General features: G+C 37.8%; 7 protein-coding genes and 1 non-coding gene across 11 annotated transcripts; 3 read left to right on the top strand and 5 right to left on the bottom strand.

Annotated features, from left to right (window-relative positions):
* Window positions 1-26104: 26104 nt before the first annotated feature.
* LOC133795012 (pollen receptor-like kinase 3) lies at window positions 26105-28331 on the top strand. The gene is made up of 2 exons (XM_062232468.1): window positions 26105-27455; window positions 27562-28331. The coding sequence occupies exons 1-2, from the start codon at window positions 26105-26107 to the stop codon at window positions 28329-28331; spliced, it is 2121 nt and encodes a 706-aa protein (XP_062088452.1).
* A 10999-nt stretch (window positions 28332-39330) lies between these two features.
* Window positions 39331-43299, top strand: LOC133794566 (exocyst complex component EXO70A1-like). Of its 3 annotated transcripts, none has more exons than XM_062231859.1 (3): window positions 39331-41708; window positions 42597-42664; window positions 43035-43299. In XM_062231859.1, the coding sequence occupies exon 1, from the start codon at window positions 39611-39613 to the stop codon at window positions 41471-41473; it is 1863 nt and encodes a 620-aa protein (XP_062087843.1). In that variant the 5' UTR covers window positions 39331-39610; the 3' UTR covers window positions 41474-41708; window positions 42597-42664; window positions 43035-43299. The 3 variants fall into 3 exon arrangements, with proteins under 3 accessions (XP_062087843.1, XP_062087842.1, XP_062087841.1); XM_062231858.1 differs by having other exon boundaries at window positions 42597-42687; XM_062231857.1 differs by lacking the exon at window positions 42597-42664.
* On the bottom strand, window positions 43250-46308 carry LOC133794567 (uncharacterized). The gene is made up of 5 exons (XM_062231860.1): window positions 45885-46308; window positions 44648-45566; window positions 44346-44441; window positions 44044-44180; window positions 43250-43756 (listed from the first exon to the last, which is right to left on the bottom strand). The coding sequence occupies exons 1-5, from the start codon at window positions 46088-46090 to the stop codon at window positions 43603-43605; spliced, it is 1512 nt and encodes a 503-aa protein (XP_062087844.1). The 5' UTR covers window positions 46091-46308; the 3' UTR covers window positions 43250-43602.
* Window positions 46309-47217: 909 nt separating this feature from the next.
* Window positions 47218-50275, bottom strand: LOC133794565 (sm-like protein LSM1B). Its single transcript, XM_062231856.1, has 5 exons — window positions 49670-50275; window positions 48716-48784; window positions 48508-48623; window positions 48359-48421; window positions 47218-47544 (listed from the first exon to the last, which is right to left on the bottom strand). Exons 1-5 carry the CDS (start codon window positions 49728-49730, stop codon window positions 47467-47469), a joined length of 387 nt encoding a protein of 128 aa, XP_062087840.1. The 5' UTR covers window positions 49731-50275; the 3' UTR covers window positions 47218-47466.
* A 7278-nt stretch (window positions 50276-57553) lies between these two features.
* LOC133793491 (protein DEEPER ROOTING 1-like) lies at window positions 57554-61089 on the bottom strand. Its single transcript, XM_062230830.1, has 6 exons — window positions 60715-61089; window positions 60498-60570; window positions 59155-59714; window positions 58467-58650; window positions 58290-58352; window positions 57554-58123 (listed from the first exon to the last, which is right to left on the bottom strand). Exons 1-5 carry the CDS (start codon window positions 60718-60720, stop codon window positions 58333-58335), a joined length of 843 nt encoding a protein of 280 aa, XP_062086814.1. The 5' UTR covers window positions 60721-61089; the 3' UTR covers window positions 57554-58123; window positions 58290-58332.
* Window positions 61090-67663: 6574 nt separating this feature from the next.
* LOC133794563 (probable nucleoside diphosphate kinase 5) lies at window positions 67664-70239 on the bottom strand. The gene is made up of 6 exons (XM_062231855.1): window positions 70108-70239; window positions 69824-69900; window positions 69129-69356; window positions 68808-68915; window positions 68531-68640; window positions 67664-68183 (listed from the first exon to the last, which is right to left on the bottom strand). Exons 2-6 carry the CDS (start codon window positions 69898-69900, stop codon window positions 68152-68154), a joined length of 555 nt encoding a protein of 184 aa, XP_062087839.1. The 5' UTR covers window positions 70108-70239; the 3' UTR covers window positions 67664-68151.
* A 49944-nt stretch (window positions 70240-120183) lies between these two features.
* Window positions 120184-120290, top strand: LOC133798883 (small nucleolar RNA R71). Its single transcript, XR_009876099.1, has one exon. It is a non-coding gene; the product is annotated as a small nucleolar RNA R71 (small nucleolar RNA).
* A 4640-nt stretch (window positions 120291-124930) lies between these two features.
* On the bottom strand, window positions 124931-129481 carry LOC133794562 (uncharacterized). 2 transcript variants are annotated; one of them, XM_062231852.1, is made up of 13 exons: window positions 128874-129481; window positions 128439-128591; window positions 128136-128348; window positions 127958-128047; window positions 127746-127862; window positions 127363-127632; window positions 126789-126942; window positions 126532-126609; window positions 126240-126340; window positions 125982-126152; window positions 125791-125865; window positions 125564-125671; window positions 124931-125456 (listed from the first exon to the last, which is right to left on the bottom strand). In XM_062231852.1, the coding sequence occupies exons 1-13, from the start codon at window positions 129285-129287 to the stop codon at window positions 125127-125129; spliced, it is 2274 nt and encodes a 757-aa protein (XP_062087836.1). In that variant the 5' UTR covers window positions 129288-129481; the 3' UTR covers window positions 124931-125126. The 2 variants fall into 2 exon arrangements, with proteins under 2 accessions (XP_062087836.1, XP_062087837.1); XM_062231853.1 differs by having other exon boundaries at window positions 128439-128578; window positions 128874-129041.
* Window positions 129482-144179: the final 14698 nt, after the last annotated feature.

Raw genomic sequence — 144179 nt, 5'->3', positions numbered from 1 at the left:
GTAGTAGAGTGTGTTATGTTTTAGCAATGCATTACCAATTTGACACTTGATTGAAGATACTATTAGGTAACGTTTGATATAATTAAGAAATGTAATTAAGTATTGTATTGACAAAAACATCTCTTTTTTATTTTCTTTTCTAGATCTAACTAAAATTAAAAAGAGATTTATGATTTGGTGAATAAATACAAAAAGAAATTGTTTAATTTTAGATATTTTGAATTTTTTTTTATGATTATAAATGGCTGTTTAAATTATATTATATTAAAATTAAGTTTCCATTTAAATTTTGTAAATATATTAACAAAATGACGAGTCTTTGTTTTTTTTTTGAAATATCAAAATGATGAGTCTTAATTAAATAAAAACAATCTTAAATGCTTGTATTATAAATAATAATAAGGGTAAATAGGAAAAATTTCCACTGAACTATTAAATTATTGTCTTTATAGAGTTTTGCTCTTGAATTTGTTTTATGGCAAAAATTTCTTATGAACTATAGCTATTATTGCAAATGTACTTTTTATATTGCATTTTGTTTATTTTTTAAAAATAATTTGCTATGTCGCACTGATGTTGTTCTAATGTGGCAGGATCCAACAATCCCAACAAACAAATACATATATACATATTTGATATAATGATTTTTTTTTTAAATATGTATCTGCATTTTTAGAACTAATTTTTATATATTTAACGTCAATAAACTCGATTTCGACTAATTTCAATTAATTAAATAGACATTCGTATTATAACTATACATGTGACATGTGGCTACATAACAAAATGCTTAAAGTATTGAACAAAATGTAACTTTAAGAGCATGTTTGCAATGATTTTCATAGTTCAAGGGACATTTTTGCCACAAAAAAATAGTAAGCAAAACTTTATAAAGGCGGGAAAAGTTATTATTTGTCCTAATAATAATAATAGCATATGAAATAAAAAGGATAAAATAGTTATTTTAATTTCATTTTTAAAAGTTGTTTAGAAATAGAAATCTGTTTCCGGAGAAGTGGAATAAAATTGTTAATTCCCACGAAAAGGTATTATATGAAAGAGAATTCTCTTCGCCCGTACCAAACACGCTGTATTTGTCACATACATATTGGGCCTTAAAGTAAGAAAGCTCACGTGATTTATGTGAAAATTACACCTAGTACCCAATTTAAGTTAACCTCTTTAATTTTTACTCACTTTTCAAAACTTTTATATTAATACCCAAATTATTAATGACTCTTCCCATTATTCAGTGGTCTAGTGGAATTGACAATAGAATATTATTTAAAGAGGGAAGTAAATGACACGACAGAGGCAAAGATTGATATTTTTACATTAGACTTCTAATAGTGTTTTAAGGGTAATATGAGAAATGTGCTTAAAAAAGTGGGTAATATTCAAGTAAATATTATTAGTAGCTATTTTTAATTAACTAATCCTAAAATTGAGTATTTTTCAACTTATACATGTGATGCTCGACTTAGGACATAGAGTTGGGGTGGGGGCAATGGATTCGATCGTTTTATAGGCCCAGAAGGCAACCCCATGTGAATTGTGACCAGTGTGATTACCATTATACAATTTTAACGTCATTTTATTCAAAATTATTTAATTTATAAGTAATTAATTTATGGACCATAGCTTTGTATGTTTATATTACATTTATTTTAAATAAACCTTGCATAATTTTTTTTATAAATAATTATAAAATGTATATTTTATCATTGTGGAATTGGGATCCATCCTATGTAGCTTTACCATTATGCCACAAGCAGAGGTGGTCACCATTAAAAACCGTAAACAGAATATCGTATCCCAAAGGCTATAATTAATAATGGTTTTTTCAATAGTAATCATCATAGTGAATTTCAATAAGATAAACAACGAGTAATTTAAAAAAACAATAGTGAAATATGAATAATGTTTTTTTATTTAAATAATATATTTTAGTCATGGAATTGATTAAACATCAACCTCATACTAAAATATGCTGAAAATATACATCTAAAAACTAAACATATACATATATAAAAAAAAAAAAACTAAAAATCACTAAAATTCAATAAAAAAAATTGCCAAGTAAAAAAAAAACAGACAATTAATATATACTTTAAAATACTAAATTTATACTCAAAGTAAATTAAATACCACATATAAACTACAAATATATCAAAAAGTATACAAAAATTAAATTTAAAAAAAACCAAAAATATAAGTGATTTTTTTTTTTTGGGCAATAAAAACTTTATTGAAAAAAAATAGGGATTATACAATTTTAGATTCTGTGTTTTGTTTCATTACATGTTTTGACTCTGTATTTTGATAAATTATTTTTTGGACTCTATGCTCTGTAAAATGGTTCAAATAGACCCCTGAAAATAATTTTTATTAAAATTTTTTGAACTAAAATCACAAATGATTCACCCAACTAACAACTCAAAACAAAAGCACAATCATTCTGTTTGACAACCGTGTTGTTATATTCAATTTTTTGTTCATCAATATTGGGTTTATGAGTTTATTTGAACCATTTTACAAAATATAGGGTCGAAAAATAATTTGTTAAAACACATGGTCCAAACATGTAATGAAACAAAACTCAGAGTACAAAATGATAAAATCCCCAAAAAATATAATGGCATACAACGTAAAATCACTAAAAATACCGAAGAAAGTTAGGGATAACATCTATCTTAATAAGTCGTTTATCATCCTAAGAGCATGCACAACTAATTCATGAGTAGCCACTTTGGCCGAACAACGAACATAGATTACGGAAACTCTTAAAAATCTGGATAACATATTTGCTATATCCTCTAATAAGGACACAATATCATTGTAAAATGTATGTCTTTTAGTGTAAGCAGACACAAGTGTTAAACAATTTATCTCAACAACATGCACTAAAAGTCCCAACTATACAGAAATCAATTCAACGCCACACATTCTACTTAGATTACTAAGAAACAACCAAATAAAAATATTAAGAAAACAAATCAACATTAATAACCTTAAATATATATTAGAAATTAACATAGAGAATAGAAGAACGAAGTAATACCTAGGAAATATAAATATAAATATAATATATCTATTGTTAACCGAGATTTTCGGCAACTATCTTAAAGAAGGATATTTACTGATAATAATAATGAGAATGGAAGATCGACACAAGATTTTTACGTGGTTGGGCCGTTAACTAGCCTTAGTCCACGAGTCTGTATATAAGTCTGTATTAGAGCTAGGATAAGCTTTTACAATGGAGTTATTTAACTGTATTTGAGCAGAGTTTCTGCCTTCTCTCCCCTTCTACGTTGCATTACAACTTATATTTATAGGACGAGGGGGACATCAGGTTTGGGCCGGGCCTGGCCCGGACCCATTTGGGGAATGTGCACAAGGGGCCTTCCTAGTGGAGGCCCGAGCTAAAAAGATATACAGAACACCAAACCCGAACCAGCTCAGGCCCAATTAGTTGCCCTGAGATGCAAGCATTCTCCCGACAAAACGGCACTTTGGCTCTGACCACTTCGAATCACGAGGCCGATTCAGGGGACAAGACCGATCAGAGTACTTGGCTGCGCAGTCCTGACACGCCAGCAGATAATCCCAAGGAGACCCTTTCTGTAGGTGAAAAGTGGGGGGACAAGACCCACGCGAAATGAGGCGGCTTCAGTGTCCTGGACGCCTAACCCATAGCCTGGGGATGAAGCGGTCCAGGTTCGTTTACCTTTGGCCCGCTGCGTTACTTCGGGCCCGGACCATTCTGGGCCCGGGACCGGGACGCGATGGCCGCGGCGGTCCGGGGCACTCCGGACAGTGCCGGGACCGTTCAAGCTGAACATGAACCCGGAGGGACGTCCCGGACCCTTCTACACAGGCCCAGTCCGTAGTCCGCAGACTAGGCCCAAATACCGAACCGGTCCCTCTGACCGTGGGCCGGGGCGAGGGCCCAAAACCCTGACAGGAAATGGGGATAACATTTACCCCCCAAGCCTTCACCCCGGTTAGCCGGGGGGAGGGTTGCACCACCCTCGCGGTTCTTGCCAAGTTGCCTCCCCAATTTCTGCCAGGGCCAGGAGGCTCGCGGGAAGGCAGTGGCTGGGGCAGGTTACCCAGCCCGGACCATTTGATGTACCCCGGGGACGTTTACCCTTGGCCTGCTTCAAGAATAGCGACACGTGTCGCCATGTGACTGTTGCAAGGGCCTCGAAGAGTCGCCTAGGCCTCCCAAAGTCTGCTAGGCCTGGGCTAGGGTGTCAGCGCACGTCACGAGGCGTCCCATCCGCACGGGGAGAGTCATCATTGATTTCCTTGGAAAGGGGTGGACCGTAGGATGGGGCGTCCTTTGACATCCACCACTCCTGGACCATCGGATTGGAGGTGCTGAGGATCCAGACAAAAAAAGAGCTCATAAATGTCCTCTGCGCGATCCTCGGCCGTTGGATGAAGAGGCATCTGACCGTTGGATCGGGGGCCAGTATTTGGGGGCTGATATAAAGACTCAGACTACAGACATTTGGCACTTTTCCACTTCCGACCCAACTTAAGAAAAAGAAAAACCAGAACGCTCGCCAGAGCTTTGCATGTCCAACCTCGCCGACGAAATACTTCGCCGTTTACTAGTTCTGCGCCACCGCCTGTTTCCCAGGGCCTCAACTTTCGTTCTGCAACCTGACGGCGCTTCTCGGACTTGCCCCGCCGACGAACTGCTGAACCGGCTGTGCCACTTCAAGAACGAGGTCCTGCCGTCCTTACGATCGGACAACCGCCAGCTTCAGCCGTCGACACCACACAGTAAGTATCTTCTGATTCTATTGTCAACTTTGTGAACCTAGGCTTTCTAGACGCATGCACCTAGGCTCCGTGCTTTAGAATTTTCTAGGAAGGCTGCCCGGTTTGGGTGGCACCGTTTCGGACGATCCCTGGACAAGGGATGGACCGTAGTAGCCTTTCCTCCCGATCAGGGTCCCGGGGCTTTTCGGGGTCCCGGGCCTGATCCGTCGGGACTCCGAGCAGTCCTTAGGAGACTCCATGTACCTCGACCGACTCTATTGGGTTCAGGTACTGACTGCTTGGCCTTTCTTTCTTTGTTCCCAGATCGTCAATCATGGCCACGGGCGTCACACTTCACTCCGAAGAGGAGGTTAATAGGGCCCTTGTAGTCACTCCCGGCTCCAAGGCGCCCAAAGGCAACAGGTGGGAGATGGACGTAACGCCCAACCTGTTCCGGAACTACCGGATGATGCAGCTCCTGGAGACGGGGTTGGGCATCGAATCGACTCCGGGCCTATTTCACAATCGTATGGCCAGGTTAGAGGAGCGGGCGCATACGTCCGTGGATGGATTCGGGGCCTGGAGTGCCGGCCACATCAGCGCGGGAGCTACGCTCCCGCTTCATGACTACTTCGTGCGGTTCCTGACGTATGTGGGGATCGCACCATTCCAACTGCTTCCACAAGCATACCGCCTGCTTGCTGGGTGGAAGGTGTTCTGTGTCGCGAAAGAGATCGCGGATCCTACCCCGGCGGAAGTCCTGTACTTCTACAAGCTGGTGCCGCAGGTCAGCGCTAAAGACAAGAGCCTGGACGGCTTTTACAGGCTGCAGCCGCGGAGTGGCTATCCGGCTCCTACCAGCACCTGGAAGCACCCCCCGGATGTCAGGCATTACTGGTTTATGACATCCGGGTTCCTTATTGACAAGAATCCCACGCTGCTGCTAGACTTCCAGCGAGTGGGTAAGTATTTCCCCGGACCCTCTATTTCACTCCTCTTTCGCTTTCCATCTCTCATCGTATCTTCCGGGTCGCAGGTCCCTTCATACAAACCCCCCTCACCGCCTTTCTCCTGGAAAGGAGGAGGTTCTACGCCAAGCTGACTGCGGAGGAGCTGGACGTAGGGGGCTATGTCAACGAAAAAAACCTCCGGCTAGTAGGGTTACTCGCGGCCACCCAGACCATTGTTGCCCCTAGCCTTCGGGGCATCCCGTTTGAGAAGAACGTCGAGGCCCGGGAGCAGCTAGCCCTTGACCACATCGCCGAGATGGTGAGAGCGGCGCGGGCCACCGCAGCCCAGCGTAAGAAGAATCAGCTCCCGGTGGAAGAGGCCACCTCGTAAGAGCTGGAAGAGCTTTTCGAAGATGCCCTACCAAACGTTGGGACTCCCGGGGCTAGCGTATCGGGGTGAGGTAACTCCCCTTTAGTCTTAATTTATGCCCCTCAAGTTGGGGACTTAGCTAGGGATAGGCTAGAGCCGCCGGGCCCCGCGTTTGGGGCTGATGGGGAGATGAGGCCTTCATCTCCCATCCCTGTAGGATCAGAAACCCTAATGTTCCTGTCCGGGTTCCTCCAGTACGGGGGGTTTCTAATCCCGGACGACGTAGGAGACCGGATACACTCGTTTGCTTTAAGGGAATTGAGTCTCGCCCGGGGCCTAGATGAGGGTTTGTCCCGGGCTATACTTTCTTCTTACTGTTGTGCTTTCCCGTTCGGCTTATCATACTAACTTCATTTTCCTGTATTTTTGCAGAGGATTCCAACATGTCTGACCCGGCCAGCGAGATGAGGAGGCTCATCAAGGAAAGATCAGCCTTGAAGGCGGCCAGGAGGTCAAATGTCGTGGCCGGCGCGGAGCTCCCCCCAACCAGTGAAAGATCCGGGACAACGCCCGGCCCAGGTGAGGCATTGGCCGTGGTACCATTCCGGGCCGTGGAGACGGCCGCAGACGGCTCCCGGACCAGCCCCCGGTAATTGATTTGGAAACGGGCGAAGCCGCAAGCTGGAGCTCTGGGAAGAGAGGCCCCGGAGATGATGCCCGGGTGGGCAAACTCGGGAAGATGCCTCGGACGACGTTGTCAGAGACAGCCGAGGAGTCACACGGGGAGAGTAGGCTAACCGCGAAGGAGATCCCTGCTCCGCTTGTCCTTCCTCTCCGCCCAACCCTTCTCGAGGAGGGGGAGTCCGCTCTGCGGGACGAGCAGTCCCGGCTGGTCAACCGGACCTGGGAGAGCGGCCGATGCTGGAGAGACGACGCCTACAAGGCCCTGATGATCCGTCGCCAGGTCGAGTTTTCGGATCGTCCTCAGCCGATCGTGGATCGGCTAGCTGCTGAGACGGGCTTCCGCCCCAAGCTGGGCCAGGACATTGCCCCCATGGCCGCTAATCTGCTCGATCAGGTCGGGAGCACTATGTCTAACCTCCAGCTGAAGAGGTACGCCACGATAGCCAATCCGGACGGGCTGTTCATCTCTCAGGCTCTCCGCCACCAGGCTAGCGCGGTAATTTTCAACTCATGTCCTTTAGTCATTCGTTGGTGGTGACTTCTTTTTCTAACTTTCGTTTGCTCCAGGTTGCCTTGTTATCTCAAAGGAGTGCCGATTTGATGGCCGAGCTTGCCCTCAAGATGGAGACGGCCAAGCTGGAAATAGAGGCGGCCGTGAACCAGAGGGAGACCGTCAAGGAAAGTCTCAGCAAGGAGACAGCTCGCCTCCAAGAAGAGCTGGCCCGCGCGAAGGCGGAGCTCGAGGAAATTAGCCGTGCCAAGACCGGGGTGGAAGAGGAGTTGTCCCGGACGACGAAGGTTGCTGATGAAAGGGCGACTCTCTTGGAGACGGCTGCGGCACAGTCCGTCCTGGACAAGGAGGAGATCCGGATCCTGAAAGCCCGTGTTCTTGAGCTAGGTGACTCCCTTCTTCAGGAGAAGGCGGCACACGACACCACCCGCCGGGAGAAGGAGGAGGCCGACAACTTAGTGGATGTCACCTTTAACGAGGCCATTTATATGGCCTGGTGCAAGGACAAGAACATGAACCTCCTTATCTTCCCCGATCCTGACTCGAAGCGTGCCGAGTACGAGGCCAAGGAGAGGGAGGATGCGGACCTCCGGGCGGACGCGCTGTAGGCCCTTGTCTCGGCCTCGTTCTTTTTGTTAATTAGTTTAGCTTGTAATTTAGTTTCAAACACTGCTTCTTCCTTTGGTTTTTAAAAGATTTCTCCTTTCACCATTCAGTAAGAAGTTGATATCGCGACTAACTGATTGCAGGGGGTTTTGTCCCGGTTCCAACGGCCGGGACTGGACCCAACGACTAGTCTTTGCTCTGTTCGGGGCCCTTGGGACTTTGTTTAACCCGGAGTGTGCTTTCCCTGGAATTTTAGGTCCTGGGTTTGTTCCGGGGTTGACCTGATGCTTGTGCTCCGAGGATCAACACGTCCGGGTCGGACAGACTTTTTACCCCCGGACGGTGCTCGTCCGGGTGGGACCGGCCTTGGGCTCCTTTTACTTCTATACCCCCGGGCGTAGTTCGTCCGGGGTGGGACCGAATTTTGGCTCGGTCCTCTTATTTTTATACTCCCGGACACCGTTCGTCCGGGGTGGGACCGGCCTTGGGCTCGGATCCCTTTTATTTATACCCCCGGACGTCGTTCGTCCGGGGTGGGGCCGGCCTTGGGCTCGGTTTCCTTTTATTTATACCCCCGGACGTTGTTCGTCCGGGGTGGGACCGGCCTTGGGCTCGGTCCTCTTATTTTTATACTCCCGGACATTGTTCGTCCGGGGTGGGACCGACCTTGGGCTCGGTTCCCTTTTATTTATACCCCCGGACGTCGTTCGTCCGGGGTGGGACCGGCCTTGGGCTCGGTTCCCTTTTATTTATACCCCCGGACGTCGTTCGTCCGGGGTGGGGCCGACCTTGGGCTCGGTTTCCTTTTATTTATACCCCCGGACGTCGTTCGTCCGGGGTGGGACCGCCCTTGGGCTCGGTCCTCTTATTTTTATGCTCCCGGGCATCGTTCGTCCGGGGTGGGACCGGCCTTGGGCTCGGTTCCCTTTTATTTATACCCCCGGACGTCGTTCGTCCGGGGTGGGATCGGCCTTGGGCTCGGTTCCCTTTTATTTATACCCCCGGACGTCGTTCGTCCGGGGTGGGGCCGGCCTTGGGCTCGGTTTCCTTTTATTTATACCCCCGGACGTCGTTCGTCTGGGGTGGGAACGACCTTGGGCTCGGTCCTCTTATTTTTATGCTCCCGGGCATCGTTTGTCCGGGGTGGGACCGGCCTTGGGCTCGGTTCCCTTTTATTTATACCCCCGGACGTCGTTCGTCCGGGGTGGGACCGGCCTTGGGCTCGGTTCCCTTTTATTTATACCTCCGGACGTCGTTCGTCCGGGGTGGGGCCGGCCTTGGGCTCGGTTCCCTTTTATTTATACCCCCGGACGTCGTTCGTCCGGGGTGGGGCCGGCCTTGGGCCCGGCCCTCTTATTTTTACTCCCGGGCATCGTTCGTCCGGGGTGGGACCGGCCTTGGGCTCGGTTCCCTTTTATTTATACCCCCGGACGTCGTTCGTCCGGGGTGGGGCCGGCCTTTGGCTCGGTTCCCTTTTATTTATACCCCCGGACGTCGTTCGTCCGGGGTGGGGCCGGCCTTGGGCTCGGTTCCCTTTTATTTATAGCCCCGGACGTCGTTCGTCCGGGGTGGGGCCGGCCTTGGGCTCGGTTCCATTTTATTTATACCCCCGGACGTCGTTCGTCCGGGGTGGGGCCGGCCTTGGGCTCGATTCCCTTTTATTTATACCCCCGGACGTCGTTCGTCCGGGGTGGGGCCGGCCTTGGGCTCGGTCCTCTTATTTTTATACTCCCGGACATCGTTCGACCGGGGTGGGATCGGCCTTGGGCTCGGTTCCCTTTTATTTATACCCCCGGACGTCGTTCGTCCGGGGTGGGACCGGCCTTGGGCTCGGTTCCCTTATTTTTATGCTCCCGGGCATCGTTCGTCCGGGGTGGGACCGGCCTTGGGCTTGGTTCCCTTTTATTTATACCCCCAGACGTCGTTCGTCCGGGGTGGGACCGGCCTTGGGCTAGGTCCCCTTTTTTATTTTTGCGCCTGGGATGGCACCCCCCGTAAGTGAGCAGAGACTGGTCTGGGGTCACTTGAGATAATAGCCCTGAGGCACACATTTACATGGAAATAATAGCCCTTTATGACGTTTTGCACACGTCATTTTCATTGTTCTAAAAAAGGGAATTAGCCCTGAGGCGTACATGTTACAGCGTAAACATTAAACTGGGACGAGCCCTTGGGCTACTGGTAGTATTTACGGAGGTGTTCTGCGTTCCAGGCTCGCGGAACCTCGGAACCATCGAGCCGCTTCAAGCGGTATGTTCCGGGGCAGATCTCTTGCTGGATCTCATACGGCCCTTCCCAATTGGGGCCCAGAACCCCTACCCCCGGATCCTGAGTGGCAGGGAAGACCCTCCGCAGGACCAGATCGCCGGTTTCGAACTTACGGCTCTTGACTCTGGAGTTGAAGTGCCGAGCGATCTTGCCCTGGTACATCTTTAACTGCACTTGCGACTCTTCCCGGATTTCCTCGATAAGGTCCAGAGATTCTTGGAGTAAGGCATGGTTCTGGGTGGGATCATACGTGTCGCGACGATGGGACGGGATGGTCGTTTCAATTGGGATGACGGCTTCGCATTCGTACGTCATTGAGTATGGGGTGTGCCCGGTTGATGTCCGTTCGGTTGTCTGGTAGGCCCACAACACGCGGGGGAGCTCTTCGGGCCACTTGCTCTTACAGGCCTGAAGCTTTTTCTTCAGTGTCCCAATTAGGATTTTGTTCACGGCTTCGGCCTATCCGTTCGCCTGGGGCCTGGCCACGGCGGAGAAACTCTTCACTATACCGTGCCTCTCGCAGAAATCCGTGAAGTGGAGACTGTCAAATTGTTTCCCGTTGTCAGACACGATTTTGTAGGGGAGGCCATACCGACACACTATGTTGTTAACGACGAAATCTAAGGCCTTCTTGGACGTGATCGTGTTCATAGGCTCCGCCTCAACCCATTTCGTGAAATAGTCTACCGCCACAATGGCATACTTCACCCCTCCTCTCCCGGTTGGGAGGGATCCCACAAGATCGATCCCCCACACTGCAAAGGGCCAGGGACTGTTCATCAAGGTTATCTCTGTTGGGGGGGGCCCGAGGGATCTTCGTGTACCTCTAGCATTGTTCGCACCTGCGGACGTAGTCTATGCAGTCCCTTTTCATGGTGGGCCAGAAGTATCCTTGGCGCAGAATCTTCTTGGACAAACTGGGTACGGCTGTGTGATCTCCGCAAAAGCCTTCGTGGACCTCATGCATGATGGCGCCCAGCTCAGTCCCGGACACGCACCTGAGGTAAGGCATAGACAGTCCCCGGCGATAAAGTTTCCCGTCCATCATGACGTATCGGTGGGCCTGGTACAGGAGCTTCCTGGCCGCGGCTCGCTCGTTCGGAACCTCCCCGGTGGACAGATAGCGGATCAGCGGCCCCATCCATGAATTGGAGTGATCGACGGCATGGACGGTCGGAGTCCCTATGCTTGGGACGGGTAGATGGTTGACGGGGACCAGCCCGGCCAACTCGGCCTCTGCGTCGATTGCTAGCTTCGCTAATGTGTCCGCAAAGACGTTCTTCTCCCGGGGTATCTGGCGGATGGAATGCGCCGCGAACGCTTGGAGCATCTCCCTCGCTTGGGTTACGTATGCCGCCATTCGCTCTCCCTTGGTCTGATACTCCCCCGAAATCTGTCTGATTACCAGCTGAGAATCGCTGTATATTTCGAGGTTCGCCGCCCCTACTTCTCGAGCCAGACGCAAGCCGGCTATGACGGCCTCATGCTCCGCCTCGTTGTTCGACGCTTTGAACTGGAAACGGAGGGCGTTTTGTAGCTGATGCCCCTGCGGGGATACCAGGATGATCCTGGCGCCGGCCCCGTTCTCGTTCGATGCTCCGTCCACGAAGACTTTCCAAACGGGAGAAGTGCGGGCCGCGGGGGCACTCTCTTCTGGGGTGACCCCGGAACATTCGACGATGAAGTCGGCCAGGGCCTGTCCCTTAATGGCCACCCGGGGCACGTAAGATATATCAAATTGGCTCAGCTCCATGGCCCATTTCAGGAGTCTCCCCGACGCCTCAGGTTTCTGCAACACCTGCCGCAGGGGGTGGTTGGTTAAGACCTTTATCGTGTGGGCTTGGAAGTAAGGTCGAAGCTTCCGGGATGCCGTCAGCAGACAGAAAGTCAGTTTTTCGATTAGTGGGTATCTAGATTCGGCGTCTAGTAATCACTTGCTCACGTAGTACACCAGGAGTTGAGTCCTCTCCTCTTCGCGCACCAACGCGGCGCTGATGGCGTGCTCGGTTACGGCCAGGTATAAATACAAAGGCTCTCCTTCGACTGGCTTCGCCAGGATGGGGGCCTTGGCCAAGTGCTCTTTCAGCTTCTGGAAGGCTTCTTCGCACTCGGGTGACCATTCGAACCGCTGGCTTCCCCGGAGGACGTTGAAAAAAGGGACGCACTTGTCCGTGGCCTTGGAGACAAAACGGCTTAGGGCGGCCATTCGCCCCGTCAGGCTTTGAACGTCCTTGTGCTTCCGGGGAGAGGCCATGTTGATTAGGGCTTTGATCTTCTCGGGGTTGGCTTCAATTCCTCGGGAACTCACGATAAAGCCCAGGAACTTCCCGAATGCGACGCCGAAGGTGCACTTCTTAGGGTTCAGCTTCATCCCGTACTTCCGGATAACCGCGAAAGCCTCCGCCAAATCGCTCGAATGTTCCCGCGACGTCTTGGATTTGACCAGCATATCGTCGATGTATACTTCCATGTTTCGCCCCAGCTGGGCCCTAAACATTCAATTGACGAGCCTCTGGTAGGTTGCTCCGGCATTCTTGAGTCCGAAAGGCATGACGACATAGCAGTAGATGCCCTTGTCAGTTTGGAAACTGGTGTGCTCCTGATCTGCCACGTGCATGGAGATCTGGTTGTAGCCTGAGTAGGCGTCCATGAAACTCAAGATCTCGTAACCGGACGTAGCATCCACCATTTGGTCTATCCGGGGGAGCGGGAAACAGTCCTTCGGACATGCTTTGTTGAGGTCCGTGAAGTCGATGCAGGTCCTCCACGTCCCGTTAGGCTTCGGCACCAAGACCGGGTTGGCCAGCCATACGGGGTACACGGCTTCGCGGATGAAGTTAATGGAAGACAGTTTCTCTACATGCAGCTTGAGGGCCTCGGCCCTTTCCGTCCCCAAAGGTCTGCGCTTCTGGCGGACCGAGGTCGCGTTTGGGTCAATACTCAACGCGTGGCATATGATATTGCGGTCGATCCCGGTCATATTGGAGTGGGACCATGCCAGAAGATCCTGGTTTTCCTTGACTTGGGCGATAATGGCGGCCCGAATGTCTTCCGGCAGGCTCTTTCCCACTTGGATGACCCTGGCAGGGTCGGACTCGCTGATGCATACCTCTTCTATTTCTTCCATTGGCTCAAGGGTGCGTTCCTCTCCCAACCGTGGGTCCAGATCGTCTTCGTCCTGGATAGCTTGCTCGGGCGGGCGGAGTGCCGGCCCGACGGGCTCATCCCGGACCATACAAACGGGACGGGCAGAGATATGGTAACACTTCCGCGCGCTTTTCTGGTCTCCGCGGACCGTCCCAATCCCTCCGTTGCTGCACGGGAACTTCATGCATAGATGGCGGATGAAGGTGATGGCCCCGAACTCGACCAGGGCGGGCCGGCCAAAGATGGCGTTGTAAGCGGTCGGGCAATCCACCACCACAAAGGTGCAGAACTTGAACGATTGCTGCAATGCGTCCCCCAGAGTAACAGGCAGCTGGACCTTTCCCATGGGGAGGAGTGCGTCTCCGTTGAAGCCGTAGATTTGGGTCGGGCACGACGCCAGATCAGCCTCCGTCAGGCCAATGGCGGCAATGGCGGATTTGAACAACAAGTTGACGGAGCTTCCGTCATCCACCAACACTCGGGACACCATCTTGTTGGCAATTTGAGCATCTATGACCAGTGGGTCGTGGTGCGGGAAATGGACGTTACGGGCGTCGTCTTCCGTGAACGTGATGGGGAGGTTCATCAGTTTGGGGCGCTGAGCAGGGGCCTGGACGAGGGAGCAAACTTCTTGGTCATGGTCCAGCTCGCTCAGATAGCGCTTTTGATCATTCTTCGAAGGGCCTCATAGGTGGGGTCCGCCTGATATGGTCGACACGTGCCCGTCCACTCGAGGGGGCGCTGCCCCGGAAGGATAGGGCATCCCAGGACCGGGGGCCTGCGTGGCGACGGCCCCCTGAGGGGTCTGTGCCGGGAGCCCTTGCGCATACCCTCCCTGGGGCGGGTATGCACGAGTCGTTGCCGGCGCCGCAGACTGCCCGGGATTTGCTGTCATGCCCGGGACGCCTATGGGCATCCTTACCCACTGATGGAGGTGTCCCAGCTTGATGAGGTTTTCAATTTCATCTTTGAGCTGCCGACATTCTTCGGTGGTGTGGCCCACATCTTTGTGATAGGCGCACCGTTTGCTGGTGTCTCTGGGGTTCCTCCCCCCCTAAACATGGGGCTAGGTTTCCGGTAATGGACCGCTCTTTCTGTAGCCAGGTAGATGTTTTCCCGGGTATCCACCAAGTTAGTGTATTCCGAGTATTGGGGCTCATAGCCCCTCTTCCCTTTTTTGGCCGACTCCGGCCGGTTCTGGCCTTTGCCGGCCCGCTTACTCCGGGAGGGATTCACGCTTGCCTCGGTTACCCCGGTCTGCGATTGCTGGGCCACGACGGGGGCCATGCTGTGCCCCGCTGGCGCGACACCATACCCGGAGAAGGGCGTTGATTGGGCCGGGGCGTATCCCGAAGCGGCAGGACTGTACACCGTAGGCGTGTAACTAATGCCGGGCGCGACAACCGCCCCCGGGACGATGGGGGGCGATGCATATGACTGCGCTGGGAAATGTCCCGCACCTCCTGGAATCGTCTGAGGGACTGGATGAGGAGCCGAGGGCCATCCGAAGGCCTGGATCTGGGCCTCCTCCCAGTTGATGAATCCTTGGGCCCTCCTAATAAATTCTTCTAGGGTGGCGGCTTTATTGCGCTGCATGTCGTCCCAGAGCGGGGACCCGGCCCGGATTCCAGACTGTAGTGCCACCAGGCGCTGTCCGTCGTCGACCTTTGTCTTGGAGGCTTCTTCAGTGAAGCGCTGGATGTAGGCCCTCAATGTTTCTGCGGGCATTTGCTTAATATTGGCGATGGCACTGATTTGCATGTCCATCCTCATGGCGGCCACGAATTGCTTCCGAAAAGCCGGCTGTAGCCCGGACCATGTTTGGATGGACCCCGGTTTAAGCCTTTTCCACCACTCTTCGGCGGGACCGCCCAACGTGATGGAGAAGCAGAGGCATTTTCCGTTGTCGCTGAAGTGAGCCACGGTCATGAGTCGGTTGTACCGGGACAGATGATCCATAGGGTCCGTGCTTCCAGTGTAGGCGGTGAGACTTGGCATCTTGAACCCCTTGGGCAACACGGCGTCTAGGATATGTCTCGCGCACGGCTCCTTGTCCTCTTCGTCAGAGTCAATGTCCGCGCCCTGTTGCTTGCGGACCAAGCGGTCGGTGACCTTTTTTAATGCTGCCATTTGCTCCATCAGCTGCCTGGCCGCGCCGTCCTCTAGGGGGATTCTCTCGTTCCGCGTGTCGTTTATGTCGTTCCTGAGGTCGCCGTTTCGAGGAAGGATTTTTTGCTCGCGGGCCCGCTCTTTCCGGGCATTTAGTCCGTCACGTAAATCTACCCGGGAAGTGTCGTCCCCGGAGCTGAGAGCGTCATGATCCTCGCGGCGGGATCGTTCCCGATGGTTCTTGTTGACCGAGGCACTCGGGTGCAAAGGCTTTTCCCTCCCGTTCGCCCTTGGGGCGGGCCGAGGCTGACCGTCCTGCGGCCGTACCCCCTGCGGATCGATTGGGTGGCCTCGTCCTGGGACAGGGCACACTTTCTCTTTCCTAGGTAACGGCCGTGAACGTGCCCCGGCTTTACTGACGGGGTAGTCTTTTTCCGAGTCATCCGTCGCTCCTTGTCCGGGACTTTCGGAGCCGTGTCGGGGGGAGGCTCTGGGAAACGGATCGGGCTGGCCCCCCTGGGGCCCCCGGTTTGCGCTTGGGGAGCGGGTTGTTGCGTTTATGGTTGCAGGCCAATTGCGGGGTTGGCCGCCGGGCCCTGTGCGGCCATCAGTGCTTGCAGGGCATGGAGAGACTCTTGCACCCGGCGGTGTGCCTCCGCCTGCTCAGCCATCCTGGCTTCCTGATCCAGGATCTGCTGCTTCAGTCTAGTCACCTCCGGGTCTTGCTGATCGTCGCGAGGGACCTCGGGATTCGTGGCTTCATCATGATACTCCCCCTCGTTCTCCTCCTCATAGTACTCTTCTTCGTTTCCTACTTCGTACTCTGTCTCACCCTCGTAGTCTTGCGACTCGTCTTGGTGAGACGTCTGAGGAGGCACGTCTTCAGGCAGGTTTTGAGGGATGCGCTGAGAAGGCAGTGGGTCTCCGTTGCCCTGCTCCGGGTTGGCAGGGTCGAAGGTGGTGTTACGAGTGTTCACCATCGTAGTAAATGCCTGACGTTGGCGCTAGCTTCCTTCAGCTCTCAATGAAAGCACCAAACTGTTAACCGAGATTTTCGGCAACTATTTTAAAGAAGGATATTTACTGATAATAATAATGAGAATGGAAGATCGACACAAGATTTTTACGTGGTTGGGCCGTTAACTAGCCTTAGTCCACGAGTCTGTATATAAGTCTGTATTAGAGCTAGGATAAGCTTTTACAATGGAGTTGTTTAACTGTATTTGAGCAGAGTTTCTGCCTTCTCTCCCCTTCTACGTTGCATTACAACTTATATTTATAGGACGAGGGGGACATCAGGTTTGGGCCGGGCCTGGCCCGGACCCATTTGGGGAATGTGCACAAGGGGCCTTCCTAGTGGAGGCCCGAGCTAAAAAGATATACAGAACATCAAACCCGAACCAGCTCAGGCCCAATTAGTTGCCCTGAGATGCAAGCATTCTCCCGACAAAACGGCACTTTGGCTCTGACCACTTCGAATCACGAGGCCGATTCAGGGGACAAGACCGGTCAGAGTACTTGGCTGTGCAGTCCTGATACGCCAGCAGATAATCCCAAGGAGACCCTTTCTGCAGGTGAAAAGTGGGGGGACAAGACCCACGCGAAATGAGGCGGCTTCAGTGTCCTGGACGCCTGACCCATAGCCTGGGGATGAAGCGGTCAAGGTTCGTTTACCTTTGGCCCATTGCGTTACTTCGGGCCCGGACCATTCTGGGCCCGGGACCGGGACGCGATGGCCGCGGCGGTCCGGGGCACTCCAGACAGTGCCGGGACCGTTCAAGCTGAACATGAACCCGGAGGGACGTCCCGGACCCTTCTACACAGGCCCAGTCCGTAGTCCGCGGACTAGGCCCAAATACCGAACCGGTCCCTCTGACCGTGGGCCGGGGCGAGGGCCCAAAACCCTGACAGGAAATGGGGATAACATCTATATATGAATTACAATGAAGACAATAATTAAATTATAATATAAGAACCGAAGGCTAATCCTTCGGTTCATTAATGCCCCGTTGAGGACCTTAGGCCGCGCGTGAGGTGTCCATTTTCGGGGGTTTCGGGGGACGGCGCGTACGATGGTCTAGCATGTGGCAGTGGCCAGTGACGAGACGACGGTCGTTCGGCCCTGGCAGAGACGACGCAAGAAGAGAGAGAGAAGGAACTTCGAGAGAGAGAGGGGGAACCGAGGAGAGAGAGAGAGAGAAAAAAAAAGGCTGAGTGATTTTTTTTTGTTTTTTTTAATAAATAATAATAAAACTTTTGTTAAAAAAAATCAAACTTTTAGGACATACATAGTTTTTAGGACTCGCGGATTCTTTGTGAGTCCTAAAAAGTCGAGGAGTTGTTTGTTAGAAAAAAAATCAAACTTTTAGGATACACATAGTTTTTAGGACTTACGGAGAAATTCTGTTGCGAGTCCTAAAAAATCAATAAGCTATTTTTAGAATTCGCATCTAGGTGAGTGAACTAAAAAAGTGTCATAAAAAAATATTTTTGTAGTAGTGATAGCCAACAAAATCAAGGATGAACATATACACTAGTCAAAATATAACACTAAAAGAAAACCATTAATACACCAATGGAGAAGAAAAAGGTAAACACGAAATAAAGTATAAATAAATCATAAAACTAGACTAAGAAGAAATAAACTACAATAAAAAAAATAGAAAACTTATCTTATGTAAATGGTGCATACTGCAGCGTTAAGTTTCTTCATAGTCACTAAAATTTTAATAACTCAATAAAACAAGAGTAATGATATGTGCACCTAAAATATACACAAAAATATTACACACAATGACGTGCCAGTTTAGAATAAGCCAATTATATTTATTAAAATTGTGATTTATTATTTTAAAAAGTAGAAACACGTCATTGTGTCTAATATTTGTATGCATATTTTGAGTGTACATATCATTACTAGTAAAACAATGGCCAGAAGAACTTAACAAAACAATGTACATAAACCAATATAAGATTAGTTCCCATAAACTTTACTCAAATTAATTAAGTAAATATATTAATGGAGGAATATTAACTCTTCTCTGACATTAGAGGATCTTATTAATCTAACAACATTGATAATCGAAAAACCAATATCAAGCCTTCTCGTCAATTCGACATATATATAAAAGTTCACTATTTTTGAAGTGAAAACAGATTTCGGTGCATCTATTTTTTAAAAAATTTGAGAAAAAAGGCAATTAAACCCAATATAAAAGAGAGAAAAATAAGAACACACCTTGTAGGAAGACAAAAATTATTTATGATATAAAATAATATCTTTTTTATATAAAAAGTGTGTTAACAGTTTATACTTTGTTTTGTTAGTTTTAATAAAATATTCTAAATATTTATCGGAATATATTTTTAAAATTAACTAAAAATATATATTTATTAATTATATTAATATAAATTTAAATATTATAAAATATCATTGTTATAGTAGTATTTAATATAAGACTACTTATATAATAATTATATTAATGTAAATTCAAATTCAAATGTTATAAAATATCATTATTATTATAATATATAAAATAAGACTAGATATTTAATAATTATATTAATATAAATTTAAATGTTATAAAATATTATTATGATAATAATATAGAATCATAATTTTTAATTAATATGAATTCAAATATTATAAATTATTATTATAATAATATTTAATACAAAACTAGATATTTAATACTTATATTAATATAAATTTAAATATTATAAAATTTCATTATAATAATATATAATACATAATCTTAATTATGTTTATAAAAGTTATCATACTATATATGTATTTTTAAAATATCATAAAATAAGTTTAATTTTTCATTTAATATGTTTATGTCATTCTTTTATATATAATATTATTTATTTATTTGAAATTTATATGATAATGATATACTTAAAAAACATAATAAAAAATAATAAAATTTTCAAATAAAACTAAGTAAACCATTAATAATATTTTAGTAATACTAAAAACAAGCAATGCACGTTTGTGTAATTTTATTTATATAGTTTATCAATTATTATTAAATTTTTATCATTGTCATATAAATTTTAAATAAATAAACAATATTATATATAAAAGAATGATATAAATATATTAAATGAAAAATTATACCAAAATATTGTTTATGATTTTTAATATCTTCTTCTATATAATAAATGTGTAGATACCGGAAATTATTGGTTTTAACAGTTTTTTTATTTTTTTTAATGTTAACTTTAACAGAATATTCTTATATTTAACGGTAGTTTGTAAATACTTAAACTTAAATAAAATAAAATAAATAATTAAAAAAATTAAAAAAAGATATTTTTGAGATATTTTATAATGATAATTATTTAAAAATAATAAAATCATATGTTTTAGGGTTTATACATTTTTGGACCCTGTGTTTTTTCCCATTACCTGTTTGGACCCTGTGTTTTGACAAATTATTTTTTGGACCCTATGTTTTGTAAAATTGTTATAATAGAACCCTAAACCCGATTTTGGTCAATGTTTTTCAACTAAAATCACAAATAATTTACCAAACTAACAATTCAGAACAAAAATAAAATCATTCTACTTAAAAACTTTGTTGTTATATTCAATTTTTTCTTCATCAAAATTGAGTTTAGAGTTCTATTTTAACTATTTTACAAAACATAGGGTCCAAACAGGTAATGAGAAAAAACACAGAGTCCAAAAAAATATAAACCCTAACGTTTTATAACTTAAATAAAATTTAATTAAACTTAAACTCACTTATTAGAATAATATCATATTAAACATATAATATAATCTACTGTCAATTAGCAACAAATTATTTTAAAAAAAAAACTTGCAAGAAACTTAAATTTAAAATCCACTTATAATATTTAATATTACATTAAACATATAATATATAATTTCTTGTTGTTACTCTTAAATTCAAAAACTAGAACAAACATAAACTTAAACAAAAATAAATAAATTATTTAATAAAATAGGATATTTATTTGAAATTTGTATGACATTAATATAAATTTTATAAAAATAATTAATAAATTATATAAATAAAACTAAGCAAACATATTGCACGTTGCTTGTATATAGTATATATATAATATGATAACATTTTAAAATATAACTAAGATTATGTATTATATATTATTATTATAATGAAATTTTATAATATTTAAATTTATATTAATATAAGTATTAAATATTTAGTCTTGTATTAAATATTATTATTATAATAATAATTTATAATATTTTAATTAATATTAATTAAAAATTAGGATTATATATTATTATTATAATAATATTTTATAATATTTAAATTTATATTAATATAATTATTAAATATTTAGTCTTATTTTATATATTATTATAATAATGATAATTTATAATATTTGAATTTGAATTTATATTAATATAATTATTATATATGTAGTCTTATATTTTTGGGTAGAAATCCGAGTTTTGTTTGGTGGAGTATTTTTGAGGCTCAAGAGTTGGTGAGTAAGGGGGCTAGGAAAGGGATTGGGTCGGGTTCCCAAGCGAATATCATGAATGATCCTTGGCTTCCACATGATCATATTCCCATTGTTTCATCTACTCATCCTGCTTTTGAAGGTAAACAAGTCTCTAGTTTATTGATGTCTGGTGAGAAGGCTTGGGATGTGCACGTTCTTACTGACTTGTTTAATGACAGGGATAGAGAGCTGATTACTAATATCCCTTTAAGTGTGAACTTTGAGCAGGATACTTGGCATTGGTCCAAAGATGCTTCGGGGACTTTTACAGTCAAGAGTGCTTATAATTTTTTGCAATGTTTGCATGGTCAGTGGTTTACAGCAAATAACTCTGGGTTCTGCGCAAGTTATGGCAGATAAAGATTCCACCTAAGGTTCAGAGTTTCATTTAGAGAGCTGCTGCAAGGTGCCTCCCAACGCGTGTCGAATTACGCTTGAAACATGTTGCTGTGGAAATTGATTGTCCTGTGTGTAAGTTGGCCCCTGAAATTATTTTTCATTCTTTAATTGATTGTTGTTTTGCCAAAGATTGCTGGAAAAGTTTGCATTTGGATACTCTCCGTCAATAGTACCAGTTTTACTAGCTGGTTGTGTACGGCTCTTACTCACAAATATTGTTCAGATATGGCTACTAGTATTATGACTTGTTGCGGGCTATCTAGAAAGCCAGGAATGACTTGATTTGGAAGCATACAAAGCCTTCGTGTAATGCCCCGGATTCCCTATTATGGTTAATGGCTGGATTAGTAGGCCGGGAGGGCCATAACTGTTTAATTATGCCATTAAATATGTTTATGCATGTTTATGAGAATTATATTATAATATGATGTTAAATGCATGCATGTGAGTCCACATTTGCTTACAGGGGTATTATGGTAATTTGGCCCGTTGAGGATATAATTGTATATTTGTATGTGCGATAATGATTTATTGTGAGACCACATTATAATGTGGATTGGTTCGAGTATTTCGACATGGGACGATCTTTAAACATGATTTATCGGTTTGGTCATAACAGGTTTGAGCTCGGGGCTCGGGGTGAGTCTCGGGGTGATATTGAAGGTTATAGCGTTACCGGGGATTTTAGGGTAACGGGTTATGAAATATTGATGTTTGAGGATATTGAGATTAGCGGGAATTGGGAAGCGTTAATTATAATTAACGGGTTAAGCAGGAAATACCAATTTTGCCCTTGGGGTGGCTTTAGAGGCTTAAGATGACACAAGGGGTATTTTGGTCTTTTTGGAAGGATATATATGACTTAAGTGACTTAGAAAGCTGCAGAATAAACAGAGCAAAGCAGGGGTTTGCTTCCTCCATACCCGTACATCACCTTCTTCACTTCTCCTTTGAGAGTTTTAAGTTCTTGGTGGGAGTTCAAGCTAGGGAACCTTAAGGGCTGGATTGGAGACTTGATTTGGCTTGTGAGGGAGGCTCAAAACTGGTTTCAAGGTGAGTTTTAGCCTTTGGTTTCAGCTAGTACTCTGTTTTCGTTTTAGTTTGTAATTCATGGAGTTTGAAGTGGGAAGTGAGAATCAAAGGGGGTTTTGGTGTTGGTTTGATTGGGGTTTGATGTGAGTGAGCTAAGGGAGTTATGTGGGGGTTTAATTACATGTTTGAGAGAGGTTCTATGAGGGTTTAAAGGTCTGGTTTGAGAGGAAATTTCACAGGGAGAAAAAACTGGTTCGTGTGGCCGACTTAGCCATTCTGGGCTGAGCGCCGCGGCACAGCAGGGGAGCGCCGCGGCACAGCAGGGGAGCGCCGCGGCCCTTGGCGTTTGGCAGGCAGGGAGCCTCTCTGTCTGAAGGCGCGCCGCGGCGCATCAGAGGGGCGGGGGGGGGGGGGCGCGGCCCTTAAGGCCAATTTTGCTAAAATAAGGTTTTTGGCTTGGGGATTCAAACCATAGGCCTTGGGGTTGAACCTAGTACCCGGTTGGGTAGTATTTGATGTCTCGGGGGCTGGGATTTGGTTTGGGAACCCTCGGTTATCATTTTTATTGATAAATTCTATAATTTGGTTATGACCAGGTGACCGTCAAGGATTTTAAAGATTGATCGTTCTCAGGGGTCGTTCATATAATATTCTCACTTGAACCAGAGGTAAGAAAACGGTGTTTGAGTACAGTTGCACCCTGTATAGGTATATGACATGCGTGGTTTGATACTTGAGGCATGTTGGTTGATATATGTGAACATGGATTGCATATTCAATGCTGTTGAACACTGATTACCTGCTTGAGACACTGACTAGTCAGGGACCGACTCTAAAGTCGAGAATCATGCATTGAATGGCTCTATAGCATTAATGCCAGGCCGACCCTAGGGTCGAGAAACTTACAAGCGCTTGCCTGGTCTACGACCAGATGACTATAGCCAAGGTGTATGACCCCGGTGACTGTTTGTCACAAGGCTAAGGGACGTTGTCCATAGTTTCGACTCCAGAGTCGTGAGGAAGGTTATGTTGGTGACTAATCACCATACACCTGTCCTAAACAACTTATGAAAGATTCATTTCTCAGTTAAGCCCTGGTGACCCTATCGTCACATGGCTAGAGGGAGCGATGCTCATTATTGTGACTTTTGGCTATTGTCACCTATTTGTTGGACTGATGGTCCTGAATGGTTATTATGATCGTCGTTGATATTATATCATGTTTTCTTGCTGGGCCTTGGCTCATGGGTGCTATGTGGTGCAGGTAAAGGAAAGGAAAAGCTTGGCCAGCCTTAAGTGGAGAGCTTGGGCGGTGTGATGTACATACAGGGCCGCTTGACCGCCACGGTCAAGGAGTTCTCAGAGGGACTAGAGGTTTACCCTATTTTTGCCGCTTAGGCCGGCGGGGATTGTATATTTGGAACTGTAGCAACTCTTTTGTAACATGAACTACTTGTAAACATTTTAAAAAGACTCATGAGCAGTTTATTTACTTAATGAAATGTACCCTTTCCTTTTTATTGTTTTTTCATCTTAACCTGTTAATGGTACCTAGATCACGTTTTTAACCAAAGGACTCGGGTAGCGAGTCAAATTTCCGGTTCACCGTAACTGTTCTGGGGTAACCAGGGCGTTACACTTCGGTTGACCAAGTCTTATCTATGAGCAAATCTTGTCTTCACTAGTGGTTGGAAGCTCAAAAGTATATGACACCTTCTCAGATTGCTTGGTGGGGAGGTGAGTGCAAGGAGCGATGGACTAAACCTAACGCTGGAATGATGAAGATCAATGTTGATGTTTCTGTTCATGAAGCTGAGAATAGGTTCCGTTTCATTTGTGTGGCAAGGGATAGTAATTGTCATTTCATTGAAGCTCTGTGTGGTTTGAGGAGAGGTAAAGTTGCTGTAGTTTTGGGTGAAGCTCTGAGTATAAAGGAGGCTCTAAGTTGGCTCAAACGTAAAAACTAGGCAAATGTCATAGTTAAGTGTGCCTGCCTTGTTGTTGTTCATGCTATTCAGCATAATGTTCAGATGCTTTCTCCCTTAGGCCTTGTTATTTCTGAACTGTTGTAGTTTACTTTCTGCACTAGAGAATGCCTCTATCTACTTTGTTAAACGATCTGCAAAACATGTGGCATATTTTTTAGCTGCTGCGCCTGATTTCACTGCTGATTGTATTCTTTTCTAGGAGCAAATTCTTGATTTTTGTAACTCTATGTTATTAGCGGATTTGGCTTAGTAATAAAGTCTTGTTTTCTTCCCCCCCAAAAAAAGTAAACTTGCTTTCCCTAATATATTTATCATATATGAAATATGAAAATTGGTTATGATATAAATTAATATATATATACATGAAATACCTATCGAAGACCAATCCAAATCATGAGAGTTTTAGAAACAACAAACCATTATGTCATGTCTGATAGAAAGTAGTTACATCGATTTAAGTCTATATATAACATATTTATATATGATGATTGATACATTTAAAAAACTTGAGAAAATAACCATAGAGGTACAAAGAGAAAAAAAGAGAAGTATTAATCTTATTAATGGTCGTGCATGTTAGGATGCTTCAATTATTTTGAAATCATTACTCTATAAATTTATATTAATAAGTTGATATACATGCAAGATGTTAGAGTGTATGATGTAATATATTTATATATATGCAACAGATTCATCCGGGTGGGGAAGAAGATGATATGGTGGAAGAACATATGAACAGGCCAAAACAAACGGTGAAATCTGATGTAACTTCGACTAGTTTGGAAGAACACTAGAGGCTAGAGCAAGCTCGAGCACCGTCATTTTTCCTGGCTAAGTCTTCTGCCCAAACAGCTTCTCTAGTGGTCAGCCCAATTGTGTCTCCGCCAAGTACGTCTCCTGATGCAGCGACTCCTCTTATGAATTTCTCTCCGATTAGTTCGCCCGGTTTGCGCGGCTCCGGTGGCGGAGCAACACCCGAAACATCGGCATTGATTCCTTCGAGTTCGGCGACTACATCTATGTTTTCGGCAAGTTCGTTGGATGCTTTCCAAAAGAATGAGATATTTTGTTTCTTTTTTTGTCTGTCAAGTGCTGTACCTCCAACAAAGAAGAAGACAGTAAAAATAAAATAAAAAGTTGAAAACCGTATTAATGAAATAAATAAAGAGAGGTCTTATAAATGATATTATTAGTTAATTAAAAAAGCGTACTACGTGTAAATTACTCTTTTTTTTTTTTCATAATGTATAAAATAAAGTTGTACACAATTACATCTGTAAAATGCCGCATAGCATCACACACTTGGGATTTGATTGATCTTAACAGGTTGTGATATTAACTTTTATTAGAAAATATATTATATTCTACAAAGTCAAGACAAACTATCTATGGCTAAGTTAGGGTTGTAAAATGTGGTGTAATGTAATGTTCCCCTTCTCTTCTTTTTATTGAAACTCCACCAAGTCACCAACACACAAAAACAGGTTAATAAAGACCAACTGTCTTAACGGTTTTTTTAAATCTGACTTGTTCAAAGCTCTACAACGGATCTTTCTCTTGTCTCTATGGCCAAGAAACTTTAAGCCGTATCTCATTCTGAGGCCGTCTCCTCTCTGAATCAAAAAAAGAAAAAGAAAAACATCAATGCTCACCATGCAAAGACCAAACCCAATCAAGCAGAAACGAAAAAATCAGCAAAAAGCACAAAGTTAGCAGACACAATTTACGGCACCAAAAATCGTAAATTCCTGGTTAAGTAATGGCCGTGGATCGGCTTCTTCTCCGGCCGTACTTATTGTTTTCAATAACCTTCATTGGGTTGTCTTCTATGACAAATTCCATGAACGAGTATGATGCTCTACTTAAATTCAAAAGTTCATTCACGAATACCAACGCTCTTAATTCCTGGATTCCAGGCTCCTCACCTTGCACCGCCGGACCAGCACAATGGAATGGTGTGTTATGTTACGACGGCATTGTTACAGGTCTTCGCCTCGAAGGGTTTGGTTTATCCGGGGCAATAGATGTCTCTGCTCTCGGAGCAATCAAGGGTCTTCGTACCATAAGCTTTTACAACAATTCGTTTTCCGGTCCCATTCCCGATTTGAGTCATTTGGGTCCTTTAAGAGCCATTTACCTTTCCTCTAACCGATTCTCCGGCGCGATTCCGTCTGAGTATTTTGCGAGAATGGAGTCGCTTAAGAAATTATGGCTTTCAGATAACAAATTCACGGGCAGTTTACCCTCTTCCTTGTCTAATCTCACCAAACTTATCGAACTGCATTTGGAGAACAACCGATTTACCGGAACCATTCCTAATTTCGACATACCTTCTTTACTGGAACTCAATTTATCTAACAACGAATTAGAAGGAGAAATCCCGGAAAGCCTATCGAGATTTGATCCAAGTTCGTTTGCCGAGAACCCGAATCTTTGTGGGAGAATGCTAAGCAATAAGGAGTGTAGTGAAAACAAAATCGATCTTGGGACGGTAAGGAATGAGGAAGATTACAAGAAGATTGTCACCACCGCGGTAACTTTCGTGGCGGTGATTGTTTCTCTCATCGTTTTGATAATAGTACGATCGAAGCGACAGCTGAAGGAGGATTTTGACAAGCTTGGAGAAGATAGCGCAGAGCATAATGCCCCTGTCGAGGTGCATGTTACTTCACTAAACAAGAAGGAAATGGATTCGGCTCGAGAGATGGAATCGACCTCCTCTTCAAATCGTAAAGGAGGATCTGATTCTAACCATAGAGGTGGCCGGGGAGGCGCGGCTGTGCCTGCAGTGGCTGAGATAGTGATGGTGAATGAGGAGAAAGGGGTGTTTGGGATGCCGGATTTGATGAAAGCCACGGCGGAGGTACTTGGGAATGGAGGGCTTGGATCGTCGTACAAGGCTGTGATGGCTAATGGGATGGCTGTGGTGGTGAAGAGAATGAGGGACATGAGTATGAAAGGGAAGGATCAATTCGATGCCGAGATTAGGCGACTGGGGAAGCTTAAGCATTGGAATGTTTTGACTCCTTTGGCTTACCATTACCGGAAAGAGGAGAAATTGGTGGTGTCTGAGTATGTTCCTCATGGGAGTTTGCTTTATCTTCTTCATGGTATGTATGAATTTTCTGAGTCTTTTCTCAAATGTCGAACATGTTTTTTTTTTGTTTATAAGGGTAACGTAACACATGCATGTCATGTATATTTGAACTTTTGCAGGTGATCATGGATCTTCTCACGTGGAGCTTAACTGGCATACCCGTTTGAAAATTGTGCTAGGAATAGCCAAAGGGTTGGGCTATCTTCATACAGAACTGTCTTTATTTGATTTACCTCATGGCAATCTGAAATCAAGCAATGTACTTCTTGGACCTGATTACGAGCCTTTAATAGCTGACTATGGATTTAGTCCACTAATCAATCCAACAAGTGTTAGCCAAGCAATGTTTGCGTACAAGACCCCAGAAGCTACAGAACACAACCAAGTAACCCCCAAATCAGACGTTTACTGTCTAGGCATCATCATCTTGGAAATCCTAACAGGGAAATTTCCTTCTCAGTATCTCAACACAGGTAAAGGAGGGATTGATGTAGTTCAATGTGTGGCGTCAGCTATATCTGAAGAGAGAGAAACAGAGTTGTTAGACCCAGAAATCTCGAATATTACTTCGAGAAATTTGCTAGGACAGATGGTGAGGCTCCTCCATGTTGGTGCAGCTTGCACCATGAGAAGCCCTGAGCAGCGGCCAGACACAGCGGAGGTCATTCGAAGAATAGAGGAGATACAAGTTGAGGGAGGTCAAGAAAGTAGTGGTGGTAGTAATAGAGCAATGCAAGTATTGCCATCGCTTCGAGATGGTTATGCAGATTCCACTCCAACCCCATTACTTGATGAAAATCATGAAGTGAGTTTGAGAGAAGATTTTGGTGATGTTTCTGGGAGAAGGAGACTTAGAAATGGTGACAGTTTTGCCTTCCCAATTTCATAACTAGTTTGTTGTATTTCATTAGAGGGCAATGCTGCTTTTTGAGTTCTTGTCATAGCAATATTCTTTGAGAGATGAGATGGCTTATTACGTATCATTTTTAGATTGCTTACGAACCATTTTGAACCTTGTACAGAAATTTATTCTTCCCGTGACAATGTATACTTCAACGTCCAAACAAAGAATATAAAAATTGTTGACATTAAATAATAATAATGTAAAAGGAAGAAAACAGTCATTATATTCATTATAAGTGTTCTGGAACGTGTTCATGTCTTTCCCTGAAAAACACAAAAATTAGATGGCTAAGTTGTTATATACTCATATAGATATAACATTATTATATCATTTCGATCTTTACATGCGTTGATTTCTATACTATTGTGCTATTGTGGTTGTAACCAAAAACGGAAAGATTTTCTTTTTAAGAAAATCACAGTACAATGGTTACAATACATGGTGACTCTCTTCCAACCAAATAGACAAAAACAGATATAAACAGAGGTGCTAACATAGGAAGCACAAATTTAAAAAACCAGAAACAAACACTATATGGTACAATTCCCCAACGAGATATGGTCAATAAAAACAAACAATTGAAATAATTATATAGGTATGCAATGTCAAATTAGACATAGTCGGAAACATATAACATGACCCAAAAAATAAGTATGAGTGTGCAATAGTAATAACGATGTGAGTGCTATAAGATTGCTAATAATGCCCAATATATTTAGTAGTGAAAAGGAAATTATCAAAAGAAAAAAAGAAGACAAGCAAGTAGTATATAACCAAATTGAGAGAAATGATTAGAAGATGAAAACCTTAAGTGGGCAAGAAAGGCAGATTCAATTGCCAAATCTATTATGAATTCAGCAACAAACCTAGAAAAGATAGTAAAAGGTAATATCTAAACCGAATTTAACCAGTCAAAAAGTGAAAAAAATGTGAACTAGCAGAAATCGCATTAAACCAGAACTGAAGTTTAACCCCAAATTGGTATTACAGTTAGAACTCACACTCTAATTTGTTAGCTAGTATCTAACAAAAAGAACCAAATAGAGATTATCATTTAGAGTTATTATCATAAGTATAAATGATGTCATTAGTATTAATCCACAACACAAATATGCTAATAGGGAGCCAAATAAATAAAAGTTATGTTAAAGTTAGATATGTAAAACTATCATCTAAAACGGACTAAACTAAAGAAACAATAATTGAAAAGGTATTAATCAAAACGAAGGTGTAAAGAATTATGTTAAAAGTGTGTGGTATGATAAAATACCACATTGTAGTATTCTTAAATAGATAAAGAAATAGCACATATAACGGTCAATAACGGCTCATCGAAGGATAGACGATAAGTTGCATATATCCATTTTGCTAAAATCCCAGGAAAATTTATTCAATGAAACGTGAAGATTTGCCTCAATTGCAGGAAGAGACAATGACCTTTAAATTTGAAAATTTCCAAAATTCACTTAGAATGTGTACTATCAGAAAAAGTGTCTCAAAACTGAAAAATTATACAGTTAAGATTGCAAAATAAATTTTAGGAAGAAATACGTACTTGGAAACGAATTGCCCCCATTATTAAAAAGAAGAGCCATTACTGTAAGACTTCTATCCGAGGCCAAGGCCATCTAAGCAAAGAAGCAAAGAGTAGGTTCGCCACTGCCTAGCAGGCATTTGTATAGTGGAAAGATACACTTTGCATGCAAATACTCTTTATCCTTGCCAATTTCGATGTGACTGTCATTCCAACCCAGAGAAACAAGAATGAAAAAAAGTAAGAAGAACAGTGATGATTTGTTTTGAGCTCATTAATTAAAATTCACAAATGTTAAACCAACACCATTAAAAGAACTTGCCTCGATCAGAATAGCAATTCGGAATTCAAGATCGACAAAATGGAAATCAAAATTCTGCCCAAAAAGCACTTCGTTCATGTCTGTATGAAGCACCCGTCGAGACCCAAACCCTCGAAGATCTGATGGAACACCCTTCCGAAACCCATAGGAGTGGGTTTGTCAAAAAGCTTATCTGTAATACGCCAAATTCGAATGATTTTCCCTAAACTTTGAATCGAAATTCAACGGAAGCGTCTTTCTCCGACGACCGAAAACCATGCAGTCGTAGTCTTGGTGTAATATATGCGTGTGTATCTTCTCCGGCAATATATATTTTTTTTTGAGTAAACTTCTCCGGCAATATTTTAGCCTGAGTAATGATCGGGGCTGATTTATATTTATTTTTTATTACAGTGTTAAAAAAAAAAGTTATTTGTTCTTGGTTGTCTTTTAAGTGCATGTGTTTTTTAGTGTTAAACGTTGTCGTTTTTTAAATACTATCGTTTTCTGAAAACAATGTCGTTTTTTGTAACAATATCGTTTTTCAGAAGGAATGTCGTTTTTTTATGAAACCCTGTCGTTTCTTAAATGATGTCGTTTTTTGAAAACAGCTACAATTGTTTTGCCTTAGGTTGTTTTCGTTTTTCCAAAATATTGACTTGTTTCTGTGTGGTCCACTCCCTCTCTCTATCTATCTATCTCTCTCATTAGTTGTTTCAATGCTTTGCCTCTGTCCTCGGCTACCTTGATGTGTTCACATTTTGAAGTTTAAGTCTTTTTACATGTCGTTTTAGGTGGTTTTTAAGATTGCGTCGTTTCCTCAAATTTTGTCCTTTTCAGACAGAAAAAAAAAAGAGAAGAAAACAAGGATGGAAGTAAGGCCCATTGATTCAGATTGGATCAGGCCTCTCCAAAATAAAAATCCCAAGCGACATTTGTTGTTTAGGGGAATTTGTAAGAGGAAATATTAATTAATTTGTCATGGAAAAAAGGAAGAATTTAATCGATTTTGATTTTGATTAAGTCAACCCTGCTCTGTTCTATTCTAGATCATATGCGTCAGACAGCTGGAAACGCCCTCAAATGAAAACAACAGCAGTATCTTGTTTCTTTAGAACAATATTAATCTATATAAAAAATGGTCCATACAGCTGGACTTTACTTATTATCAATTTGTTTATGACTTTTTTATAGTAGGGCTCTCTTTCATAGGCCGCTAATCTGGCACAGAACAATTTTGCCAAAACTCTGCTCTCAAACTCCCACTAAAAACAAAAAAAATTAAATTTAATAAAATAAGTAACAACTTATCATTGCACTGTCATTATCTTTTAACCCCTACTAAGACACTGAACCAAGACATTAATTAAACCTTATATGTAATAAATAAATATTATGGGTCATTTTTCTGATAAACAATATATACAGAACATTAAGAAAATAGCAAAAAAATAAAAGATCATGGACTTTGGGCCTAATTATGTAGCCTGAGGTTTCATTTCTCTAATAAATACGCATTTATATTTTTGTATGGGTTTAGAATGTCAATGGTTAAATCATGACTTCAATATTTATATCGAACTAGTTTAGATGATAATCCAAGAAGTTTATAAAAAATGATTTAGTTTTGAATTTCAAAAACTCATTATATATTGTAAACAATTAAAAAACTTCTATCCCAAAATATCAAAACATTCTTTAAATTATGTTAGCTCAATCAATGGCTTTGTTTGATTTTATTTTATTTTTTTTTTTTTTGAGATGAAGTTAAATTTTAGTTTGAAGTTAAATTGTTTCAGAAACATAACGCTGAGAGAGCCATATCTCAAAACATAATGCTGGCATTTTTGTGTGAATATGTACAAAAATACTTGTAAAATATACATATTTATTTATGGCCCTCTTCTCAACATACATATTATATGCATAAATAAATTTATGGCTCTCTTCTCAATTAATTAGCCTGGCTAAGAAATTTACACTGTGTTACAGTTACAGTGACAGTGAAGTATGAGTTATATAAAGCACCCTAAAATCATTGCTTACAATGCACCACTCGTGCAACTGTGAATCTAAATATAATTTAATTTAATTTAATTCATACCATATTTTATTTATTATTAAATAAGAAAAGAATACCTGGTGCAACCAGGCACCCACCACCAATCCACACAAAAAGATTCCTAAATATACAAAAAAAAAATATTTAGATATGAATAGTTCTGCACAAAATGTGGCTTGGGTTTTGGTAAAGAATCAAGTAGTAGTACTGTACATAATATGCCTTCACACACTAACACAATCTATATAAATATTTCTTTGGAGGGAAAAATATTTGAACAATAATAAAAATAATATTTGTATGGCCATTTCGATGCTAATTGTAAAGATTTTTCAAATCAAAATAAAGATTATTGTTATATTTATATATGTGCATACGTGCAAGCATGCATGCACGTGAATATGGGCTAAATAGGGCATTAGATTAGTTGACTTGATAATATATATTTAGTTGTTGATCATATGAATGAGCTAGCTAGGGCAAGCTAGTTTTGCATTTGGGAAAGGTTTATTACCTATCCCAAACAAGAAATATATAGTGAGTTGTAGTAGTGAGCTGATATACTATTCTCTGTATCATATCATAGAGACATTGATCACATATGGACATGCCTAGCTAGGCTAGGTAGACAAATGAGGCCAGCAGCCAGGACATTGGGCAGCTCATCATGCTCTTCTTTGCCTAATCTCAAGTCTCAACCCTATCATCACCATCTTACATATATACTTGGTATGGAAATTTGCGACAAAATTTATTATATATTTCAGAGTTTTTCTTTTTTTTTTTTTTGACTAAAGTTAAGAAGTTGTCTGAAAAATTACACTTAAGTTATTAAATAATTTTATTTGCGATAAAAGTCAATAAAAAGTCTATAATGTTATACTTAAGTCACTAAATAATTATTTTTGTTGCAAAAATCACATTTTACACAAATTTGATCTTGACTTTAATTAATCATAAAATATCTAAAAATATATATATTCGTAACATCAATATAATAAATAAAATCTCTTTTAAAAATAAAAAATGATTTTAAATTTTCTATATTAAAAATATTGTTCACTGTTAGTTAAATTAATTTTTTTGAAATAATACAATTAAATTGAATTAAAACTTAGTTTATTTAAAATTAAACAATTTTTCATGTTATAACTTTTAATTTTTTTTAATTTGTAAAATAAATTTCAAATAATCTTTCAATGTTAGAATTATATATTTTTATGTTTTTATTTATTAATTAAAATTGAGATAAAATTAGTATAAAATATGACTTTTGCAACTAAAAAACTACTTAGTAACTTAAATGTAATATTTCAAATTACTTACTAACTTTTGTTACCAAAAAATCCATTTAATGGTTTAAGTATAACATTCAGCCTACTTATTGACTATTGTCGCAAAAAAAAAACTACTTAGTGACTTAAGTACAATTTTTTCCGACTACTTCATGATCGCCGCAAATTTCTGTATTTATTAATTAATATCCTACTTATATATACACAAACGCATTGTGTTCCGACTAAATTCTTGGAAGGAAAACTCTTCATTAATGGTACTTTTTGGAACTCAAGTAGTGCTGAATTTGTCAATTAAAAATAATAATAATAACAATTTGACCCTATAAGCTCACAATTTTGATTGCACACATTCTTAGATGGAAAATTTGTGGCATTAATCCTTATGCAGTTTATTTTGTTGCACTTAAATTCTTATGTAAATTTTTTTGTGGCAAAAATCTCTGCCGTTACACATTTAGTGCGGATGTTGATCTTTCAACGGTTAAGTATGTCAAGCGGTACACGTGGCAACACCTGATAGACGTTAAAATTTGCTTTTGAGAAATTTGCAGCATAAATACATATGTAGCTCATTTTGTTGCACTTTAATGCCTAAGTAGATTTTTTGTTGCCGAAAATTTAATAAAATAATTTATTCACCTCAAAAAATTATTTAAATATAATTACCAAATTATTGACATGTTAATTAAAACAAAAAAAAAACAAAAAATAATTCATCTAAACAAACCTAAGAATTTAATAAATTTTTAAGGTGAAATTTTGATTATTTTTGTTTCAATTAACATTTTAATAATTTGATAATTAGATTTCAGTAACTTTTTATAGTTAGATTTTAATTAACAACTTATTGAAATGCTAGTTAAAACAAAATAATAAAAAACTCATCTTAAAAAAACTAAATATTTAATTAATTTGTAAGATAAATTTAATTTTTTTAAGATCAACAATTTGTTAATTAGATTTTAATAATTTTTTGAGGAGAATAAATTATATCATTTAATTTTTAGCAATAAAATTTATTTAGACATTAAAGTGTAACAAAATGAACTATATATGTATTTATGACGCAAATTTTTTAAAAGAAAATTTTGTTGTCAATCGGGTGCTGCCACATGTATTACTTGTCACACCGAACGGTTGAGGGACCAACGTCCACACCAAATATATAACGGCAGAGATTTTTACCGCTAAAAAATTTACATAGAGATTTAAGTGCAACAAAATAACTACTACTGCATATTTCCCTTCTTAGATCTAGAGACCATAGGTAAAATATCATGTCATGTTTTGTTTTATTCACGTGACATGTAGTATTATGATTATTATTATGCTAGAATAGACTGGCGCAATTAAAAATAGAATATATATTTTTTAAAATAGAGAAATTTCTTCTATTTAAATAATTTTATTATTTAACCTAAGAGCATGCTAAATTAATTTATGCGCTCTAATATTTTTTATCGAGATTCCTAAAAAAAAATGGAAAAATTACATGTCTCGTTTTATACGGTATATTACATTAATTACAAAAATACGGTTCTCCACAACTGTATATATGTTGGCCCTTTTTTTCTTTGTGTGGTTGATGCATAATTTCAAACTACATCATAATTACGTATTTATATCCATACGCTTTGACTATAAAAGATAATATATATAAAAATTATTCTCTCTCACTGATCCCTTTTTAATTTATTTTTTGTTGCTTTTTTGTCTCTATTCTTAATGAGAATTCAGGTGTACCAAATAATATAATAATTAAAGTAATAATAATTATAGCTACTACTTTCAATAAAGTAGATTGATTTATTTTTATTTAAAATAAATATATTTATTAATATTAAAATAAATATTTATACAATTACTCAAAATAAATAAATATTTATACAAGTTAATATCGAACTAATTGAAATTAAACTTAAATTTATAAATCTTTGTAACAATCATGTTAAATCAATTTATAAATATTTATGTAAATGATAGTTACAAAAATAAATTTTTTGGTTGTAAAATTAGTTTTGTAAACTGTTGTTATAAAAATGTAAAACTTGTTTAAAAAAATATTGTATTTCACCATTATATATATATTTAATAAAGTGTTTTAAGAAATAATGAATATCTTAAATTTATATTTTTAAGTTATATAACATAAATATGAATGTTCTTGTAATTTTTTGGTACAATATTGTAACAATATGGAAAAGTATAATATTTTTATGTATATTTTGGCTATGATTTCTTAACTATAAAATATTTTCGTAAATGTTAGTTACAATTTTTTCGTAAATGTTAGTTAAAAAAAATATATGTTACTTGTTTAATACAATTTAACATTTTAACTTAGTTTTATATATTTTTGTATGTTATATGTTAATTAAATTCACAACTTACTTTTAAAAATATTAGTCACAAATATAAAAAATTTTAGTTATAAAATTAGTTATGTAAACCATTGTTACAAAAAAAAAAAAAAAATAGCAACGAATTATTTTGTAAATATTGTCTACAAAAATGTAAAACTTATTTACAAATATGTAAAACTTAGTTATATATTAGTAAATGTTGTTTACAAAAATATTTTTATTTAAGTGGTTTACGTATCTGTAACACATGTTTACGAATTTGTAACGACTATTAACAAAAAAAGTTGTATTTCACTGTTACTCCGTATTTACGCTTTTGTCACTCCGTATTTTTCATAAAAATTCCGTATTTTTGTAATCTATTGTATTTTTCATATATTTTTTAAACGTTAATGTATTTTTGTAAATTTCCCAAAAAAAATTGGAGAATAAAATTTTAATATCATAAAAACACTTGTTAATTCATTTAGATGCAACTATCTTCAATAAAACACCACATAGGCCATGCACGATTAGGCTTAAAATTGAAACATAATTATTTATGATCTTTCCTTTTTGTTAATTTCTTGTATTAGATCGATGGATAAATATATTGCATGATCAAAAAATAAAGAAAGAATCGCCATAATTAATGCAAAAAAATTAAGAAACTTTAAATCATGCAAGATTTTAAAATGAATATTATTAATGGTATAGTGGATTTTCAAATTATTGAAATTAGTAGATGCATGACACATCTAATATATATTTTTTAATTTGGAATGTCCTCTTTATAAAAATATATATAGTAGGCATATAGTATCATTTAACATTATTATTTTGTAGTACAAAATATGATGCTTTTTATTTCATTTAATGATTCCCACCCTTTACACCATTTATTTTTATAATTGCTTTACGACCACTTTTGACCATAGATACAATGCAATCAGTCATATCCTCACAAATGGGGCAATGGGCGCGGCGTGTGGCTGAAAACGGCGTCGTGGTTGCCGAATCTAAGGTTTAGTATCATTGTGATTCTTTTTTTTTCGTTCTTATTTTTTTGCTCCCTTATGTTCTGATGAGTGGCCAAATTATATAAGTAGAGACTTTTTTTGGGGGTGGGTGGTGAGACTATTTGTAGTCATGAATAAAGCACAAGCTTATTTTTGTTAGTGGCTCTTCTGATCCGTACTTGATGATGATTCATGATTCATATGGCATGAATCGTAGTATATGAGTTCCAACATAAGCATAGTGTGTTACCCACTTGTGAATGTGACCATGCATGGGACCCAACACACCACACCACACCACTTTATGCATTTATACATTATATGTCTTTTTTTCCACATTTAATTTTTCTTGAAGGAATTTCCCACATTTAGTTTTAAAACAATAACATAAAAACTAAAACTGTGGTGTTGTTTCTAGCTACTTTCTTAATTATAAAATATTAATTACGGGTCAAGGTCCTTCCCTAATCCCTACCAACAACATTGAGAGGGGGAAAAGAAACCATGCACCAACAAGTAACATAAAAATGGGTAAAATCCAAAGGTTTGCAAGAACTAGTAAGACATTATATTATATTTATTCATAAATTAAAGACTAAACAAAAATAATTGTTAGCCAGTTTTATGTTCTGATTATTTGTCAACGCGTTTCAGAAGAATTTAGGTGCCTCGGTTTGAATAATAATGCACAATTTTTTTCTTTATTCTTCTACGATTTGACCCCTCCTATTAAAAATTTAACTAACACAGTACATTTTTTTAACATGGATTACGAGTATGTTGCGGTAGAGGAAACTCTCCGTTTTGCGAAAATACTTGCTTTAAAAAAAAATATTTAAATTTATTTATAATAAAACTTCCCTAAAATGATCAAAAGACAAATACTGTAAAAATTATTGTCGTTTTTAGAGCATTTTAAGCTCCAAAGTAGGAATAATGAACCATTCTTTCCTTGTATAAAATGTTGTGTAGATAAAGTAGTTTTCTAAAACATCAAATGGTTAAGGGTCTGATTGGTTCGCGATTAGAAAACTGTATTTTTGAAAAGTGGGATTCTGAAATGAAAATCTGAATTTAGTGACTGAAAACATGTTTCTGAAAATGTGATTGGTTTAATGTCAGTAAACTGTTTTTGAGTTTTAAAAAACTGAATCTGTAATTGAGATTAAATTTGAAAATATAACAGAAACTGAATATGTGATTGGTTTAGCTGAAAGTAAAATTTAATTATATTGATAAATTAAAATTTAATAATATTGCATTAATTAAATTCATAACAATATTGCATTGTCATTAACTTTGATTTTTTTTTATATTAAAGTTATATTTTTTTAGGACACGATTGATTAGTGATTTAAAAATTGTATTTTGAAAAAGTATGATTCTGAAAAAAGAATCTAGATTTAGTGTCTGAAAATATGTTTATGAAAATGTGATTGAATGTATTGTCCGTTAACTATTTTTTAGTTTTATAAAATTGAATAATTTTTTGGTAGAAAATCTAAAAATTGAATATGTAATATATATATATATGTTTTATTTTTTGTATAATAATAATTGAAGTGAAAATATTTTTTTATTTATTTGTTGTAATTTTTATTTGATCAATGATTTTTTTTAGCAAATATATTGTAAATTAGAATTAAATTATATTCTGTTATATAATTTTATAATTAATTATTTTACTAAATTTATATAGATAAAAATTTTAAAAAGTAGATTGACTTGTAAAAATGACAAAAGAAAAAAAATCAAGACTATAAGAAAAATAGCAAGATTTTTTTTTTTTTAAATAGTAAAATTATACTGAAAACATTAAGAGGCTAATTGGTAGTTAATTCAAAAATATAATTTTAGAAAATTATTTTCAAATCAAATGATTTGAAAATAAAGAAAACAACAATTTGTTCTTTTCTCTTTTGCTGAAGGATTTTAACTTAGTTTTCAAAAATGGTTTTTTTTATTTTCTAAAACAAGTGTGCCAATCAAGTTTTCATTGCTGTTTTCATTTTTTTAAATCTGAAAATGATAAAACTGTTTTTGAATCTCCTACCAATCACACCCTAAATTCATTCCGTATTTCCAACCGGATAAGCTCACATACACACAAAAAAAAAATTATCTTTAATCACTCACTTTTTAGTGATTATTGTTTAATACAATTCTTTTCCACAACAAAAGGATTAAAAAAAAAGAAAAATTAATTGAAAAGATTCACCTTTAATTTAGAGCCAAAAAAAACAGAGGTGAGGTGGGGGGGCAAAATTACCGCCTATATATTATTAGATTGAATTGAAGCGCCGATTTACTGGGAAGTCAAAACACTCCAATTCTTTCCTTATTAATTATTATTATTAATCCCAATAATTACGAAAATACTATTCAGTTTACTATTACTAATCCCTCCATTTTGGACATCACACAAATCCACGGCTCCCCCAGCTGCCTTTCTAGACCCTTTGCAAAAAAAATTCTTTTGAAAAAAACTAAAAAATAAATATTAAGGTATATGGTTACTCTTATTATTTTTAAGTATCTTTCGTTTTGAAGAGGAAGACGAAGACGAAGACGACCATCACCGCCACCGGAAGAAAAGGGAACCACTTTCGTTAGATTCTGTAATCAATTTCAGTTCTCTTGCTCCTTTACTTTTTTATTTTTTATTTTTCGTAAAAACAGAAATAGAAAATAAAAAATTGAATTTGGATATGGAACCGCCGGAGGATGCTAACCTAGGGTTGGAGGAGGCGGAGGAGATTATCTTGCGGTGGGACTCAACGGCTTCGGAGGAAGCCAGGGAGAAGATGATCTTCGAAGGGGATCGAGACGAGGTCGATCGTTACCTGCTCGCCGTCGATCAAATCCAACGGTCGATTTCTTCGGTTTCTATCTCCGATGACCAGGCCAAAGTCAACTCCGCCATTCAGATCGCCATGGCTCGACTCGAGGATGAGTTTCGTAACATCTTGTTGATCCATACTAGCCCTATCGAGACTGAGACCCTCACGGATCCGAGCTCTTCGATTCACTTATCCGTGGGAGCCACCAGTAGTAGTGTTGGTGATGGTGATGGTGATGGTGATGGTGGTGCTGAGTACGAGGATGACGGCGATGAGGATAAAGATGATGATGAGTTGCTTCGGCGAGGGGATTCCAGTAACAGTGTGAGTTATAGGTCTACTAGTAGTATCCGTGAGATCGATCTGATACCGTCTGATGCTGTGATTGATCTTCGGAGCATAGCTGAGCGTATGATATCGGCGGGGTACTTGCGCGAGTGTATTCAAGTCTATGGAAGCGTGAGGAAATCCACCGTTGATTCGAGTTTCAGGAAGCTCGGAATCGAGAAGCTAAGTATCGGTGATATTCAGAGGTTGGAGTGGGACCAGCTGGAGACGAAGATCAGGCGATGGATAAGAGCCGCCAAGGTATGCATCAGGATAGTATTCGCGAGCGAGAAAAAGCTCTGTGAGCAAATCTTTGACGGTGTTGGTACGGCTATTGATGATGCTTGTTTCATGGAGACCGTCAAAGGTCCAGCTATTCAGCTTTTCAACTTCGCTGAAGCGATAAGTATCAGCCGAAGATCACCGGAGAAGTTGTTCAAGATTCTCGACCTTCATGACGCTTTGATGGACTTGATTCCCGATATTGATGTTGTGTTCGAATCGAAATCGTCAGAATCGATTCGGGTACAGGCGGCCGAGATACTGTCGCGGCTGGCGGAGGCGGCGAGAGGGATATTGTCCGAATTCGAGAACGCCGTTCTCCGAGAACCGTCGAGGGTGCCGGTCCCTGGAGGGACAATTCACCCCTTGACGAGGTATGTAATGAATTATATAAGTTTGATATCTGATTATAAGCAGACACTGAATGAGTTAATTGTGTCAAAGCCTTCGACTGGTTCACGGTATTCGGGAGATCCAACAACCCCAGACATGGAGTTCGCAGAGCTGGAGGGAAAGACCCCTTTGGCTCTCCATTTGATTTGGATTATTGTGATTCTGCAATTCAATTTGGATGGCAAGTCCAAGCATTATAAGGATGCGTCTTTAGTCCATTTGTTCATGATGAACAATGTTCATTATATTGTTCAGAAGGTGAAAGGGTCTCCAGAATTAAGGGAAATGATTGGAGATGATTATTTGAGGAAGTTAACGGGGAAGTTTAGGCTTTCAGCTACTAGTTACCAGAGAGCAACTTGGGTAAGGGTGTTGTTTTGTCTGAGGGATGAGGGTTTGCATGTGAGTGGTAGTTTCTCTTCTGGGGTCTCAAAGAGTGCTTTGAGAGAGAGGTTTAAAACCTTTAATGCTATGTTTGAGGATGTTCATAGGACTCAAGCAACATGGTTGGTGCCAGATTCGCAACTTAGGGAGGAGCTGCGAATATCAATCTCAGAGAAGTTGATCCCTGCTTACAGATCGTTCTTGGGACGGTTTAGAAACCATATAGAGAGTGGGAAGCATCCCGAAAACTACATCAAGTACTCCGTCGAGGATTTGGAGAATGCTGTCTTGGATTTCTTCGAGGGGTATCCAGTATCTCAGCACCTGAGGAGAAGATCTCAGTAATGAAGTGAAGCGAGTTTTGCTATTTAGAAGCTAGGGAAACATTCTTTTAATTTTTTGGAGTGTTAGGGGTGATGCGGTGCTGGTCATTCTGGGCTTTCCTGACTAATCACATTTCTTGAATTTCAGAGTTCAATTGTGCATTGGTTTATTGAATCAAGAGATCAGGTTATTATGAAGATCGGGTGCAACAATGATCCAGATTGGTCAAGTCCCACAGCCTGAATGCTTCTGCCTTGTAAGCATGTTATTCGTTACAAGTTCTAGATTTCGTTCTACTTGTTTATATTGGAATTATTGTATGTGTGTTTTATTTTTCTCTTATTTATATCAAGAAGCAGTTTCCATTAACAGTTCGAAATAACACTTTATGTCTTATCATGTTAAGCCTTTGATTAGACGACCATTGGAAATGGAATTTAGATAAGTTTTGTCCGTCTTGAAAATTTATTTGAACAGCTGATATTCCTTTTATACAATATCTTTTATTTTCTGTCTTGATTTGATGCCCACGAATACTTTTAAAGCGTTCAAAGTCTTGGAGAAAGTAGTCTAGAATAACTTGGGCTTCACTAAAACAAGATTACTTCAGACAATTTTGATAAGAGTTAACGGTTTCATTCTTGGTTATTGACGATTCCACTTACCGAAGTCTATAGTTGCCTCGATAAATTGCCCCAGGTCTATCCACACATCATAGTCTTCTTCTCCAGAGTCAAGTTTTTATTATGTGGTCATACTAGAATTTTCTGTTGAAATTTCACCGTACTCCATTGTCTTCAGCATGCCCAGCGTCTTTAGAACTACAATTATGTATCTCTGCAAAATTATGCATTAGCTGCAACACTGATTATAGAATCCATTTAATAACATATGCTATTATCTTTAAACGATCTGAAACCATGTCCACAAGCACAAATCTGGTTTCATTGCATACAAAGAGGCATTGATTTCCTTTTGTTTCTAGCTTAACTCGGTCAACCCGTTTAGAAGAAGGGTCGGTGGTGCTAGAGTTAGCATAATTTGACTTTAAGAGTGGTTAGTGAAACATTGAAAAGGCCGGTAACAATATAATAATCATAATCATCTGATGGCCAATTTTGAATTATGACATGTCTTATTTCAGTTTTGGGTCCGGGCAGGAAGAGGGCATCAACTTAATCGATTTTAGACTTGCATTTGATCCATATATAGGTATTGCCATATTGTCTTTAATGGTAAGCATTTAACTTGAGAGGACTTAATGCTTATATAAATTCCGGCCTTGGCTAATTGCCTTACAATGCTTATATAAACACTGGCCTTGCAAACACATTTTAGTTGAATTTGCGGGTAGTGTTAGAGTCATGCATTTCTTCCACGATGTCTACAATTTTTAAATGTGATGATGATGCATGCGGCTGGAAATCCTGCAAAATTTTAACTTCGGCTGAAGCTCCTGACCAGTTCAAGGATAAAGAACCGCTATTTTGAATATTTCCCGCTCCTGTTGAACTAACCTTTTTCTCTATTTGACCAAATCATTGGGCTTCATACTAACCTATTCGAGTTTTTATATTTACAGTAATGAATATGTGGATTGGGTATGCAACATTTCCAAGGGCAGAACCACTCGTCCACTCAAGTGCAAGTACGAGGACAAACCTCAAACCGAACAAATTCCATAGTCAAATTTTTAATGAAGTTCAGTTGGTTTCAATTCATGATTCGTTTGTAATGCAAAGTCGATATAATTAATATAGGAACCTAATCGTGTGTACTTTGTAAATAGCCCACTCATGCACCTACTTGAACCAAAAATATTACATAATCAATTTTCATCAAAGCAAGTCAATGTCACATTCGAGCATCGTAGTACATAGTATACATCTAAATCTAAAAGGCTATGGTTCTGAGCACAGAATTCCATTAAGCAATGATTTTTTTTTTCATGACAACGTTAATATTCAATCTAATAAGTAATAACCGAATAAACAAATAGCTACGGAAAAGTAACATGAACAAAAATTAACAAAAAGCTAAAAGGGCACCATCTCAAAGTGGAGTATTCCTGTCTTTCACCCACTCAATCTTCCTCTCCGGTATAAATAATTACTAAGATGGTATGAATATATCGCAGGCACAGTTCTACACTATTCTGTCTTGTCTTCTTCCAAATCACCATCCAGAGATCTGACTTCTGGCACAGGCCGAACATCTTTGGAAGGGATTGGAGATGGTTTTATGAGTGTCAAAGTTGTATCATCACGGTCAAACTCTTCACTTCCATCATCGGAGTAAGTATACCTATCAAAAGCATAAGACAACAGAGAGAATGGTATAATCAGGGCATACTGGGTGAGAATTGAACTATCAAAAAATAATTTGTATTTGTTGACCGCCACTGTCAATTGCAGAAGTTCTTACAAGCCGTGTTTTTTATAAGCATACATAGGCCCAGAGACAAAGAAGAGCCATCTCCCTGAAAGTTAACTTTCTACATATACAGGCAGAGATGGCGTGCTGTTCAACAGTGAATAACTCATAAAAAGAGGATGGACGAGAATGATGCATCCAGAAGAAGACATTCTTACCTCGTTGAGTTCTGGGATGGGGCCCAAAGAGCACAGATGACGCAGAGAACCGAAAAAGATAGGACTTGCCAAAATGCAGGGATAATCCAAGCATTTTGCCACTGCTCATTGTAAATATCATTCGATTTGAAGTAAAGCTGCAATTGCGAAGTTACAAATCATCAACTGTAAATAAAATTGCAAGGACAGATTTATGAGAAACAAATGAACTACTGCATTATAAGCTAAGCTCGCAGAAGAAAAAGGACCAATTTTTTCTTCTTCACTTTTGTCCATATCTGTAGACATTTTGTGTTGATTACCTCATAGCATATCCAACCAACGGAAACAATAACAGCCACTGCCAAAGCGTTTGTGAACTTCCTATAAATATCTAATTTAACCAACATTCGCCTGGCCTGTAAAGCAATCAAATATCATCAGCAATATAATTTATTTTTTAATAAATTATAGAATAAAAAGTGGGGAAAACATAAGCAGTGTAACATGAGGCCACCAAATGCCTAGTAATTTGCACGTATAACAAATTCATATCTTCACTCAAGCTCAAGCATGGGATATAACAGAGGAAAAGATGAACATTAGGTGAAATGTAACAAAGTACCTGAAGCTTATTTAAGGTTGCTGAGAGGGATGAAAATATCCAAAGGATGAAGAAAGCATCCAATACAGCCACAGGAAGAACCAAAAACAATCTTGCCTTCCCAGAAAGATCGCTGACTGCACCAACATTTTCTACCATCTCAAGAACTTCAGATGCCACGAAGAAGGTTGCTCCAAGCATAATTACCTTTGATGTAATTCCACCCAAGGTGGGTCTGACAACACCATAACCCATGGACACCATTAAAATGATCAATCGTGCAACAGTACGTTTAATAGCACCAAAGGTGACAGCCCATAGAGTTATCCCAGTTGGCCTGATTCCATTCTCGTTGAATTCTGCATAATCAAAGTACCACAAAGCCATTTCCAACATACCCAGCGTTATTACTAGAGTAATGCAGTTCTGCAGAGGAAGAACTTCTCTCCAAAATCTTGCATACTGTGAGAACCAAAAGAGCCCTAGTACTACAAAAGCAAATGACATGAACCCATAAAATTTCATAAGAGGTGCCATTCTACCAGGTAGATATCCATTCGGGTTTTTCCATACTGTTTTCCCCTCTACAACCACATCCTTAAGCCTAACATCACAGTGTATGAAATACAAGTTATACATTCCTGTTCTAGTAATCTCTATGGACTTTGATTGCAATGTAGTAACTTCTTTGTTTACATCAAATGAGACACCAAAAATTTGAGGCCAATCGGGATTCTTAGATGAAGGGCGGTGAATGACTTCTCCTTCTTTACACACACCCAATTTTGCAAGATCCCCCGTGCAACATACTGCTCTTTGACCGCCGTAGGCTGAACCCCCAATTGTTTCTCTATCTTCCACCTCAAAAATAATTGCGTGGACCAAACCTGAGCTAAAATTTGTATAGTCACTGGCTCTCCGAAATGTAACTTTTTCAAAGCTGGTTTCATCAGATGACAAGCAAAATAAACGTGCAATGAGTGCAACTGTGTATAATTTCAATATAAACATACCGGCATTAGAATATAAATCTACCACAATCCATATGCCAATATGGGTTAATTCCAGGCTAATTAACCAAAGTTTCGTTCGTACTTCAATTTAAAAAATCCCACTATAAACTTGTATAATTTAAGTAACTGAGACGACCAAATCAGAAATTCTTACTTCGATTTCGAGTCAACAATATCAATTTAAGCCAGCAAATATCAAGTAAAATTCACAATTACAATAAAAAAACAAAAAATAGGAACATTACCGTATGAAAGAGTCTCCATCAGCAGAGATATCAGTCTCATTGCGACCAGGGATAGAATAGTAAATCCCCTCGCTGCCTCCATGAACGACGAAGGCATTTCCTTTGGCGGAGAATTTGACAGCGGCGTAGTCGTGGACCGAGGCTTCGATACAAACGAAGCTTAAAACGGAGAGTAGAGCCAAAGACAAGGCCGAAACCCACGACATTGTTGAAAAGGACAGCAGGGAAACCCTAGTATTGTACGGAAGGAATAGAAAAAGGTTCTGGATCTGAAACGATCAGAACAGATTGAGAAGAGTGTGAAGTGAGAATCTGAGATCTTCTACTAATTGAAGAGACTAGCATTACTTACTGCTACTTACTTCTCACTAACTAGTCTTGTGAGATGAAGGTCAAAGAGTTGGCGGACGAGGAGGAGTTATCAGGTGCATCGCGTGACGTGTGGATTCTTGATTTTCTGTCTAAGTGAAATCAGAGCCGTTGATTTCGCTGTATGATCACGATGATGATGTGATCAAATATACGAAATCAATGTTGTCGGTGTTACAACTTACATCACAAGAACTGGAGTAAGCCAGCTGCTAGCTAGCTTCTATTTATTAACTAATTAATTATTCTTGTAAAAAAAATACTATTAAGTAATTATTAAATTAAAAAAGAAAAGAAAGATATATGTGGTCAATGAGTCAGTCATGCATGTTACTTTACAGTTTGCACATTACAAATGAAACAAAAATTATGTTAAAATGCTTCTTAACACTGCTTATAAAGACCAAAATACCTCCAGTAAAGTATTGTTATTAAAACATTAAAAAATCGTTTGAAATCTACATCACTTGGAAGAAACTTACCTTTCAAATTTCCACGTCTCTAAAATATGTGGAGCTTTATTTTAAATATTTATTTATTTAGTTTTTTTTTTAATAAAAAAAACTATAGTACAAAGTGGAGACATAAATATAAATTACAACGGTCCTCCATGCATTCTATTAGTGTTCTTTCACATTTTACAGGTGCACGGCAGTAACTATTTACAACTCCCTCGACAAGTAAGGTCCCATCCCACATGAATATGTGCATTGAATACATGAATCTAATATCATCAGTTCATAAATTTTACTCTGTTTGCTAACAGCTATACTACTTTACAAAACAACTATCATACAATGTTTGTTTACTCATCACATCAATTTAATAAATACAAAGCAGTTTGTAGAAGAAAGAAAATATGAGTTGGCTGGAATTTTGAAATTTACAATTGCCATGAATGTCTGAAAACGTTTATAAACAAGGCCAAAACTCAAAATAAGCTGAAAGAGAAGAAAAGATTCAATGACTGAAATCCACGATAAATTCTAGGAATGAATGTATTGATTCAGACAAATATTACACAAAAGAAATTTGATGAATGGTTCAACATTGAAGTTATAATTTGCCAAGTATTTCACTTCTAACAACTACCCATCTTCCTACCAAGCAAAAGTAGAAGAAGAATAAGACAAGGAAAAGAAACACAGCCGCTATAATATTTGCGGACAGACATGCGAACCAACTACTTGAGGGTCATATAGACAGACACTCGTTAATCCAAATCAAGGAACTCCATCCTTTTTCTCATGGTCCCTTTAAGATCACTAGCCTCCCTTTCAGCTTTCTGTGCCTGCACAATCATACAACAACCACTGTAAACACAAAACTCCAGTCATATAAGCAAATATTAAAACGACACATTTGATCTATGCAGTATTCTTAGAAGCATAAGATGATTCACTTTCGTGTTGAAACCGATTTCATGAGTACCAAAAAAGATGGTATACAACCCCACAGTACATGGGAATTCTAAACACTGTGGTCTATAAATCACAAATATAATTATAAAACCAGGCATTATCTCTACCAGTCAGCAAACTTGATCAAACCTTCAACTTATCATGAAGATACAACATTCAGTAATTTTTTTTTTTTGAACTAGGCTTGCCCACCTAACCCTACAATAAATAGGACTAAGAAATCATAGTAATTGCTAGGTAGATACCCAGAAGGGACTTAAACTTCAGACTTTGTGGGAGCAAACCACATACTCGACCATTCAAGCTACCCATCTTGGATACAATATCCAATATTCAGTTATTTTGAAATTTTAAAAGCCCTATATTCAACTGGTGCACCTTTGAGATAATAAGTGTTTACTGATAACTAGTAAAGAATCTCCTAACCGTGATATTAGAAAGTGGAATCAAAATTAAATTAAGTGTACATAACAATTTATAGGCTTTTCTCAAATAATCTAGATGAAACTATCTATAGCTCGGGAGAATCAAACACTCCAATCCGTTGAGGTACTTGGACTCAATGATCCAAGGAAACGATTTTTGATATATGACGTGAAAAAAAGAAGAAAAAAAAAGGAGCTAGTAATGGTAATTTTATCAACCAAATTATAATGAAGGAATATCAAATCAGTAACACTTTACCCTTTTAATTTCTGCTGGTGAAACACGCGTCATGTGTGGGGGAAGTTCTTCCCTCTCCAAGTCCTACAAGGTAGAAGTGCAAATCTTAGCACAACACAAATATATGCATACCATAGAAAAGAAAAAGGAAAAATAGCTACGAATAATACCAGCTCTCCAATTAAAACAACATTCTCTCCACGGATTACGTATAGACCTAAAGGCATGTCACAGTAAAGATCACCAACAATGACTCTCTCACATGCACCCTCAAGAACAGCATTGGCTGCATTTGAGAAATATAAACTTCTTTAGTCATTAGTAAGATCTTAAAATTTTAATTGAAAAGATGGCATGTTCACATCACATGTATTGTACCAAATTGATCAAATGATCGAAGTATCCCCAGAAGCTTTCGACCATCTCTAAGCAGGACAAGAAGTTTCTCTGCAACAAAAGCATACAGCAAAACCACAACAAATTAAAATGAGAACAATTGTCACAACAAAAATAAAATAATCATCATATATTATGGATTATCGATCACCCCTGATGATATTTATTTCTTACTGCACTACACATTAGATGTGCAAAACAACGAGAAATAAAAATTGACGCTAACAAAACACCGGTGACCCAATCTGTCAATCAAATACAAAAAGCTTGCATGTTCTAGTGAACAACAACGAATTTGTATTATCTCAAATAAAATAAGCTCCATAATACCACACAGCATGACCAATGGATAAGTGAGGCTCCAAATTAAGGACCTAGGTAACTGAAATGGAAAAGATATAGCTGCGCAGGATGTAAATCATGGATGGAAAGGAAAACACACAGGACAGAAGAGCAAATAAGAAGGAAAAAAAAACAAGACTAAGCAAGCAAGTTGGTCATGTACCGACCAAATTTGACAAATCTATTGCTGAATACATATGGATTCATCCTAACATACTTACAACGATGCATAGATATTTGCAGGAATTCAAATTTGTACTGCAACTATTCTACCAGTTGCTGAAAATTATCCTCAACTCTATTCAGACAGGATGGAGTAAAAATACAAATTAATAACTCAATAACCCTACATTATATCCGTACTTCATTAGTGATTTACAATATAACAGGTGCAAATAAAAATGAAACTAGGCAGAATAATAATGTTGAAATATAAACCAATAAAAGTTCAAGTTCAACAACCCACGTTACCAAAAGCGTCAAAATTAAATTTCACTGATTAAAAAGAAAACCAAAACGAAAAAACCATAAAAGTAAGTTTATACAAAGCCCATTATCAATCACAGCAAGTATATAGAAAGAGAAAGCGCTTACTGTCGAGATAGCTGGCAAGAGAAGTAGAAAGATGGATATCTTCCGGGCCTGCCCAAGACATTGGTGTCAACGAGTTCAAACTTTTCCGGTACAGAAAAAACAACCGAAAAGTTCACCAGAGACGAAACCAATGGCATTGGCAGCTCAGATTTCAATCTGAAGCCTCACCCCAAAACCCTTTAGTCAAATTAGAATCCCAATTGATGTCCACCGCCACAAAACCCTCCCCCAAAAAAAAAGAACAAAAATTCAAACTTGAATTAAGCTTTTACAAAGCCCTATCCTTTTCAGATCCAAAAACCCTGATAAGTCACCCAATTAAAACTCGAAGCTTTTCTCTTCCGGTCGACGGAATTAGGAGGAGTTGTGAAAAAAAGAACTCAGATCCAATCCAACCGCACCGGAAGAGATTTGAGTGGAAATTCGAACTAGAAAGTCAGAAAGAAACAGAAAGAAAGTGCGAGAAAAAGTAAAGGAAAAAGAAGAAGAAAAAAAATTAGGGTTTACAAATTGAGACGGTGAAAGGATTTAAAAGGAGGTATAGAAAAATTGATTTGGGGTTGTTACTTGTTGGTGGCTGCTTCATTGACCAATGGTTTTTTTTCTCCTCTTCCTATTATTAATTTATTTCATCGTATTCAATTCTTAAATTAATGGTATTGTTAAAAAAAAATCGTAAATAAATGGTTCGTTATTTTTCTTTTTATTATTATTATTTTATGAGCAAGCTGTTAAAAAAAAATTTGTTTTATTTTTTAAAGAGAGAATTTTAAAAGAAAAGGTTAATAATTGGTTTATGTATAAACTCTACTGCTCCATTTATTCCTGATTAAAGAAACTCCATATATTCAAGTTCATTCAACCTAGAAGATTACTTTTATGTCATTTTTCTAAAACTTGCTCGAAAAAGAGGATAAAGAGATAGTTTTTTTTTCAGCAAAGAATAATTCATTAAAAATAATTATACAGTGTACTACATAAAAGAAAAAAATCCAGAGCTATACAAGTTTTTAAAAAGCATGCACAACTAAGAAAAATAAACTTAATTAGAGACACTAAAAAAATTAGAAAACAAACTTGTAATATTCCCTAATGAAGAACCTAATATATGGATCTTCAAAAGAAAACAGAGATCAATTCCAAACTAAAAGTAAAACCGCATCTTAGCATTGAATAGTTGAGAAACAACATGCAAAAAATTCTAAAAAATAAATTGATGTCAGTATTCACCTTTTAATAATAAAATAAGAGAAGACAATAATACAAATCAAATAGAGTTGAAGAGAAACAAATAAAAAAGAAAAAAAAAATAAAAAAAACTTATCTGTGAAATTCAAGTACTTTATGACAATAGCTGAATGAAAAAAATGCTGATGTACATTTTGAGTAAATAACGGCTAAAATATTTAAATTTTTTTTTGGAAAATATATTTAATATATTCAAAATATTATATTTTTGTACCAAAATTATTTTTTCACTGGAAATATATTTAAAATATTGTATTTTTATATGAAAAATAAATGATTTTACCCGACAAAATAAAACTGTTAAACACAAATAAATGAAAAAAAAGAAATTAATATTAATTTCAAACATAAATCAACAACTAAATAAAAATAATTAAAAATTAACTGATGAAGATGAAAATAAAGCTCATATCTCTTATTGCAACTCCTCGTGTGAATGGCTGCTTGAAAAAATGCTGAATTTTGAGTGACTTATGCAACAAAACTGACTAAACATAATACAAAACAACAAAATATAGAACATAATCACTTTCGAAAGGAATGAAATACTCTGGACTTATTCATTGGTTTTTCCTTGTCCCGAAATTGAAGGCATTGTAAAAAAATTGCAGATCAGCGTCGCTAGATAGAGGCCGAGACTTTTGCTGTGAGTGGATTGGTGACGCTAATTTTCCCATGTTCATAAAATCCACGATTTTGCATGTCTCCACAGCCATGGCTGCAAAAAAGGATCGAGACCAACACTGAATCTTTGATCAATCCACCTTACCAATCTCGAAAGGTACATCTAACCAGTCCCTCCATGATTTCGAACGGATTCTACAGACATGTTTTAAAAAGAGGCCCATTTCTTTAAAAAAACCAAAAGACCCATTAGTTAGACAAAGAAACTATGTTTGGCATTTGGCGTTGTTTTCATAAAACAATTTTTAAAAATAAAATTACAAAAAACAGAAAATTTTGAGAACAACAAAAAGTTGTTTTCTGTTGTTCTCAAAATTTTTTTGTCTATTTTTTTTCTCATATCATTTATTTATTATTATTTAATATCATTTATTGTCACATAATTTTTTCTCTCATTAGTTTCTATCTCTTCACTTTCTCTCACATTACTTTCTCTCTCATCACTTAATATATCTTCATTTTCTCTCTCATCATTTTTTCTCTCTTGTCATTTCCTCTCTCATTACATTCTCTCTTTTCACTTTCTTTCTCATCACATTCTCTCTCATTTTTTCTTGGATCAATTTCTCTCTTCTCAATTTCTATTTCTTCAAATTTTCTCTCCTTACTTTCTCATTTCTTATTTTTCATCATTTTTTTTTCAAATTATTTTATCTCATTATTTATTACAAACTTTTAAAATATTTTTTTCTTTGTAAATATATTTGTTAATATTTTATTTAAGATTTAAAAAAAAATAAAACTAAAAAATCATTTTTAGAAAACATTAACCAAACACCTCTTGTTTTTTGAAAACTACAAAAACAGTTTTCTGTTCTCATTTATGATAACACAACTTTGAAAATAAAAAACAGAAAACAATGCCAAACAGACCCAAAGTTACAAAAAACAGAAAATTTTGAGAACAACAAAAAGTTGTTTTCTATTGTTCTCAAATTTTCTTTCCTACCTTTCTCACTTCTTATTTTTCATCATTTTTTCTTTCAAATTATTTTATCTCATTATTTATTACAAACTTTTAAAATATTTTTCTCTTTGTAAATATATTTGTTAATTTTTTATTTAAGATTTAAAAAAAATAAAACTAAAAAATTATTTTTAGAAAACATTAACCAAACACCTCTTGTTTTTTGAAAACTACAAAAACAGTTTTTTATTCTCATTTCTGATAACAAAATTTTAAAAACAAAAAACAGAAAACAATGACAAGCAGGCCTAACTTTTTTTTTTTAATAACAAAGAAACTAACTTAGAACCAAAGCATTTGTAACAAAATGAAGTTCACGAACAGATGTCAGAAATCAAATGTTGACCACTGTGAAAAACAAGTCCCAGAAAGCATTTCACCAGCGAAACATAACGGTTATACCCCTGCTCATTGATAATGGTAACTGACTCAAGACCCAAAACTCAGGTGTACTTTTATAAACTCAAATTCCAATCTTTGGCCTTCATTTCTATATATTGAATTTGAATAAACATAATAAAACATAGAAATTTTATCATATTCAAAAGTGAGAGAAGTAAACTGACTCAATAGTCAAATTAGAAAAAAATTCGAAGAGAGGTCATAGTCTATCTAATCGTTGCTATATTATCAAAAAGGAAACTCTAAGAGATCTAAACCAAAATCAATGTTAATTATCAAAGGTACGTAATAATATATTTTCTGACAACTAAATAAATAATATAATGAATGTAAAGAAAGCCACCATGATCACCATAATATAATTCTTGTGAGGGTCCAATCTGGTTTTTTTTTTTTTGCAAAGCTTTCTATCAAAATGAGGCATTGGTTGGTTGGGCTTTTAAAATCAGTTTTTGGGCTTCTAAAGCTCTAAAAGTACTGCTGTTGGTGGTTAGGTAATCACTGAGTTTCAGCTTTTACTTTTAAAAAACTCAAAAAATTAAAAACAGAAGCAGAAACTCAGACAAACAGCACCTGAGTGTGTTAAAAGAAATTGACAGTGAGAATTTGGAACAGGAGAGTTCGTGCAAAGGAAGTTGAGGTTCACTGGTATAAAGAAAGAGGAGAAAGAGATAGTTTGAAATGGTAGTATACCTTGTAACAAAACAATGTGTCGTTTTTATCTTGAATCTATTTTTCCTCTCCGTTATGTTAGTTGACTTAGTACAATACTGCTTGCCCATGACCGGAAGATAAAGTATGAAAATCTCACAAAATGTATTTTTCGTATTGCGAATGTGAGTTGAGCCTAGGGCTGAGCATCGGTTGATTTGGGCAGTTTTTTTATATTATTCAATCTAGAATTCGGTTTTTAGTCCGGATTGGTGCGATCCAAAAACCGACCGACCAAACTAATTAAAGAAAAAAATCGACCATTTTGGATCGCGGTTTGGTCGATTTAACTGACCAAACCAAAGTTCATTTTTTTAAAAAAAAAAATTTCATAATTTTTGAGAAAGTTTTAGTTTAAAAAAAAAACTAAAAAATTTGGATTGTTGGAATCTATTTTTGTGCTTTTTAAAACACATAAATACATAGAACATAGTTGCATTTACAAATTTGAAAGTTTAAAAACATAATTAAAAGTCCATAAGTATAACATAACCTACATATATTTATAATTTCGATCAGTTTCGGTTCAAACCAATCGGTTCACACGGATTTTTCAAACCAACCGAACAGCGGCAGTTTACGCCGTTAATGATTTTTTTGGTGTTCGGTTTAATTGGTTTTGGTTTTTTCGGTGTTTGGAAGGTCGGTGTACTTGGTTTTTTCAGTTTTTCGGATTTTATGCTCAGTGTGCCAAAAAAAATCTATATTTTATACATATAGTAATAAAGTAATAAAATTATTAAATTAGTAACGAGAAATTGTAAAAAAAAAATTTTGTAATTATTAAATTTGTCTAGACAAAACATAACAAAATGATTATTTTTTTTTACAGAGAGGGTAATAGCTTAAAAGTTGTTTTTTACAGTAAAACAAAATATGAAGGATAAAATTTATTAAGTACAATAATTTAGGAGAAAATTTATGGTTTGTCCTATTTATTACTTGTGTTCTGTATAAAAAAGTGTGGAAGATAGAGAAGTGTGGAAAATGTGGAGCAAAATCTAGAGGAAAAAAGGACCAATTGACCCTGGCTCGTGTGTGTGGATAACCATTATTGATCTATCTTCTCTGTTTTACAAGAGTGGATATCCTTGGAACCAAATTAAGTCACTATTTTATATACATATCAAGACTAAATATGAGAGGGATGCATAGATGACAATTTTTTTTTTAATAATTTCATTTATTGTTTGTCCAACAATTGGTATTAAGAAGAAAAATACTTTTTTTAGGGGGTGAAATAGTTATTATTTTAGTAAGTTGTCATTGTTATGATGTGCATAAATAAATATTTTATGAAACATTCATATAAAAAAAATTAATGAAATCTTTACACAACAATAGTATATTATGTGTGAGAGTTGATGCTCATTATCGATAATACAAAGCTTCTTAGGTTATACTTGAAAGAAAAGAGATATGAGTGGATGGAGATGACAGGAGGGAGAGATAAAATGCTCATATTTAGCAAGAGAGTTCAGGATATTGAGGGGAAGAGGTGGAAGAGAAACTATTCCATCGATTGAAATAATTATTAATTTCTTTTATGAAGTTAATTATACCTGGTAACTAGATTGTATCACTTTTACAATTTAAAAAAATATATAAATTTTTGGCGTGGTAAATAGATCATTAGTATCATTCAAATATATTATGGCATTTAGTTGGGAATGATGTTGTAAAATTTTGGCGTGGAGAGTGAGCGAGTGATGGAATGAAGATACTCATATATAGGAGAGTTGGAAGGAAAGAGTTAAACTCACTCACATAGAAAAATAGAAAATAACATTTGACATAAATGTCATTATATAAGATGATTAAAAATATTGAAAATCATAATTTTATTTGTAATCATACAAATATGAATCCTTCTAGCTAATATATATTATTATCATCAAACAAAGCAAAGTCATTGTTACTCTTCACTTTCTCCTTCTTCATCATTCTTGCCAAACATTGTGTAACTTGACACGTTACAAAAGTGCATTAGTAAGTGGGACTGATAGAAGAGGAAACATAAAACACATCTCCGTAACTTCACTTTTGTAAAACATGTTAAGATAACAAAAAAGAGAGGGCAACATAGTTAAATTTCCAAGGTGTCTCCTCACAAAATTGAAGTGATAATATATAGGTTGAAAAAGTAGGTGGGTTTAACGATGTACCAAATCTGGTCGGTATACGGTGAGTTCAACTTGGACAAGTGAGAGTATTTTACAACCACTCAAATAAGTTTGATGTCTTTCACTTTCATCATAGATTATTTTATGTTAGGATATTTGCGGCAAAAAGTAACTATTCTTTTTAAAAATTTGTGATTTGTATGAATTTTTTTTTATGTGGGAAAAGTAGCCAATGCCAACTTTTGTTGGTCTCTATTGGTACCTCCCTAACAATTTTTGTTAAAAGTTGATTTTGAGTACACGTGGCACGATGTAATTGGTTCATTTCGTAATATTCTTTAATATTAATTTACGTTTAAAATAGAAAATTTTATAAAATTTAAAATAATAAAAAAAAATTCATCATCCCCAACTACCCATTCTTCTTCTTCTTCTCCCTTATTCTTCTTCTTCTCTTTCTCCATCTTACTTTTGTAGATCTATGGAGTTTTCGAGGACCCATTCTAGTTGGAGAAGGCTTCGATGGCGTCGATCCGCCTGGGTCGAGCTCCGCATGGATTCCGGTGAGCTGATTTTGTCGCCTCTGGTGGTCTTCAATCCACATAGTTGGAAGATCCCAACTCGTCTCGGTGTGGGGAGCAAAGCTACAACGACAGTTTGGACAAAAAGAGCCTCCTTAAACGACGATGGAGCTCCAAACTTTCAGTCGTGGTTCACGGCTCCCACTCGCAACGAGGAGGACAAGTCAAGGCTCCAAACTTTGGGATGGAGTTCACAATGTTTCGAGGTGCACGGTGGTAGTGCGATTGTAGCCGGGAGGTCTCGCACGTCGGAGCTGCCATGGCTAGCATCGGGGAAAATGGAGAGGCAGACGAGAGAGACGGAGAGAGAGGGTCAGCACCAGAGAGAATGAGAGAGAAAGAGAAGGGAATAAATTAGGGTTGTATTTGGTAAAATTTTTGTTTTTGAATTTTTTAAACACAAAAATGGAAATATTATTTTATTTTTGTTTTTTTTTTAAAAAAAAATAATAATAAACGTGTTTGATAACTTTTTTTTGAGGTGTTGATTTGAATAAGAGAAGAAAAAAAGAAAGGAAAAGTTGAAAACGGTTTAAAAAAATTTTGAAAGTGCAAAAAATTCTATTTTTAAAGTTTAATGAATTTTAATTAAAATTTTAAAAATAATAAATAAAAATAGAGTTACTAAACATAATTTTATGTTTAATTATCAAATTTTTAATTAATTAAATAAATAACTATTTTTTGAAGTCTTACCCAATAACACCTAGGTTTCCTTCTTTTAATTAATTCTAGATTTTAGTTTGAATATTTTATATTATTTTAATATTTAAATGTTTTCTAAAAATATTTTTTCTATTTTAAATATATAATGAATTGGACCATTAAGAGAGGACACGTGTATACTCGGTCAGAATTTAACTTGTTAGAGTTAGTACCGACGAAGAACAATAAAACTTGACATTGAATACTTTTTAAAAAAAAATCTGCTAAATCACAAATTTTAAAAAGGAATGGGTAAATTTTGCCCCCAATATCCCTTTATATTATTGATTTAGTAAAACTACATGTGCACACTTTGGTCAGTATTATTAGATGAGAATATATCATCTTTTTAGTATAGAAGCTAATAATTCCTGCCTTGAGTGAGATATATATACAGGGCTTTATTTGCTATTGTGACAGTGATTGAGACATCCTTGAAAGTGAAATATTAAGACAAAAGGAATAAAAAAGGTCAATCTAATAATGTTATTGATAACCTCAAAATATCTTACAGATAGATGTATAGCATTTCAGCTAAAAAAAAAAAGAGAAAGAAAAAAAATTACAGAGTAAACTACGTAGAAGGAAGTATAGATAAACAAAGTGAAAATTGTAGCTGGAAAAACGTATAGCTCTCGACCAGAGTAGTAGACTATACGTACAGAAATCATTTTAACAATATTATTAGTTTTTCATAATATATATATATAACATGATCAATTGCAACTGGGATTGATTGAAATCCACAGTTACATACCATGAAAAAACGGGACTCCTTACTGTCACCAAAAATACAGATGAGCTAGATATTATATGCTGTCTCAGCCTGTTTTGTACTGATCTCATCATCTTCAATTCATAGAACCACCCAACATTGATGAGTCTAATTATTGGCCATGGTATGCATAATTATATTTGTGATAATTAATCATTTCAAACCGTACGGCTGTGATATTCAGATCAATTCCAAGGGGTTCCTCATATCTAATCATCTGATTAAAAACGAGGCATCTACTACAGACTTAAGAATAACCTGCATAAAAAAAGATCAGAAGTAATTAGATTAGATTATTGATATATGTATTTTTGTACTTATTAATTATAATATATATTATTATATCTTTTATTGGAAATGGATCCATGCATATTGCATAGTGGAGGCTTATTGAAAATGCAAAGAGTTATATCTTTTTTGTTACCTTGAAATGAGAATAATGCTAGCTGCTATCGATCAAGCGAAACTCAAATCTCTAGAACAATATCTGCAATGAAAAACAAAGAAGGCCATGAGTGACAGCTTTTAATTTGTGTGTATTATATATACATATATATATATTTAGCAGGGTTTAATTGAAACTTTAATTTTAAGTACTTACATTCAGAATCTGTCTTAACCCATTTGCCTCCATCATCAGTTTTCTCCCGTCTCTTATCATCCTGATGATCTTCATCATTAGTTCTCTTTTTTGGAATTGGTTTGTCTTCCAAGTATTTCTTTGCTGTGGATGCCCGGTAAGTATTTTGAGGGGCCATCTTCTTGTGAAGAATTGTCCTCAAAAGCTGTACATATCAATATTACGATTAATTATCATCATATCCATGTTCTAAATTTATAATATATTTATCAAATTATGAGATAAAAACTAAAAAAGGGCATTGGTTTTGTGTCACGAACGGGCCAAGCAAAGGCCTGGGTCATAGGGACCAAGGCATAATACTAATTCTTTTTGATTGGGCCGCATAAAGATATCATTTTTTTTTCATATGCACTGTTGTTTTCTATGACAAAAAGTGGGAATAATTCAGATTTTTAACATTGGAACTTGGAAGTTGGTATTATCCCAATAAAATTAAATTACAACTATAGATATATATATATCCTATGTACTGTTGTTATTAAAAAAACACAGAAGTCCTCCCCTAAACACATATCTATATGCTTCATTTTTCAAAGTTAAAAATTCTAGAACTTTAAAACGATGATATATGTATATATGTGTGTATTTATTAAAGTTAGAATTCATTATAGGATATCCAAAAGAAGAAAAAAAAAGATTAATATACCTTCTCCATTTTGGACTCTTGCAGTGAATCTCTCAAACTTGGAGTTGGTGCAAAGCCACTTCCACAAACAAACATCTTCTTTAGAAGAAAAGAAATAGACTTCTTTCCAATATTATCCTTCTTATTTTTCCCAGCAGAAATGGCCTCTCTGCATTTACCAAGAATAACACTAATGGTTTTGTCAATATCTTCATCTTTATTATAATCATCTGATGATGATGAGTGGTCACTTGTGCAAAGGGCATTGCTAATTCTCCTATCAACTTCCAAGCTTGATGGGCAGTTTAAGAATCTATCCAAAGGAAGATCAGCAATTTCCTTTTCCATGTTTGGCTTCCGAGATAACAGCTTTGTTAACTCTTTTTTTAGTTTTCCAACCTCTTCAGGAGTAATATCAAATATTTCCTCAGCTGAACATGGATTTTCCTCAACAATATTATTATTATCTTGTTGGTTTTCAGCTGTGATTTCTTTGATATGTTCGTTACCAAACGTTCCAATTGATAGCAATCCTTGTGGCCAATCACTAAACTCTTCTCGAGGCTCTTGCTTTGCATAACCTAGACAAACACAATAAATTAGACAAAACTTCTAATATTAATTATTTGTTACTCATGCAAAATTAGACAAATAAGTACATGCAACAAGTATATAATATTTTATCATTAAGTTCAAGAAGTACTTATCAAAAAGTATAGTAACATAGATTCAAGTTATTAGATCCTATCATATTTGTGGTCAGTTTCTAGTTTTCATGTATTTATGCATTATTTCATCAAGTTCTTTGTTATGATTATTGAAATATGTACTCACTCATGTCAGTACTTAATTGTTCAAAATTTATGACTCTCTCTCTCTCCCTGGGATCTGATAATAATGGAGGTTTATATAAATATAATATTATCTTTTTTTTTAATTTGATTTTCCAGCCTTTCCAATTATCAGATCCAAAATACTTGACCCTTTTGATAACCAAACTCAATCTGTTGACTTATCAATAATCAGATCTAAACTTGGTCCAATCCATATTTTAGACACGTTTGATAAATATATTTTTGTATTCTTTTTATATATATATATATATGGAGACCCTTTTCTAAAGGTGATATTGTGATTGGTCAGTACTTCTGACCATATTTCCACCATCTTCAATATGCATGCTTTAACTTTAACTTTAACTTATATATATGCATCGTAACAGAAACAGAGTATATGCAAGTATTGATCAACTTAATAATCTATACCCACACACATATACATTCATAAAATTCAGATCCGAATAAACAAGTGAAAAACATGTTCATTTTAGACAGAAAGAAAGTGGGAAAAGCTGGAGAACTTACTAGTAGCTGGAACTGTATTTGTATTCTTGGTTGTTTGTTTTCCATTAAGCTTATTTTGCATCCAGCCAAACAGCTGCATTAAAACAAATCAAGACCACCACACCATTAATAAGCTAGCTAATCCAGTGGATTTAGATAAAAAGAAACTCTCCTTCACAATAAATATATATTGTATGTGTGTGTGTGTGTGTTTGCAGAGTACTTATATATTGCTTACCCTCATTTTGTAGGATAGTTAAGTAGAAAATGCCGGAAAGGATCTCGTAAGAAGATGATGGGAGGAGGATGATGATGAGTTAATGAATAAAAGACTCAAAAGGCAGAGAAAAGATTGTTACGCAGGAGTAGTAGAGTATGGGCTAAAAGAGAGAATAAATGGACTGAACTGATCAGCTTTAGAAGTAGAAAAAAGCATATATGTACCAAGCTTTTATGAATTTGATTTGATGGGCAAGCTAGTTGGTTGATCAGAGTATTTTTTTCAACTGGTTCAAGTTCCCAAAAACGGCTTTTATCCCTCTGGAAATACTTCTCTCCTTTCCCACTTTTAGTTTATTTTCTTTGTATCTAGCCTATAATTCCTTGTGCCTCAAACTTTATTCTCTTTATATACATAAAAAATAATACACAACCATACCCTGCCACTAGCAAGAAAACATTCTGTTTTTTTTCTTTTCTTTTTTTCTCTTTTATTAAGTAAGTAACTAAACCTGTTTAATTAGTTTAATGAAAGGTAGAGGCCTATTTATTAACACATGGGTGATCTGATTATGCGGAGCTCAGTTCTGGAACGCTACCGATGTACGTTAGAATTAGCCTCTGTACGTGTCACTCTTCTATCTCTTAGATCATGTTAATACAGATCTTAAGGCACTTTTTTATTATTAATAAGTAGTACAAGAGTACTACCACATAGAATGATCTGACTCTTATTACTACGTACTAGTAGTAGTGATTTTAGTTATAATAATAAAAATACACGTTTAACTAACGGAACACGTCACACTCTCGTGAGAAAATATATATAGTACTTCATACACCACTTGTGGTTTAATATGTAGCTACGTAGTTAGATAGTACTCTTTCCTTTAGTAATTCTAGGCATATAACTAGTTTTCATATGCATGCAATTTCCTCAACCTTAATAATTAATTATGTACAATTATATATATAGTTATACTGTCATCTGACGCGATTGATGATGCCATTTGATAAATCGTAGTCCTTTATTGGGTCAATGTAGTACTTAATCTTTCTAACTGTAGTAGCCCTTTTAATAAAAGAGACTTGACACTATCAATAATATATAAATGTGTATGTGTTTGTGTGCCTGTAAAGCAGTACTGTTCTTTTTTTTTTCCTTTTTTTTTTTTCTTTTTTCAGAGAGCAAACTAACTGGATTTTGCATGCTTCTTCTTATTCCTAATATATATGTCTTTTTTCTTTTTGTCCCATTATCATTATTAATCAAAGAATAATGTTCTTGAGAGGCACGTAGTCATGAAATGTCATCAAATGGCCATCAACTGAAACAAGTGGAGTCTTATCAGCCAAAAGAAAAATAATGTGCATGAAAATGAAATTAATATGACTATATGCATTTAGAAATTAATATATATGTTTTTGCTTAACGATAAAGTGCACTATAGATTAATTATATACATAATAGAAAATGAAACGTGGCAAAGAAATATATATGTTTTACATGGGAAAAATGAATGGGCTGGCAAACATGTAGGAATAATTATATATATAGCTAGAAATATATATATGAAAGGGTTCATTAGAATAGTACTACGTGCGAGGGAGGTATGGGGTCGAGGCTTAGAGCAGTAAAGAAAGACCACGTTCCCGTGGGACTGTCCCCTCACTTATGGGACCAACCGATCGACTCATACGAGCTCTTACCTGCTCCCAACTCTATCTTACCATTTCAACATATTATAAATTATTGAAATAACTATTTTTATTATATATATTAGGATATACTTCTTTATATACACCAACACTTTTTATATAAATATGACACGTTTAATAAAATCCTTACATATATAAAAATGCTCATTTTTGTTTTTATTATACTGTTCATGAAGTAGAAATAAACTTCTTTCCTGAAAAATTCCATCAATTATTGTATAATATAATGCTCTAAATTTTCGAAACTTTCCATTAAAATATATTTTGTCTTCCAGAATTTTAATAGGAAAAACAACTGAATGATTAAATATAGGTGATATCATTTCAAAGGGTGATGCGAGAGGAAAGGTTTTTTTTTTCTTCTTCTTTATGTGAGTTCTCTTTTATATATAAAAAAAAGTGTAGATAACATAAACTTTGAGTTTTAAGGGTTTATTTTATTAATTTTAACAAAATATTCTAAATATTTAACGAAATATATTTTTAAAATTAATTAAAAAATAAATATTTATTAATTATATTAATATAAATTCAAATGTTATAAAATTATTATAATAATATTTAATACTACATTAGATATTTCTCTTCTATATAAAATATAGGTAGATAACAGAAATTATTAATTTTACCGGTTTGTTTTGTTAACTTTAACAGAATATTCTAAATATTTAATAGAATATACTTTTAAAACTAACTAAAAATAGATATTTATTAATTATATTAATATAAATTCAAATATTATTAAATATCATTATTATATTAATATTTAATATAAGACTACATATATAATAATTATATTAATATAAATTCAAATTCAAATGTTACAAAATATTATTATCATAATAATATTTAAATTTATATTAATATATAATATTATATATACAATAATTATATTAATATAAATTTGAATATTATAAAATAGTATTATGATAATAATATATAATCTTAATTTTTTACTAATTATATTAATATGAATTCAAATATTATAAAATATTATTATGATAATATTATATAATCCTAATTTTTTACTAATTATATTAATATGAATTCAAATATTATAAAATATTATTATAATAATAATAATATTAAATACAAGACTAGATATTTAATACTTATATTAATATAAATTTAAATATTATAAAATATCATTATAATAATATATAATATATAATCTTAATTTTTATTAAAACAATTATTTTTGTTTAAAACTGTTATCATATTATATAAATATATATATATAAAATCATAAACAACAATGTTTTGGTTTAATTTTTTATTTAATTTGTTTATGTCATTCTTTTATATATAATATTGTTTATTTATTTGAAATTTATATGACAATGATATAAATTTATTAAATATAATTAATAGATTCTATAAATCTAAGCATACGTTAGTTGTACATTGTTTATATCTAGTGTTAATTATATGTTTATAAATTCAAAGGTGGTAAAATATTATTATTATAATAATTTATAATACAAGACTAAATATTTAATAATTATATCAATATAAATTCAAATATTATAAAATATTATCACTATAATAATAATATATAACATATAATATATAATCCTAATTTTTATAAAAAAATTCTAGAATAAATATTTAGTAATTATATTAATATAAACTAAAATATTATAAAATATAAATTATTATTATTATTATAATAGCATATAATACATAATAAATACATTATATAATACCCTTTTACTACAGCACTTGTAGATTTTTGCCATTTACATCCAAAATAATAACCGTTTGATGATGTGGCGGTTAAAAAAATATTTTTTTATTAATTAATTGATTTAAAATTAGAAAAAATAAATAAAAATCATTTTAAAAAATAAAAAATTAATAACATCTTATTTTTAAATTTATTAAATTATATAAAATCCAATAAATAAAAAATCAATAAACATAAATAATTTTTATTCCAAATGTAATTTAGAAAAAAACTAAACTCAATATTTCTAAACTAAATTAAATTTTTTTATTTTTTTTACTTAATTATTTTCTAAATATGTTTAATTATCTACATTTGAAATATAGATTTGGTTGAGTTTTTAATTTAATTTAATTTAGAAATATAGATTTTAGTTTTTTTTAAATTATATTTGGATTAAAAAAATTATTTTTATTGATTTTTTTATTTATTTGATTCTATATAATAATAAATTTATAAATAATTTGTTATTAGTTTTTTATTATTTAAAATAATCTTAATTTAATTTAATAATTTAAATTCAATTAATTAATAAAAAGTATTTTTTTTAATATTTTATAAGTGTCACGTCATCAAACTATTACTATTTTAGATGAAATTGGCAAAAGTCAACAAGTGTTATAATTTGGGGGTATTTTTTCCAAGCAAAAAAATTCAGGGATAAAATTTTACAAGTATTATAGTTCGAGGAGGAAAAAAGTATTTTATCCTAAAATAAGAGCACCATTGGGTTCTAGCGGAAAATAATTAATTAATTAAAATTAAATTTAGATTGTTTACAAAAATTTAGTTAATGGATTAAAAAGCTCAAGAGCACAATAATTTTCATTAAATTTGGCGCATGCAAATAATGTATATAATGAACCCAAACAAAAAGGGTATTTTTGTCAATTGCTTTTTGTTAAACTGACAGATGAAAGCTTTAATGATACAAAGCTAATAAATATATATACATGGGAGGGCTTCAATTTTAGCCCAATTTTTTTTTATGACGGTGTATATTATAGTTATTTAGAACATCTTACTAATTTTAGAAAATTTTGAATAGTTTACAATATTGAAAACTAAATTCAAATATATTATTGCACGCATTATTAATATTTTTATGCGTGTAAAAAACAACATATTTGAATTTAATTTTTAATATTATAAATTATTTAAAATTTGTTATAAATGTATAAAATGCTCTAAACAATTACTATGCACGAATATAAAAAAAATCGTTCCAAAATTTTTTCACGTGTCGTACTATATATAATAGTTACCTGCTTTTTTTTCTCTATGTTTCTTTCTCTCTTTTTTTATCTGCACAAGTAAAATAAAAAGATTTGGTCTTTTCCCGAGAGATTATTATAGTTTCATTGTATATTTTTGTCACCGCCATGTTAAATACTGGACATGACATGACACGAAATGAACAATACCCTTTTGCAAAATCTCGTTGAAATTTGGGCTAATTAACAAGTAGATCTCTCAAAAAAGATAGACAGTACTATTTGTTTAACTACAAATCCCCATGTTAACTCAAGGGACACCTAAACATAACAAAGAAGTTTTTAGAAGAAATTAGTATCACACAATATATTTACTCTTGCTACTTAAATTCTAACAATAGAAGCAATCGAGATAACATAAAAAGGATTAATGCATTGTTATTACTGTATTATTAATATTTAAATTATTATTATTATTTTCCATTTCAATGCAGAAACTTGACACTTAAAACTTGCTTTTGCAATGTCTAGAACAATATACACAGTATGATGCTTCTGTTTTACAATTTCTTATGTGTATTGCCCAATGCCATTATTTTTTTCTTTTTAAAGAAAAGTAAAGAAAAAAAAGGACCCCATCTGCCACCGCTAAATCACCTGAGCGGGAAACCAACATACAGGATGTTGCCACGTAAGATTAGAGTGGGCCACCACATTTGTACATGTGAGAGGATTTTAGCGTTTGGCTACGTGTCACGACAAAGGAACTCTTATCATGTAATGTCGGAGCAACACGTGTGCCAAAGAAGTCGGGTTGACTTAATCTTCTATTATCCCATTCGCCCAAGTTCCAATAAACCCCTCTTATTTGTCTATGATACAAATGCTAAATCCTATAATCTTATTCTATAAATATAGTGACTATTATTGTATATATAAATTACTAATACACACCACACCACCAGTAATCAGTCTCATTTGTTTCTTTAATTATTTTTATAGTTCTCGTATAGAGTTCACTTGAGTCAAAGTGTCAATTTTTTATATTTTAAACCTTCTTTCAATACCCATCTTCCAATCTCTCTTTCTTGAACATGATTAGACTAGATTATAATAAATGTAAATAGTTTCTTAGGACACCATGCATGATAATCAACCACAAAATATTATATGGTTGACACTGAGTGTTGTGTTCTCTGTCACTCTACGATTGCAGGGATACCAACTAAAATAACAGGTTTCGTACATTTAAAACTAACTAAAAGGCAAAGTTTAGCCAATATCTAATTCTAAACCAATTGATTGGTGGGAAAAAAATCAACCAACATGTGAGAATGTGCAGTGCTTAAGCTACCATACGATATATTGCTAAACCGGGTTTAATAAGAACTAGAGCTAATGAAGCTACGTGTCTGTTAATCACACCACAAAGATTAGGGAAAACGAAAACTTTTTAATGATCAAATAATTGGTAGTTATATATATATATAATCGCATGAATGAGAGTGAAAAATATCTCAAGAATGTGTATATTTATATATATGTGGGGGTAGCGTCACTCAGCTCGTCATCACGTTGGCCAAAAAGCTCTGAAGAAAAGGTGGTAGTCCTCGAGATGCAAGCCAATAGGGGCGTTTGAAGGATCACCGCCACCAAGATACAGCTTTTTAGTGAAAAGAAAAAGAAGCCATGTGGAGTAATTGTATCTGCTAGATGGTCTAGAATATAGGAATTCGAGCTTAATATGGTAAGCAGGACCTAGGCTTTCTAATTTTGGAATGTTTTACGGTTTCCAGTATCCTCTAGAAAGGCGGTGCCATCATTTGTTTTGACTTGCTCTTCTCTCATTGGGTCTTCACTTCAAATCAAATCATGATTTTCTATTATTATATACCTATATATGCCCTCTTGCATTTGAGATTAAGCAAATGTTTCGTCCTGGAAGTAGTTTCTTAACACCCCATAAACCAAAAATATAATATTCTTTCAACATCAAAGTAATAAACTATACTCTCTCTGTCTCTCAAAATGAAAGAGAAACCCTCCATTGTTGGCCGCTAATAAGGACCTTGTTCCTATTCTAGAGTTTTGGTAACAGGGAACCCCTTATAGTCAAACTATGCAGTAATCTGAATGATATAGCTGCCGGGTACCTATGATACTCTATGGATAATCTGTTAGATAAATTAGATTAGAGTTCATTTTACAACGATTTTCTTCTGTGCTTGCTTAATTATTTAGATGGTTATATGTCCAGATTCATCTTTGTTGCAACCTTATCATAGCTTGATATGCATGATGAGAATATCTTTAAGCTCTGCACAGCTTTCAACCTACTGTTTATCGCATTATTTTAAGCTATATTTGGTCAAACCTTTCATCCAAAAGATATCATCTGTTTATTCTATTCTTTTCCTAGATATGAAATAGATGGAGGAAAAAAAAACGTTCTCACCATCTTAATGTTGGCAACGATATAATCAAATTCTGTTACAGTAAACGGAAGGTGTAAAGCACCTCTTCGTATAAACAAGATTTTAGTTTATACAACCAAAGATCAGATTTGGCGAAGGGTCATAAGCAAACCCGTTAAAGAAGAACAGATGAGAGTAGAAAACAAAGGGTTTTGCAAGACTGGATGATAGTGTACATAAAACTGGAGGAGACCACTAGCTGACACCGAGTTCTCATTCTAAGCAATTTGGTTAGCAAAGCTGTGAGGAGGACGCTATAGGAACGGTATTTCTGCTGCGAGTACTGTGTGCCAAACCGAATGAGTTCTGCTTTGAGAAACAAGCTATAGTTCATCATGTTGCATAACGTCTTGGTCTGTCAAAAGAAAATACAAAATCTGGATGTTAAGAAGAAACACTACACAGTTCCTGCACAATGAACAATAAATAAATTGATGCATTGGAGTATCTCAATCAATTATTGCATGCTGTGTCAGTTAATAAGAATTTCCTCTAATGTTCCTGATAACACTGGACAACACAGGTATGCATACAGTATTGTAAAGTTGCCACAACAAAAGTTCATCTTGAACAAATGTAACAGTACAATTTAGTGGACATTACAAATTAAGATCTCATCAATGTAAAATGCCACCCTCATTCTATGCAAAGACCAATATTAGCCATAAAGATTTTTAAGCAACTCTTTTATGAAAATGTTACCTTCATACTTCTCTTGAAAGAAAAAGGAGATCTCTCTTTGTGCTGATTGAGGAGAATCTGAACCATGAACGCAGTTTTTTTCGGAATCTATTCCACACAGTGCCCTTATGCTGAAAATACAAGTGAACCGATTATTGGAAAGTCCAGCAAGCAAAAAGTTCAAGTCACTGTTATAAATTTTTAAATGAGAAAACAGGGCCATGGTAGAATGGAGTAAGCAAGATCACAATAATCTTTAAGGATCTCGAAAAAATAATAATGGTAAGCGAAAGAAAACCTGTGAGGATGAGTAATCTTTGCCCTTCTTGAATCAGTTGGACCAATAAGAGCACGCCAATCAGCCACAGCATTTTCCTTCTCTAGAATCATAACCAACACCGGCCCACTGAAAAAAAAAATATCTAGTTTCAAGAGAGAGTGCAGTCCAGAGCTAAAGAGCATAAGATTACTAAATAACACAGTTTAAGAAAAGCAATGCAAGTTGGATCCATTCAAACCAGCTAACAAGTTCACAATGACTATTTACATTATTCCAAACAAAACACACAAGTAATTGCTAAAAATGGAAAGTAATCAAATAGATAAAGCTCTGAAATACCTTGTCATGTAATTAATAAGATTACGAAAGAAGCTCTTCAAAGAATGCTCAGCATAAAAGCTTGCAGCCCTGTCCTCGTCAAGTCGAAGAATCATCTCCTTGAAAATAATGAAACCCGAATCAATGATGACATTCTTTATCTCGTCGGTGTAATTACCTAGCAAACCATCCGGTTTTATCATAGCTAACGTTTTCTCTTTCCCTGGGTTTGCATTGCTTGCTGCAGCCCTATATTTCTTGGAGGGTTTATAAAAGTAAATCATTAAGATAATCTTCCCCCAAAAAAATGCATATTAGAATACAAGTATAACTCTTCAACAATGGAAAACAAATACAAAATGAAAATGTGCTTGAGAACATATGCACACACACACACAAGTATCTTACAAAAATTTACACTCTCGGCATTAGTAACTTAGTACCCAGTGAGTTAATTTTAAGATTCCAAGAAAACCAGTACACAACAAATCGAAGATTAGCTGAAATAACGAGCTATTTTGTTAAATGTAAGCACTAGAAGTTTAAATATGAATATTACACAAATAAAACGAAACATTGGCATAGGTTCATAAAATAAAAATCCCATATTCATCTTGAACGCTGCTGCAGTCATTAATTTATAAAATTTCACTAAAAAAATCTTTTTGAACAATTTACAATAACATGTATACACATATATGTGTCTGTGTTCTTACCTGTGAGAAATACAAAGGGAGAGCACAAGGAATAAAAGGAAGAACTTTGAGAAGTAGGAAACTGCGCAAATCGACATCTGAATAGAAAAATTGCAAGAATCAGTAAATTTAATCTCTTTATCTGCAATCCGATGACAAAAATTAACCAAAAAAAAAAAAGCAAGTGAAGCAGTAGAAATCCGAATTATTTTGGGTATCTATGAAATGAATATTTTTTTTTTTTAAGAAAATAGAATTGAGTTAGCTTGTAATAGATTTTCTGGTTGGCCAAACAGAGATTTTACCAGTAAGGATGGGCGGGAAGAGAAGGAAGGAAAAATGTTAGGGATCGAAAACAACGCTCCTAGAACAGCTGAAAACTGAATAGAGTTGTCTTTCTTGTTTTTTCCCTTTCAGCTGAAAATAGTGTATTTTAACCACTTCAACTTCAACTTTTATTAAATTTTAATGTTTTACTTAAAAAATCACAAACTTGTATTTAATAATTACGAAAGGTTGAATAAACTGAAGTCCAAAATTATACAAAAGCATAACTTGAAGGGAGTACAAATACCATAATTTAAATGGTTGATGGAAAAATTATTATTTTTTCTTTCTTTTTTTTATTTTTTCTTTCTTAAAATGTGAAAATTTTCATTGTTATTTTCAATATGATGTTTTACAGTACAATTCTTCCAAAACAAGTTTTCTTTCAAAAAAAAAATTAAGGACAATTTTGTGATGATAGATTTATTAAGTAATATTGGATGACATATTTCTTCTTAATTTTTTTTTATATAGACTAATAAATAATAATAATAATTTACTTCACTATAGTCAATGTGACATTTATTTTACTAATTAGGTTTTATTTTTTTTATCTTTATATTTTTAAATTTTACAAATATTTTTTAATATGATGGTGAGTGCAACAATATCAAAATTAATGATAACTTACTATAACTAAAATAATATAAAAATAAGGGGCTTTTAGAGTTTTGTGTTTTCGGTATATATTTATAATTTTAATTTTTTATATAACGACGTACATTATAGTTATTTTGTACATTCAGCAAATTTTTTAAAAAATTTCGATAATTTATAATACTGAAAATAAATTCAACCATCATGTTTTACACGCTATAGTACCAATTTTAGCACGATGACGTGGTAAGTGACAGAATTATAAAGTAGACCCACCTTGCCAACAGGCGCGTCACACCAAATAGCTAAACGAAGCCATCTCGCTAACTATACCCACCTCACCAACTTCCAAAGGGAAAAGAGTCTCACCATCATCATAAGGAGAGCCTTTGCTGGTCAAATGAAATTGACTCCCTCGCCCACTTTACCTCGGCAAGCCACTGCCCCCTCTAAAGACACCTCAACTCAGCGAGGAGCCTCGCCCACTCCAAGTTAGTGAGGCACCTCGCCCACTTCACTCAACTAGGCACCTCGCCCGCAACCTCAGCGAGGCACTTCACCTCAGCAAAGAACCTCGCTCAACTTTAACCGAGTGAAGCACCTCACCTCAGCGAGGGTTATTGCCCACTTCAAAGTCAGCAAGGTACCACGTGATGGACCCAAAACGGGTATGTTTTAAATATTTATAAATCGCAAGCGCACGAATCGTTCATATAGAATAGTGATCGTGTAAGCAATGATGTCGAACCCAAATGAGTTGTCTAAAATTGAAAAAAAAAACTATTTTAAACCAAAATTAATAAATTATAACCTACCTCCAAAGATTGATGAAAATTTGTAATAATAAAAATAAAATAAAAGATAATATATATAACTAAATTAATAATTTTAAACAAGTAAAAGAAATATTATTAAGATAATAGAATCCAAAAAATATAAGTTCAATAATATTTAAAAGTACATTGATTCCCAAGTTTTAGTAATAGTAGAAATTAATCAAACCATTACTTATTCAAATTAGATATTCTATTTAAGCACAAGTTTTTATAAAAATATAGGGTCTATCTTCACTTTTAAAAATTATAATTTTAAAGTATTTAATGTGAATCAACCTAATGAAACAACACAAAATCAAATAACATTATTTATAAAGTAAAACATAATATTTTTGTTCTAAGCATTGGATGTGTACAATTTAATGACACATCTTACACAAATAATATTATGTTCTTGCACTAATGAAGAACAAAGTGTAAATATGTGCTAACAATAAAAAATACATGATATTTAAGATGAAAGAAGATATTTGAAGAAGAAAATCCATAAACTTTATTGCACAAAATGGGAAATCAACACACAACATAAATACTATCTAGTTACATACTGTTTCATCATTACCTTAATAATCTTAAAAAGATTAGAAACTCATGACTATAATAGAAAATACAAACAAAAAAATTACAAACATAACTAGGAAAATTTGGAGGAAAACCCCCAAATTGTTCCTCTAAAAATACATAGAAAATTAACCAAAAAGAAGATGAAGATGAAGAGGATAGAGAGGTTTGAAAGTGTAGAAACTTTGTGGTATGACCTCTCCCAAAAATTAACCACCCAAATGGTCTTGAATTTTTTTTATTTATAGCCAAAATGAGATTATTAAAATAATCAATTTAAATTAATTAAATTGATTAAATTAATTGAATTAATTATAATATGACAAATAATGGTAAATTGTAGGGTGTAATGATGATTTTGGGGTAAAATGTATAGAAAAATTTGGGTAAAAAAATAATATTTTTAGACATTGTGGGACAAGGGGACAATTTGATTTGTTGGACTCAAAAAGAAAAAAAGAAAAAAAAAAGGCTGCTTTGTGGCAGGGAAGCAGGCTAGGCAGGCAGCTGGTAGGGGAGGTGTTGGGCCTCGGTAGTTTGGCTGGCAAGCGTGGGCAAGGAAGGAAGGATGGGGCAGTTGGTGCATGTTGGTGCTGGCGGGGAGGGGGTTCGAAGGGGTTTGGCTGGAGGAATTGGGTGTTGGGCCTGACTGAAGGCTGGTGGCCCAGATGTTTGGCTGATGGAGCTGCTGGGGCAGCTGGAAAGGTGGGCTTCCTGCTGGGCTCAGCCTCAGGAGGGAATGGCTAGAGTAAGGAGCCAGGCGGGCTGGGGCATGGAATGGGCCAGGCGGCTGGGAAGCAAGGACTTCAAAAATGACATTTTTAGCTCTTTCTTTTCAATTTTACCAAATTCTTTTCTTTATTTTTTTCTTGGCTTTTCAAACACCAACAATACAACAATTTTCTACAAAATAAACATAAATTAAGTCATAATCAAATATTTTAAGTATAAAATAAAATAAATTAATTATTTTGAAAATATTAATTATAACTTAATTTATATTTAACATTTAAGTTCAAAATTGCATCTTTTTACTTCTTACTTAACAATATAAAATTTAAATAATTAAACTATAGACTTTTACAATAATATAACTATAAAAATACACAAAAATCTATAAAATTAAAATAAATCTAATAAATTCAAAATTACTTAAAAACTTAATAAATTACTTAAACTCAAGAACTAAGCAACAATTAACACATAAAAAGTGGTAAAATAACTCTATTTTGTAGAGTTATCACCACGCTCGCTTCACTCAGCGGGGCCCCTTGCCCAATGAGGCACCTCAACTCAACCTCAACTTAGCGAGGCACCTCGCATTAGCAAGGAGCCTCACCCACTTCACTTAGCGAGGCACATTGCCCGCCTCACTTCAATGAGGCTCAGCTCCTTGCCAACTTCAAGCCAACAAGACACCTCACCCACGTCAGCGAGGACAGCTTCACTCCACGACAATCCTCACCCACGAAGCTCTCGCGAAATTCGTCAGATGAGGGTCGTCAGCACCCTGAGGTCTCAAGGGTGTCGCAACTTTCAGCACACTAAGCTAAAAATTGAGTGCAAACGACTTAATTAAGCAGCCAGCTGGATTACCATTTTTTAAGGAACACTAAAGCCTGAAAATAACCCCGTATTGTTGCGGATTTTATTACACGCAAGTGCACATATCATACAAGTAGTAACTCACACAGGTGAGGTCGAACCCAAGGGAATTGCAGCTAAGTACTAACCAAATTGGATCTATATTTCTATTTGGCAACAATAAAATTTGGTGTTAAAATAATAATGCAGAAAACAAAACAAGCAAAACAACAAATAAAAAGGGGTTTAACAATGGATGTGAAATTAGGAATATGATTTCAATTGCTTTGATTACCCAATTGTTAATACTAGTCAACTATTCTTCTTCCTCCTATGTGATGACAGATTATAAAATCACGTAAACTCTTTTCAGATCATGAAGGTACTAAATTTCATGTCAACTACTGCATCTCTGAGATAGTACAATAAACAATTCGCATTAAGCAATAATCTAAAAGTCACACAAGCTATACAAATACTTTCGTTTCACATCAAAACCTATGTTTATTCATTTAGAGCATTCCTAATATTCACTTTTCAGATTTCATATTAGGATCATGAATCATGCGTAAGGTGATCAATCTCAAACATGTATTAAGCACAAACATGAACAAATCACATAAACAAGGAAGAAAGAGCAATCAAATAGCATTAATCCATGGAATAATCTCAGTCAATATCCATCAAATCCCTAAATAGGAGTTTAGCTCATAATCTCAGTATTCATATCCATAATCAAACTAAACATAAACAATAACATAGAAAATTAAAGAAAAAGAAAATGAAACTAGATTGGGAATTGTCACAGATCGCCCATGCTCGCTCCAAGCTTCTTCTTCTTCTTTTCCGACTTGTTTCTGTCTCCCCCTCTTAATTCCCGTTTTTTTCTTTTTAAAATCGCATCAGAAATCGTAACCCTAAATTATCCCATGTGAATTGACCAAAATGCCCTTCATTTAAAAATCTGCCGAATTTCAATTTCCAGCAACCCAGCGCGGTCACGCTCTACAGTAGCGAGGTCGCTCTACTCTCTCAGAAAATGCATTTTTGACAGCTTTACGAATTTTTGTGCTTTTTTGGCATCTTTTTCATTCTAAATCATCCCAATCCTTCAAAACCTGAAAATAAACAAAAACAAGCGTAAAATAGAACAAAACAACCATAAACCTCTAAAATACTTCCTAAGTAGACACACTAAAACAAGTCTAAAACTCGCTTATCAAATTCCCCCAAACTTAACCTTTACTCGTCCTCGAGTAAAGAACTCTAAACAATCCTAAAAACCTAAAACAACTAAACAAAGACAAATTAAATTGACAACGACAAATCAAGCCTCCAAATTATGTTTGTCATGCTCATATAGTTTTCAGAAAATCCAGCCATCATGATAATCTAGAATTTCAATCAAAATATTTCTTCAACTCACTCAATTCCAAACAAATATATGTTCGCCTGATCATGATCAATAAATAACATGCATTTGAATCTATTTAAACTTACCAAATTACTCACCACAAACCATCAAATCTTATTATCTCATATGCTTGCATCACTTACTACTCTCCACTAATATAGACAACACATGCTCAAGAATCAATAGGGCTTTTATAGCTTATAACGATAGGCTTAGGCATGGGTAGACGAAATGTCATTTAGGCTCAAAATTACCATAAGCATACAAACCATACAAACCAAACTTGATATCCACATTACAGTTCCCAGACAATCCCAGTATTTCCTTTTTTTTCAAGATTGAGATAATTCACACTTAGATTTTTTTTTTCTTCAAACTACACTCCCCTAAACTTGTTTTTGTTTTTTTTTTCTATATGTTTAAAAGGAGTGTAGTTTACTTTCAATATCTTTTTTTTTCATTTATTTTTTTTATTTTTTTTAATTTTATATATTTTTTTAAACAAATCTCAATCTTTTTATTTATAACACTCCACAATACACCCTATTACAAAACCAATCCCCCAATCATCATTCACTTGTATGCTCACAGTAATCATTCAAGGGAAGGAAATATAATAACATGTTTAAAGTAAGCTCAAAATAGGTGTCAAAACAAAGAATGTAACATTAGGCTCAAAAAGGACAACTAGGGATTAAATTAATCAAGGTTGGCTTGAAAGGCTCAATCGTTCCAAAAAAATGGCCTAAATCACCTTCCTAAGTATGCATTATCTATGATTTCGCCTCAAGTAGCAAGCAAGCAAGTTCTAAGCATAATCATCCATCTTTCCTTAAACCAAAATTAAGCAAGCATAAATATCATCAAATGCACGAGATTCATCTAAAAATCATGATCAAGCTCTCACATATTTAGATAGACCCAAGCAATTCAAAGAAACATTCAACCAAGCACACATATTTTGTTCAATTTTATGGCTTTCATTTCATCCAACTACACAAGCAATCCATTCAATCATTATCATCAGCTAATCATCATCAACTTGATTTATCAGACACTCTAAACACCCTAAACAAGACACACTAGCACAAGACACACATAAAAGACAAACACTCAAACAACAATAAATTCCTTTCCCCCAAACTTAATCTAAACATTGTCCCCAATGTTTTAAAGAAAAGCTAAGGAAAAAGAAACTTACCTGACAACTCAAACATCTCACGACGAAGGACCCTCACCACCATCTCCCTTAGGTGGAGGATAACCAAAATGCAGTGGCTGAGGAAATTGGGGCAACTGACTAGTATCAATGCCAAAATGTGACGCAAAGGCCTGCTGGTATCCATGTTGGTACTGAGCCATATTCACACTCCATAAATGATGCTCTTGGAAATTGAGCTCCAACCTACTCATCCTCTCTTCCAAAGAATAGGAAGAAAGAGGACGCCTAGGTTGGGCCTGAGACGAAGTACCACCTGCAGAAATAACACTAGAAGGACCAACTGTTTTGGTCTTGTTAATAGTAATTGTGTCATAAATCACAGGAGTCAAAAGCTCCTCAGTCTCATGAAATTCAACCCCAGCTTGCAAGCACAAACTCGTTATCAAACTAAGAAAATATAATCCCACATTTTGAGTGAATAATGAATATTGTATTTGTGAAGTTATAATCCTACCAACATCAATAGTCATGCTAGATAAAACAAAATAAAATAACATCGCCTTATCAGTATTTACAGTAGTCAAGTGACCACTAGGTGTCAGATTCGCACAAAGGAAATTTAACCAAACTCTTTTCTCTCTAGTTAACAAGTTAAAAGGGAATCTTATTCTAGTTTGCCCATGATAAGTCCATTGACCCCCAGCTGGAGTCAAAGCAGTTAAAATTCTATCCCAAGTCCTCTCCTCACATAATTCATTTTTTCAAAGCTTGATAGTCATCATTGTCATGTGTGGGCGACCTAAAGAAATCATTAATTGTGTTTTCTGTCAAAATGGATAGTTTTCCCTCTAACTATGGATTTCCAAGAATAATCATGGTCAAAAACATTAGCATAAAACTCTCTCACAATCGGTATCACAGCAGAAATAGGTGGGGAACAAAAATATTTCCAATGGTGGGCGTTAATGACATTGACATACTCTTTAGGAACAGTAAACTCTCCCTCAGCATTTGTTGCAAATCCCCTCTCCTGAATTAAACTCCTAGACTTTTCTATTTTATACCTAGACTGAGCAGGGGCAGAAGTAAATCTAAGATAAGTAAATTCAGTGTCAGGTTCCTGAGTTTCAGGCACTTGTTGTTGTTGCACTTTTTTACTTCTTTTCTTAGAAGGTGCCATATCACAAAACCAAAATAACAAAGCACTAGAACACAAAGGCTACACCCAACAATAACAAATAAACACTAAGAAATTGACAATTATGGATGCACCAACAACAATTTTCAATGTGAAGATGTATGCAAAAATAACCAAATTGAAACAATACCCAAGCACAATCAAGTATATTATGACCAATAATGCCCAAATAGAAACTCAATTTGATCTCTAATGCATCAATTCTTCACATGGAATAAAACCTCTCAAATTCATGCCCTAGAATAGTCAAATGCAAATTTCCCTCAAGTTTCAATGAAATTCAACTAATCAATTGATAGGAATTCACAAACATCACAATAATTTTATCAAATTCAATCCAATTTCATGAAAACATCAAGAAATTCGAAACCCCCAATTGTTAGGTCAAAATTTTCCCCAAAGTTTTCCCCCAATTTTTTAACTTTCAATTTTTCATCAAATTACCAAGAGAAATCCTTAAACCCATGAACATTTAAGTACATGATCATCATTAAGCACTAAAAATCTGAAAAACAACCAACAATCACAGCCCAAACATTAACAAATTCAGATTCTATTATGGAATTCAATGAAAACCAAGAAAAGAAACAAAATCCATATAAGTAAGGCTAACAATGGAGGATTACTTTAATCTATGCTTGTTAACAAGAGATTAATTCAAGAAAACATACCTTAGTGTGACCTTAGTGTGAAACTCAGATTAAGGGAGTGAAAAAGGAGAAGAAGAGAAAAAAAATGAAAGAGAAGAGAAGAAATTTGAAGAAAGAGTAAAAAAAAATCGTGTTTGTTAATGTTTTAAACACTCTGGTACGCTCCAGCGCGGTCGCGACACTCCTAGCGCGGTTACGCTAATGCACTCATTTGGCCTGGCTCTCTGTGAGCGCGGTCGCGCTTCTAGCATTATAAACCCTGCACCTCTGTGAGCGCGGTCGCGCTAATAGCCCATTTTTTTTTTCTTTTCATGGTTCTTCATTACATAAAAACTTAAAAAAAAACTAAACAAATAAATACAAAAAATTAAAACTTAGAATGTCTCAAACTGAACAAAAATTACTGTAAAAACTTGGGGTGCCTCCCAAGAGCGCTGTCGTTAACGTCATATAGCCGGACGCTGATTTCCTCTTTACTGCGGCGCCAAGAGGATGGCGGACTTGGTGATCAAACTGACCACCCAAATAGAGCTTCAACCGCTGACCATTTACTTTAAACTTGCCAGTCTTTTCACTTGTTACTTCGACGGAGCCATAAGGAAACACTTGTAATACCGTGAAAGGACCAGACCATCTCGATTTTAGCTTGCCCGGAAAAAGTTTCAATCTTGAATTAAAGAGTAATACCTGCTGACCTGGTTGAAATTCCTTCTTGAAAAGGTTATGGTCGTGCCACTTCTTAGTCCTCTCCTTGTAAATCTTGGCGTTCTCATAGGCTTCGTTTCTAAACTCCTCCAACTCATTCAATTGCAAAAGCCTCTTCTCACCAGCTGCTACCAAGTCCATGTTCAAGGTCTTCATGGCCCAAAATGCTCTATGCTCAAGTTCCACTGGAAGATGACACGCTTTCCCAAAGACCAACCTATATGGTGACATACCAATAGGTGTTTTGAAAGCTGTTCTGTATGCCCACAAAGCGTCATCGAGCTTCTTAGACCAGTCTTTCCTCGAACGTTGTACCGTCTTCTCCAAGATTAACTTAATTTCCCGGTTGGAAATCTCAGCTTGTCCATTACTCTGCGGGTGATAAGGTAATGTTGTTCTATGTCTAACTCCATACCTCGCAAGTAACACTTCAAATTTCTTGTTACAAAAATGACTCCCTTCATCACTAAGAATAGCTCTAGGAGTACCAAACCGGGTAAAAATGTACTTTTGGAGAAAAGTAAGAACTATTTTACCGTCATTAGCATGAGTTGCAGCTGTTTCCACCCACTTAGAAACGTAGTCCACAGCTAGCAAAATAAAAAGATTGTTGTACGATGACAGAAAAAGACCCATGAAGTCAATACTCCACACATCAAACAGTTCCACTTCTAAAATACCAGTCAAAGGCATCTCGTTCCTCCTTGAAATATTACCAGTCCTCTGACAACGATCACATGCCTTGACAAACTCATGAGCATCCTTAAAGAGAGTTGGCCAAAAGAAACCACTTTGTAGAACCTTTGCAGCAGTCCTTGTCCCACCAAAGTGACCTCCACACTGCAAACTATGACAATGATTCAGGATAGAGTACATCTCCTCTTCAGGCACACATCTTCTGATTATCTAATCGGCGCAGTGCTTGTAGAGGATTGGCTCTTCCCAATAATAGTGCTTTACCTTGGAAAAGAATTTCTTCAATTGTTGTCTTGTCATGTCAGGAGGTGTGATGTTTGCAGCTAGAAAGTTGACATAATCAGCAAACCATGGGACCATCAAACTTTCCTTTAAAGCAAACAACTGCTCATCAGGGAACTCATCATTTATCTATACTTCCTTCATATTCTGACTCTCTTCTAACTCCAGTCTTGACAAATGATCTGCTACTAGGTTCTCGGTACCCTTCTTGTCTCTGATTTCTAGATCAAACTCTTGGAGGAGAAGGACCCATCGGATTAGTCTTGGCTTGGCATCCTTCTTGGTCATAAGGTATTTGATCGCTGAATGGTCTGTGTACACAATAACCTTATTCCCGATTAAATATGGCATGAACTTGTCACAAGCGAAGACTATGGCCAACATCTCCTTTTCAGTAGTAGCATAGTTCAACTGAGCATCATTCAAGGTCTTACTAGCATAATAGATGGTGTGAAAAACCTTGTCAACTCGTTGACCCAACACGACCCTGACAGCATAGTCACTTGCATCACACATCAACTCGAACGGAAGCTCCCAAAATCGGTGCAATGACTATAGGTGTCGAAATCAATTTTTCCTTAAGAGTTTGAAAAGCCTCCATACACTCCTTTCCAAACTCGAAGGGCACTCCATTAGCAAGCAAATTAGATAATGGCTTGGAGATCTTTGAGAAATCCTTTATAAACCTTCTGTAGAAACCGGCATGACCCAAAAAGCTACGAATCCCCTTTATCGAAACTGGAGGGGGCAAATTCTCAATAGTATACACCTTGGCTTTGTCTACCTCAATGTCTTCCTTTGAGATCTTGTGACCCAAAACAATCCCCTCTCTAACCATGAAATGGCACTTCTCCCAATTAAGCACCAAATTGGATTCTTCACATCGAATCAATACCAGCTCCAAGTTCCTCAAACAATGGTCAAACGACGAGTCAAACACTGAGAAATCATCCATGAAAATTTCTATACAATTCTCAACCAAGTCATAAAAAATAGCCATCATACACCGTTGGAAAGTTGCTGGTGCATTACATAGCCCAAATGGCATTCTTCGAAAAGCAAATGTGCCATAAGGACATGTAAATGTCGTTTTCTCTTGGTCCTCTGGTGCAATGGCTATTTGATGATACCCGGAGTAACCATCCAAAAAACAATAATACTCCTGACCCGCCAATCTTTCTAACATCTGATCAATGAATGGAAGGGGAAAATGGTCTTTTCTTGTTGCCTTGTTGAGATTGCGATAGTCAATGCATATTCTCCAACCAGTAACAGTTCTTGTTTGAATTAACTCGTTCTTTTCATTCTTCACTACCGTCACTCCCCCCTTTTTAGGTACTACCTAAATCAGACTCACTCACTTACTGTCAGAAATTGGGTAAGCCACCCCTGCATCTAACCACTTCACCACTTCCTTTCTCAAAATTTCCTTCATTGGCGGATTGCGTCTTCTTTGGGCAGCTATGGTTGGTTTGACTCCATCCTCCATTAAAATCTGGTGCATCACAGTAGAGGGGCTGATCCCCTTGATGTCTGCCAAAGTCCACCCAATGGCCTTCATGTGCACTCTCAAAATTCTCAACAATTTTTCAGTCTCCACATCAGAAAGTGAAGCCGAAACTATAACCGGAAGTGTCTTGTTTTCACCCAAAAACTCATACCTCAGATGGTCAGGAAGCACCTTCAATTCTAACTCCGGGGGCTTCTCAACTGAAGGCAATAACCTTTTTGGCACTGCCCCAAGCTCTTCAAAGTATTTCCTCTTCTATGCCCCATAAGAATTAAGCCATTTTGGGTACTCCATAGCTTCATTTCCATCTTGATCACTAACCTCATCTTCAACCAAACTCAACTCAAGAGGATCATTTATCAATTTTCTCTCTTCCACTAAGTTACCCATTACATCAACCGAAAAGCAATTGTCACTAGCTTCAGGATAAGTCATGGCCTTGAGCACATTGAATACAACTTCTTCCCCTTGCACTCTCAACTTCAACTCACTCTTCTTAACATCTATAAGTGCTTGGCCTGTTTCCAAGAAGGGCCTCCCAAGGATAATGGGAACATTGCTATCCTCTTCCATGTCAAGAACTATGAAATCAGCAGGAAAAATAAACTTTTCCACTTTGACAAGCACATCTTTAATTACCCCTCTTGGATGTGCCAACGAACGATCAGCTAGTTGCAAAGTTACAGTTGTGGGCTTGTGTAACGACCCAAATTTTCTAATAGGGCTTAGAGCCTTGATTAGTGTGTCTGGAGGGAAATAATTGTTATACTGCATTAATTTATGTGAATTGAATGAATATGTGGTTAGAATGCATGTTTAGGTGAAATAAATATGCATGTGGGCCCCGTTTGTTTGCTAGGGGTAAATTGGAAATCTTAGCCGCTGAGGGCATAAATGTAATAATTATGTTATATGATTAATACCACATATGGGTGGTGATATTATTGTGATGCACGTGCCGAGACGGTCCTAGGAAGCTAATTAGTTTAAAATTCACAACGGGATTAAATACCCGGCTCGGGAGGAGCCTAGGGGTATTTTGGGAGTATTATAACTTGAGTTTGGGAATTTGTAAGTAATGGTTAGTAACATTTTGGTAACTTAGGTAACCATTGGTAACCGTTAAGAATAGCTACTCTAGTAGGAAAAGTGGTATATTTGTAAGGGTTGGGAAAGGTCTAAGATGCCCTTGAGGTTTAGTTAGAAAAAGAGTTAGATGGAAGGGCAAAGGAGTCTTTTGGCTGGGATATAGATGAATTTGGCCGAGGAAGAATCATTTATGTTATTTTACTTAAGAACAGTCTGAATATTGTGTTGGAAAGCTCTAGAGGAAACTAGAGAAAACAGAAGGGAAGGAGATGAGTTTCTGAATTTTTAAGGAATCAAGAAGGGAATTGAGGCCAGAAAACCTAGAGGATTGTTCTGCATATTGAGGTAAGGGAATTTTATGTGATTATGTTGTGGAATTCAGCTATGAATATCATGGTTTGAGAATTGAGTTGTGTGGCTGTTTGGTGGATTCTTGGGGATAAAGCTTGCCTAGGTTCAGTTTGGGAATAAGAGGGATTTGCTTAGAGTTGGACTTGAAGAAGGCTCAGGGGCGAATTTCTACTTGAGGTAAGGGTTTTATGTATCTCTGTTGTGTATTAGCTGCCATGGTTCAAGTTTCTGGTTTAATAGCTTAAGTTTTATAAAGTTTTAAGCCAATTTGTGAATTGGGGATTTGATTGTGTGTTTAGGCTTATTGTTGATGTTTATGAGTTGTTAGATAGTTTATATGGGGTTTTGGATTGAATTTGAGACTTAGGTATGCCTTGGTGTTGATTTGGGAGTGTTTTGGCTCGGGAAAATGTTGGCGAAAAACCCAGAAATCTGGGTTTGCGAAGGGGCGCCTCGGCCCTGTTCTTCTGTGCCGCAGTGCTAGGTTGCATTAGGGAAGGAGGCCACGCTGGGCGCCGCGACCCTTGAGGGCTAGTGCCGCGGCCCTAGGTCATTTTTGGGCAGGGAAAAATTTCCATTTTAGAGTTTTTGCCCAGGGGGCTCGGGTGCTGTTTCCGCTACTTTGTTTTGGGAAATTGGAGGTCCCGAGAGTATGGGATTGGTCCCGGGAAATGGTTTTGGATTGGTTAGTATTAAAGAGTGTTTTATATGTGTTGTGACTAGGTTTTGTTGGAGAGGCTCAGGATAGAGGACCGTGCTCGTGACGTCGATGCTTAAGGAGCTCGGGACACAGGTAAGAAAACCACTGTTCCCATAGAGCTTGTATGCAGGGTTGAGCCCGATATGTTTGGATTGCAGGGCGTAGCCCTTTGACTGAATTTGTTAGTATTCAGTATATGTATGTTATGCTATGAATGCGATTATGTGAATGTTCGGTGAGAGCCGGGAACGGCGCAGGCCGAGGTCGGCAGGGGCCGGGAATGGCAAAGGGCCGGGAACGGTGTTCGGCATGTTGAGTGCAAGGCCGAGTACGGCAAGGGGCCGGGAGCAGCGTTGAGCACGTGGAGTGCGAGTTGCCAGGGTGAGACCCTAAAGGATACCTGGGATATCCTCACGGTGTGGACCGCGACCCCAGGGCCTGGTAAAGTGCCTGGGACGACATGGCCGTATATGTTTAGCCTGTTGATGGCCTGTTTAACTGATAAGTGTTTGTTGTGCATATGTTATCTGCTTGTGAGGGTTTTCTTGCTGGGCTTCGGCTCACGGGTGCTCTGTGGTGCAGGTAAGGGCAAAGGGATTGTCAACCAACCATGAGTACGGAGAGCGTGAAGCGGCGCGTACATGTTTGGCCTGCCTGGCTGCCACGGCCAGTGGTTTTTGGGAGATGGTTGTATTAAAACTTAGATTTTGTCGTCTAGTCGACTTGACTTGTAACTACATGTTGTAAATATTTCTAAACAGTATCTTGGGATCCCAAGTGTCAAACTCTCAATGATTTGTAGTAAATGGAATTATTTTCAATGTTTATTTCACTGTTTATGATTTAATTACACTTTTGACCTAAAACCTCGATTAGCGAGTTTAAGTGCACGTTTAAAACTCACTTAGTAACGACTCTAAGGAAGTAGGGCATTACAACTTGGTATCAGAGTGAGCCAAGGTTTATTGGTTCTGGAGATTGACCGAACATGTACGCTCGCTGTCAGTGACAAGCTCGACTCAGGGTTGGTTGGTATGAATGATTTATATGCTTGAATATGCGCTTAAATGCCCTGTTTGCCTGCTTGTTTATATGGAGCATGATGAATGAGTTGACATATGCATGAGATACTGATAGGGCCTGGCCCTTGACTATTGCATGATGAGATTAAAGTGTGCTGAATAACATTGTTATTGCATGTGGATGAATATTGGGATAATGGTTTGCATGTTGAGTGTATGTGGTTAACTGCCTAAATTGAATCGATATGTTATATCTGTTTATTGGCTTGTATAAAGCATGATGAATGTGGATATACTTAGTTGTGATAAAATTCGATAGCTAAATGTATGGCATTTTGGATTTGGCCTAAAATGCTTTATGTGTGCATGATAACTGTGGTTATTTAGATCTAGTTTTGGATTGGTTTAGAGTGTGAACCTCAGGGCTGAGGAGTTTGGTTAGTAGTGGCAGATGAACTCAAATTGTTTGTGCTTGGAATGGTTAAGTGGACTTGGCATTGTTCTGTAGGGGGGATTCTAGATAATAGTTGGAGTTAGAGACCTCCATCTATCGCAGATGATCGCTAGTGTGTGAGTAAGCTGTGGAGCTTAATAGTTGAGACGGGACAGAAGAACAGCAGACTTCTCTGGGAAAAGAGCTGCTTTGGGTGCTTTGATAGTAAGGTTACCAGTGTTGGTCTATTGTGAGGGTATGGACAGATAGGGTATTATGTGAAAGGCTTAAAGGGTGTTATCCTCTGATTTTGAGGGAAATTTGGGTTGACAAAGAATTGGTCAATGGATGGGCAAAGTTAATTCCACCCTTGGTTAAGAGGATGAGAGATCATGATTAAAGGGTTGTGTTAAGTATTGTGGCAGAGGGATGCCTGGAAATGGTACTCGGGCCAAGGTATTGACATGAAAGGTAAGAAAGAACTCAGATGGTGAATTGATAGAAGAGGTTATAAAGCCATGGTTTGAACTGTGGAGACTAGTGGGCTTATAAGCTTGGTTTGGAATGATAGGGTAACAACAGTGTAAATCAATGGGTTTTGTGAATTGGGTAATTCATTTTGGGAAATTGATACAGACGGATGTAGTTGGGAATGATGACGATCCATTTAAGGATTAAACTCTGGAATAGTCCAAAGTATTTGGGTCGCTCCGATGTAAGAACTCATCATTTGTATGTAGATAACGGAGAGGGCCATGTTGTTCGAAGAACTGAGAAATGATGTATAGAGCATGAGTGCCAGAGCTACAAATGGCAGTGCTTTCTTTGATGGAGTTTTGTAAGGATAGATTCTCGGTAATTGAAGCAGAAGACCCCGGATAGTTTTATGGCTCCTGGTTTGGTCAGAAAGGGGGAAAAACCTGATTGACGAGATAGTTGTCAGGATAGTGATGGAAACCAGTGAAGTTGTCTACTATGCACCAGAGGCAGGAGATGCCACCATGACAGGTGAGAGCATGACTTCTACATATAATGACTCGGTATGTTAGGATGGATTTTCCATGGCTAGGGGATGGAAGACTGGAATGCCTTGTTATATTTGAAGCTGAGGCTAGTTTTTCAGAGTTGACCGGTTAACTGAAATTTCACGTTTCTAGATATATAACGGGTTGGAAGAGTTCATTATTGAGAGTGTGTTAAGAAAGAGTTGGACATAAAGAATATGTTTCAAGATACTTTGGTGAGGGCTGGGAAATATTAAGAGGAATTAGGAGTTTTTGGAAGAGGAATTGGGGCACAGGTGATAGAAGGGCTCGTGGTGAGAGCAATAGAGCTTGTCATATGAAATTCTTGGCATGAGCCAGAATGGGAATAAATTTGTTAAGAAACAACTATGGATAGTGGGGAAAATCAATTGGAATACTTTAGTTGGACGGAATAGAAATTAAGCTGACTAGTAAGGATTCAGATAGGTGTACAAGGGAGGACTGGGCACGCTCCATAACTCGGCTACAGATAGGTTCGGTATCAGGAACATTATGAAAGATGATAATGGTTTGACAAGAAAAAAGATTACTGAAGCAGTTGAAGAAGTTTGACCTTGGGGTGAATCAGATAGAGCATGGCATTGTGGAAATTGTTAGCATCATTTGATAAGAATAAAGAGTTTAGATACCCGGGTACTAGACAGGACAATGTCTCCAGAATTGATTTGCAGCCTGGTTACTACTAGCTGAGGGTCAAGAAGAGAGACATTTCAGGAATCACAACTTGTACTGGGTGGTGTGTGATGAATTGGTAACGAAGGTTCTTAATTGATTTAAGCATTAGCGGCTTAGGTGAACTCTACAAGTAGAAGGTATAGGAACTGTACAAACAAATCTCCTTCAAGGTTTATGGACGGTGTGAGGGACTACTCCAAGTCAGAAGTAGAAAGCGAACGACTGCGCTGAAGATGTTAGTACTAAAGAAGCAGGGTCACAAGTAAAGCTCCATGAAGTGTCAGTTTGGTCTTGCCAGGGTTATCAGAATAATGCTACAAGAAGAAGAGGGGACAAGTATGTAGAGGTTTGGTCTGAAGCCACAGAGAAACTACTAAAGAACGTCTGAGGGATAGAGAGCACAACAAGATTGGCAAACGCGTCATCCACTACACAAGTGTCTTCGCAGAAGCCTACTTCGAAGATTGGGGGGAACAGCAGAACTTGAAGATAGACTGAATGGATAGTGTTAGATTAGGAGTTCAAAGGATAGAGTAAGAATTGATTAGCGCTTGGTAATGCAGGAATATGCGTGTTTTGATTGGATAAATTGTTACAACGTAAAGAATCTAACTTTTGATAAAGATGGGAAACTGTGAGGGGTGCATCACAGGTTGGGGCACGCCCAGGTTTAGACTGATGAAAGGATGGATTAAGCCTCGTGGGAGGTAAAATAAGAACATGGTATTTACTTGATTTAATGGGTAGGTAGAGTACACATAGTAAAAGGTAACGAACATTTGGTCATTCGTAAGAAAGATAACACTGAGATCCAGATTTAGTGAAAAGCAACAGATGGGTGATTGGTGTTTGAAATCCTCGACTAAGGGGAAATTTAATTGGAGGCGGAACTCCTAACTGGGAGACGTGTGTCAGTTAAAGAATAACGCCACAGATTGTAATGGAGTGGACAAGACAACGATTGAGATTGGTGTTGCGTTAGTATGTAATGAAAAACAGGAGAGTATCACTAAACTATGGAGTCTAAAGTGTTGGCTTTGGTTGAAACAGGGAAGAACCTTGTCAAGGTAGCACAAGTTGGGATACCAGGATCGGATGAAATATCCAATGAGAATTTGGCGTAGAAATGAGAATTCTGAATGGATATCGTTCCACCTCCTAGGGTATGTTGTACCGGGTGATAGAATTTAGTGTCTTCTTTTGGACACAGGAGGGTAAAGTGATGTGGTGGTGTATCATAGGAATAGACCACATTAGACTATAAGTAAGGTGTTTGGACTTGAAAAGTTTTAACTCAGCTGAATGAGTTAATGTAGTTGGTTCAGGTGAACTGGTAACAGGGTAGAACGTCGATGGTACTGAATTGAGACCCTATAGTATTCTAAGTTTTGGAAAGGAACTAAAGAACGAAAAGAGCAGGGTGGGAACCTGAAATTATCGGTTGATTGCAAATGGAATAGCAGTTTGAAAGCTTAACGGATATCGTAAGGAGTTAAGCGTTGAGTATGCGAATACTTGAGATATTAAGGAAAGAGTAATCTTTGGTAAGTTATTCATGGTGAAAAATACTAGCATCTAGCTAAGATAACACGACATAAGACATGGTAAGAGGTGAAAGGTAGTAAATACCATAGTTTAGTATTGGTTCAGAGGGAAAGCCAAAGAGGTTGTTGGAATTCTTATAGGCAGGAGTGTCTGCCTATCTAGAGGAATAAAAGAACTTGTGAATTGTTAAATTTTGGAAAAGAAAATAAAGTTCTGGGATGAGAGATGTGTATCTCTAAATAAGAGCAGACAAGGAATAGTATGGTGGTTAGAGAAAGAAAGGGGAGTTTTGACTCCTGATTCAACATAAATACTGAAGTTGTACCAAGGGTTAGGTTAGGGGCCTATAAATTGATCTCACCCTAGTAGGGGTGATGACTTATGAGTATTTCTGGAATCAGGAATAAGACAATGAGGTGATCATTGTGAGTTAGACAGACCCTGAAGTTTCAGCAGGGTTGTGGTGTAAGCAGGGGGCTTACGAAAGTATGGCTATTAGATAAGATCTTGGGGAACAAGATTGTTACTCTCGTAAGAGTGTTATCGAGGAGTAAGTAAAAGCGGTGGACCTTGGAAATTATGGTCAGTGTACGGGGTTTACTGTCTGATGTGCTTGGGTAAATTTCGAGGACGAAATTTTTATTAGGAGGGGATAGTTGTAACGACCCAAATTTGCTAATAGGGCTTGGAGCCTTGATTAGTGTGTATGGAGGGAAATAATTGTTATACTGCATTAATTTATGTGAATTGAATGAATATGTGGTGATAACTCTACAAAATAGAGTTATTTTACCACTTTTTATGTGCTAATTGTTGCTTAATTCTTGAGTTTTTAATTGATTTATTAAGTTTTTAAGTAATTTTGAATTTATTAGGCTTATTTTAATTTTATAGATTTTTGTGTGTTTTTATAATTATTTTGTTGTAAAATGTTGTAGTTAATTATTTGAATTATTATTGTTAAGTTAGTGGTAAAAAAATGTTGTATTATTGAACTTAAATGTAAAATATAATTAAGTTATAATTAATATTTTCAAATAATTAAATTGATTTATTTTATAATTGAAAATATTGTATTATGATTTATTTTATATTTATTTTGTAGGGAATTTATGCTCTTGAAAAGCAATGAAAAATGAGAGAAAAGTGGTATTTTTGGGAGAAAATATAGGAAAGTTGGTATTTTTGAAAACTTTCAGCCAAGGCCCAAGGCCCATCATGTGAAGCCCAATTGCTTCCAGCTGCAGCCCCTGCCTCTACACGTGAAGCACTTCCTTCAGCCACCTGATGCACACACTCATCACGCCAGCTGTCACTCCAAACATCACCAATCCACCACATTCAACAACTTCAGCCTTCCTCCTGCCCCATTTCGGCCCAGCCATCACCTGCCCACACCAGCCGCCTGACTCCCCACACCCAGCCACCCCATAGCCTCCTTGAGCCCATAAATTGCCCAAATGTACCATTGTCCCATTTGCAAAAAATATCACATTTTTACCCCACTTTCTACACATTTTACCCCAAAACATAATTATTACACCCTATAATTTGCCCCTATTTGCCATATTATAATTAATTAAATTAATTTAATCAATTTAATTAATTTAAATTGATTATTTTAATACCTCATTTTTTGCTATAAATAAAGGATTTAGGGTGTCCATTTGGGGGGAGGTTATTCTACACAAAGTTTCTACACATTCAAAATCTCTCAATTCTCTTCTTCTTCTTCTTCTTCTTTTTGGTTATTTTTTATGTATTTTTAGAGGAAATTTTGGGGGTTTCTCCTCCAAATTTTCCTATTTATGTTTGTAATTTTTATTTTGTATTTGTTATTCTAGCTATGTGTTTCTAATCTTTTTAAGATTATTAAGGTGATGATGAAACAATGTGTAACTAGATAGTGTTTATTTTGTATCTTGATTTCCCATTTTGTGCAACAAAGTTTATGGAATTTTCTTATTCAAATATCTTCTTTCATCTTAAATATCATGTATTTTGGATTGTTAGCACATATTTAAACTTTGTTCTTCATTAGTGCAAATACATAATATTCTTTGTGTAAGATGTGTCATTAAATTGTACACATCCATGCTTAGAACAAAAATATTATGTTTTGCCTTATAAATAATGTTTATTGATTTATTTGTTATTTCATTAGATTGATTTACACTAAATGCTTTGAAATTATAATTTTGAAAAGTGAAGAAAAGTCATATCTTTTTATAAGAAATTTGTGCTTAAAATTATAAATATTTTTGGAAAATGATAGTTTAAATTATTTTAACTATCACTAAAACTTGGGAATCAATATACTAATAAATATTATTAAACTTACATTTTGTGGATTCTAGTATCTTAATAATCTTTTCTTTTAACACTTATTTTCAACTCATTATTACTTTATTTTTATTCTCTTAAATAGCTTTATTTTTCAATCTTTTATTTTATGTTCATATTATTAAAACTCATCAATCTTTGGAGCTAGGTTAGAATTTATTACTTTTGATTTAAAATAGTTTTCTTTTTTCAATTTTAGACAACTCCTTTGGGTTCGACCTCGTGCTTACACGAAAACTATTCTATAAATACGATTCGTGCGCTTGCGAGTATAAATTTTTAAACATACCCGTTTTGGGTCCATCAAGTTTTTGGCGCCGTTGCCGGGGAGTTGCAAGAGAAAAGAAACGAAATTTATCTCAAGGTTAGTGAATTCTTCTACTAGTTATTTTAATTTTTGCACTTAAAAAAAACTAAAAAATATATATATATTTATATAAAATCTAAAAAAAAAAAGATAAAAAGAAAATTTGGGACGGTTCTACCACCCATAAAAAATATATATTAGTACTTATATATTTATATTTATTGTCTTTTTTTTTATTTTTTTAGTGACGGCACTTGTGCCTCCTATCTATCCTTTTAATTTTTATAGTCGATGACACTTGTGCCTCCTAATTTTATTATAATTTTGTTGTAATTTATCTTGTTGTTATTTATATATTTTTTATTTTTGCAAGTTACTAGTTGATGACAATTTTGCCTCCTAGTCTTTTATTTTATGTTTTAGTTGATGGCACTTGTGCCTCCTAATTTTTACCTTATTTTTGTTATGGTTGATGGCATGCTATGCCTCCCTAATCTTGCTTAAATTTGGATAGTCTTATTTAATTTTTCCTTATTTCTCTTTATCCTTTATCATTTTATTGTGAACAAAAAAATTTACTTGAAAAGAAAACTTGAAAAAAAATATATATATTCTTGAAAAGAAAAAAAAAAGAACTTAAATCTTGTCCTAGCTCTTGTTTCATTTCTTAACATTGTTTTTTTGTTCTCTTAATTTTTATTTTCTTGTTTTTTTTTCCCCTTAATTGTCATCTTTAAACAAAAAAAAAAATAGTTTGTCATTTAGTTTCTTCCATATGGATTATTTTAATTATAGTTGGAATTCTGAGTACAACTATTATGAGCATTCAAATTTAAATTATGGAGAAACTAATAATATGTATGATATGCATGAATCATTTGATATCTCATTTGCCCCCACCTATAATCCAAATTTTTCATGGAGTCATACCCAATCTCCAATAGGGCATGAATTCAACATGCATAATCAAAGTCATGCCCAATCCGACCTATCATATCCCATTGAACAAGAAACGAGCCCGTCTTTAGAGGATACCCTACAACAGTTCATGAAATCAACCTACCAAATCTTACTAGCCCAGTCTCAATCAATCTCAAAAATTGAAACAGTAGTAGGACAACTTGCAACTGTGATAGAGTCGGAAAAACAAGTTTATCCCAACCAACTCATTCCCAATCCAAATAGTCAAATTCAAAATGAAAAGGAGAATGAAGTTGTTGAAGAACTTGTAATATGCATTCAACCCCCTATTGAAACAAAAGAGTTGAATGATATAATTTTCGAAGCTCATGAGGAAAATGAAAAAGATATAATTACATTTCAAGAGCCCATAAATGAACAAATTTTTATATTTACTCAAAATGAAAATGAGTCTAATATAAATATGCAATTTTCTTATTTTATTGAAATTCCATTAAAATTGCATATTTCTAATTTTTTTGTAGGTGTGATGTTATTAATTATTTTTTATGACATTTGCATCAAAGTCATAACTCACCCTACTAATGAAATTTTACACCATCGATTGGGTGTAGGTTGAAAAAAAAAAAAATTATAGTCGAGCTAAAGACTATAAACTAAAGCGTTTTGTGGGAGGCAACCCATACTTTTAATGTTTCATTTTATATTTCACTTGTTGTTGTTGTGTGTTTTTTGTTTCATGTTTTTCAAATTTCTCAAAAGCTTGAAGAAAACTTTTTGCCAAAAAGAAGAGAAGAAAGCAAAGTAGCCAAATCAAGGAAGCATACCTCAAAGGGAGTAGTTCTTAATCTTTTCTATTTTATTAAACATTGAGGACAATGTTTCATTTAAGTTTGGGGGTAGTGTGTATGTATTTTTCTTTGTGTTTATGTGTTTTTCTTTGTGTTTATGCATGTTTTTCATTTGTTGTAAAATTAAAAAAAAAAAAAATTATTTGTTTGTCTTTTTGTTTTTATGTGATTTTCAATGTTAAAAAAAATATATATTTTTTCTTTGTTTTGTTTGAAAAAAAAATATATATTGGTGATTTTCATTTTCTAATTATAAGAATTATGATTGAAATTGTTCTTAGTTCTTAGAAAAATATAAATAATTATTAAGCTTTACTTTTAATTTCTAAGTTAGTTTTGTTTAAATATATATTTTTCATAATATGTCACTTGTCTATTCTATTCGAATTTGTGATATTTGGATATAGTTTATTTAAACATTAAATTATTTAAATCTCTTAAAAAAAAATTTGAAAAATCATAGAATTTGCTTGATTATCTCTTGAGATTTAATTTATTTTTGTTTACATAGGCTTGTCTAATGTTCACATAATAATTTGATGATAGTTTTTGTGTTTGTATGTTCAATATCTATTTTGAAAACAATTTTAACTTTCCAAATTAATTACATAAGCTTTACTTTTATTTGTGATTTTCTTTTAACTATTTCCATTATATAATTTTTGACGAAATCATTTGACATCACCAATTAGAAAGAAAAAAAAAACAAAAACAAAAAATGTGTGTTTTTAATTTTTCTTTTGCTCGAGGACTAGCAAAATATTAAGTTTGGGGGTGTGATAACTCTACAAAATAGAGTTATTTTACCACTTTTTATGTGCTAATTGTTGCTTAATTCTTGAGTTTTTAATTGATTTATTAAGTTTTTAAGTAATTTTGAATTTATTAGGCTTATTTTAATTTTATAGATTTTTGTGTGTTTTTATAATTATTTTGTTGTAAAATGTTGTAGTTAATTATTTGAATTATTATTGTTAAGTTAGTGGTAAAAAAATGTTGTATTATTGAACTTAAATGTAAAATATAATTAAGTTATAATTAATATTTTCAAATAATTAAATTGATTTATTTTATAATTGAAAATATTGTATTATGATTTATTTTATATTTATTTTGTAGGGAATTTATGCTCTTGAAAAGCAATGAAAAATGAGAGAAAAGTGGTATTTTTGGGAGAAAATATAGGAAAGTTGGTATTTTTGAAAACTTTCAGCCAAGGCCCATCATGTGAAGCCCAATTGCTTCCAGCTGCAGCCCCTGCCTCTCCACGTGAAGCACTTCCTTCAGCCACCTGATGCACACACTCATCACGCCAGCTGTCACTCCAAACATCACCAATCCACCACATTCAACAACTTCAGCCTTCCTCCTGCCCCATTTCGGCCCAGCCATCACCTGCCCACACCAGCCGCCTGACTCCCCACACCCAGCCACCCCATAGCCTCCTTGAGCCCATAAATTGCCCAAATGTACCATTGTCCCATTTGCAAAAAATATCACATTTTTACCCCACTTTCTACACATTTTACCCCAAAACATAATTATTACACCCTATAATTTGCCCCTATTTGCCATATTATAATTAATTAAATTAATTTAATCAATTTAATTAATTTAAATTGATTATTTTAATACCTCATTTTTTGCTATAAATAAAGGATTTAGGGTGTCCATTTGGGGGGAGGTTACTCTACACAAAGTTTCTACACATTCAAAATCTCTCAATTCTCTTCTTCTTCTTCTTCTTCTTTTTGGTTATTTTTTATGTATTTTTAGAGGAAATTTTGGGGGTTTCTCCTCCAAATTTTCCTATTTATGTTTGTAATTTTTATTTTGTATTTGTTATTCTAGCTATGTGTTTCTAATCTTTTTAAGATTATTAAGGTGATGATGAAACAATGTGTAACTAGATAGTGTTTATTTTGTATCTTGATTTCCCATTTTGTGCAACAAAGTTTATGGAATTTTCTTATTCAAATATCTTCTTTCATCTTAAATATCATGTATTTTGGATTGTTAGCACATATTTAAACTTTGTTCTTCATTAGTGCAAATACATAATATTCTTTGTGTAAGATGTGTCATTAAATTGTACACATCCATGCTTAGAACAAAAATATTATGTTTTGCCTTATAAATAATGTTTATTGATTTATTTGTTATTTCATGTGGTTAGAATGCATGTTTAGGTTAAATAAATGTGCATGTGGGCCCCGTTTGTTTGCTAGGGGTAAATTGGTAATCTTAGCCACTGAGGGCATAAATGTAATAATTATGTTATATGATTAATACCACATGTGGGTGGTGATATTATTGTGATGCACGTGCCGAGACGGTCCTAGGAAGCTAATTAGTTTAAAAGTCACAACGGGATCAAATACCCGGCTCGGGAGGAGCCTAGGGGTATTTTGGGAGTATTACAACTTGAGTTTGGGAATTTGTAAGTAATGGTTAGTAACATTTTGGTAACTTAGGTAACCATTGGTAACCGTTAAGAATAGCTACTCTGTAACGACCCAAATTTGCTAATAAGACTTAAGGGCCTTGATTAGTGTGCCAGGAGGGCATAATTGGGATTAGAATTAATGTTATTGATTTAAATGTGTAATTATATGATTAATAGTGTGTTTATGATAATTGATGATATTATGTGATAATATGAAATAGACATGTTGTATATGTGAGAACCACATTATTATGTGGATAACTCTGCAGCCGGCGACTCGAGGCGATCCTAGGGCTAGATAGCGGGAAAAATCACAACGGGGCATTATAATTGACTTTGGACAAGTCAAGGAGTATTTTAGGTATCGGGTAGTGATTCAGACTATCGGGTGATGAAAATAAATAATTGGAGATATATTTGAGGTTAGGATGTCTAGGCGGGATTATTGGGGGATTTTACCGTTTTTCCCTCGGGGACGTTTCCGGCACCCCGAGCTTTGAGATTAGTTTAATAATCTAAGGATATACTTGGAAGACTTAGAAAATATTAGACAGAAAGTGTAAACCGACCCTATCTCTCCTTCTCTCTCTTCTCTCTCTTAGCAAAGGAAAGACTCTAAATTTTCAAGAGAATCAAGTTGAATACTTGGGAATTGAAGGGAATAATCTGGAGGATTAGCTCAGGAACTGATCAAGGTCTGAGATAGAGCCAAGGTAAGCTTTGAATTTTTGTTTCTGAGGTTAGGAATTTAGAGAAAATTGAGTTTTAAATATCTGTGGTTTTGGCATTTAAGGTGGAAAATTGAGGCTTAAAACTTTGAAGATAGGTCAGGGGACTCTTGGAGAAACGATTCTACAGCTGAGGTCAGGTTTAATTTAAAGTTTGATGGTTGAATTTGAGAGTTTTCATGGCTGGTTTTGAGTTCTGTGGGTTTGAAATCTCAGAAATTGGAATTGGGATTTTGGTGAGTGTTAGGCTGGATTTTTGGTGGAGTTGTGTTGTTTAAATCATTCCAATGTTGTTATTATTAATTGGTTTTGAGTTGGGGGCTTTGGGATGGCTTAAGGTGAGGTTTAGAGATTGAAAATGGTAGTTTTTTCTGAGTTCAGAGGGTCGGGCCGCGACATGGTTCTTGGTGAGTCGCGGCCCTTCGAGGCTGTTGCATGCTGAGGAAGGAGGGCGGGTCGCGGCATGGTCCAAGCAATGCCGTGGCCCTTACCTGTTTTTGTGCCCTAGGTGGTTCTGTTTGGGGGCCATGCCGCGGCATGGGTGGCCTATGCCGGGGCGCTTAAGGGATTTTGGGATTTTGAGATTTTAGGCTTGGGAATTTAACCTAGGGTGCTCGGGATTGAATCTTTTACCATATTTAGTGAAGTTCAATGTTCTGAGGACTAGAACTTGGTTTGGAAACTCATTTAAGATTGTTAATGGTATCTTTCATCATGGTTGCGACTAGGTGTTAAGCTAGGGCTCGGGGATCGGATCGCGCTCAAGGAGTATCGCCCGTAGCTAATTCATCTAGAAGCTAAAGGTAAGAAAACTACACTCGATTGAATATTTGAACGGGACTAAGGGCTCCCTGATATATATGATTGAAAGAATGGTATTATGCCATGTAAATTGTAAACAACGGCCTAAGCGTGCCACGGTTAACTTGTGCAATTGGCACGGCTCGGACACTGGTATCCGAGGACAGCTTATTATGCACTGAGCTCGGTTTAAGCGGGCCGGAGTAAGTGGGTTAAACAGAGGGTGCGACCTAAGGTGTCGACCCTAGTATTTGTGTTAATTGATTGTTATACTTGGCTATGAATGTGATTAATGAGATTGTTGAATAATCTGAGTATAGATGAGGTTACCTGTACCTTGAAGTGTGCTTATATGCTGTGGATTAAATATCTGAACATGCTTATTGGAATATCTGTCTGATAATATTGTTTATGTTGTGTATGTTGTTTTCTTGCTGGGCCTTGGCTCACGGGTGCTGCGTGGTGCAGGTAAAGGCAAGGACAAGATCGATCAACCTTGATTGGAGAGCTCTGCAGGGTGAATGTACATGTCAGGTCGCTCAATCGCCACGGTTGAGGGGATTACAGGGATGAGGGGACCAGAACCTTGTGTTTTGCCTTAGTATGGCTAACGTTTACTATTAACTGCTGAATTTTGTAAACCAACTTTAAAACATTGTTCTGTTTGGGGATCCCTTCTGTAAATTGATTATATTTTATAAAATGCATCTTTTGTGGCCAAAATGTCTTTTAGCCCTAGAACACTTTAACTAATGACACGTTTTGATTAAACGACTTGATTAGCAAGTCTCACACCTTTATAAACACACAGTGTAGCGGTCTTGGCTATCCAGGGCGTTACATACTCTAGTTGAAAAAGTGGTATATTTGTAAGGGTTGGGAAAGGTCTAAGATGCCCTTGAGGTTTAGTTAGAAAAAGAGTTAGATGGAAGGGCAAAGGAGTCTTCTGGCTGGGATATAGATGAATTTGGCTGAGGAAGAATCATTTACGTTATTCTACTTAAGTATAGTCTGAATATTGTGTTGGAAAACTTTAGAGGAAACTAGAGAAAACAGAAGGGAAGGAGAGGAGTTTCTGAATTTTTATGGAATCAAGAAGGGAATTGAGGCCAGAAAACCTAGAGGATTGTTCTGCATATTGAGGTAAGGGAATTTTATGTGATTATGTTGTGGAATTCAGCTATGAATATCATGGTTTGAGAATTGAGTTGTGTGGTTGTTTGGTGGAGTCTTGGGGATGAAGCTTGCCTAGGTTCAGTTTGGGAATAAGAGGGATTTGCTTGGAGTTGGACTTGAAGAAGGCTCAGGGGCGAATTTCTACTTGAGGTAAGGGTTTTATGTATCTTTGTTGTGTATTAGCTGCTGTGGTTCAAGTTTCTGGTTTAATAGCTTAAGTTTTATAAAGTTTTAATCCAATTTGTGAATTGGGGATTTGATTGTGTGTTTAGGCTTGTTGTTGATGTTTCTGAGTTGTTAGATAGTTTATATGGGGTTTTGGATTGAATTTGAGACTTAGGTATGCCTTGGTGTTGATTTGGGAGTGTTTTGGCTCGGGAAAATGTTGGGGAAAACCCAGAAATCTGGTTTTGCGAAGTGGCGTCGCGACCCTGTTCTTCTGTGCCGCGGCGCTAGGTTGCATCAGGGAAGGAGGCCACGCTGGGTGTCGTGGCCCTAGGCCATTTTTGGGCAGGGGAAAATTTCCATTTTATGGTTTTTGCCCAGGGGGCTCGGGTGTTGTTTCCGCAACTTTGTTTTGGGAAATTGGAGGTCCCGAGAGTATGGGATTGGTCCCGGGAAATGGTTTTGGATTTGTTAGTATTAAAGAGTGTTTTATATGTGTTGTGACTAGGTTTTGTTGGAGAGGCTCAGGATAGAGGACCGTGCTCGTGACGTCGGTGCTTAAGGAGCTCTGGACACAGGTAAGAAAACCACTGTTCCCATAGAGCTTGTATGCAGGGCTGAGCCCAATATGTTTGGATTGCAGGGCGTAGCCCTTTTACTGAATTTGTTAGTATTCAGTATCTGTTTATTATGCTATGAATGCAATTATGTGAATGTTCGGCGAGAGCCGGGAACGGCGCAAGCCGAGGTCGGCAGGGGCCAGGAACGTCGTTCGGCACGTTGAGTGCAAGGCCGAGTACGGCAAGGGGCCGGGAGCAGCGTTGAGCACGTGGAGTGCGAATTGCTAGGGTGAGACCCTAAAGGATATCCTCACGGTGTGGACCGCGACCCCAGGGCCTGGTAAAGCGCCTGTGACAGCATGGCCGTATATGTTTAGCCTGTTGATGGCATGTTTAACTGATAAGTGTTTGTTGTGCATAAGTTATCTGCTTGTGAGGGTTTTCTTGCTGGGCTTCGGCTCACGGGTGCTCTGTGGTGTAGGTAAGGGCAAGGGGATTGTCAACCAACCATGAGTACGGAGAGCGTGAAGCGGCGCGTACATGTTTGGCCTGCCTGGCTGCCACAGCCAGTGATTTTTGGGAGATGGTTGTATTAAAACTTAGATTTTGTCGTCTAGTCGACTTGACTTGTAGCTACATGTTGTAAATATTTCTAAACAGTATCTTGGGATCCCAAGTGTCAAACTCTCAATGATTTTTAGTAAATGGAATTATTTTCAAAGTTTATTTCATTGTTTATGATTTAATTACACTTTTGACCTAAAACCTCGATTAGCGAGTTTAAATGCACGTTTAAAACTTACTTAGTAATGGCTCTAGGAAGTAGGGTGTTACAGCTTGGCTTCTCCAAGTTGCAATCTCTTGAAAACTGACAATGGCATCAGGTTGATGCTGGCCCCCAAATCACAAAGAGCATTTATTCCCTCAATTCTCCTAATAGTGCACGGTATTGTGAAACTCCCAGGATCTCTCAGTTTAGGAGGGAGCTTCTTTTGCAGTATAGCACTACACTCTTCCGTCAATGCCACAGTTTCAAAGTCCTCCATCTTCCTCTTCTTGGACAAGATGTCCTTCATGAACTTGACATAGCTCGGCATTTGCTCTAAGGCCTCCGCAAATGGAATGTTGATGTGCAATTTCTTGAATACTTCCAGGAATTTAGTAAACTGCTTGTCCATGTTGTTCTTACGGAGCCTTTAGAGGTAGGGAATCTTTATGTGATGCTCAATACTAATTGGTGGCGAAGCTTCTTTTGTTGGTATACCTTCAGTAGCCTTCTTCTCACTGTGCTTCTTTTCCTCTTGTGCCGGTTCCTGTGCCTGTTGATCCTGACCCACTTCTTCAACTGGCTGCTTCTCACTTGGTCCCTCATAATTCTTCCCACTTCTTAACATGATTGCCTTGCAATTCTCTTTCGGATTGACTTCAGTGGTGCTAGGCAAGTTACCTTGGGCACGATTAGCCATGAGAGTAGCCAATTGTCCCATTTGGGTCTCCGGATTTCTAATAGAAGACCGAGTTTCAGCCATAAATTGGTTTATCACATCTGACTAAGCATTAGAATTTCCACCAGAATTTTGTTGTTGTTGATGATGAGTGGGCGGTTGAGGTTGTTGCTGCGGCCTAAATCTCAGCTGAAAGAACCCCTGTGGCTGTTGTTGGAATGACTGTTGTTGGTTTGAAGATTGGCCTTGCTGATCATTCTTCCAAGAAAAATTGGGATGATTCCTCCACCCTTGGTTGAAGGAATTGGAATAAGGGTTATTGTTGCTCTGTCGAGGAAAATTCCCAATAGCTTGAGCTTGCTCCATAGGCATGTTGTTTACATCAGCATATTGACACTGTTCATAGGCATGAGGGCCCCCACATACTTCACACAGAGTATGGGCCTGTTGCACTTGAGTTGTTATTATATTTCCTTGTAATTGCTTAGTCAAGGCCTCAACTTGAGCAGTCAACTTCGAAATTGCTCCACTTCATACAAACCGACCACTTTCCTTGAAGAGCTTCTTTCACTTGGCCACTGCTGATTATTCATGGCCATTTCCTCCAACAAGTCATATGCCTCATTGGCGCTCTTTCTCATAAACGCACCACCAACTGCTGCATCAATGTAACGACCCAAATTCGCTAATAAGGCTTAAAGGCCTTGATTAGTGTGCCGGGAGGGCATAAATGGGATTATAGTGAATATTATTGACTTAAATGTGTGAGTATGTGATTAATGATGATTAAATGATAATTAATGATATTATCTGATAATATGAAATATTTATGTAATATATGTGAGAACCACATTATTATGTGGGCAAGTTCATAAAGCGCAACTCGAGACGATCCTAGGGTCAGATAGCGGGAAAAGTCACAACGAGACTTAAAATATGACTTTGGATAAGTCAGAGGTATTTTAGGTATCGGGTAGTGATTTGGACTATCGGGTTATGAAAATAAATATGTGAATATATATTTAAGGTTAGGATGTCTAAGCGAGAATATTGGGGAATTTTACCATCTTGGCCTCGAGGATGGTTCCTGTAACGCCCCAACTCCTGGGACCGTTACGGTGTGCCTTGTAAACAATGCTAAACTCGCTAATCGAGTCATTTGGCCAAAATCGTGATCTAAGTATGATTAGCGGTTTAGGGATTAAACATTTTGGTTAAGATGTAACGTTTCATTAGAACGTTTAATATATACATTGGGATCCCGAAAATATAAATTTCAGAGTTTGTTACAGAAAATATTTACAACAGGCCGTTCTAAGCGGCAAAACAGGGTTCAACCCTAGTTCCACTTTAAACCCCGGCCGTGGCGGTCGAGCAGCTGCATACGTACACATCATCACCTAAGCCCTCCAACTCAAGGATGGTCTAGCTTCCTCTTGCCTTTACCTGCACCACATAGCACCCGTGAGCCGAAGCCCAGCAAGAAAACATAACACTATACATAAGCATTATCAAATGATTATCATTATAATCACACGGAGCATAAAGCTTCCAAACCAATGAGTGAACATCACATGATTCAAGAGGGAGAGTGGCTGCTAGGTAAGCCACTAGCCTCCAAGTGCTTATTTCATTCATCGACCCTCGAGGTCGGTCTTGCATTAATGCTCTTTGAGCCATTCAATGCTGATGGTCGATTAGATCTAATCTCCGTTGGCTTGCGTGAACCACGCTAAGACCGTTTTGACTAATAAATCAGCGCTATGTGACCAGTGTCCAGTATCACTGCCGAACTTGACTAGTAAGTCACAGCTTCACAGCTGATACTAACACCTTTGCCAATTCTGACTGACAAGTCAGTGCAACGTGACCAGTGCCCAGTACCACTGCCGAACCTGACTCATAAGTCACAGCTTCACAGTTGATACTAGCCCCTTTGCCAAATCTGACTAATTAGTCAGTACCATGCACAAGTAAGCAATGCGATCAATATGTATCATATGCCAGTTATCCAAGAATAGGGCATTCAACATGCTTACTAAACAGTTGCCAGCATAATCATGATCATGCACAAACTCAGAGACTCAGCTCTGGCCAATCTCATATTCATCACTCATGGCATGCCCTAATCACATGTTTCTCGTGCATCACATGCATCACACTTAATCATCCAGCATGCCTCAATAATAATCATATGCAAATGGGCAAGATTGCCAGGCATTCATTATGCTATCAATGTTTACATTTAAACATCCAACATGCGTCAAGAATAGCCATGCATGCCATACTCAATAGCCAACCAGCATGCATCATAATAGCCATGCATGTCATGCTCAAATAATCAACCAACATGCATCCATAATAGCCATGGATGTCACATATACACGGGGTACAGTTTTCTTACCTTGGGTTCGAGCGAGAATTAATAAAAGAAACAACCTTTGAGAACGATCAGCTTTTAGTCCTTTAGCGGTCACCTAGTCATAACCAAACATAAGATAACATCAATAAAAATGATCAACTTAGGTTCCCGAATCAATATCTAGCCTCTGGGACATCAATCCCCACTTAACCGGGTACTAGGTACAACCCCGAGGCTTAAGGCTCGGATTCCCAAGCTTAAAACCCCTTTCTTGGAAAAAATGACCTTAAGGGTCGCGGCCCTCCTTGGCCATGCCGCGGCTCGCCCCTCAGACAGAGGCGCCCAAACCCAGTTTACTCCAAGGGCCGCGGCTCTCCCTAACCATGCCGCAGCGCAACCCCCAGTTCAGCCAAAACCCCTGTTTTTCTTCCCTCGCGTTTTCTTTTGGAACCCACCCTTCAAACCAAGTTTAAACACCACTCAAACCTCCAATACAACCCCTGTTGACGCGGTTCTTCGCCAACAGGTAATTAAGAGAAGAAGAGAAAGGGATTAGTGCTGAATATAGAACCGTCACCGATATAGAATCTTAGAGAGTGAACTAGGTGACTCAAGACACGTTTTTAAGTGATTCGAAGGTTAAAATCCTTCTACTCCACTAGTCAATATTATTGATATATTCTGGGTATTTGGTTACAAAGCATATATCTATTCAGAGACTATTTTTCCCAACCCTTATCAACTCCCAGGTTCTCCATATTTATAGGAGAAGGCACCTAGAAGTTGGTAAGGAGGTCATCCCGTGACCTTATTATTTGTCATATCAACTCTGTGACATTCATGATTAATTCCTAAACCTGACACATAAGTGTGGTCAAATCGATAGGTAAGAAGATAATGGGCTGCACAGCCCAATCCAGCCGTGGGTTTCAAAACATGCACGTTCCTGCTGCGTGTCCGAGAAGTCAGGGAGATATCGGACACGTGATGTCAGATATATGCACGTTTATCTTGCGTGTGTTGACTTTACAGAGGGTCAGAGCTCCGTATGTAGCTCGTACCACGAGCTTCTCCCCTGACCCGACCTTCGGCCTTCAGGTTCTTTCCCTCAGTCCTGGGCAACCTTGGCGTGTCCTTAGGGATTGCTCGAGCTACGAAGGTACGACCTCGAAGCGGGAGCTCCGGTCTTGGGGATGTTCACTGACTAATCGTGATTAGTCAGTAACTCGGCCTGCTAATCAGCCCGTGGGAAAATCAGGGCGTACATCTGCCCCCCAAGCTCCTGCTCGTGGTACATGGCGTCGTATATAAGACCACAGTAGGGGCTTTTAGACTTCCCTATAGATTCCTCGCATTCCACTCCTTACGCAGGCGTCTGACACGTGGAATGTCGTGGGTGGCGACGGTACGTCTTACGAGAACCGCATTTAATGGCCTAGCCTATGCCCAGCCGTCGTTTCGTATTTCGAGTGGAAGGCCTCGGATCCCTCACCAGGGTCATCCAAGAGTCTTCTACACGTGATCCTTCACGTATATAAAAAGGGGGTGGCCACCCTACGCACGGGCCACCCTTTCATTCGAAATTTTCCAAATCTCCTTTCTTCTTTCCTCTCCATATTTCAGAAGAACGAAACCCTCAACCCTGTTGCTGCCATTTTCATCGCTCACGTAGCTGAGGCACACGGATTTCTCCGAAGCTTTGGAAGCTACTACACCGACGAAGCTCCTACCAACGCAACACCCTCGTCTACCTCCCAGCCATACACTGTAAGTTTCCTGACCCCTTTCACTTTGACAACATGCTACTGTAGCTTAGGTAAAAAATTTCACTGTAGCTGCATGCAAGGGTTTTCTGGGCCGTGTGAATATGGGGGGTGACAGCCCTTTTTAGGTTAGGGCACATTTGTTGTAGGAAATCGCTTTAGAGTATGGGTTTCAGGATGCTTTTTCTGGAAAAATATCTGGGTAGGAGTTTTGGGAATTTTTGGGTGTAAAACTAGGTAGCTTAGGGAACACGCCTTTAAGCGGTTTTGTAATTTTCCGCCTGTTGAAACTTTCCCCCCCAAGGAAAATTCTATTCTGAACCCCCTAACACGCGAATTTCGAGTAATCTGGGATCTGCTGGGAGTATACGCGCGTGTTCTCTGAACCGCGTGGTTCCACTCTCCACGGGCTGGGCTTACCTCAGCTCGTGTAAATAATAATTTCTTCTTTCTCCTGCTTGGGTCGCCTTTTCTAAAGTGTTTTCTTTTGTTTGCTAGGCGACCAGATGGCTCCAAAAAAGAACCTTCCCCAGAAGAACGTTGGAAGCTCGGCCTCCCGGCAGGAAAAGGGAAAGGCGGTGATGCCCAGCTCCCCGATCCCCCGCTTCGGCCCGGCTGTGGAGAAGGAGGTTGAGGTGGCCCCCGACGCATTCTTTGAGGCGGAGAGAATCGTCTCAAAGATAACCGACCAGACGAAGATCAACAAACTCTTCCTCAGTCACAACATTCCACTGGGGAAAGCCTCCGTTAATGCCCGACCTGCCTCGGATGGCGAGAGGAGCTGCACGCCGCTTGATGAGTCGTCCGCGGCCTGGAGTGGTGAACACTTCAAGGCAGGGGCCTTCCTTCCCCTGGATCAGTACTTCGTTGATTTCCTGAACTACGTGGGGTTGGCCCCTTTTCAGCTCCCCCCCAACTCCTACCATCTGCTGGTGGGGTTTAGGTATTTATTCAAGAAGCAGGAGTGGGAGGTCCCTACCCCTGCTGATATTTTATATTTCTTTTGCCTCAAAGCCAGCCCGGATCAGCGGGGGCGAGGTGACGGGTTTTACTATTTAACCCGTTTTCCCAATACGGCGGCGGTCATCGATCTTCCCAGCCACCCAAATGACTTCAAGGACCAGTTCTTCATGTCAACTAGGTTCCGGAACTGCGACCACCACTACTTCAATCGTCCTCGTAAGTATCCTCCGATCTTAGCTCGCATTTTGAGTGTTATTTTCTCTTAGCTTCTCCCGGATCCCACTCTGATTCCAGCCAATCTTGCAGCCATCTACGCGAGGACCGAAAAGTCTGTGACCCTCGGGGGCCAATAAGAAACACTGGCGGGCTTGCCCCCCAGTGAGAAGGACTATCGCGTGCTCGTGACGGACGAGACGATGGTGTTCTGCAAACTGATTTTCCCAAATCAGACCCTGAACCTGAAGAGGCCCCGGGGGCCGCCCCCAGCCCGCGACAACAGACCTATCATCGTGGAGGAGGTCGCGGTAGAGGAAGACGAGGAGGACGAGGCGGCCGAAGTTCCGCTCGTGAGGAATTGGAAGAAGGCCTTGGAGGAGAGGATCCAATCCGGAGCAGCCGCGGGTCTTTCCGGCCAAGGTAACCCTTACTTGTTTAAGCATGTAGATAGGGCCACTGTAGACCCCCGGCTGGTTAGGTTCAATCCTAGGCAGCTCGTCCACCGTCACCGAAGGGACCCGGACCTGAACACACTCCTGCTCCATTGTGTTGACCGGCTCATGCTGGATCACCAAGAGAGCCTGCCTAGGGGTACCGCAGTAGTAGATAACACCCTAGCTTTTAGGTCAATCTTATTCGAGGAGTATGGGACCAACCTACGCACATGGCCATCACTCCAGAGGGGTATCTATTCTCCGGGGCTTAGGCAGTATGTAGAAGAGTCTAGCCCTGAGTCAGAACCGGACCTAGAACCTGCGCCAGTTCGTGAAATAATCGCCTTAGGTTCTTCCAGCTCGGGGGTAGGGCTCCCTCAGTATTCATATGCTTTTTTAGCTTTAACCTTTTGTCTTTATCTTTGTATGATTGCTAACTTGTAATAACCATGTTTCTTGTTTGACAGAAGAGATGTCTCAGCCCAAGGATAGCTTGCGGGGCATAGTCTTCTGGGGGAACCCCCCAGCCGGGCCAAGAGCGAAAAGGCTCCGGGGTTCCAAAAGCTCTGCCGGGGTCTCCACTAAATCTCCTGCAAAGGAGAAGGAGAAAACCCCACCATCCCAGGTCGTGGGGGCGATCCTTCCAGCTGCCGGAGCAGGACAAATGCCTCCACCGCCTCAGCGAGTTCCGCCCGCCCCCCAGGACGGAGGAACGGAGAATGGGACCCCGGTCGTGGTAGCCCCCGAGGTACGCATCCCGGTCGATCCCCACGACCTGGAGAAGATTCTAGAGGCCTACCGAGGAACGGTGTACGAAACGACGAACTACGCCGTCAGCCATTTTTACAAGTTCAAGGAGAAGGAGCTCCGGGATATTGAGACAATGAGCCCGGTTGACGTAATAGAGTCTTCAATGGGCATGACCCTAACGGTAAGCTGCCCTGTTCTTTTAAAGCTTTCACCTCTGCATATTACCTTATTTTTCCACTTAGCCAATTTATCTTTCATTTTTCGTAGGGCGTCGCTGCAATCCACCGGAGCATTATCAGGGCCAGAGCTCAGCTCGAGGAAATGAGGACCGAGCACCAGGCCGCTCTCCAGGAGGCTCAGGCGGCAAAGGATGCGTTGGCGACCTCGAAGGCCGAGTTGGAGAGGACACGCTCTAAGGTCCAAGAGCTCGAGACCTCCCTTGCCACCTCGCGGACAGACCTCAAGGCAGCGAAGACTGAGGCCCAGGCTGCCCTGGAAGCTGAACGGACCACCTCGGACCAGTCCATGCAGGATCTGTTCTACCATTGCTGGGCCCACAACCCGGAGGCTGACTTCTCTTTCATGCCACCGAGTCTCTGGGCGCGCCTGCTGGTGAAGTTCCAAGCTTGCCTCGACAAAGAGGCCCCGCCCTCGGAGACTGGGGAAGCCTTTGGCGCGGCAGAGCATGGTGAGACGGCGACCTCCAAGGGGCCAACCGATGAGGCTTGGGACGCTTTTTCCTTCTTTACCTTCGGATATTTTTAATTGTTTTGTGTAACCTTTGGATGAGGTGTATTCACCTCGAGACGCTTTGCCTTTAATCCATACTTTTTAACTTAGGCTTTTTTCATGCTTTTTGGCTACATTATATATATTTTTTTTTTCCGAAAAAACTTAGTTCGTGTTAACTTTTATCCATATCTCGAGTTCTTTAAGAAGAACCACGATCAATAAATTTAAGTCAACTTCCAAGTTTTATGACCCAGTTAAAACCAGGAACTTATTTTGAAAACTTAGTTCGTGTTAACTTTTATCCATATCTCGAGTTCTTTAAGAAGAACCACGATCAATAAATTTAAGTTAACTTCCAAGTTTTATGACCCAGTTAAAACCAGGAACTTATGTTGAAAACTTAGTTCGTGTTAACTTTTATCCATATCTCGAGTTCTTTAAGAAGAACCACGATCAATAAATTTAAGTCAACTTCCAAGTTTTATGACCCAGTTAAAACCAGGAACTTATTTTGAATACTTAGTTCGTGTTAACTTTTATCCATAACTCGAGTTCTTTAAGAAGAACCACGATCAATAAATTTAAGTCAACTTCCAAGTTTTATGACCCAGTTAAAACCAGGAACTTATTTTGAAAACTTAGTTCGTGTTAACTTTTATCCATATCTCGAGTTCTTTAAGAAGAACCACGATCAATAAATTTAAGTCAACTTCCAAGTTTTATGACCCAGTTAAAACCATGAACTTATTTCGAAAACTTAGTTCATGTTAACTTTTATCCATATCTCGAGTTCTTTAAGAAGAACCACGATCAATAAATTTAAGTCAACTCCCAAGTTTTATGACCCAGTTAAAACCAGGATAGGACTTAGTTGGCGTTAACCCTTATCCGTATCTCGAGCTCTTTAGGAAGAGCAACGATCCATAGATAAAAATCAACATCTAAGTCGTTAAGGAGACCTGGTTATATCTAGGTACCATATGCCCCCCAAGTAACTGGGAAAGGGTCTTTCGTGGTTACTTTAAGATTACAATTGCAAATGTGCGTCAAAAGCTTATTTTTATTAATATATAGAAAGTGGCCTTCCAGGCCTTACAAGTGGATCATTGATAATATTTCTTTAAGTGGATGGCGTTCCAGGTCCGTGGTACGGCTCCTCCATCAAGTCGGGCTAACTTATACGTTCCCTCCTTGACGACTTCGATGACCTGGTATGGTCCTTCCCAGTTTGGTCCCAACACTCCATCTATGGGATCTTTTCCGGCCAGGAAAACTCCTTAGGACCAAGTCGCCAACGCTAAAGGCGCGTTTTTTGACTTTAGAGGTGAAGTGGCGAGTGATCTTCTGCTGATAATGGGCGAGCTGGAGTTGCGAATCCTCTCGCCTTTCATCAATCAAATCGAGGGAATGGCACAGGAGCTCGTGGTTCCGATCTTGGTCGTAAGACTGGACTCTATGCGACAGAACCTTAACTTCCACGGGGAGGACTGCTTCACTCCCGAAGGTTAGGGAGAAAGGAGTATGACCCGTAGGAGTCCGATGCGAGGTCCGGTATGCCCACAGGACCTGGGGGAGCTGTTCCGGCCAGACTCCCTTTGCTTCATCTAATCTTTTCTTGAGACTCGCCTTTAGAGTCTTGTTGACAGCCTCGACCTGGTCATTTGCCTGAGGATAGGCCACGGAGGAGAAGCTTTTCACAATTCCGTGCCTTTCACAAAACTCGGTGAACAAGTCGCTATCGAACTGAGTGCCGTTATCAGAGACGATCTTCTTGGGCAGGCCGAAGCGACAGATGATGCTTTTAATCACGAAGTCAAGCACCTTTTTAGACGTGATGGTTGCCAACGGCTCGACCTCGGCCCACTTGGTAAAGTAATCGATGGCTACTACGGCATAACAGACTCCGCCCTTTCCAGTGGGCAGGGCGCCCACCAGGTCTATTCCCCAGACAGCAAATGGCCAAGGGGCCGAGATCATCCTTAGCTCGACTGGAGGAGCTCGGGCAACTGCAGCGAATCGCTGGAACTTGTCGCACTTCTTCACGTATGAGATCGCGTCTTTGGACAGAGTTGGCCAGTAATAACCTTGCCTGAGAGCCTTTAAGGCCAGGCTTTGCCCCCCAGTGTGGTCTCCGCAGAATCCTTCATGAATTTCCTGCAGGATGGCCTTCGCCTCATCTGGCAGAACGCACCGGAGGAGAGGTAGGGAGTGCCCACGTCTGTACAATAACCCATCAACTATTGTATATCTAGGGACTTGATATAGGACTCGCCGCGCGTCGTTACGTCCTTCAGGAAGCTTGCCCTCGACGAGGTACTCAAGAATGGGGGTCATCCAGGTCGGCCGAGCATCAATCATCTCGACCTCTGCCCGATCCCCTTCTATACTTGGCCTTTCCAAGAATTCTATTGGTACCAACCCCAGGGTCTCCGTCTCTCCCGAGGTGGCGAGTTTGGCAAGAGTATCGGCATTGGTATTCTGTTCTCGAGGTATCTGTTCGATCGATCCTCGCCCAAACACGGACAGCTCGGCATTTACCTTTGACAGATAGGCGGCCATCTTGGGCCCTCGTGCCTGATATTCGCCCAAGACCTGGTTAACCACCAGCTGGGAGTCACTGAAGCACTGGACTGAGATCGCCTTTAACTCCCTGGCTATCCTTAGTCCGACCATCAAAGCTTTGTATTCCACCTCGTTGTTGGAGGCCTTGAACCCGAACCTTAGCGCCGAGTGGAACCTATGTCCCTTGGGGGATATCAGGATGATTCCGGCCCCGGAGCCGTTCTCGTTGGATGAACCATCTACAAAGATCTTCCACAATGAGTCGGGCGAGGTGAGCTGAGATGAGTCCTCCGCTGGATTCTCCTGGAATCCCGTGCATTCTGCCACGAAGTCGGCCAAGGCCTGACTTTTTTATGGGAGTTCGTGGAGTATAGAACATCTCAAACTGACTGAGTTCGACCGCCCACTTTAACAAACGTCCCGATGCTTCAGGCTTTTGCAAAACCTGCCTTAAAGGTTGATCGGTCATGACGTGTATCGAGTGGGATTGGAAATACGGCCTGAGCTTTCGCGAGGCCGTGATTAGGCAGAATGCCAGTTTTTCCATCAGTGGGTATCGTGATTCTGCCCCGAGGAGTCTCTTGCTGATGTAATAGACTGACTTCTGAATTTGGTCCTCTTCTCGTACTAGTACGGTGCTAGCCGCGTCCTCAGTGACGGCCAGGTAGAGGAAAAGAGGCTCTCCCATCTTGGGCTTGGATAGCACGGGCGGTTAAGCCAGATGCGCCTTCAGGTCGAGGAATGCGCTTTCGCATTCTATTGTCCATCCAAACTTCTTGTTTCCGTGGAGCAGGTTGTAGAAGGGCAAACACTTATCGGTTGACTTGGAAATGAACCGGTTGAGTGCTGCCACTCTTCCTGTGAGGCCTTGGACATCTTTCCGCGACCTGGGGGAAGGAAGCTCGAGCAGTGACCTGATCTTGTCGGGGTTTGCTTTGATTCCCCGGGTATTAACTATGCACCCTAGGAATTTCCTGGATACGACACCAAAAGTGCATTTCTGGGGGTTGAGCTTCATGCCATATTCTTGTAGTATTTTAAAACATTCTTCCAGGTCGGAAACATGGTTGTCGGCAGTCTTTGACTTGACGAGCATGTCATCGACATACACTTCCATGTTTTTTCCGATCTGGTCCGAGAACATTCTGTTTACTAGCCTTTGGTAAGTAGCGCCGGCGTTCTTCAGACCGAACGGCATGACCTTGTAGCAATAGACATTAGTCGGGGTCATGAAGCTAGTGTGTTCCTGATCCGCCGGATTCATCGCGATCTGATTGTAGCCTGAGTACGTGTCCAAAAAGGACATGAGCTCGTGCCCCGCCGTGGTGTCCACCAGCTGGTCGATCCTTGGCAATGGAAAACAATCCTTGGGGCAGGCCTTATTCAAATCGGAGAAATCAACGCAGGTCCTCCATTTCTCGTTGGGCTTTGGAACTAGCACGGGGTTGGCGACCCAAATTGGAAATTTGGCTTCCCGGATAAAGCCACATTTTTTGAGTCGGGCCACTTCTTCCTCAAGGGCTTCAGCTCGGGTTGTTCCTAGACGTCTTTGCTTCTGAGACTTGGCAGGAACGCTTTTGTCCAGATGGAGCGTGTGCATGATGACACTCGGGCTGATCCCCACCATGTCTTCGTGCGACCATGCGAATACATCTAAACTAGCCCGGAGGAACGTAATCAGCTCCGCCTTCCTCTTGCTACAGAGGTTTTTCCTGAGCTTGACCGTTCGTGACGGAATTTGTGGATCAAGGTTCACCTCCTCGAGCTCCTCAATAGCCTGGAGCTCGGACCTGTCTTCGCCTATTCGGGGGTCAATGTCCTCACTAAGGGCGACACTTTCCCCTTGGGCGTTTTGAGGTTTTTCAATCTCAGGAGCCGCCAAGGGCTCCTGGGATTCCTCTTCACTCAGAATGGCCATAGCCAGCTGCCCGGGTTTAGATTTTCTCTTCATGGAAATGCTGTAGCATTCCCTGGCAGCGAGCTGATCGCCCTTGATGGTGCAGATTCCTGTTGAAGTAGGGAATTTCATGGCAATGTGTCGAATGGAAGTGATAGCCTCGAAAGCTATGAGCGTAGGTAGGCCCAAAATGGCGTTGTAGGCAGCGGAGCAGTCAATGACCACGAACTCAAGTAGTTTAGAGACTGTCCGAGATTCTTCCCCTAGTGTGATCACCAGCTCGATCGTCTCTATTGCTGCCGATCCTTCTCCCGAAAAGCCATATAGCATCATGGAGGTCGCCTTTAGGTCGGCGACAGTCAGACCCATCTTCTCTAAAGTGGAGCGGAATAAAAGGTTCACCGAACTCCCGTTGTCCACCAGCACCCTTCTTACTTTCCGATTGGCGAGCTGGACTGTTATAACCAAGGGATCATTGTGAGGGAGCTGGACATGGCCTGCATCTTCCTCCGTGAAAGTGATCGGTTGCTTCTCCAATCGCTGCTGTTTTGACTGACGCTGCTCCGGGACGAACTCCACTCCGTTGTGAGCTTTTAGTTCGTTCACGTATCTCTTCTGGGCTCCTCTGCTCGTGCCAGCCATATGCGGTCCTCCAGAGATGGTGGATATCTCTCCTCCGATCACGGGAGGAGGGACGTCCTAATCTATCCGAGCCTCAGGCTGACTGGTTGGGACGTCTGGAGCAGGTCGACTTGCTGGGACCCTGTTCCGTGAGTATTGAGCCAAGGGGCCGACTCGGATGAGAGTCTCTATCTCATCTTTGAGATGCCTGCAATCGTCGGTATTGTGGCCGACGTCGTTATGAAAATGGCAGAACTTGGAAGTGTCTCTCTTTCCCTTGTGGTGTTTCAATGGTTCCGGCCTCTTCCAGGGGACCCGAGTAGAGTTGGCCAGGAAGATACTTTCCCTGGACTGGGTGAGTTCGGTATATGTCGCGAACACGGGCTTAAACTTGTCTACAGACTTATTCTTCTTTTGGCCTTGCTGATTGTTTTCGCCATTTCCCTTTCTTTTGCCTCCACCCGGTTGGTTGTTCTGTATGGCGCCTGGGGTCGCTGCCACGACCTCCGTCCCTACTCCGGTGGGCTGCTCGGGAACCTGGCTGGTTCCCACGGCTGAGGCTTCCGCTTCTTCCAAGTTTATCCACTCTTGGGCTCTGTTAAGGAATTCGTTAACCGAGCCGACTCCCTTCCTCTGTATATCCTTCCATAGGTCTCCCCCGACAAGGATTCCGGTTCTCATGGCCATGAGCTTGGAGCTATCATCCGCGTCCCTAGCTCGGGCAGCAAAGTTCGCGAATCTGCTCAGGTAGGCCTTCAGCGTCTCGCCGGGCTGCTGTCTCACGTTGGCCAGGGAGTCGGCTTAAACACGGGCGGCCTGGGAGGCGCGGAATGCCCTTTTGAAGTCGGCTGAGAAGGCCTTCCAGGAGCTGATGGACTGTTTTTTACTTTGCTTGAACCACTGTCGGGCAGGTCCGGTCAGTGTGGAGGGGAAGATCAAGCATCTCAGCTCCGGGCCAATATTATGAGCCATCATTAAGGTGTTAAACATCCCTAAATGGTCCGACGGATCTCCGTCCCCGTTGAACTTTGATAAATGAGGCATACGGAAACCAAGTGGGTATGCCGTCGCTGCTATGTTGGGGGCGAAGAGTTCCATCTCGTCTCCCGAATCATATTCGTCTTTTTCCTTTTCTAATAAGAGCTTCTTCATTAGTTCCTCCATCTGAGTGAGGCGCTCGAGGGTTTGATCCTGAGATCCTTGGTTATTCCAAGGCTGTCCAGCAGCTCCGGATCCATTGTACATATTAGGTGGGTTATTGCCCCTCCTATCTTGAGATAGGTTATTTGGGGCATTCTCTCCGTTACGTACTTCGGATCGGGCCCTCCCCCCCCCCCCCCCCCCGAGCGAGCCTGACTACCATCTCTAGCCCTGTCCTCTCTGTGAGAGTTGAGGTGATCTCGAAGGTCACCTCCTTGGGTGGTCTGGTGGCTTTGTGCCGAACTTAGTCGCTGACGTAGATCTCCTCCAGAGATATCACTCCGGCGACTACCGGTCCAATGACTCCTGCTGGACAGACTTGGAGTCCGTCTTTGGTCGTGAGGACCTGGGCTTTCTTCCGGCACCCTACTACGCCGGGAAGGTCCCGCTGATGGTGGGTTTCTCCTACTACTCCCGTAAGCTGGGATGTCTCGGACGGGCCGAGGAGGAGACGAATATATGATCGGAGATGGAGGATGCCTGACTGGAGAAGCGATCCTGGTTCCATCTGGACGAATCAAATTTGGTGGGGGCCTTTCGGCCCTGCCAGCTTGCTGGTTCCGAGCTGGGCGACCTGGACGAGGCGCAGGACGATCTTCGGGGACGGGCTGACGTCTTTGGCCCTCCTCGGATCTCCTCCGAGAATTTCCTCGAGCTCTCCTGGGCGTCCTCGTGGATGGTTGAGAGCTAGGAGTCGACGTCCTAACCGAACGACTGTATTGCTGTTGTCTGGTCCCAGGCATTTCCACGAAGTTTGCGTCTCGATGGTGCGATGAAGGGGTGGAGTTGGCTGCTGGAAGTCTATCCGAACGGCTATGCCTGGACCGACTACCCCGGCGAGAGTTAGGAGCCTCACCTTGCCTCTCTCCAACGTTAGCGTTGGTTGTGAGAGGGGGTAATCGGGCCAGGATATCCTGGATTTGCCGACTAGCAGTGGCTAACTGGCTCCTCAGCTGAGCTTTCTCCATCTCCACCGCAGTATAATAACACGGGTTCGGATTAGGTGGCCGGGGCGCCGAACTACCAGTATCGTCTTGGCCCGCTGGCTGCTTTCGTGGCCGCTGCTGGACTTCAGGAATTTGTTCATCAGGGATGGCGATATGATGAGTCTTTTGCCCATCATGCTGTTCTGTCTCGTTGCCATGCCTGGATCGAGTAATCACCATAGTTGGATGTTTGTGGCAACACTAATCAAACTTGCTCTCAATGAAAGCACCAAACTGTTGACGCGGTTCTTCGCCAACAGGTAATTAAGAGAAGAAGAGAAAGGGATTAGTGCTGAATATAGAACCGTCACAGATATAGAATCTTAGAGAGTGAACTAGGTGACTCAAGACACGTTTTTAAGTGGTTCGAAGGTTAAAATCCTTCTACTCCACTAGTCAATATTATTGATATATTCTGGGTATTTGGTTACAAAGCATATATCTATTCAGAGACTATTTTTCCCAACCCTTATCAACTCCCAGGTTCTCCATATTTATAGGAGAAGGCACCTAGAAGTTGGTAAGGAGGTCATCCCGTGACCTTATTATTTGTCATATCAACTCTGTGACATTCATGATTAATTCCTAAACCTGACACATAAGTGTGGTCAAATCGATAGGTAAGAAGATAATGGGCTGCACAGCCCAATCCAGCCGTGGGTTTCAGAACATGCACGTTCCTGCTGCGTGTCCGAGAAGTCAGGGAGATATCGGACACGTGATGTCAGAAATATGCACGTTTATCTTGCGTGTGTTGACTTTACAGAGGGTCAGAGCTCCGTATGTAGCTCGTACCACGAGCTTCTCCCCTGACCCGACCTTCGGCCTTCAGGTTCTTTCCCCCAGTCCTGGGCAACCTTGGCGTGTCCTTAGAGATTGCTCGAGCTACGAAGGTACGACCTCGAAGCGGGAGCTCCGGTCTTGGGGATGTTCACTGACTAATCGTGATTAGTCAGTAACTCGGCCTGCTAATCAGCCCGTGGGAAAATCAGGGCGTACAACCCCTAAACTTGATCTATAACACTCCCTTAGCAAGACTCAAGATAAACCCTAATCAAAACTCCCATTAATTCCAACTAACCACCAAGAAATCACAAGCTGAAATTCAACACCAAAACAGAGTATAACCATACTTTCATGGCTGAGTTTCCTTACCTCAAGCTTGGTTTCCAACCCCCTTCAATGGTTGAATCAAGTCCCTAAGCCCAAACCTTGATTTCCTAGCTTGTTCCCTCAAGTTGGCTCTCAAAATTCCAAAGGGAGAAGGAAGAGAAATGGTGCACAGTGAGGGAGAGAGATGAGGATAAAGATGCTCTGTTTTTTTTAAACGATTCTACAGCTTTCTAAAACTCAAAAGCTGAAACCAATCCTTAAGGTCAAAAGACAATAATGCCCCTAGGCTAATTTAAAAGCTTCTAAGCACTCCCAAGGGTAAATTCGTCATTTCCAACCTATACTGTTAATTATAATTAACGCTCTCCAATTCTCGCTATTCTCAATATTCCCAAATACCAATAAATCATATCCTATTACCCTTTAATTCCCCTCGAGACTCACCCCGAGCCCTGGACTTAAACTCGTTATGACTAGACCGAACACTTACATCTCATGATCGTCTCATGTCGAAAAGCTCGAACCAATCCACCCTATAATGTGGCTATATTAATTAATCTCAACCATGCACCCAAAATACACAATTATGCTCACAATGGCCAAATTACCAAAATACCCTTATAATAATAAATACGCCCATATGCATGCATTTACCATCATATAATAATATAATTCACGTAAACATGCATATATTCATTAAATACTATAATAAATCAATTATGGCCCTCCCAGCTTCCTAATCAAGGTCCTAAACCTTATTAGGAAATTTGGGGCATTACAGTTCCGGCACCCTGAGCCGTGGGATTAACTTAACGAGTAAGACAAACTTAGGGAGCCTTTAGAAAATTAGACCGACATTACCATTTTCCCTACTCAGCTGGTTACTCTTACTCTCACTCTCAAGAAAAACAAAGGGAACCAAACCAGAAACTCTCAAGGGAATTGGGGAAATTGAAGCTGAAGAATTGCTGGAATTTAGAGGGATTCAGGAGCAACCTTGGGGATTAGCTCAGTAGACAATCAAGGATTAAATCAGGACCAAGGTAAGCATGAATTTCCTTCTTCTTGTGGTTAGAACTTGAGTTTCAGCTGGGTATTGAGGTTTTATCCAATTGATGATTAGGGTGGAATTGAGCGGGGGAAATCCTTGTAATCAGCTGGGGTTTGGCTAAGGGAAGGATTCAATCAAGAAGGTAAGCTTTGTTTCATGAATTGATGATTTGAGTTTAAGTTTTGACTGGTTATAACAGGGTGTTTATGTTCTTAGAGTTTCATGGATTGGAAGTGAATCTTCTATGGTTTAATGAGCTGAGTCTCTATTGAAATTGTGTAGCATGAGTTGAGGTTATGTTGGGTGTTGAAGTAGAAAGCTTAGGGATGGTTTTGGCTGAGGTTTTAAGCTCTAAAATGATGGGTTTTCTGAGCACGAAGGGAAGGGCCGCGACTCTGTTCTAGAGCGCTGCGGCCCTAGGATGAAAAAGGGCCAAGGAGGCTCGGCCAAGGGAGGGCGTCGCGGCGCCCAAAGCAAGGGCCGCGGCGCGTGTCTTTGCTCATGATAGTCTTGGTTCTGTTTTGAGGCTAGGGTCGCAGCTAAGCTTCAAGGGCCGCAGCCCTTGGTTGTGCACATGAACTTTTGAGGGTTTTAGGCATGGGGATGTGGTCTAGTGTGCTCGGGATTGATTCCACCACCATGCTTGGTGGAATTCGGATTCCCGGGAGTTAGTTTTGTAATCGGAAACCTATATTCGAGTATTAATGGAACCCTATACTTTGGTTGTGACTAGGAGATAAAGGCTTAGGCTCGGGAGCGGATCGTGCTTGAGGGGCTGTAATGACCCACTAATCTAGACTATTTGGACCATTAACGAAACTATACATAAAACTTACAACTTTGCGGAAATACCATAATTTTATTGAGTAACTTGTAAAAATAAGAGTTACTTACAAAATAGAATACTAAGAAGGATATGGGATCCCATTGTCTTTAAAAAACAAAAAAAAAACATGATTTAAATGAAAAGAATTACATAAGAAATGCGGAAAATACATATAAAACCATAAAGAGGTAAAATGAGACTACATCCTCGAATCGAATAACGCTCGGCCCCTTGACTCCATTCACCATCGATACACATCCTCTAAGCGTCACGAATCTTACCGCCTCTAAAGCTTATTTTCCTGCACATAAAACAAAAAGGAATGAGCCTAATGCCCAGCAAGGACAATCTAACACATAGTCATAAACATAAATTTCATAATAAACGTAAAGGCATATCATAACACTTAATACATACACTTATTATAATGGCCATTATTACTTGGGGTCCCATAGACTAAACAAGCTTATGCCCATGAGATTAGTGGGGTCCTACTAGCTAAGTAGGCATATGCCCATAATCTTTTTGGGGTCTTGTTAGTCAAATAGGGCATAAGCCCAAGCCTACAAACATACACATTCATAACATATTCATAACATATTATATTTCATAACATAACACATAAGATAACATAAGCAATACACATATAGATTCTATCCTATTTTCCTTACCAAAGTTACCGGGATATGATGGACTGAGTTGGGACTTTTGGAACACTCCTAAAACCATATGAGAAAGAGTGAGTCTTAAGAAGAAGAAATGAAAATGAATAGGAAGACTAAACCATTGAGAAATATGCTTACCACAACTTATGTGCTTAAGAACTTGGATTCCCTAACCAAAATAAGAATGAGGTTAGGGGACTGAGTAGAAGGCTTTGAGAAAGAACATAACATGAAACAAATGAAATAGAGTTTCGGGTTTACCTCAAAGACTTGCAAGACCAATCTAACCACAACCGAAATACTAACGAACCTCACTTCCCAAAGTGTTTGATAAGCTTATGATGTTTAAGCTTATGACTTTCCCACCCAAGTGTTTAACTCTCACACTCTCCTAGAACTTGCAGCTTCTGAACTTAGAGTAAAAGGTGAATAAATGGCTGGGTACTAGGTCCTATTTATAGAGTTTGGGAATGAAAGTATCTTGATTTTACTTGAATAAAAATAATGGCTTTTTAGGTGAAAAATATTTGAATAATCGTTCAGCAGAGGCTGAAGACTCGTTCAAAAGATGCTAGACTTATGAAGGAGTTTGAATGGCTGAAAGGAAAAGAATTCAAAAGTGTTTGAATTTATGCTGGAGGAGGCGATATATCGCCTAGACCATTGTTCCCGAGGCGACCGTGCATCGATTCGTGTTTTTCGTATCTACGTGCTGCGATATATCGCCCCCTATAGCTGCGATATATCGGCACACGCTGAATATTTAAACACGAAATTACACATTTTTAGCTAAGTTTGAATGGAGTAAACAACCTTGACTAAGCCCTCAACGTATTCAAAGCTGCTGACTGACCCTATAACATTCAAACTTTACTCTTTATTAAATTTAATCCTCAAAAATACTTAATCCTTAATCACCATTCATAACATGTGCTTAAAATCTTATTGGTTGATATCTAAACCTTATAGTATAATAAATATAATCCTTAATATCAGTCACATTAATGAAACCTTAGGTTAAACTTAATATTCTTAACTATAGGTTAAACTTAGAAAATCTATAAATACTACTATGAGTGTCCAAATAATTCCCGGTCTGAACCAAAAATCCACAGTTACAAAGATAATACTATACATACTATAATACTACTAAATAATTAGCTAAGTAAAGTTCTTGGACTCTACAGGGGCGTTGCTCGTAATTCAACAACTGTAAAGATTAAAGGTAAGAAAACTACACTTGATTGAATATTTGAACGGGACTAAGGGCTCCCTAACATAAATGATTGAAAGAATGGTATTATGCCATGTAAATTGTAACCAACGACCTAAGAGAGCCACGGTTAACTTGTGCAATTGGCACGGCTCGGACACTGGTATCCGAGGACAGCTTATTATGCACTGAGCTCGGTTTAAGCGGGCCGGAGTCAGTGGGATAAACAGAGGGTGCGGCCTAAGGTGTCGGCCCTAGTATTTGTGTAAAATGAATGTTATACTTGATTATAGATGAGATTGTTGAATAAATTATGTGTGGATACAGTTGCTTGTATCTTGAAGTATGCTCATATGCTATGATTTGAATAACTAAACATGCCTACTGGAATGTCTGCTTGAGATTGTTGTATATGTTGTTTTCTTGCTGAGCCTCGGCTCACGAGTGCTGTGTGGTGCAGGTAAAGGCAAAGGCAAGGTTAATCAGCCCTGACCGGAGAGCTCTGCAGGACGAATGTACATGGCAAGCCGCTCAGCCGCCACGGTTGAGGAGGTTACAGGGACAAGAGGACCAGAACTTTGTATTTTGCCTTAGTATGGCTAATGTTTACTTTTAACTGTTGAGTTTTGCAAACCAGCTATTAAACACTGATCTTTTGGGGATCCCTTCTGTAAATTGTTTATTAACTTGTAAAATGTGTCTTTTGAGACCTAAATGTCTTTTAACCCTAGAACACTTAAACTAATGACACATTTTTAAATTAATGTCTTGATTAGCAAGTCTTGCACTTTACAAGTACACAGTGTAGCGGTCTTGGCTATCCAGGGCGTTACAATCAATGAGTGTGCGAGTAGTGCCACACAACCCATTATAAAAATTATGGACTAGCATCCATTTCTCTATTTCGTGATGCAGGCACTTTCTTATCAAATCTTTGAATCTCTCCCAAGCTTCATAAAGAGACTCATTATCCAACTGATAAAAATTATTGATCTCTCCTCTCAACTTAGCTGCTTTAGTTGGAGGGAAGAACTTGGAGAGGAACTTCAGCGCTAGATCATCCCATGTATTGATTGAGTTAGGTGGCAAAGATACCAACCAACTCTTAGCTCACTCCCTCAGAGAAAATGGGAATAATCTAAGTCTGATAGCATCATCACTGACTCCATTCATCTTAAATGTCTGACAGAGCTCCATGAAGTTAGAGAGATGCATGTTTAGGTCTTCAGTGGGTAGTCCCCCAAACTGGACTGTGGATTGAACCATCTGATTTATGGCTGGCTTTATCTCAAAATTGTTTGCATCTACGGCAGGTGGTCTTATACAAGACTGGACCCCCGTCATTATTGGCAACACATAGTCCCTCAGGCTACGGTCGGGTGGATTCTGACCATTAGCCTGGTCTTCTACGGTACCCCCATTATTGTCGTTGTTGGCCATAACTTCCTCTTGCTCAATCCTTTGTACAACTCTTTCCAACCTTTTGTTTCTTCTGCTTTGCCGGCAAGTCTTCTCTATATCAGGATCAACAGGCACTCTTGCAGCTGGTCCTTGACGTCGCATAAACTAATGGTACCTAAGATGAGATAAGAAGAATTGGATACAAACAAGTTAGCAAAAAGTGAAAAGAAAACCAAATTAGAATTTAATCCAATTAACGTAATATCAACTAAACAATTCCCCGGCAACGGCACCAAAAACTTGTTGCGGATTTTATTACACGCAAGTGCACGTATCATACAAGTAGTAACTCACACAGGTGAGGTCGAACCCAAGGGAATTGCAGCTAAGTACTAACCAAATTGGATCTATATTTCTATTTGGCAACAATAAAATTTGGTGTTAAAATAATAATGCAGAAAACAAAACAAGCAAAACAACAAATAAAAAAGGGTTTAACAATGGATGTGAAATTAGGAATATGATTTCAATTGCTTTGATTACCCAATTGTTAATACTAGTCAACTATTCTTCTTCCTCCTATGTGATGACAGATTATAAAATCACCTAAACTCTTTTCAGATCATGAAGGTACTAAATTGCATGTCAACTACTGCATCTCCAAGATAGTACAACAAACAATTCGCATTAAGCAATAATCCAAAAGTTACACAAGCTATGCAAATACTTTCGTTTCACATCAAAACCTATGTTTATTCATTTAGAGCATTCCTAATATTCACTTTTCAGATTTCATATTAGGATCATGAATCATGCTTAAGGTGATCAATCTCAAACATGTATTAAGCACAAAGATGAACAAATCACATAAACAAGGAAGAAAGAACAATCAAATAGCATTAATCTATGGAATAATCTCAGTTAATATCCATCAAATCCCTGAATAGAAGTTTAGTTCATAATCTCAATATTCATATCCATAATCAAACTAAACATAAACAATAACATAGAAAATTAAAGAAAAAGAAAATGAAACTAGATTGGGAATTGTCACAGATCGCCCACGCTCGCTCCAAGCTTCTTCTTCTTCTTTTCCGACTTGTTTCTGTCTCCCCCTCTTAATTCACGTTTTTTTCTTTTTAAAATCGCATCAGAATTCGTAACCCTAAATTATCCCATGTGAATTGACCAAAATGCCCTTCATTTAAAAATCTGCCGAATTTCAATTTCCAGCAACCTAGCGTGGTCGCACTCTACAATAGTGAGGTCGCTCTACTCTCTCAGAAAATGCATTTTTGACAGCTTTACGAATTTTTGTGTTTTTTTTTGACATCCTTTTCATTCTAAATCATCCCAATCCTTCAAACCCTGAAAATAAACAAAAACATTACAAAACAAGCGTAAAATAGAACAAAACAACCCTAAACCTCTAAAACACTTCCTAAGTAGACACACTAAAACAAGTCTAAAACTCGCTTATCATGTATCTCGTGAGAATTAACCTGATTGGAAAATTGAGTGCCACCTATCTCCACCACTATAAATACCATAATTAAAATAGTGTAAAAGGTTCCTAATTTAAGCAACCCTATAGAGCATTTACTTCTCTTTGTAATCCCAACTGCCTTAATAATAGAAAATACTTATTGCATAATTGTTCTTGAGTGATCATAACTCATCATCAATATAATTGTCTAAAGTGGACGTAATAAGTAATATTTTTTCAAGTGGTACCACTATAAATTTCGTATCTTTTTATTTATTATCACATTTAATTCTCTATTTTTGATTATTTACTCATCTAAAATATATATTTCACTTAGAAATTTACGCACAAACAACTTTCTAATTTATTACCGTGTGTAGTTGATGAAAAATCTAGTAAACACATGCTTATAAAAAAAAACACGATTCAATATTTTTTTATTCTAATTTATCATTGATGCTCTCTAATCTAATATTTTTAAATTGTACAATTTTATTTGATAATATGTATAATACTAACATAAACGTAGACAAAATTTAGTCATAATTTTAAATAATATATATGCTAAATTTATATGAATTTCCATTTCAAAAAAATATATATGATTTCTGTGTGTTCATAGAACTTGTCCCATATATATAGCTAAACATGTTTTTTTTTTTTTACTTTTATATATTTTAGTTAAATTAAAAAGTTCACCTTAATGCCACAAAATATATATATTCACCTTATGATAACAATAAAAAAGACCTATTAAAATAGTCAACGATTATTTTGTCAACAGAGTAAATTTCTCGTGTCAAATATTATTATTTTTACGTAATAAAAATCATGGGAAACGTCAAACTATTTTTAAAGGAAAACTACATGGATTAACCCTTTTTAACTCTATATTTATAACCCTAATCTCTAATTAATGTTTCTCACATTAATGATATTATAGGCACTTAAAAAGACATTAATACCCTTCAATGAATATTAGATTTTTCTCTCTTTTGTTTGTCTTGCATGTACCTAGCAGCCATCAAGAGAATCTACTCTCACCAAAAAGAGCAAACACCTCTTCTCTCTCAAATTATCCAACCTCAAAGATCATCACCATTTTTCTTCTCACCAAAATTTGGAAAGTGACGTTATCTACCACAACTCTTTTTTTTCTTACCAAAGTTGAAGAAGAACGAAGATTAAAATCAGAGCATCTCCCAAAGTTAAAGATTGAAACTTTTGATTTGATAATTAGTATCTTTTTTTATTTTTATTTTTAGGTTATGGGTATCTTATGTAATAGTTTATATGAAAATTTTGAACTATTATGGGTTGAAAAATCTGTGAAAATAAAAAAACTTATGTTGAGATGACAAATTTTCGATTGATTTTGCGATTTAGTTTACTGTGTTCACACATAGTTCACACGTCGTTCACACACTGTTCACACATGGTTCACAAGTTGATCACCATAAATTAGGAACGTGGTTCACACATAGTTCAACCCTAATTCACATCTAGATCACACGTGTTTCACACTAAGTTCACACCTAGTTCACCCCTGGTTCACGCCTAGTTCGCACCTAATTCACCTCTGGTTCACATCTAATTCACCCTTGGTCCACACCTAATTCACACTTGATTCACACCTAGTTCACAACTAATTCACACCAAGTTCACACCTGGTTCACCCCTGGTTCACGCCTAGTTCGCACCTAATTCACCTCCGGTTCACATCTAATTCACCCTTGGTCCACACCTAATTCACACTTGATTCACACCTAGTTCACAACTAATTCACACCAAGTTCACCCCTAGTTCACACCTAATTCACACTTGTTTCACACCAAGTTCATCTCTAGTTCACACATAATTCACAGTTGATTCACACACCTGGTTCGTACGTGGTTCACACCCAATTCACACTTGTTTCATACTAAGTTTATCCCCAGTTCACACATAATTCACAGTTGATTCACACACCTGATTCGCACCAAGTTCACTTCTGGTTCACACCTAATTCACCACTGGTACACATCACACATAAGAGGAGTCATTGCAATGGAAGGTTGCGGACAACGCCGGTGAACCGTGAAGACCAGGACGACTGGCTGTGTTTCGTCAACAGGGAAGGCACTTCGTCCAAGACTTGCAGCTTCATCGGCGTCGGCAGGGTTCGATGTTGCAGAGCCGGCCAACTTCATCGACAGCAGCAGGGTTCGTTGTTGCAGAGGCATTCAACTCTGTTGACGGCAGCGCAAGCTTCCATGTTGCAAAGGTATACCACGGCTAGGAAGAAAGAAAGTCACTCTAATCTCTTCACAACATTTTTAGGTTATCTTTTCACTAATTAACCCTTTAAGGGTATTTTAGTCTTAAAGGGTTACATGTGTGAGATACAAAAAAAGTGGCATACTTATCAATGATGATATTACTAGAGTTATTCAATGGAGTTTCCCTTTTTAAATTGATTTTTTATTTAATTACAATTATTATATTTTCATTTAATTGATTAAACTAAAATTAAAATAATAAAATTATTAAACATAGTGCTGAGATCTTTTTAAAAAATAAATAAAACTTAATAAATCAATTAAAATTATGTTAATAATAAAAATGCTTTATTTTTTTAATCAAAATTTTGTTTTTTGGTATCGACTTTGCGAAACGAAATATTATTATTAAAACTATCTAAAATAAATAGTTAAATGTGGTATTTAACTAAAATACAATATACTAACAATTTTTTTTCAAAATAAAATAAGAAAAATGTAACTTTGGTAACACGTACGTTGTTGTTGTTTTTATATGTAGTATAGAAATACTACACAAGTGCACCAATATAACCTATATGACGATGAATGTGTTGCTATGTTATCATGTAGTATCACAAAACACAATCAAACAGGTTCTGCTGGTAATGGTACTATACATGTTATTTCTATGATTTCAAGTATAATGGCACTAATCAATTAAGCGCATAGCTCGTAACAGCAATTGATGCACTCAAAGCAAGCAAGGGCGGTGCATATTTGCGTCAACAGAATTGCGCTCTGATTGTTCACGTACGAACAAGTCTGAATGAAACACATACAGCAGATCCTATCAATTACTCGGCTGCAGCATTTTCCAGCCGCCTTCACCAGCACATCAGTTGCTTCTGCTTTTGGTTCTTCGATTAATGAAGCTTTATTCGCAGCCGTGGCTGCTAAGTCTCCAAATCCCATGCCAAGGCTTCCTAGGACTAACATCTTCTCTGTGTTCACCTCCGCTACCTTCTGCTGCTTACTTTTGTTGTTCACCTATTAGAATATTGAAAGCAATTTTTGGCAAATAAGAGAAGGCAAAGAAATGGCATGAACATGTTTGATAATATCTTGTTTATCTAACTTAGAAATATTATGCATACCTCTTGTGTGGGGACTGAAGCTGTTGTTTTCTTTCCCTTATCATGCTGCACTAGAACCATGAGATTGTACTCGGATGGTACCCCTGTTTCTTTGCTCATTTTAACAACCTACAAAATAAGGATAGAAGCAAGGGACCAAAATTATGACAATTTTGCCTAGTTCAGAGAACTCTTCACATTAAATATAACAAAAATTGATCAGAAGCTACTTCTAATAAGCAACGAACCTTCTCTTCCATCTCTTTACTTTGTGTTAACCATACTTGAGACGTCAGCATATCAATTTGTCTCCTTGCAAGAACCTGTGAAACAAAGAAGATATGTTAGCTAAAAAGTTCATTTGCTACTAGATAGAAGTAGAAACGATCAAAGATCTCTAAATTCAGTACGCAATTGAGCTCGGAAGCTGAAACATTACCTTATTAAGGGGCAAATCCTTGGCTTTTTGAACTTTCAAGTCGATGGTGAAATTGCTTGCATCAGCCAAGGTACCACTGATTTTAATGGTGTCAGGAAAATTCCCATCACATCTGCCTGACACAATCAATGGACTTCCAGATGAAAGGTCTGGAATATTTGATGGATATAGCTGCAACAGGGAAGGAAAACTTGAGACACCAAATTTCATTTTGATGTCAGAAAAAAATAGGCAATATCCTCCAACTCAAACAGTCACCTCAAGTGAATCAAGACGTTCCAACGAGCTCAAAGTTATATCGGCGAGAATGACTGATGAAGCATTAGAGAATAGTCTTTGCATTTTAGAGCCAATAGAAGCTGGAAGAAATTAGATGTTAGAAAATTAGATATTCAAAAGAAATGTTTCCAAAACAAAACTATTTTGCTCTAACATCACATGGGATGATCACTGCCATCAACTGATAAAAACTGCTGAACTATATGGCTATGCCATTACCAGCACTGGTGAAAGAAATTGAGTGCAGTAAAATAAGGGAGGAGACACCAACCAGAATCAAACGCAGCATCATAATAGCCCTTCCCAATCTGTGCAAGCATTTGCAGGAAGTAATGGTTACAATATAAACCTGGAAAGTTGTTTCACGCAATAAATTAGTGTGCAGTTCTAATCGAATAAACAGGCTGTTCATAAGTAACAAAAATATTTATGTAAGAATAAAAGACTTTACAAATTTGGTAATAGATATGCTTTATAAAAGTTGTAGAACATAATCTAAAGAAAATGAGTTAAAATCTCTGGTACTACCTATGCCAAATGTACATATGCGTGGACAAACGGAATCCCCATTTGTGACATAACCTTTAACAATACTGCAAATCTCTCTTTCATCTTCAACAGACCCATCGGTAATGAGGAAAATGAAAGGAATTGAATCACTTTCTGCCAACAACTTGAGTGCCTAATTATGATTTCAATTACAACATAAAAATTTAGACATTTAGAAAGAAGAAAAAAGAGTGCGTGTAGTGAAGAGCTAATAGATGTGATCATCAACCATAATAAAATATAGATTATTTCTAGGTAGTATTATGCAATATTAGAATGATTGCTACTAAAGTATGAGAAAAACTTTATGTAGGGTTCTCAGTATATGATGCAGTGCATGCTTGGGAATTTATGGTTATGAGGGAAGAGAGTCATGGAGCAAGTTACTCTGGTTTTTTCATTAACGCCATTACTATTATGGATCAGCATATTCACTCACTAGCAAGTAGCAAGCTGAAAACTAGTTAAGGAAGTAGTTCATTTTGCCAACCTAAGCCATAATAAGAGAAAAAAGTGAACAATAATGTTTCAGAAGCTCATAAATTCACCTTACCTGTTCCATTGGAAGCAATATATTAGTGACGCCATTGGCAACAAGATTTGTGTGAACCCATTCTGTAGCTTTTAATATTGATTCATCTGTAGCCAGCTCCATTGATGGTGAGAATAAGCGAACTTCTCCACTGAAAGCTATAATGTTGAAAGTATCTTGTGGATTAAGGTTAGAAAGTGATGCCAATAAAGCATTCTTAACATTCTCAATAGGGTCTCCTCGCATGCTTCCACTTGTATCAATAACAAATACCACTTCCTTTCTAAACACCTATCAAATTCACCAATACAAACATCATTTACAGAAAATGGCCGTAGACGGTCATTGCTCAAACCCAATTTTATAGAAGAAAGAAACTGTAATAATTATCTACGGTTACAAACCTTCCTAGTCTGTTTATCTCCAGGATATAGATAGAAGCAAAATAACTGTCTTTCATCGACATCAAGAAGAGATGGAGATTGTAAGAGCACGCCACCAAATAAGTCACTAGAAGAAAGCTGCAACACAATCACAAACCAATTTTAATTTCACATGTATTCATTTGAATTGGCTTAAGCATACAAATTAAACAATCAATTATTTGATGTCTTACACTGTATGAAAAACTGAAGTTTGCATTTGACCATGCAACTACCTCTGCTTCGTATGAGAAACATAATTTGCCTCCTTGACGCTTCATTTCCTAGAAAAGTATACTTAAACACATCAGTTTACGAATTTACTTACAAAGAAGCTGAAGAGAAACTAAAAGTAAATGGACAGTTCTTTACCTTCAAAGGATGGCTGGCATTTCTGCATATAATTTGTGCGGCAGTGCAAGGATTAACATTTAACGAAATCTTTTCTCTCTTTGAAACGTTCTTCCCCACTGGATTGACATATGCAGGAAAACTAAAAGGTATCTGGAGGCAGAACTGGTCAACCTCGTATACCAATTTCTGAGACCAACTGGCTTTAACTGAAACGAAGGAGCCTCCCTCAACCTGACAGAAACCAAAAGAATGATGCTTTTTTTATAGATAGAAATTGGAAGTAATAATTTAAGAGGTGGCAAGCCAAGTAATACTAATAACCTTTGGAATTTTAAAGGTGTATATTTGGCATCTGAGAAAGCTTCCATCTTGAGCTTTAGCTAATTTTTCGGCGCTTTCTATATCGTTTCTTTCGATCAATTGAGCTCGATATAATCTTCCATTAACTTCAACCTCAACACCTAGAAGTGAACCCTGTTAGAACATCATTTATTTTATTGAGAATTTTACTAAAATAAAAATCTTGAAAGCTTTAAGCAATGAAAACGATACACAATTTTTAGACAGGAAAGGTTATTGGCCACACTTTCCACTCTTACACATAATTAATAAACAAAGAAACTTTCACAAATCTATGCTTAATCAAAATTTAATAATTTGCTATAAAACCCACAATTCAGGAAAAGAAGAAGAGGAAGAAGAAAAAGAATAAGTCAAAAAGACAAAAGGCAAAATTTTAATCCAGTACTAGAATACCTTCTCGCCCATGGGCAGAGCGATACGGCATTCGCAGCGCCTAGAAGACATGATGCAATGCACGCGCCACGTGCCGGCGATGGTGACGAAGGCTGTATCTAAAAAGGTGTCGATCTCCATGGTTATCCCATGCATGTGAAGAGGTACCAAAGCCGGCGGCACGCAACGCCCGTGAACGTACGGCTGGTAGCTTGGCACGTCGGGATTGTCCACGATCGCGGGCTCCGGCACCACCGCGTACACCATCGGCGCCGTTGGAAGATATTCATCCACCGCCGGAGACGACTTCGTCATCGTCTGCTCCTCTACTGGCGGCGGCGTCGTCGCCGGGGGAGGACGCAGCTCTTTCCCATAGTATATCCGTTTGGACAGTTGAAGTCCAGAGTCCACGCAGCTGGAGAACTCCGCCGCCATTAGGAAAATGGAAACTTTCGTCAGTACACAAACCAGAACAAGATATAGAGAGAGATGGAGATAGAAGATTAAGGGTAGGGCTTCGAAAGTGAATACGAGGAGTTTTGGGAAGAAGGATGGTGGTGACTGGTGATGATTGTCAATATCATTTTAATAACAGAGCTTTTTTCCTCTCTCGTTATTTTTTTTTTAATATTATCATTATTATATTTGAAATGCAGTTGATGGAGAGGGAAAAATAATATTTAATTAAGACAACTTATGTACTTTATGTTTGTAAAATGTCTACATTAAATGGCCACAAATAAAAGTTATATTTACCATGTTGCCATTTAGCTTTGTTAAACAGATGTAAAAAAAAATGAGTTTATTTACTGTGTTTTTTCCTATTACTGTTTTGGACCTTGTGTTTTGACAAATTACTTTTTAAACTCTATATTTTGTAAAATTGTTAAAATAGAACCTTAAACCCGATTTTTGTTAATGTTTTCTCAACTAAAATTACAAATAATTTACCAAATTAACAATTCAGAATAAAAATAAAACCATTCTGCTTAAAAATTGTGTTGTTATATTCAATTTTTTCTTCATCAAAATTAAGTTTAGGGTTCTATTTTAACTATTTTACAAAACATAGGGTCCAAAAAATAATTTGTCAAAATATAGGGTCCAAACAAATAATAGTAAAAATATAGGGTCAAAAAGGTATAAACTCAAAAATCAATTTGGTAAAAAAAATCAATTAGCTTTGCCACATTGTTAGACACTTATATTTGGTAAAAAAAATTAATATATTATATATTTAGTATAATTTTTAGCGTTGTGCTTTTATACACTGTTGCAAAAAATAAAATAAAAGTGAACAAAAAAATATAGTATTTATAGTGATACAAAATATACATCATATTATATTTTGGGTTAAATTTATCCCAAATTTTAGTACATGTCAAGTTTAGCATCATTTTTAGCAAAGCAAATTTTTTTTATAAAGTAAGTCATATTTTAACAATATGACACCAATTTGGGAGATGCTTTTATCCTTGTAATTATAAAAATGTCATGACATGATTCACATGAATCGTATTGCTTTATATTTCATAATTATTTTAATACAAATCACGTAATTAAAAATAATTAAAAGTAAAAATAAATAAAAGGTGTTGTCTAATAAAACAAAGTAGAATAATTATTTTAGGAAAACTTTTGAATTTCAGAGGTGTCATTATACTTTATTTTATTTATTTTAGGTCTCAATGTAATGACAAGGTCATGTAATACTATAATGGATCTAATTTTTTTATTATTTTAATATAATTACAGTTAGTGGCTAAGTAGCCAGTTACTATCGAACACGTCAACGTTGTCGCGTCGTCAGGAAAGATATTTACAGCCCATTTTGGAATTGACTAGTCGAAAAGTACGATAATAAATGAATTTGTTGTGTTGGGCAAAAATCGTCCGCGGCTGCGCTTTGTGGTGCAACCGAATGGGACCACTAAGATCAGTGAAAATGTCACTGCATCGATCATCAACTTATTGCAAAATCCAAACACTATCTTAATGTCTTCTCTCTTTTTCTTTTTTTTATTGGTCGGTACATTCTTTGACGAATTTCACTTTTTTTCCTGTTCCTTTAGGAGACCTTTTGACTTTTTCTGTTTCCATAGGTAGATAGAAACTTTAAGAAATAATTGTTGATTTTCATTTATTTATTTATTTATTCAATTCATGACATGTAGGAATTTTAAAAAATAAATGTTGAAAGGAATAGAAGCTAGAGTGAGGCGAAACTACACCTTTACCTCGTGTGGAAGAGAAGAATGTCATTAGAAGAGGTTTCCTTTCATATTCTTTGATAGATGAGTATGAGAGGCAATACTTATCTTGATTCTAATATTAATTAATCTTTCATTAATTCCTACTTAATTTTCTCTTCATGTAGGGCCTAGTACCCATTAATTTTTTTTTCTTTTTCTTTTTTTTTTGGAAGGAATGTCCATTAGTCTTGTAGAGAATGAGAGATGGATTAATTAAGTTGTTTGGTATAATGGGAAGGAAATAAAAAAATAATCACATTTTACAATTTAAAATAAATAATAATATTAAAAAATTAGTCATTTTAATATTTTAAGAATTTATTTTATTGTTTTTGTTCAACAGTCCACCCATGTATAGAGAGATTGTTTTTGTATGACCAAGGAATTGACAATCTTTAGTTATTTCTAGGGGTGTTCATTAATCAGTTTGGACGAGTTTGATGAATTTTTGACAAACTCAAACTTATAATCGGGTTGGTATTTTTTAACCTGTAACTATCCAATTAAAAAAAATTGAAGTTCAACCCTCCTGTGTAAAATCAATACGCAAGTGCATGTAATCGTAACAAGTAATAAAGAATAAGTGAGATCGTTCCCACGATGACTGTATATTAAGTACCAAAACTTAACTCCTATTTTTATTTGGCTAACGATAATTGAATCACAAAAATTAACTAAAATTATAAAACAAAAACCTGAAATTAACTTCAATAACTAAAAATAAACAACGTTAAGAAAGTTCAATGGATTAAGAATTAGGGCAATCAATTTCATCAACCATCCTCTTTAATTTTTATTAACACAAATCTTACTATTCAATTTTTTTATTGTGATAGCAGGTCAACAATAATAACTTATATTCGTACTAGGATATATAAATCTCAATCTTATGCAAATTTTCTACATCTCTGTGATAAATAAACATGAGATAGACATTAAGATTAACAACCCTAAAACTACACAGACCACACAGGTACTCTCATCCTAATATGAAATCTATGTTTATTCAATTGCAGCATATTCAATTCTCACTTCTCAGATTTCGAATCAAAATCATATATTTCATATCAATGGTGATCAATTATTCACAAGCATTAGATTCAAATTGAATAAATCACAAGATAAAATTGAAATCATAAAACTTGCATTAATTTAAAATAAAAATTCAGGAGAATTCATTAACACCCTAGAAAAAGAATTTAGTTCATGACAAAATTAATAATAACCATAGAAGAATTAAAAAGCATCCAAAATACATAAATTCAAAGTAGAAAATAAGAAATTTGTGATGAATTCTTTGATTCCACTTGCAATCCTCCACAATGTGCCTCTAGCCGTCTCCTAGGGTTTTTTCCTCTCTTAAAAACATCATGAAGAAAGCTTTTATAATCCCTAATTAATTTTTTGTGAAAGGACAAAATTGCCCTAAATTTTGCTTCCGTATGGACTGGTGCTGCGACTCCATGTGATAGCGCCACAACTCTAATGCATTTTGTGATCCAGATTTCGTTTCTGGATTTTGTAGCACTGTCTGATAGAGCCGCAGCTCTAATTCTGATTTTAATAGAGCCTCAGCTCTGTCTGATAGAGCTGCAGCTCTAATTCTAGCAGATTCTTTTCTTTTTCTCTGAAACTCTTAGGGCTGCGGCTCTATACCACAGAGTTGCGAGTCTAATTCCAATTTTTCACCAAATCATCAATTCGACCCCCCGGTTCCGCCTAGTTTCTATTCCTTAGCTCGTTTAACACCATTTCTTCAAGAATTAAGCGATTTTTCCTCTAATTTCAAGCTATTTCCTTAATGACCATACTTAATCCTGAAAACACAATAAACACCGGCATAATATCGCACAAAACCAAATAAAAGATTAAAATTGCATCTTAAAACATGCCATAAATAAAAACATACCAAAACTAGTTCTAACAAACCCTGCCCAAACCACCAAAACATTTTTTCTAAAAAAAATCATTTTTCACTAATTTTTTTATAATTTTCTTTATTTTTAGTTTGTATTTGTAACTAAAATAATTGTTACTTTAAAATAATGGGCCTCTTATTAAAAAAAAATTGAATTTAGTTTTATATGTGTAAAATTAATAATTAATAAATATAAAATGAATAAAAAATAGACAAATCTTTCATTGGGCGGGTTGCCAAAAATTTTAACCTGCCCAATATAATAATTGGGCGGTTTAAAATGAATGTCGGGTTTTTCAGATTGTATTTTTTGTCGGTTTTTTCGAATTAGTTTGAGCGGGTTATTTGGGTTACAAATTTTTTTGCACAATCCTAATTATTTCTTTTCTTATTACCAAACAAAAAAAAGTTATGGATAGATACCTTCCTTCCACACTCCTTATTCCACTCTTCCTCCAACCCACCACAAACTTATATGACGTGACAGATGTGGGACAGTTTTACTAATTGCACTTTATTTTTATTAGAGTAAATTGTGAAAATGGTCTCTTTTTTCAAGTTATTTTGCATTTTTGTATAGTTTTGATAATTTTTTACAAAATGACTTCTGTTTAAAATTTCAACCAACTATCTGTAATGTAGGAGACCATTTTGTAAAAAAATCATCAAAACTATGTCAGAATGCAAAATAACTTAAGTTATTTTACCAAGGAACCCTTAATTTTTTTTTGGCTCATAATAAATATCATTTTTTAAATTTATTTTTCTATTACTTGTTAATAAAATGTGTGCCAAAACTTTTTCTTTTTACTTTAAAATATATGTGCATGCATGGGTTGAATTCCTAAATTTGATATAAAAAAAATAAAATAAAATAAATTTTTTTATATTTTCAATGAACATTAATAATCTTGTTGACTTTTAGTTAGTTTGTAACTTGTGTATCGGAACACAATTGTGAAAATGATGTCAAATATAGCACAAATTTAATTTCCAAGCTAAATTTAACATAAAATTTACATTATCCATTAGAGATGGTATAAACCAAACACATTAACAAATAATTGTATTTTTTGTGATATAATTTGTTTGAATAATTAATATTACAAATAAGTTTAACCAAAAATTAGAATTTGATTTGATATATTTCGTCTTATTAGGATCTAATGTTTACAAAAATATATAATAAAACTATAAAAGTATTTAATTTAAGGGATAGGTTCAATGGACACCATTTTTTAAATTATTTTCTACACCCATTTTTTAATCCTTGGATCAAATGAAATTTAATGGTTAAAAATAGAAGATAAGTTACAATGAAATAAAACATAAAAAAATAAAAAAACACTCTTGTCCTCCCCCACTAGCAAAAAGACGATTCTCTCTGTATATACAACTGATTCAATTCAACCATGGAATGATTGCTTATTTACCTTAGATTAAAAAAAAATACTAAAAATATGGAGTCCGTAAAAAATTACAAAAATACAGATTGGCATAATCGTAAATATAGAAAAAAAAATTATAAACAAAATTTACAAATGTGTAACAATATAATTTTTTTGTAACCAAAGTTTACAAATTTGTAACTAAAATTTATAAGTTTGTAATCATATATTACAATTTTTGCAAACAACATTTATAGACTAAATAGAAAATTGTAACATGCGATTTCAAAGATTGTGTTTTGTGATGATTTATTGAATATTGAGAGAATATGCAAGAAATGGAAAATGGATGAATAATGGCTCAGCTTGTAATGACTGAGACATTGACATTTTATAGACAAAGAATGAGAGTTTGTTACAAAACAGTTGGAGTCTTGAAAGGACTACCACTGAGCTCGACTACAACAAATAACAGAATTAGTTAGCTATTAACAACTAAGCTAACCACTAAGTAACTACTAACACAACTCAGCTGAGCTGTTAAGTGACAGCCAACGAATAAGTCCCAATACCCCCCCCCTCAAGGTGCACGGAGGTCGTCGAAGTTGCAGCTTGGAGCAGAAACGAGTGAACAACTGTATGGGCAATGGCTTAGTAAGAATATCAGCCGCTTGGTTCAAAGATTCAACGTAGCGAACATCAAGTTGATTAGATAGAACCCGATCGCGTACGAAATGTATGTCGATCTCAATATGTTTCGTACGTGCATGGAAGACCGGATTCGAGGCAAGGGAGTTGGCTCCTAAGTTGTCACACCAAACAACTGGAGACTGAGGCAAAGGCAGCTGAAGTTCAGTTAACAATGATTGAATCCACATAATTTTTGAGGTTGCGAGAGCAAGAGATCGATATTCGGACTCTGTACTCGACCGAGCCACGACTTGTTGTTTCTTAGAAGACCAACTCACAAGATTACCACCATAGAACACCAAATAACCAGACGTTGATCTCCTATCATCAATATTACCAGCCCAGTCAGCATCAGCAAACGTCTCAAGATGCAAGGGAAATCCAGGTTTGAAGTGAAGTCCAAGTGAAGGTGTTCCAACTAAATATCGTAACACCCTTTTGCAAGCGGACCAATGTTGAGTTGTAGGAGCCTTTAGATATTGACTGAGCTTGTTTACGGCGAAGGAGATGTCTGGGCGTGTCATGGTCAGGTATTGCAATGCACCAACTACTTAACGATATGGTGTAGGGTCATCAAGAGGCACACCAGAGTCGAGAGACAACTTCACACTAGGACACATCGGTGTATCCTGAGGTTTGGAATCAACCATATGTGTTTTCTGAAGTAAATCCATAACATATTTATGTTAATGCAAATAAAGACCCGTTGAGCCACGAAAAACTTCAAACCCCAGAAAGTAACTAACAGAGCCCAATGTCTTCAATGCAAACTCGAAATGTAAACCCTTGATTAGTTGATGAACAAGAGCAAGATCGTCTCCCGTGAGGAGTATATCATCGACGTAAACTAAGACCATGTGTAATGCCCCAAATTTCCTAATAAGGTTTAGGACCTTGATTAGGAGGCCGGGAGGGCCATAATTGATTTGTTATAGTATTTAATGATTATATGCATGTTTACGTGAATTATATTATTATATGATGGTGGATGCATGCATATGGGAGAATTTATCATTGTGAGGGTATCTTGGTAATTTGGCCACTGTGGGCGTAATTGTATATTTTGGGTGCATGATTGTGATCAATTAATATAGCCACACTATAAGGTGGATTGGTTCGAGCTATCGACATGAGACGATCATGAGATGTAAGTGTTCGGTCTAGTCATAACGGGTTTAAGTTCGGGGCTCTGGGTGAGTCTCGGGGTGAATTTAATGATTAGAGCATTACTGGGAATTAAAGGGTAATGAGATATGATTTAATGGAATTTGGGAATATTGAGGATAGCGGGAATTGGAGAGCGTTAATTATAATTAACGAGATAGGCGGGAAAGGACGATTTTACCCTTGGAAGCTTTTAAAGGGGTTTATTTGGCTTAGGGGCATTATGGTCTTTTGACCCTAAGGATTTATATCAGCTTTTAAGTGTTGGAAGGCTGTGGAAATACAGGGGAAAAATAGAGTCTCTCCTTCTTCTCTCCCGATAGATTTTCTTACTCTTTTCTCTTTGGATTTTCGAGCTCAGTTTGAGGAATCGAGCCAAGGAACCAAGCTTAGCCAAGCTAGGGTTGTGCTCCACCATTGAAGAGGGTGTGTTGCCAAGATTAAGGTGAGTTTCTAGCCACTAGAACTCTTGGTTTTACTCTGTTTTATAAGTTAAGTTTCAGCTGGTTTTTGGGTTGGAAACTTGGGAATTGGTTGGGGTTTTGGCTAGGGTTCTTGGGGTTGTGGTCCTTAGGACATGTGGAGATGGTATTTGGGTTCATTTGGGAGTTAATTTGATGTTTGGAAGCTTTTGGTTTGGGTTAGAAATGGTAAAATCGAAGGAAGGAAAAACTGGGATTTGGCTGGCTGAAGGTAGCGCTACAGCGCCCAGTGTAGGGCGCTATAGCACTACCTGCAGAGAGGTTGGGCGGTTTGTGTTTCTGCCTTGAGCGCTGGGGCGCTAGAAGGGCAGCGCTGTAGCGCTCCCCTGTTTCCTCTTAACCCTGTTTTGGGTGTTTTTAAGGGCTTTTGGCTTGGGGTTTCAATCCTTAAGGCCCGGGATCGAATCTACTCACCGTATGGGCATGTTTTGAGGTCCCGAGAGTGGGGTTTAGGTTAAGACCCTATCTTTGGTAATTTTCATTAATTGGAGATTGTTTTGGTTATGACTAGGTGACCGCTAAAGGATTAAGGATCGATCGTTCTCAAGGGTCATTCTTGTTTTAACCTCTACTCGAACCGGAGGTAAGAAAACTGCACCCTGTGTATATGTGACATGCATGGTTATTATGATGCATGTTAGTTGATTATTATGTATGCCATGCATGGCTATTCTTGATGCATGTTGGTTGACTATTAAACGTGACATGCATGGTTGTTATTGGTGCATGTTGGATGGCTGGATATTGCATATGATGCATGAGAAACATGTGATTAGGACATGCTTTGTATACTGAGTATGATATCGTCCAGAGCTTGAGCCTCTGTGTTTATGCATGGTCCTAATTGTACTAGTACCTGTTTAATAAGCATGCTGAATACCTTGTTTATGGATATGGAACATGTGATATATGATTGGCGGCATGACTTATTTGAGAATGACAATGATTAGTCAGGGACCGACTCTAAAGTCGAGAATCACGCATTGAATGGCTCTATGGCATTAATGCTAGACCGACCCTAAGGTCGATGAATCAAGCATTGAATGGCTCCATGGCATTAATGCTGGACCGACTCTAAAGTCGAGAATCATGAATTGAGTGGTTCTAAGGCACTAATGCCAGACCGACCCTAAGGTCGATGATCACGCATTGAATAGCTCCATGGCGTTAATGCGGGACCGACCCTAAGGTCGAAGAACTTATAAGTGCTTGCCTGGTCTACGACCAGATGACTATAGCCAAGGTATATGACTCCGGTGACTGTTTGTCACATGGCTAAGGGACGTTGTCCATAGTTTCGACTCTAGGGTCGTGAGGAAGGTTATGTTGGTGACTAATCACCTTGCACCTGTCCTAACCAAGCATATGAAAGAATCTCTTATCAGTTGAGCCCTGGTGACCCTATCGTCACATGGCTAGAGGGAGCAATGTTCATTATTGTGACTTTTGGCTATTGTCACCCATCTGTATGGACTGTTGGTTCTGATTGGTTATTTTGGTTATTGTTGATATTATATCATGATATATTATGTTTTCTTGCTGGGCTTCGGCTCACGGGTGCTACGTGGTGCAGGTAAAGGCAAGAGGAAGTTGGACCATCCTTGAGTTGAAGAGCTTAGGTGATGACGTGTACATATGCATCTGCTCGTCCGCCACGGCCGAGGTTTAAAGTGGAACTAGGGTTGAACCCTGTTTTACCGCTTAGAACGGCCTGTTGTAAATATTTTCTGTAATAAAATCTGAAATTATATTTTCGGGATCCCAAAGTTTAAATTAAACGTTCTAGTGAAACGTTACATCCTAACCAAAGTTTTTAATCCCTAAACCGCTAATTACACTTAGTTCATGATTTTGGCCAAATGACTCGATTAGCGAGTTTAGCACTGTTTACAAGGCACACTGTAACGGTCCCTGGAGTTTGGGGCGTTACACCATGAGTAGCTTGCCATGCTTTCGTGTAAAGAAAAGACTCGTATCTGCTTTTGAGTTGGAGAAACCATACCGAAGTAATGACGTACGTAGGCGATCAAACCACGCTCTGGGTGCCTGACGAAGACCATAGATCACCTTGTTGAGCTTGCATACGTGATTAGGAAAATTTTTGTCTTCAAACCCTTGAGGCTGGTTCATATACACCGTTTCTTGCAACTGACCATGCAAAAATGCATTATTGATATCGATTTGCTGCACATCCCACCCAAAATGAACAGCAAGTGTAAAGACAAGACGAATGGTACATGGCTTTATGACTGGGCTATATGTTTCTGTGTAGTCCAACCCTGGAGTCTGCTGAAAGCCCCGAGCTACTAAACGGGCTTTGTGTCTCTCTATGCTGCCATCAGAGTGATATTTCGTCTTGTACACCCATTTGGAAGAAACCAGAGGCATGCCTTCTTTATAAGGAACCAACGTCCATGTATTGTTGGCATGAAGAGCCTGATATTCTCTCTGCATTGCTTCCTGCCAATGGGGGTTAGTAATAGCATGCTTAAAGGTAGTTGGTTCTAATTCATGCAATGCAAATGACATAAATGCTTTTGGTTTAAAAATGCCAAGTTTAGATCTTGTGAGCATAGAATGTGTATTTTGAGGAACTGGTGGTATTGGTAGATCCATATGAATGTCTGAAATTGGAATATATGGTGGAGAATGAGTTGAGGAGGACTGAGCTGACACAGGAGACGGACTAGAGGATCTTGACTGAGATAAAGAGGGTGAAATGGACTCTGACACTATCGGAGACTCTGATGAACCAGAAACGAGGGGTGACTGAGCTACTGGAGTGGGCACCTGGGGTATTTGATAATCATTAATATATGTTGTAGTGGGAGTTGACAACTTGGGAGACTCACTAGGGAAAAGAGAAGAGTATGGGAAATCAAGTTCATTAAACTGAACACTACGTGCAACGTATATTCGACCCGAAGAGCTCATGCAGCGATATCCTTTATGCAGCTGACTATAGCCTAGAAAGAGACATTTGGATGACCTAAACGAGAGTTTGTGAGGCTGATACGGGCGAAGCAATGGGAAACAGGAGCACCCAAAGGTCTTAAGCAGGTTGTAATCAGGAGATTTATGGAACAGACATTGAAAAGGGAAATATGATCAAGTGTATGAGTAGGCAGACGATTTATGAGATAGGTGGCCGAAGCAAAGGCTTCCCACCAGAATTTGAGGGGCATTTGTGCTTGAGCAAGTAGGGTGAGTCCTATATCCACAACATGTCTATGTTTACGCTCCACTCGACCTTGTTGCTGGTGAGTGTGAGGGCAGGAATGCCTACGTTGAATACCAAGGTCAGCTAACAGACTATACATAGGTTTATACTCGGTTCCCATATCAGTTTGAAGACATTTTATTTTTGTTTGGAAGGTACGCTCAACATAGGCATTGAACCTAGAAAATATTGTAGTAACTTCAGATTTAACATGCATTGGAAAAATCCAAGTATAACGAGTGAAGTCATCTACAAAACTAAGATAATATCGATAGCCATCAAGTGATGGATAGAATGAGGGACCCCAAACGTCAGAGTATACCAAATCAAAGGCTTTAGAACTTTTATTTATTGATGGTTTGAAAACAAATTGGTGAAGTTTGCCAACTTGACAAGCTTCACAGAAACTAGACTCTTTACATGTAATACTAGGATTTACAATGGACAAAACACGACGTAGGACTTTATGTGATGGATGGCCGAGACGACAATGCCACACTTGAGATGTTTGAGACCGTGGGTGGACTGGATTTGAGGTAGTAGTACTATTGAGTGCTGTTATTGTAGGTTGATCTGATGAAGAGTGAGACGTAGACTGCAACTTGGACTCTTTAGGTGCGGGAGGACGAATCGAAAGCTTGTACAGTCCATCAGTAAGAGTGCCCCTCAGCAGCACCTGATTCGTGTTCTTGTCCTTAATAAGGCAACAGACAGAGTCAAACTCAAGCACAATATTATTATCTTTAGTGAACTGTGAAATGCTCAACAAGTTTTTAGTTGCATGTGGCACATGTAATATATCACGTAATGCAAAAGCTTGATTTAAATGAGATGCAGAGAATGAATTAGAACCAATGTGAAGTATAGGCATAGTATTACCGTTCCCAACCATTACTTTGGATTTCCCTTTATAATCACCTTTCGAAGACAAATTGGTGAGATCTGGTGTGATATGGTTCGTGGCCCCTGTAACAAGAAACCAAGACTGAGAAGCATCATCTCCAACATGAGACTCCGTGAGAAATGCTTGAGGCTGATCAGGATTCGAGCCAGAAGAAGAATTTGTCGAGGGAGAAGGTCCTGTGAAGTGAACGTCGAAGCGGTGATAACACTTCTGAACCACGTGCCCAATGCGTCCACACAATTGACAAGTAGGCCTATTTGAGTGATTGGAATGTCCAGAAAACGAGCCACGGTTACCACGATAACTAGAGCGTCCACCACGGTATGGAGGTCTTTGATTGCCACGGAGTGATAAACCTGCAAAGTTAGCTTGGACAAGATCAAGAGACGATGAAGACTGTTGCTGCAAGCGCATCTCCTGATTATGCAAGCTAAACTGAACATCTTGCACGTTCAGAGGCTCCGTTCGATTTGTCAATGTGACAATTGTAGCTTCAAACTCAGGTCCGAGGCCGCCCAAGATATACAAACAGAGGCTTTCTTCATAGATCTGTTCACCAGCTGCGGACAGCGAATCAGCAAAGCCTTTCATCTTCAAGATATAGTCATCGATCGAATCTGAACCCTTCTTGGTGGATTGTAACAGGCCTTTTACTTGAAGCAATCGCGCTTTTGACTTAGTAGCAAAAATACGAGCAAGAACCGCCCAGATCTCAGCAGCGGAATGGCAATGAAGAACATGTCCAATCATGGACTCGGTGATCGAATTGAGGAGCCAATGGTGAAGAAATTGATCAAATCGTTGCCAGTGAGTATAAACTGGGTTAACGATGTTACCTGGAAGACGGGAGGGAGGGGGTGGAAGCGTGCCAAGGAGATAGCCTTCTAGATCGTAGGCACGTACAGCAGCAAGAACTAGAGCACGCCAGAATGAATAGTTCGTTCGATCGAGACGAATCTGCAGAGGTAGAAGATGATTGTTTGGCAATTGAACTGGATCAACTGGTTGAGGCGGAGGCGGTGGTGGAGGTGGAGGTTGAACGCTGGTCGATGGAATGGACGAAGTGGAAGGATCAGAATGCTCCATGTGCTCTGGTACCATGTGATGATTTACTGAATATTGAGAGAATATGCAAGAAATGGAAAATGGATGAATAATGGCTCAGCTTGTAATGACTGAGACATTGACATTTTATAGACAAAGAATGAGAGTTTGTTACAAAACAGTTGGAGTCTTGAAAGGACTACCACTGAGCTCGACTACAACAAATAACAGAATTAGTTAGCTATTAACAACTAAGCTAACCACTAAGTAACTACTAACACAGCTCAGCTGAACTGTTAAGTGACAGCCAACGAATAAGTCCCAATATGTTTGGTAAAATTTTTGTTTTTGAATTTTTTAAACACAAAATAAAAATATTATTTTTATTTTTGTTTCTTTATTTTTAAAAAATAAAAACATGTTTGGTAACTATTTTTGTTTTTAAAAACAAAAATGAATAAATTTATTTGATAACTGTTATTGTTATTTTGTGTTTAAAAATATAAAATGAGATGTTGATTTGAAGAAGAGAAGAAAAAAAAATTAAAAACAGTTTAAAAAACTTTTGAAAGTGAACAAATTTTATTTTCAAAATTTAATGAATTTGAATTAAAATTTTTAAAAATAATAAATAAAAATAGAGTTACCAAACACTATTTTATGTTTAATTGTCAAATTTTTAATTAATTAAATAAAAATTATTTTTTTAAGTATTACCAAATAGCACCATCTGTTATAAATTATTATCCATATTTTTGTAATATTTGTAAAATTTTGTATATTTTTCAATTTTTTTTTTTCAAATTTAAAGTGTTATGTGTAATTTATATATAAAAAATAGAAAATATTGTCTTGTGGCTAGAGACGATGAAGTATCTCCCTGCAGGAAAGCATAAGATAAATGTATGAGGACCTAGAACTAATGAACATTTCTCTTAATTGTATTGACTCAATTAATAAAGTAAGAAGAAAGGACCTTCAAAGTTTTCCAAGGGATTATAAAGAGCAGCAAACACAAGAGGCTGACCATCCTTGAAATGAATGTAGTAAGGGTGCTTCTTCGACTTTGACCCATCTTTTTTCCACTCATAGAATGTGGAGAAAAATTGAGGTAAATAAAATTATTAATTGGAGTGAATGGAGACACTCGGGTAAACTCGAACAAGCTGAAATTAAAATAAAACATATCAAATAAAAAAATACAGGAAACCTTTTCTAATATTTCAGCAACATATCAACTCAACTAATAAAAAAATCAGCCACTAGATAAAATATGGTACAACTCTTCAGGTTTAAAGAAAAGAATCTTTATGAAATGTTTATGCATTGTTCCTAATCGTTGTATTAATAGCCAATGAGCAAAATTGAAAAAATTGGCAAACAACCATCAAGAACAATGTTGAAGACAACTCTGTATTATTAAATGAGCTCTTATAATCACAAGCTACTTTTAAACTTTTTTTCTTATTACTCCATTTGTTCCAATTTGTTTTTTTTTTTATCAAACATGTTGTTATGCGCGTGGAAAACTAGGTTCAAACATGTTGTTGCATGCGTGACTAATTTTTTTTATGTGCGTGGAAAGTAACATGTTTGAACCTAGTTTTCGGTACTGTAAACTATTCAGAATTTTCTGAAAATTTGCAGGATGCTCTAAATAGCTGCAATATACATGGTCATAAAAAAACCGCACCAAAAACTGTTCAGGAGTCGAAAAACAATAAAAACCCTACCATCAGAATTTAAAGTGAAATTCCTATAAAATAATTGTCCTATATACATTCACTCACCCATATATATAATTGGTGTAATTTCAATGAACCGATTAAAGAAATACGAAAACTCCATGCACCCATCTATACGTGTAAAGAATAAAATGAATGGTATTACTTTTCTATTTTCTTAGAAGTGCAAATTTAGCAAGTGACTCACCTAACACTTGGATAATTATTTCGATTTCATTTCACTTGTATAACAAAATAAAATAAAATAAAATGATGGAATAACAATAAAAAATTAAAATTTATTTACTTGTAAAATAATGATATAACTTCATTGATATCACCTAAAACGAAATATTAATACTGAATATTATTGGAATAATAATATAGTAATTTCCTTCGAAAAAATAATTGGGAGTAAAAATTTTCCTTGAAAAAATGAGTCAACTAGTGACTCACATATTATGCTCTATATACTAGGAGTGCTAGAGAGACCCGCTAATTAAGGAGGTGATTATGTCGCATCATTTGTAATGACCATTAA

Source organism: Humulus lupulus, chromosome 8 (assembly GCF_963169125.1).
Source record: "Humulus lupulus chromosome 8, drHumLupu1.1, whole genome shotgun sequence".
Lineage (NCBI taxonomy): Eukaryota > Viridiplantae > Streptophyta > Magnoliopsida > Rosales > Cannabaceae > Humulus > Humulus lupulus.
This window is presented reverse-complemented; position numbering and strand designations above follow the sequence as displayed.

Excerpts from the sequence above, each read along its gene's own strand:
- LOC133794566 (XM_062231857.1), top strand. The coding sequence starts at position 39,611 with ATGGAACCGCCGGAGGATGCTAACCTAGGGTTGGAGGAGGCGGAGGAG.
- LOC133794563 (XM_062231855.1), bottom strand. The coding sequence starts at position 69,900 with ATGTCGATTTGCGCAGTTTCCTACTTCTCAAAGTTCTTCCTTTTATTC. Across the intron at positions 68,916-69,128 it reads CTTATTAATTACATGACAAG|TGGGCCGGTGTTGGTTATGA; the intron begins GTATTTCAGAGC and ends TTTTTTTTTCAG. Across the intron at positions 68,641-68,807 it reads AAGATTACTCATCCTCACAG|CATAAGGGCACTGTGTGGAA; the intron begins GTTTTCTTTCGC and ends TTGTATTTTCAG.
- LOC133795012 (XM_062232468.1), top strand. The coding sequence starts at position 26,105 with ATGGCCGTGGATCGGCTTCTTCTCCGGCCGTACTTATTGTTTTCAATA. Across the intron at positions 27,456-27,561 it reads TTTGCTTTATCTTCTTCATG|GTGATCATGGATCTTCTCAC; the intron begins GTATGTATGAAT and ends GAACTTTTGCAG.
- LOC133794562 (XM_062231852.1), bottom strand. The coding sequence starts at position 129,287 with ATGGCGGCGGAGTTCTCCAGCTGCGTGGACTCTGGACTTCAACTGTCC. Across the intron at positions 128,349-128,438 it reads ACACCTTTAAAATTCCAAAG|GTTGAGGGAGGCTCCTTCGT; the intron begins GTTATTAGTATT and ends GGTTTCTGTCAG. Across the intron at positions 128,048-128,135 it reads ATGCCAGCCATCCTTTGAAG|GAAATGAAGCGTCAAGGAGG; the intron begins GTAAAGAACTGT and ends ATACTTTTCTAG.
- LOC133793491 (XM_062230830.1), bottom strand. Across the intron at positions 58,651-59,154 it reads AAGAGTCCAAAATGGAGAAG|CTTTTGAGGACAATTCTTCA; the intron begins GTATATTAATCT and ends TGATATGTACAG. Across the intron at positions 58,353-58,466 it reads GGTTAAGACAGATTCTGAAT|ATATTGTTCTAGAGATTTGA; the intron begins GTAAGTACTTAA and ends TTTTCATTGCAG.
- LOC133794567 (XM_062231860.1), bottom strand. The coding sequence starts at position 46,090 with ATGTCGTGGGTTTCGGCCTTGTCTTTGGCTCTACTCTCCGTTTTAAGC. Across the intron at positions 45,567-45,884 it reads GATGGAGACTCTTTCATACG|CTTTGAAAAAGTTACATTTC; the intron begins GTAATGTTCCTA and ends TGATGAAACCAG. Across the intron at positions 44,181-44,345 it reads TTGGTTGGATATGCTATGAG|CTTTACTTCAAATCGAATGA; the intron begins GTAATCAACACA and ends TCGCAATTGCAG.
- LOC133794565 (XM_062231856.1), bottom strand. The coding sequence starts at position 49,730 with ATGTCTTGGGCAGGCCCGGAAGATATCCATCTTTCTACTTCTCTTGCC. Across the intron at positions 48,422-48,507 it reads TTGTTTTAATTGGAGAGCTG|GACTTGGAGAGGGAAGAACT; the intron begins GTATTATTCGTA and ends TCTACCTTGTAG. Across the intron at positions 47,545-48,358 it reads CACCAGCAGAAATTAAAAGG|GCACAGAAAGCTGAAAGGGA; the intron begins GTAAAGTGTTAC and ends ATGATTGTGCAG.